Source organism: Panthera tigris, chromosome A3 (genome assembly GCF_018350195.1).
Source record: "Panthera tigris isolate Pti1 chromosome A3, P.tigris_Pti1_mat1.1, whole genome shotgun sequence".
NCBI lineage: Eukaryota > Metazoa > Chordata > Mammalia > Carnivora > Felidae > Panthera > Panthera tigris.
This window is the reverse complement of record NC_056662.1, coordinates 15,310,136-15,449,818: the sequence shown is the minus strand read 5'-3', so window position 1 is coordinate 15,449,818 and position 139,683 is coordinate 15,310,136. Positions and strand designations below refer to the sequence as shown.

General features: G+C 49.4%; 6 protein-coding genes and 1 long non-coding RNA gene across 20 annotated transcripts; 3 read left to right on the top strand and 4 right to left on the bottom strand.

The window, feature by feature from the left end:
- Positions 1–23,742: 23,742 nt before the first annotated feature.
- Positions 23,743–36,697, bottom strand: MATN4 (matrilin 4). 3 transcript variants are annotated; one of them, XM_042980310.1, is made up of 11 exons: positions 36,365–36,697; positions 33,924–34,040; positions 32,664–33,233; positions 31,846–31,968; positions 29,749–29,871; positions 29,536–29,658; positions 29,320–29,442; positions 27,442–27,855; positions 27,190–27,342; positions 23,961–24,068; positions 23,743–23,878 (listed from the first exon to the last, which is right to left on the bottom strand). In XM_042980310.1, exons 2-11 carry the CDS (start codon positions 34,003–34,005, stop codon positions 23,820–23,822), a joined length of 1,878 nt encoding a protein of 625 aa, XP_042836244.1. In that variant the 5' UTR covers positions 34,006–34,040; positions 36,365–36,697; the 3' UTR covers positions 23,743–23,819. The 3 variants fall into 3 exon arrangements, with proteins under 3 accessions (XP_042836244.1, XP_042836245.1, XP_042836246.1); XM_042980311.1 differs by lacking the exons at positions 23,743–23,878; positions 23,961–24,068 and adding an exon at positions 24,126–24,614; XM_042980312.1 differs by lacking the exons at positions 23,743–23,878; positions 23,961–24,068 and adding an exon at positions 24,126–24,256.
- RBPJL (recombination signal binding protein for immunoglobulin kappa J region like) lies at positions 35,076–45,433 on the top strand. Its single transcript, XM_042979665.1, has 13 exons — positions 35,076–35,097; positions 35,391–35,475; positions 36,205–36,441; positions 37,629–37,778; positions 39,449–39,519; positions 39,689–39,804; positions 40,074–40,248; positions 42,252–42,389; positions 42,789–42,898; positions 43,180–43,332; positions 44,232–44,387; positions 44,524–44,627; positions 44,717–45,433. Exons 1-13 carry the CDS (start codon positions 35,076–35,078, stop codon positions 44,988–44,990), a joined length of 1,791 nt encoding a protein of 596 aa, XP_042835599.1. The 3' UTR covers positions 44,991–45,433.
- A 7,862-nt stretch (positions 45,434–53,295) lies between these two features.
- On the bottom strand, positions 53,296–70,986 carry SDC4 (syndecan 4). The gene is made up of 5 exons (XM_042980309.1): positions 70,896–70,986; positions 59,271–59,409; positions 58,176–58,222; positions 57,146–57,344; positions 53,296–54,240 (listed from the first exon to the last, which is right to left on the bottom strand). The coding sequence occupies exons 1-5, from the start codon at positions 70,962–70,964 to the stop codon at positions 54,089–54,091; spliced, it is 606 nt and encodes a 201-aa protein (XP_042836243.1). The 5' UTR covers positions 70,965–70,986; the 3' UTR covers positions 53,296–54,088.
- Positions 70,987–84,320: 13,334 nt separating this feature from the next.
- Positions 84,321–121,735, top strand: SYS1 (SYS1 golgi trafficking protein). 12 transcript variants are annotated; one of them, XM_042980302.1, is made up of 6 exons: positions 84,321–84,570; positions 86,308–86,375; positions 111,867–111,943; positions 119,184–119,330; positions 119,526–119,663; positions 121,061–121,735. In XM_042980302.1, the coding sequence occupies exons 2-6, from the start codon at positions 86,344–86,346 to the stop codon at positions 121,264–121,266; spliced, it is 600 nt and encodes a 199-aa protein (XP_042836236.1). In that variant the 5' UTR covers positions 84,321–84,570; positions 86,308–86,343; the 3' UTR covers positions 121,267–121,735. The 12 variants fall into 12 exon arrangements, with proteins under 12 accessions (XP_042836236.1, XP_042836241.1, XP_042836234.1 ...); XM_042980300.1 differs by lacking the exon at positions 84,321–84,570 and adding an exon at positions 84,790–85,024; XM_042980301.1 differs by lacking the exons at positions 84,321–84,570; positions 121,061–121,735 and adding exons at positions 84,790–85,024; positions 114,509–114,699 and having other exon boundaries at positions 119,526–119,617.
- TP53TG5 (TP53 target 5) lies at positions 94,009–97,676 on the bottom strand. The gene is made up of 5 exons (XM_007077763.3): positions 97,473–97,676; positions 97,123–97,197; positions 96,833–96,963; positions 94,855–95,371; positions 94,009–94,115 (listed from the first exon to the last, which is right to left on the bottom strand). The coding sequence occupies exons 1-4, from the start codon at positions 97,518–97,520 to the stop codon at positions 94,876–94,878; spliced, it is 750 nt and encodes a 249-aa protein (XP_007077825.1). The 5' UTR covers positions 97,521–97,676; the 3' UTR covers positions 94,009–94,115; positions 94,855–94,875.
- LOC122237182 lies at positions 112,851–115,391 on the bottom strand. The gene is made up of 3 exons (XR_006215415.1): positions 115,241–115,391; positions 114,601–114,729; positions 112,851–113,122 (listed from the first exon to the last, which is right to left on the bottom strand). It is a non-coding gene; the product is annotated as an uncharacterized LOC122237182 (long non-coding RNA).
- A 5,872-nt stretch (positions 121,736–127,607) lies between the features above and the next one.
- Positions 127,608–136,812, top strand: PIGT (phosphatidylinositol glycan anchor biosynthesis class T). The gene is made up of 12 exons (XM_007077765.3): positions 127,608–127,834; positions 128,382–128,559; positions 130,364–130,491; positions 130,824–130,924; positions 131,088–131,174; positions 131,690–131,777; positions 131,889–131,986; positions 132,077–132,242; positions 133,153–133,353; positions 135,075–135,240; positions 135,348–135,431; positions 136,147–136,812. Exons 1-12 carry the CDS (start codon positions 127,648–127,650, stop codon positions 136,397–136,399), a joined length of 1,737 nt encoding a protein of 578 aa, XP_007077827.2. The 5' UTR covers positions 127,608–127,647; the 3' UTR covers positions 136,400–136,812.
- Positions 136,813–139,683: the final 2,871 nt, after the last annotated feature.

The following is a 139,683-nucleotide window of genomic DNA, read 5'->3' as shown; positions in this document are numbered from 1 at the left end:
CCCTCACGGTTCCTTGTGGCGCCTGAAATATCCTTGGCCCTGACCACCCTTTCCTCGAAGTCTGGGATGATGAACTCCTTCCCTGGAAAGGCACCACTGAAAACTCTCCAGGCTTCACCTCAGCTGGAGAGAACGAAGCCACAGGCTGGAAACCAGAAGCCCTAACACCCACCAAGCACTCCAGGAGCCAGCTCCCTGCCTGGGGTGGTGGACATCGTCCCTGCCACCTACCTTAGTCCCAGGGCCAGCTCTTCACAGGAAGAACAGGGTGGGCCTGGAAGCAGGGTGGGCCACAGTCAGCGCTAAAGCTTACCTGGCCAGCAGGCCGCCTGGGACACTGAGGGACTGGGTGGCTAGGTTGTTGGTTTGCTGACTGACCGACTGACTGATCGTGGAATGACAGACTGAAATTCACAAAGCCAGGAGAGAAAGAGGTCTGGCTGTGCAGTTCCTTCCCTACCCCCCAATCCGCCTTCCACGTGTTCTGAGATTCTGTGATCTCAGACTCTGACCTTCCTGGTCCCTCTTTGCCTAATCAGGATCTAATCACCTAAGCCCAGAATCACCTAATCCTGATATTTGTGGCCACAAATCTGATGTTGATATTCCTGTTTCTCCAGCGATTCTTGTCACTCCTGCAGTTGCGGGTGTGGCATTCGGGGAAGAGGGAGCCAGCTTCTGAGAAGGCAGATCAAAGATTCAGGGGGATTGTTGAGGCTTGAAACACCATTCTTGACCCTGAACATTAGGACATACTTCCCATAGCGAGAGGGAGATGGCGGCCTCAAAGCCAAAGGAAGGACCAGCAGCTGGGACGCTCGGGACTCTGCGGAAGCAGGAGTAAAGAGCAGCCGGTTACCTGGCTAAAGGAGAAATGGTACCCAAGGACAAGTACAGGGCCCCTAGTCAGGGGTTTCATCCCAGGGAAGGTCAAAGACCCCCGGAGCCAGAGAAACAGAAACCAGCAGAGTGACAGAGATGGGAGAAAGGCAGAGAACAGAGTTATGGTTTAAGAACAGAATGACAGAGACTGAGAGACAGCAGCAAGGACAACTAGTCAAACGAAGATCATGAAAGAAAGAGAAAACCAGTGACTGATCCAGACTGAGAAGGAGACAGATCTGGAACCAGGGACAGAGTGAAGAGAGAGAGAGAGAGAAACACGGATTTAAGGTCAGTTAGACATAGGCAGATAAGAAGAGCCACAGAATGGGAGAAGAAACATACTTCTGGATGCTCAGAAACCCCACCAACAGAAGCAGGTGGTCCACTGTGGCCACCTGTCCTCTAGCCAGAGCCTCTTCCATGACTTTTTAACCATTATTGGCAAATTCCACAGCCTCAGGTGCCAGGATTTCGAGGGCTGTTGGGTTTTTATAGTGGGGGCAGACACAATGGTTGTGATGGTCCTTTCCCAGCCTTGTGACTTATATGTTCCTTACTTCCCTTTCCAGAACTGGCTGGGCTTTTCTGAGCTGATGTTACGTAGTCAGGAAGCTCAGTCAGACCCCCACAGTTCTGGCTCAATGATAATGGCTTATCTGTCCCGAAGGCCTCAAAGAACAGGGTGGGGGTAAAATGGAAACCATTGCAGCAGGGGATCTCACTGGAACGAGCAGACTGCCAGCTTGCATGGCCAAGTTCTGAGCGAGGTAGAGGCCCATGTCAGAACCTGTTGCCAGCTACACTTGAGAGAAAAATCTAATTCACATAGGCATAGGAAAAAGCAGGATTTACTGGTTCAGGGAACTGAATAAACTAAGAACAGGTGTTCTTTTCAGGTGCAATTTGATCAGGGGCTCAGATTATAGTTCCCAGAAGATTCTCTCCACTCCACTGCCCTTCATAGTGAGGCTCTCTCCTGGAATTAGTCATATGGGGCTGTCACACCTCCTTGCATCTTCTCAAAGCCAGGTCCTGTAAGAAAGCCTAAACACTTCTGGGTAACCCAGCTGCTTAGAATTGACTAGAAGTAAACCTTTGAACCCATGATTGAGGCCAGAGACATGGATGTACTGATTGATTTAAGCCAAGGTCACTGTGCTTATCGTTGGGTGAAACTCCTAAATACAATGTGATTTTCCGAAAGTGGGAGGGGGAGTGATTCTCCAGGAGAATTTGGATATAGCTACCAGAAGGGTGACAGGATACCCAGTGGTAAAGGCAACAATGTCCTCTAAAGTCTACCTCTCATGGCTGCAGAAATCAACGTAGTCATAAATTCTCATTCAAACCCTTCCTCAACCACCAACACTTACATAAAGTGCACTCAATCTCTCTCCCAAGAAAGACAACAAGATGTCTTTTCTAGTACTACCTTCACGTCCAAAATCTGGATGACAGCAGTTCTCTTAGTGAAGTCCAGATAAGGCTCTCTGTAGACTTTACAGATTAAGTAAATATAATAAGCTAAAATAAGTTGAACCATTTTGAACGTGCCCAACATAAAATGGTAGGATGAGAAACCGAATAACTGTATTGAAAACTCCTATTTGCTAAAGAGAAACATGCGAAGCAACACGCAGGCAGTCACTGGTCCGTAGTTCATATTGTATATCCCGGAAGACAGGGATATGAGGGCTTCCAATCTGGAAGTGGAGTGACTTTCTTGTTCCTGCTGGTCCAGCTCTGCTCTCTGGGGAGCCTCTCTCTTGGCCAATGCCTTCCATGGCTATATCTCAGGGAAGCACTTCAGAGGATGCCCTTTGGGGGTGAGGGAAGTACACCTTTTTGGGAATTCACTTCATAGGGCACACTTCATAGGATATCCATTTTGGCATGAGCGATCATTGACCATTGCTGCTGACGCTTGGGTTTCTTACTTAGTTGACTGCTAATCCATTTGCTTCAAATAAGAGCGCATTAGTAGTCATAGTCAGAAATCTTATCAAGTCATGTTTGTCTTTTATTTGTTCTGCTCGGTCCTCAATGTGTACTCTTAACCTAAAGATGCGTGTCTTAATTTAATTCTGAGATTTTTTTCTTCTGTTTATCTATTTGAATGTTGCTTCTCTGACATTCTCTCCATTCTCTTTCTGGAACTTCCATTGGCTAATTATTAAACCTTCAAATTTTTAGTCTCCAGTCATTTTCTATTTCCAGAATTTCTATTTGGAAATATATATATGAGTTTATTTATATATAATTTGTGTATATATATGTACATATATATATACATATAAAAGTTTATATGTATGTGTGTATATGTGTGTGTGTATATATGTGTATATATACATCTCTATCTGGGAAATCTAAATGATGTGTATTTTTCTGCTACCCTTTTAGGAAATTAAGCAATACAAATTTTGAGCACTTATTAGGTATCTTCATGTCCTTAACATTCAGCATCATTTTTGATTTTTAAATGAAGTCAAAAGAGAACTAGTTTCAGGCAACAAGTACCTAATGATAACTGTCTTCTTTGGTGTTGTATTTCCTCCCATGAATGAGAATCAAACTATTGATCAGTGGTGCTTCCGTGTAAATTTAATTTTAGGATCCTCTCCAATTAGACAGCTAGCCCAGAGCCATTCCTTACAAAAAAAAAAAAAAAAGACATGAGTTACCTATTGGTAGAGGAAGGAAAGGAAGGAATTTAGCATCGTTTAGTAACTATGTGTCTCATAGTTTTCATATAGGAAATACAGATTGATATCTCTGTTGAAATGGTTTCTACCATTTTTTATAGGTCATTGGGGTAGCCATGGCTTTGGCTTCAATTCCTGGTTCTCACCATAACCATTCAGGAGAAGGTTAGAGGCACTCTAACTCTTCCTGCTGACCTGCCACCATTTCCCTCTCCCTGTACTCTGATAAATTCATGCACACACCTTGGGTTCATGAGGTTTGGAGTTTGGATCTGTCTAATATCTTCTTCTGAATAGTAGTTCTGTTGGTGCGCACAATCCTAAAAGAATCTGTCACTGAGCAGTTGGTAATGGCTCCTGAACTTTGAGAAGAACTCATAAGACAGCATTGTGCTTAATAAGTAATCAGTGGACACAGAAGACGGGACGGGACCAGATACCTATCATCCATAAGCTGCTTATAATTGGTTCTGACCCTAAAATCATGGACTGTTTGCACTGAAATGTACTTCAGAATAGATTTAGGCCAATCTATTTTACAGAGAAGAAAACAGAATCCGAAAGGGAGGTGATCCAACCATAATCACATATAAATTAGTTACCATATGTGATATATTGTTTCTCTGAATTTGGTCACTCCCAACTAATACCAGGAGTCTGCTCTATTTGGCCTTGTCCTTCCTGACCTGATCTGGATCCCAGATTCTTACTCCATCTTTTCCATCCAACCATTATGGTCTCCTCCTATATCCTGTATCCCGTAAGACTATTGAGCCTACCATGAACAAGGCACTATGCCAGGTCCTGGGGATACAAAAGTTAATAGGACACATAGATGCAGTACAATCTAGTGGATAAATGCATGAACATCAGAATTAACCCAATCTGGATTCAAATCTTGGCACTAACACCACACACACACACACACACACACACACACACACACACATTGGAGCTCACAGAAAGATATCAGGTCTTTCACCAACTGAGATTATTATAAATTGAAAGATCTTACTCAGTCCAGTTAACTGTCAAACTAATCTACTTCCAGATTCTAGAGCTTTTGTCATTGATCCACTGTGCAACCTTAGTCAGGACATGGTGGCTCTTGGAGCCTCAATTTCTCCACCTGTACATGAGAATATTGAACTAGAAGAAGACGAAGGTCTCAGCTGGAACTGATGTTGCCATTGCTCAAGACCCTCAACAGAGGCTGAGGAGGCCTCACCCCACTGCTGATGGCATCTCCTGTTCTCAAGGGCCTGCCTTGGCTCTGTCCACAGACTGGGCTCCTAAGGTTTAGGGTGGGAAAAGGGTACAGGAGAAGACTGTGGTTGCTCCCTCTTAAGGAAGGCTGTTGGGGGTGCCTGGGTGGCTCAGTCAGTTGAGCATCTGACTTTGGATCAGGTCATGATCTCACAGTCCATGAGTTCAAGCCCCGTGTCGGGCTCTGTGCTGACAGCTCAGAACTTGGAGCCTGCTTCAGATTCTGTGTCTCCCTCTCTCTCTGCCCCTCCCCTGCTCATGCTCTCTCTCTCTCTGTCTCAAAAATAAATAAAAACATTTGAAAAATTTTTAGAAAAGGGAGGCAGTTGTACCTCACGTCTGGTTCCTCTTCACCCTAAGACTCAAGCCCATGTTTCTGTCTGATGGACTTTTCCTCTTTCACTCACAGATACCATCTGCCCTGCCATCCATTGGTGTTGGGGGAGCAGGGGGTCTCTGACCCCTTTTCTGTGTTAGGTGCCCCTTTCTGTGCCTCATTTTCCCTATCTCTGCCTATTGATTTGTATGTCTCCACACTAGACTGTGATCTCCTGGAGGGAGAAAACTTGTGTCAGTTTTGCTTTTTATTAGTACTGATAGTCAGCAGGCCTCAATAAATGTAGATAGTAAATTCCATGAGTTCTATTAAATAAATTATGTCTATTTGGTTCTTTGCTGCATACCCATTGCTTTACCCAAAGCCTGACACATAAGAACAATTTGATGAATGAATGAATGAATGAATGAACCACTGGATAAATGAATGACTGAGTGAATGAACCCAGGAAGAGGCCACCAGCAACCATCTGTTCATTTCCAGTCCTCCATGGCTTTCCCGATCACGCTTCCTTGTCTTGAAGTTTTGCCATTTGTCCAGGTTGGATTCTTCTCTGAGATCCTGGGGAGTCTGAGAAAGGTAGTTCCCGTCAGAAAAGAAATCAGTACAAAAGAGGGCTAGAGACGCCAGGGGTGAGGAGAATGGGGGGGGGGTGCTGGGGGACAGGGGCAGCAAATATCTGAATCTGAAGCAGAAGCTGGGGAGCTTCCATGGCTGGAGCTTCTGAGACCTCGCCATGCTCGAAATCATTTGTGATCGTGTCTGATTTCAGACCAGGGGTTTCTCACACTTTTCCCCAAGACCTGGATATTTCCCAAAAGGAAGGTGTCTGTTTACTCTACGAACAGAAAAGAAGCTTTGTGACCTGTCCATAAAGAAGTGGTTTGGGGGCATGAGAAACCAGATTGAAAACGGATGTGGCCTCGGTGGTGGTGGCCCATGTATTTGCCTTGTAATTATCCATTAAATCGTCCTCTCATTTTATGTACTTTTCTGAATGTATTTTTATCCTACAATGTGAAATGTTGGTGAGAGGAACAAGCGTTGGAGACGAGGTGATGGTCAACTATGCTAGAGCAAAAATAGGCCATGAAACTCCACAGCAAAGAGGTACAGACCCGAGGCACTTAGGAAATAGCCCCCAAATGACCAACTTCTAACTCCTTCTGCTTGATTTCAGGGACTTTTGTTAAAAGAGCACACACTTTGAAGCTAGACCCACCTGCTTTCAAATCCTGACTCCCCCACTTAATAAATATGCTTTCTTAGATAATTATACCTCATAGTTACTGAGTACTTGTTACATGCCAGACACAGTAGTGAGTGCTTTGTCACTTTCAAACCTCATGAAAATGCTTTGAGAGGTGTTACAGTGATCTGATTTTACAAACAGCAAAAATAAGGCTCAGAGTTGGCCTCCCATATAATGTGATGGGAGGAGGGAACACTTTGGATGAAGTCGACAGAGAGCTGCCTACGAACTGATGCTATGTGTCCAAAGCTGGGGGTCAGTGAAGAGAAACCCTGGGAGGGTCACCTCTAGTTTGTGTAGTTGATGGGTCTCATGTGCAAACGACGAATGAGCTCCAGAAAGAAGCATCAGTTAGCATATTAGCACCGACTGTCCTTGGTGTTATCTTTTAAAAAGAATATTTCTTTTTGCTTTGATGGGATCAATTTTACTCCCCTCTTCCTTTATGGGTTATACTTTTTTTTTTAATGTTTATTTATTTTTGAGAGAGAGAGAGAGAGAGAGAGAGCGGGAGAGGAGCAGAGAGAGAGAGGGAGACACAGAATCTGAAGCAGGCTCCAGGCTCCGAGCTGTCAGCACAGAGCCGGACACGGGGCTTAAATGCACAACAAACTGTGAGATCATGACCTGAGCCGAAGTCGGACACTTAACCGACTGAGACACCCAGGCGCCCCTATGGGTTACACTTTTCATGGCAATATTAAGCAAACTACCCTCACCTGAGAACAATCTCCTATATTTTCTTCAAACATTTTTAAAAGATTCTTTCCCCACATTTCAGTCATTAATCCATCTGGAATTTATTTTTTTTTACAAAAGGTGCAAATTAGGGATCTTGTTTCAACTTTTTCCAATATGAAATGCCAATTGTTCCCCCATCTCATTGATCTCCTGTTCATTTATAAAACCACATCTATTTTGTAGCAAGGTTTCACTTACAGATGGATGTGTTTTTGATGACGTTAGGTGTTCTCAGCCTGTCCAGTCTCAAACCAGCATTCTTGGGTGCTCTTTTAATTACAACATATGGGGGTGCCTGGGTGGCTCAGTCGGTTAAGCATCCGACTTCAGCTCAGGTCATGATCTCGCGATCCGTGGGTTCGAGCCCCGCATCGGGCTCTGTGCTGACAGCTCAGAGCCTGGAGCCTGTTTCAGATTCTGTGTCTCCTTCTCTCTGTGACCCTGCCCCGTTCATGCTCTGTCTCTCTCTGTCTTAAAAATAAATAAACGTTAAAAAAAAAATTTAATTACCACATATGCTTTATATATCCTGGTCCTTTGCGGCACATTTTGTTTTACTTATTCAGAATTGTTTTGGGTCTTCTTGCGCTTCTACTCCACCATATACATTTTAGAGTCAGTTTTTCGAGGTCCTTAAGAAAATCTGTTGAGATTTTAATTACAGTGGTATCACAGCTATAAATTACTGGGGGCAGCCACAGTATTTACCACAGTGAGTCTTCCCAAATATAAAACCAATGAGCATCACTCTATCCAAGGCCTCTTCAAGTCGTGCAATAAAGTTTTATTATCTGAAAAACAACAGCAATAAAGTGTTATTATTTTCACATAAACTTTGCAAACTTTGCCTTGGTTTATTTTTAGGTAGTTACCCATTTTACGGTTATAGTGAATATAGGATCTTTCCCTCTTTTCACATCTTTACTAGTTTCTGATGTGTACGCATGCAATCAATTTTGTTGCATACTGACTTTTGCCATCGCAAACTCGATGTATTTTCTCATGAGTTTTAATAGCTTCTCATGAGTCTCTTGGCTTTCATCTGAAGATATACCATCTGTAAGCATTAACAACTCTCTCTCTTTCTTTCCAATCCGTATACCTCCCTATTAAAAGAAATTTTATTGAAGTATAGTTGACACACGATGTTACATTAGCTTCAGGTGTACAACAGAGTGATCCAACTTCTCTCTATGTTATGCTGGGCTTACATGTGTAACTATCATCTGTCCCCATACAACAACACTGCTACAGTACCTTTGACTGTATTCCCTATGCTGTGCCTTTTATCTCCGTGACTCATTCATTCCATAACTGGAAACCTGTACCTTCCAGTCTCTTTCACCCATCTTGCCCATCCCCCTACCATCCTCCCCTCTGGGAACCATATATATATATTTATATTTATATATGCCTCTTTATTTTTATGTCTTGTTTTATTGCATTGACCTAAGATCACTGATATGATTTGGAATGAGAGTGGTAATAGAGGGCATCTGGGCCTTATACTATCTTTAAGGATGCTGCTTCTTTAGTTTCACCATTGAATGTAATATTTGCTGTAAGTATTTGCTAAATACCCTCTACTAGGTTAAAAAGGTTCGTTTTTGTTCCTAGTATAGCGTGTATTCTTATCATGAGTGAACACTGAACAATATAGAATGATTTTTAGAAATCAATTTAAAAACTCCTTTGGCTTTTCTTCTTTAAACTTTTAATTTGCTTCATCACATTGATAGATTTTCTGTTCTTGAACTATCCTTGCATTCCTAAGACCTATGCTATTTATTTAGGGATTTTTTTTTTAGCACATTCAATATCCTAACACTTAATTATACTCATCACTTTGAAATAATTTCAAATGCATGGAAAAAACTGGAAGAATGGTACAAAGAACTATCATATTCCTTTCACTCAGATCCACTAAGTGTTAACATTTTGCCACATTTGTTTTATTGTTGTCTTTCTTTCATCTATGAGTGAGAATATAATGTTCTATACTGACCATTGAAAGTAAGTTGCTTACATGAGATTTAGTCATGAATACTTCAGGATGTATTCTCTGTGAATAAAGGCATTCTTTTACATAACCACAGTACAGTCATCAACTTCCGGAAATTCAACATCGACGATTTCCTGACATTTTAATTGGGATTTTCCCACCATATCTTCATAAGGAAAAAACAAAGTCCACAATTTTCTTCTCAAACTCTAATTATAATATCAAATACATGGTATCAAAAATAAAAGCCACAAAAGTTTCTATCTGTGTTTTCCTTGTTCTGGTCTCTGAAATAATTTGGGATTGAAAGTATCTCTTTTGTAGAAGTTGGGTAAAATATTAATCTATCACCCCTCATTTCCATATTTGAAGGGAGAAATTTAATCACCAAATTGAAATATCTCAACCTATTTCCTCTTACTAGGGGAGAAATTTAATTGCCACATAAAATTCTTTAATGAGCATATCTTTATTCAGCTTTTGAATTTCTTCCTGAACCCAGAAGGGACAAAGAGAGAAGAAAGGCTGGTCATACCTGGTCTCCACTAGAGCAGTTCAATTCAGACCCTTGTTACAATTCCTGAAAAATGAAATCAAGGAGGATCACAGCCATGTGTGGGCTAATTTCTGCATAAAGCCCAATAGAAAGTCCTAAACCCAACCCACAACAGCAATTAGCAACACTTTGAATCGGAGGTGGAGCGTGCATCCGTGTAGGAAAGAACCTGGAGCTCATCCTAAAGGAAAATAACCATGTACCACGATTGACCTACAGTCACCGCATTCTCACCTCACAAACTTAACATCCTTTATCCTCACCACCATAGAAGAAAGCAAGTATTATTGACCCTTTTACGCCCTTGGAAATGGAGGCTCGGAGAGGTGAAGTCACCAGCTCAGCATTTGGGTGCTAATAACGCACAACTATGATTCAAGCTATGATCTGTCTGGTTCAAAGCCCTTTGTTCTTTCCACTCCTCAGGCTGAGAGAGGAAGGCCACAAATCCCACTCTCTCTCTCCTCCCATCATCCCTTAAGCCCCAGGCCAGACTTCTGTCCCAGACAGAAACGGGACATGTAGAAAGCATGTACTGATTCACTGCGTGCATTATCCACTACGTGTCTGGCCCTGAGTTGAGAGCTGGGGGCACACCGATGAATGGAGCCCAAAGTTATTCTTAAAGCATGTGCTCACGCTAGGGACAAATCTTTCAGTTTTCCATCCAGGGAGAAGAAAGAGAATCTTTGGACCACAGGACCACACAGTCTTCATTCATTCACACATGCATTCATTCATTCAACAAATACATGTTAAAACCTACCATGTGCCATGTGCCAGGCATGTCCCTAGGCATGGGGAATTCAGAAATAATGAAAACTCTAACTCTGTCCTTTTGAACCTTATAGAAAATGAGGAGATTATGTTCTACTGAGAGCAGCTTATATTCTATGAGGGAGCTTCCATTCTCTCCTGTTGGTGGTGGGAATCAGGTCTTGGGGATGCAATCAGACCCAGGAACTGGGAACCTGCTGTGTTTTTTTCCCACCCTTAGGGTTCAGTGGGGTGGATGGAGGCTCCATACAGAATGAGCATTAACTTGGGTTGGAGAGAGGCAAGTTCCAACTCTGGCTTCTACTGACTCCTAAGAGGAGAATTGCTGGGTCTTATGGGAATTACATGTGGTAATTCTGTGTTGACCTATTTGAGGAAGGACTGAATTGTTTTTCCAGTGTTGGTACACCCATACAATGGAATATGATTAAGCCATAAAAAGGATTCAAATACTGATCCATGCTACCATGTGGATGAACCTTGAAAGCACCATGCTGAGGGAAAAGCCAGACACAAAAGATCACCTACTTTTATGAATCCATCGTATAAAGCTTCCAGAATAAGTAAGTATAGAGACGTAAAGAGACATATAGAGACATACAGAGACATAAAGCAGACTAGTGGTTCCCAAGGGCCTGGGGGAGAGCAGAATGGGAAGAAACTGCTTAATGGGGACAGGTTTCAAAAGAAACCTGGAGTGGTGGAAATGTCTTAGAGCTAAAGAGAGGTGATAGTTGCACAACATTGTGAAGCATAAATGTCATGGAATTATACACCTGAAGATGGTCGACAGGAAATTTGTGTTATATTAATTTTTCTTTCATTTTTAAAGGGTTTTTTTTTTTAATATCTTGCTGGACACTTTGAAGGTGAAGCATCTGTTTATATGAGCCTAGTACCAAACTCATTTTATGTATAAGCACAAAATATTTTGTCTACTTTTAAGAACCACTGATTTTTTTTCAGGAATGCAACTAGCATGTAAATGCAGGGAAGGTTATCCTTTAAAAATTTTTTTTAATTTATGTTTGAGAGAGAGAGAGAGAGCACAAGCCGGCAAGGGGGAGAGAGAGAGAGAGAGAGAGAGAGAGAGAGAGAGAGAGAGAATATCTCAAGCAGGCTCCACGCTGCTCATAAACTGTGAGCTCATGACCTGAGCTCAAATCAAGAGTCAGATGCTTAACTGACTGAGCCACCCAGATGCCCCAGGGAAGATTACCTTTTGTTCAGAACTTTATCAAGAGCTGTTGGCCATTTTACAACATGATATCCCCAAGAGAAACACTTCCATAATCTTTGAGTTGTAACTACAACTGTGTCTATCACATCCCCACAGTTCGAGAGCTCTTGGCAACTTGATCACATCTTCAAGTAGCCCTGGTGGAGCACTGAAACATTGGAACACATAACTTCGGCTCAGGTCATGGTCTCACAGTTCATGGGTTCGAGCCCTGCATCAGGCTCAGTGCAAAGCCTGCTTGGGATTCTCTCTCTCCTCTCTCTCTCTCTCTCTCTCCTTTTCTCTCTGCCCCTCCTCTGCTTGTGCTTTCTCTCTCTCTCTCTCTAATACATATATATATATATATACATATATATGTATATATATATACACATATGTATATATGTATGTATATGTATATGTATATAAACACATATCCTTTTACTATAAATTATACTTTCCTTTTACTTCATTTCTATCATTACAGTTAGTATGTGATAGTGACCTGTTTCTGATATAACAGGTGTAGATTAATAAAGGGGATGTAACAAAAGATTTGTTGTTAAAAGGGTTGGGGGGGATGAACATTGGGTCCATAGGGTTGAAAAACACTTATTTAGATCCCTCCAGAAGGACTCTATGAAATAAGTTTAGGCTTGACTCGAGGCAGCACCCCCACATTCATTCCCAACCCACCCAGGGACCCCAGCAAACCACTTCAGAGGTGGAGAGCCGAAGCTAAGGCAGAACCTGTGGATTGACTCACTCAACATCCACTTCGACCTCTTTCTTTCCGGTGTAACTCTCTATAGCACAGAGGCTGGAGAAAGTTAAAGCTACATTTCCTGACCTGTCAGAGCGAGGGTTCTGGCTGCGATTTGAGTTTCACCAATCAGATGCCCTCTCTAAAACGCTGACACAGAACTCAGTCTGCAAGGACGCAGAGTGCAGGGCACAGACCGCGGCAGAGGCAGCATGGTTCTCCAGTAGGTAGCTTCCTGAACTGTGCCAAAGCAGCATGACTCAGGGAAGGAAATTTTCCCAGAAACTCAGCTTACAGCCTCCTCCAGCCCCCCTGAGCAATTCGGTAGAATGCCAGTTTCTGACAATAAATCGCTCTCCGCTTAAACTTAGCCACAGTGGTTCCTGGTTTTGCAACCAACCCTTAACCAATATTGACAATAAGAGAGGTACAGGGCTTGCCTGAGGTCAATCAGCCAGTCGATGGCAGAGCTGAAGTTCCAATCCAAGACTCTGTAAGATGTGGCCCCCTGTTCCCCAGCCCCAAGCAGCCTTAAGTCCCAGAACCCTGATCAGAAGGGACTGGGGTAGAGACACTTCTAGGGCAGACCCTGTTGGTGAGGGAGGGATTCCTGCCCTAGGGGTTGAGGATGGCCACACATGACCCTCAACGCTGGACAGATGATATCAAGAGCAGTTTACTGTGACATACACTCACAGCTTGAGGGAAGACCCACATACCGCACAGTGGAACATGGAGGTAGCACTTGAAAACAGAGCGGACACTGGGTTCAATGGGTTGTGGGAAGATGGGTTTGTAGTATCAAGAAGGTAGGATGTCCTCTGGTTCCCATGGGAGGATATAATTGGCTGGTTTGAATAATTCCATCACTACAGGGAACTGAAACAGGCGACTTAGGGATAAGCAGGAACTGTGCCTGGTTCTTTGATAAGGGGGTTGTTTAGCTAGGAGACTTTATTAGTGGGTGCAGAGTGGGGGTGAGGGGAGGCTGAGATTAGGACATTCCAGAGCTCCCCCAGTCTTACCAGATGTCGAGGCAACACATAATATTGAGTCTTAATTTGACGTCTTACACCACAGCTTCTTGTGCAAAATTGTTGAGGTGATGGAAGAAAGTGTTGAAGATAGAAATGCCAGACAGGTGCTTCCCTAAGAGGTAAACACAGGCAGAGGATCCCTTAACCATGGCCCAGGGTGCCAAAGGCTGCAGTCATAAGAGGGTCGCATGAGACCACCCTCTTCTGGATCTTTTCAAAATGGGAGCACACACCTGTCCAGACACAACCTTGCAGCCCTGGCCTTTCATCTCATAGCTGTGAGGGGGTCCGAGTATCACATACTCCCCTCTGGGTATATCCAGCCTTCCTTCATCACAATAGGAAAGAACAAGGCCAAAGGTGATCCTCATCTCTGTGGGTCTTCCCCACCTCTCCTATAGGTACAATAGATCCTGAGGATTGCCTTCCAGAATAAGCAATGCCCTTGGCCATTGTTGGACTGTTCCCGATACAACCCATAACTTTCATCGGTTTCTGGCCCATTTGCTTCCAGTCAATGCTGTGGACTTGTAACCAAAGCCAAGTATCTTGTTGTCTACATGTTAATGTATTCACTCTGCTCTATACTTGATCTATGCTTTCAGTGTGAACACTCACAACCTCTTTCGATTCCGGAAAATGCTCTCCCATTGCTTCTTTGCATATTTCTTCTGACTTTGTTTCCTCTCATTCTAGAACTTGAGCTGTATGTATTTTTTTCTAATTTTTTCTTTCTTTTTCCATATCAATCAGTTCTTGATTCATATCCTCCTATTTTTATTTTACAATCTCTTGCTCTCTTTTTGCGAATGTTATTCCTTTTATCATCCTCCCAAGGGTCATAAAATTCTTATTTCAAAGTTATTTGGGGGGATAAGTCTGTTATTTGCATTTTGCCATTAGTGACCTCATCTACTAATTTTAAATTTGTTGGCTGTTTTTTCAAGAGAACCTTCATCAAAATGCCTTGTATAAATAAGTCGGAGACCCTGCAACACTCACAATAAAACTATCTTTATCTCTATTGGTTTAAAAAATATGGGGCGCCTGGGTGGCGCAGTCGGTTAAGCGTCCGACTTCAGCCAGGTCACGATCTCGCGGTCCGTGAGTTCGAGCCCCGCGTCAGGCTCTGGGCTGATGGCTCGGAGCCTGGAGCCTGTTTCGGATTCTGTGTCTCCCTCTCTCTCTGCCCCCCCCCCCCCGTTCATGCTCTGTCTCTCTCTGTCCCAAAAATAAATAAAAAACGTTGAAAAAAAATTAAAAAAAAAAAAATAAAAAAAATAAAAATAAATTAATAGAGGAGCGCCTGGGTGGCTCAGTTGGTTAAGCGTCTGACTCTTGATTTCAGCTCAGGTCATGATCTCACAGTGTGAGATCAAGCCATGTGTTGGGCTCCACACTGAGCATGGAACCTGCTCGGGATTCTCTCTCTCCTTCTCTCTTTGCCACTTCCCTGCTCTCTCTCTCCCTCTTTCAAAATAAATTAAACCTAAAAACAAACAAAAAAAAAGAATTTCTAATTACTTAAATTCAATTTAGTGATTAATTTTTAAAAATTAATAGAGTATAACAGTTAAGCAATCATACCAAGATCCTTGCCCAGTCCTCAGAAATATAAATTTTACATGTAGCAACAAATAGAACATCAAATGATTACAACCATGAGAAGTTTCTCTGGGCAAACACTGTGACAGCTGACTAATTTGTTTAATGTTGTAGAGCAGAGAGGGATGTGCCCATGGAACCTGCCTCAAGGGCAGTCGGGGAATGAAAACAGGTCTGGCCATGGCCAATCATTTGTGCAACGAGAGGTTAGGAAAGGAAACACAGCACCTCCTTTCTTAAAAATAAAGCTATAAGGGTGCCTGTGTGGCTCAATCGGTTAAGCGTCAGACTCTTGGTTTCAGCCCAGGTCATGATCTCACATTTCATTGGTTTGAGCCCCGAGCCAGTCTCTGCACAGGCAGCAAGGAGTCTGCTTGGGATTCTCTCCCTCCTTCTCTGCCCCTCCCCCACTTGCGCTGTCTCTGTCTTTCTCAAAATAAATAAATAAACTTAAAAAAAAAGTCATAAAGGGGCACCTGGGTGGCTCAGTCAATTGAGTGTCCGGCTCTTGATTTCAACTCAGATCATGATCCCAGGTCATGGGATCAAGCCCCGCACTGAGTGTGGAGCTTGCTTAAGATTCTCCCTCTCTCTCCCTCCTTGGCCCCTCCCCTATGTACATGCTCTCTCTCGCTCTCTCTCTAAAAATAAAATAAAATAAATAAAAAGAGGTTTGTAGGAGATACCAACTGAAGTGTGTGCATTTTTGATAAGTGTGCACTTCTGATGAATATACAGTTTGAAATACGATTTTTTATCCAATTTTATAAAAATGCAGAATTGTTTCACTTTTTTTTTAAGCTCTGTTGTTAGCACACAGAACACTTCATTGTTTTGGAGGAAGGGCATATGTCATGACTCGAATATCTCCAAAGCTAGATTGCGACAAGGGGAAAAACACCTTTCCCTTCCAGTTTTGAGAAACTTCCTCTTGCTTCCCAGGAGGAGGGATTCCTTGATGTTGACACACATTAGCCACCTTGGCACAGACGTCTTGTGGTGTGGAAAAACTAAAATTCATTTTTTATGTCCTCTTCTCCCTCCACCTTCAACTTAGACTTGACCCCCTTAAACCCAGAGACCTACTGGAGCCTGACTCCAAAACATGGTCCCCAGTACATCAGGTGATCTGGAGTTTACAGTGTCACCATGGAGATAGCATACCTCCAAAGAGCTCCTTTTCTAGCTTGTGGATCTTCAGATGGGTAATGCTGCCATTTTCATTTCATTTCTTGGAAGTCCGGGTCGGCTTGTGAAAAGTTGTTCCACAACATGCTAAATATGAACTGTCAACCTCACTCTATACTTTCCCTGTTCGGAGCATCCCATGAAGACTTCATAGGCTTTCTGATATTGGTGGTTCATTGAAGAAGGGAGTTTGGAAATTGTCGTACCCTGTTAACAATCATCTGCCCGTGTCCTGCCTGAAATACTATGATTTTCTATGAAAAATATCTTTTTTTTGTTTTTTTTTTAATTTTTTTTTATGTTTATTTATTTTTGAGACAGAGACAGAGCATGAACAGGGGAGGGTCAGAGAGAGAAGGAGGCACAGCATCTGAAACAGGCTCCAGGCTCCGAGCTGTCAGCACAGAGCCCGACGCGGGGCTCAAACTCACGGACTGTGAGATCATGACCTGAGCCAAAGTCGGCCGCTTAACCGACTGAGCCACCCAGGCGCCCCAAAAATATCTTTAATAAAGCTGCATACAGTTTGGTTTGGAAAAAATAAAAATAAAAATAAACTTAAAAAAAAAGACGGGCACCTGGGTGGCTCAGTTGGTTAAGCATCCAACTCTTGGTTTCGGCTCAGGTCATGATCTCGTGGTTTGTGGGGTTGAGTCCTGAGTCGGGTTCTGCACTGATAGCACAGAGCCTGCTTGGTATTCTCTCTCTCTCCCCCTCTCTCTGCCCCTCCACCACTTCATCCCCTCTCTCTCTCTCTCTCTCTCTCTCAAAAATAAATAAACTTAAAAAAAGAAAAGAAAAAAAGGCTTATAAAAATACATACTGAAATCACTTAGGTAGTGCTTCCTGGATGCTGAGCACTGATAAGTTTGCTAGAATTCACTTAGTGAACACTCACAACAATTCCATGAGGTTGGAACTATTATCAGCTCCATTTTATGAATGAGGAAACTAAGACGAGGGGTCCAACATACTCAGCAAATAAGAAACAAACTTAGGATTCCAAAGCAAGCAGACTGGCTTCAGAGCACTACCCTGGCTGCCTCTGTGGGCACAGGAAACATCTGGAAAGAATCCCAAGAAACCATTGTTCTGTGGTTACCTCTGGGGAATGGGATTTGGAGAGCCAGGCGATTTTTTTTTCCACTGGCTACTCTGCGCTATTCATGTTTTATTTTAATAATGAGCCTGAATTCCTCTTATAATCAAAAATTGTTTTTAATACAAAGAATTTATTTACCGGTTATTTGGGGTTTTTTAAGTTTATTTATTTATTATTGAGAGACAGAGTAGGAGGGGGGGGGGGAGAGAGAGGCATAGAGAGAATCCCAAGCAGGCTCTGCCTTGTCAGCACGGAGCCCGATGTGGGGTCTGAACTCAAGAACTGTGAGGTCATGACATGAGCTGAAACCGAAAGTCAGAGGCTCAATTGACTGAGCCACCCAGGTGCCCTGTTTTTTGTTTTTAATGTTTATTTGTTTTGAGAGAGAGAGAGAGAGAGACAGCATGAACTGGGAAAGGGCAGAGAGGGAGGGAGAGAGAGAGAATTCCGAGCAGGCTCCGAGATGTCAGCAAGGAGCCTGACACAGGGCTCGATCCCATGAACTGCAAGATCGTGACCTGAGCTAAAATCAAGAGTCAGATGCTTAACCGACTGGGCCACCCAGGCGCCCCATGCTGGTTTTGTGTTTGTTTTGCTTTTTTAATCTGTGTATGTGGGGCTGAAAACTGAGCCAGTCCTGTAGGAGGACTGGTGAGCACGGACACCTGCCCTCCTGGAGCTCTGTCAGGGCTGGGGGTGGGGGACACCGTGGGGCACCCGGTGGAGGAGCCATGAACGAGGCTGAGGAAGAGGAAGTGAAGGCCGTCCCTCTTCCACAGCTGCCGGCAAACTCGGGTGTGCATCACTGCCCCCCGGGGGGCTCGTGGAAACACAGAGTGCTGGGCCCACCCCCGGAGCTGGGAGGCAGATCTAGAGTGGGACCTGAGAATGTGCATTCCTGCAGCTTCCCAGGTGATGCTGAGCCTGGGACCACACTCAGAGCCGGGGGTCCATCCTTCTCTCACGGGCAGTGTTTTAAGTTTCTGAAGCGAGTGAACATCACCTGATCTCACGGCAGCCTCGCCCGCCCTGAGAGAGAAGGGGGCGGGCAAGGCAGGGGAGCAGAGGGGCCTGACAGGTGCAGACTGAGCGGGGCCTTCAGGAACGCATCCAGCGCCCTCCCCACAGCCTGCCCGGCTCAGCAGTCATCTCTCCCCCCACCTTCAACTCCCACCCTGCTGTCCCCCCAGAGTTCCAGTCCCCAGGCCTTCTGTTCCAAGGCTCTGGGGTCACCTGGCTGGTTGGGCCTGAAGCCCTGATTTGCACTCTCTCCCTGGAACGCTGCAAAGCTGGCCCCTTCTCCCCACTAGGACCTCAGCTGAAAGACCACCACCCCTTCCGAAGTCTTCACCTCTCTTCCCCCTGCCAGGTCCTCCTCAACCCCCATGCTCTCCAGTACAATAGCCAATAACCACAGGGGGCTGTTTAACTTTTACTTAATTCACAAATTCATGAAATAAGATGATATTTAAAAGTCAGTTCCTCAGGGGCACCTGGGTGGCTCAGTCGGTTGAGCGTCTGACTTGGGCTCAGGTCGTGATCTCATGGTTCATGAGTTCCAGACCCGCATCAGGCTCTGTGCTGACAGCTCACAGCCTGGAGCCTGCTTCTGATTCTGTGTCTCCCTCTCTCTGCTCCTCCCCCGCTCTCTCTCCCTCTAAAAAAGAAACATTAAAAAAAAGAGAGAGAGATTTGTAAAATTCAGTTCCTCGGCCGCATTAGCCACATTTCCAGGGCTCGGTAGCCGCATGTTGGCCGCTAATATTGGACAGTGAAGATACAGAACAGTCCCATCATCACAGAAATTCTTTTGGACGGCACTGTTCCTACCTTTATTTTAGCATCTTTCTAGTATTTTTCACTATTTGAATCTTTATTCACTTACTTGTTGTCTGCCTTTCCCTCCTACAACATAAGTTGCAGACAAAGGAATGTGACCCTCTTTTTTTTACCATTGCACCCCCAGTGCCTAGCATAATATCTAACATGTCTCTGAACTAGACATTCAAGAAATACTCTCTGGGAAGGCATGTTTTGAGCATCTGCCAAGATTAGGAATAGTCGCCCTCTATCAGGGGACAGAGGCCACCCTGAGATTTTCTCGTTCTTCTGGGACAAAATGGATCTGGCTGTCCTCGATGTGTTTTAGTGATGCCATCATTACTTTCCTCGCTGGTTCCCTCCACGAACCCTCACCCCCCAGCTTAGCTGCCAGGGAAAACTTCATCTGCCCTGTGTCCCCTGGCCGGGGAGGGGGAAGTCCCAGGGAAGCACCAGAAAGTATATTCACCTCAGGAAAAAGAATCACCTTCAACTTGGGAAAGGCAGAGCGGGGCGTGGGGGCAGGTGGAGGGTGGGGGGCTGCCCAGGGCAGGGCGAAGAGCGTAATGAACAGTTGCCTCACAGACCTGGGAGTTTTAAACGTGTTTGAGATGCCCCTGAACAAAGAGCCACCACCCTGCCCCCTCTTCCCTTCCACACTTTGGGTGTTGCTTTTGTCTGCCTCTTAAGTTTCCCAGTCAGAGTTTCTTGGAAAAAGTTCAAACTTGTCCCTGATAACTTGAAGGGTAGAAACGAGAAAGGGGCCCACTCTGGGATCAGGGACCCCTGGGTGCAAATCCTAGCGTTGAAGCTCTGTGACCTTGACAACTGGCCTCTTCGAACCTGTTTTCCCTCCTATAGGTTGAGGGGTTTAAACAAGAAGATGTAAGGCGTAGCATTGTCCCTGGCACACTGTAGGTGTTTTGTGATCGATAATTTTCTTCTCTCCCTTTTCTGACTATCTTGGGCCTAAAGATCCAGAAGATGAGATAACCCTCAGAGCAGCTTTGCCAACTGAAGACACGGAGAAGAGAGAGCTTGGAGACAGAATAGAAGGATGGAAATGCCAAAAATCATGGAGAAACAGAGAACGCAGAGAGGTGAAATTCAGAAAGGAGTCAGGGTGACTGGCTGAGATTACAGGCTCTTCCTGCCCTTGGCTTTCCCATCCCAGACCACGTCTAGTGCATGTTACCAAGGATAAGAAACAGCTCCTTGAGTCACATCTCAGTCAGCCACTGCAGAAGATACTGTCCTTTTTAAATGTTCAAATCTCCAGGGAACCAAGGGGGCTGAGGGCGCCAAGTTCCCTCCAGGAGACCAGGGCTCAAGCGTCCCCCAAAACATAATTGCCTGTGCCCAGTCTTACCAGATTCACAACTTCCCTGCTCGCCCAGACTCCAGAAAGACCAGGCTCTGCTCAGTCTCCGTGTGTTCTCTCGACCTAAGCTTGCCTGGCAGTGTTCCCCTCCCTCCACTGTTAACTTGGCTTCTTACTTTCTGTTCTTGGGTTAATGGATGTTTGTTTTGCTGAACTGATGAACCCTTTATAAGTCTTCTGTCCATTGAAGGAAAAGGAGGCCAACAAAGAAACAAGGGCAAGCTACCCACATGTGGGACATTTTTCTTATCCAAAAGGACAAAAGGACTAAGAGGAAAGGGAAATAAGAGAAGGAGCGAGTTGGAAGATGGACAAGGGAGCCAGCACTTGTCAACATGGACGCACAGCTGGTAAGTAGCAGGTCTGGTCTGCAAAGCCAGGGGTGTATGGCCAATACCTAAGGAATAGAAGCGGCTTCTAGGCTAGGGTGCCGGGTCTTCCAGAGTGGGGTAGGGGCATGATAGGAAAGGAGGATCTTATGGGGAAGGACAGGCCTGGCTCATCAGTCCAAATGCTGGGTGCCAAGTGCCTGTTAGGGCTCTGGAACCCAACTCCAAATCAGGGCTCCAGGCGCCATCCAGTGGCAGCTGGGGAGACTGCGGGAGGAAAGAGCTGGTGAGAAAAAAAGGCCAGAGCTGTCAGTACCTGCCATGCTGGGGAGGAGGGAAGGAGGAAGGCGCCCTTTGCCTTCAGAGCTCCCCCCATCAGTTGAGGACCCGGTCTTAATCAGATCCCCCCCCAGGCTGCTGCCTGATCCAACTGGGGTTCTCTCACTGTGGGATCCTGGGTGGGCAAATCTGTCCTCCAGGCCTGGCGGGCCGATGAGGTAGCATGCCAGGCACTGTGCTTGGCACTTGGGCTCATGTGTGGGTAAGAGCTCAATCATCCTGCTCCCCGATACTCCAGTCACTCCTGGCCACACACACTCACGCCACGCAGAAACTCCAGCCATGCTTTAAGTCTAGGCTCAAAGGTCTCCTCCTCTAGGATTTCTCCCTGCTTACCTGCCCCTTGCCCACCTACTCCTTTCTCACCTGAAGGTCCCTCTTCCTGCGGCGGTTATAGCCAGGTGCACCTCACCCCCTCAGCCCTGAGCTCCCCCACCTAAGAGGCGATAAAAACCTCAGGGGTTTTTCTCAATTACGTTTCTCCTTCTTCAAGCCTAGCAAGGTGTCAGGCACAGAAGTGCTTCGGAGCTCTGCTCTGAGGCCAATCTGTGGGGCTTCAGACCTGTGTGTAAGGCCCAATAATGGACCCCCAAAGATGTCCACATTCCAGTCTCTGGAACATGTGAATCTGTCACCTGATGTGGCAAGGGATTTTGCAGATGTGACGAAGTTTGAGCTGGAGATGGGGAGGCTGGTGTGGATTATCTGAGGCAGCCCAATATAATCCCAAGGGTCCTTGTAAAATGGAGACAGGAGGGTCAGAGTCAGAGAAGGAGATGTGACGCCAGAAGGAGCGGTGGAGGTGACACGAAGCCACAAGCCAAGGAAATCATGCAGCCTCTAGAAGCTGCATGAAAACAGAAGCCTTCAGAAGAAATGCAGCCCTGCCAGCCAATTTTAGACTTCTGGCCTCCCGAACCATAAGGTAATAAATTTGGGGGTGTCGGTGACTCAGTCAGTTAAACACCGGACTCTTGATTTTGGCTCAGGTCATGATCTCACAGTTTGTGGGATCCTAACAGCTTGGAGTCTGCTTGGGATTCTCTCCCTCTCTCTCTGCCCCTCTCCCACTCATGTGCATGCAAGTGCTCTCTCAAAATAAACTAAAAAATATATAAGGTAATAAATGTGTTGTGTAAAGCCACTGAATTTGGTAATTGTTACAGCAGCCACAGGAAACTAATACACCCTGATTCTACTTCTTACCAGTTTTGTGACTTTGGGAAACTTAACCTCTCTATGCCCCAGTTTCCTTATCTATAAAATGGGGATGATAAAGGCAATAATTCCTACCTCATAAGGTTGTTGTGAGGGTAAAATGAAAACACCTGCAAATCACTTAGAATAATGCCCAAGACTAAATACAATAGTATTAACATAAGATTAATAGCTACCATTAATTGAGGGCCTAACATGTACCAGGCACAATGTCAGATGCTTTAGAATAATTTCCTCCATTCTCACCCCCACCCTTGGGGGTAACAATTTCAGGACCCATTTTACAGGTAAGGAAACAAACCAAGAGTAATTGGCCACAAGCACCCAGGACTGAAGTATTTTAATCAGTTTCTCACATGCACTTGGGAAACGGCAGGCTTTGTGTTCTTTCCTGATTGAGGGTTGGCTTTTGTTTTTTTGTTTGTTTGTTTTTGTTTGTTTTATTTTTGGAAGTGGTGGGCAGAGGAAGCCCTGAACAGGCAGCTCTTGGCCAGGGGTCCTGGCTGACACCTCCTCTTCTCCCAAAGTAGTGCAGGAGGGAGAGAAAATCCAGGTGAAACTCACCTATACGCCCCCTCCCCGTCCATTTAGAGGGTTCAATGACTGCCTCTCGCTTCCTCGCCAACCCCCTGGCCCAATTGTAGCAGCTTTTCAGCCCGATCTGGGGGCACCATGAGATACGCAAGACCAGAGAGCGAAGCGCTGGACCCTCGGGGGCGGAGGGGGGGGGGGATGGAGGGGCGCAGTCTCGTTCAGACCCCGAGGGTTCGCGCCGAGCCCCCTCCCTTCCCGCAGCGCGCATAAGGAGCCGTCTGTTCGCGGCTGAATAAACAAGGAGGGGGAAGCAGCGCCCGGCCCCCTGCCCCCCAGGCCGACCCCCCGCACAAAGCGCCTTTCTCCGAGGAGACGCCGCCCGGGCGCCTCCGGAGCGCGCTCCGTCTGTCCTCCCCTCCCTCTGGCGGCAGAGCAAGACCCACAAACCGACCCCGTGGAAAAAAAAAAAAAATTTTTTTTTTTTTTTTTTTAAGAAAAAGAAAACAAAAGGAAACCCAACAAAGAACTGAGCACAGCACAAAGCGACGGCGTGCGGAGCTAGCTCGCGCCTCCGTCCGCCGCAGTCCGGCTTCTGGTCCAGGCGAGGCCAGCTCGAGCGCAGCGCTGGGAGCCCGCCAGCGCCCCCTCCCCGCCAGCCCAAGCCCCCGGGGCCCCGGTGCTGCCCGGCCCCGGCGCCCCGACGGCACACGGGGGACCCAGTCCGCAAGGCCGCGTCCCTGCCCGGCTCCGAGCCACCGGCGGCCCTCACTTCTGGCTGGCCAACTGGTTCTCCAGATCCTCCAGGCGCGCCGCCAGCTGGGCCAGTGAGCAGTTAAGGAAGCCGATGGGGGGTTCGGGGGTCCCATCCCCTCCCCTCCAGCCCGGGCTCTCGGCCCCAAAGGATATGGTTCTGCGTTAGCTTCTCGAGCGCCCCCAGCGTGCGACCCTGGAACTCCACGAGGCTTTCGCATTCGCACGGGCTCCGAAGCTCTGTACCCGCGCCGATGCCCTCCTCTGCCAGCCGGGCACAGAGAGTCAGGGGAATGAGAATCTGCAGGAAGACGAGCCGGCCCTGGCGGCTCCGCTCGCCTGTGGCTGAGTATGTGGGCTTTGGATTCAAACAGGCCTGGGATGAATACCAGCTAGGTAGCTGTGAGATACTGGAAAACTCACCCAACCTTTCTAAGCCTGAGTTTCCTTGTCTGTAAAAAACGGATACAAGGAGAAAATCTATTCATTGGGTGGTGCTGAGGATTCTACGGCGTGTGTGCGTGTGTGCGTGTGTGCGTGTGTGCGTACATCTTAGAACAGTGCTTTTCAAGCTTTAATGCTCATTGGAATCACCAGATCTTGTTAAAATACAGATTCTCATTTGGAATGGCAAAGGAGAGAGGAGACTCTACGCTTCTAAGACCGAGCGATGCCTATGCTGCTGGTGCACGGACCACACTTTGAGTAGCAAGAGTCCACACGGCAGCACTCTCCAAATGAAACTTCATGCAGCGATGGAAGTGTTCTGTTTGCACTCCGTCCAGTGCTGTAGCCACGAGCCACGTGCAGCTGTTTAACATTGGAAATGTGGCTAGTGTGATTGAAGAACTAAAAATTCTAACTTTTTAAAGTTATGTAAATTAAGTGGGCTCATGTGGCTAGTGACTATTTTATTAGAGAGGGAATATCTAGAACACTGCCCAGCTTAAGTATACACTTTATTTGTGTGTTTCAATGAGACTAGTAGTTCTTAAAGTGTGGTCCTTGGACCACCACCATCAGTTAGCACCGAGGAAGTTATTAGAAATGCAAATTATCAGGAGTCCCTGGGTGGCCAGTGTGCGTCCAACTCTTGATTTCGACTCAGGTCATGGTATCAGGGTTCATGCGTTCGAGCTCCGCTTCAGGCTCCATACTGAGGAGCTTGCTTGGGATTCTCTCTCTCCCTCTCTCTCTGCCCCTCTCCTGCTTGCTCTCTCTCTCTCTAAGTAAATAAATAAACGTTAAAAAAAAAAAAGAAATGCAAACTATCAGACTCCACCTCAGACCTACTAAATCAGAAACTCTGGGGTTCGAGCCCAACAATTTGTGTTCTAACAAACCCTCAAGGTGAATCTGTCACACATTGATGTTTAAAAACCACTGATCAAAAAATAAACAAACAAAACAAACAAACAAACAAAAACACTGATCCATGGGGCACCTGGGTGGCTCAGTCGGTTAAGCATCCGACTTCGGCTCAGGTCATGATCTCGCACTTCGTGAGTTCGAGCCCCGCGTCGGGCTCTGTGCTGACAGCTCAGAACCTGGAGCCTGCTTTGGATTCTGTCTCCCTCTCTTGTTGCCCCCCCCCCCCGTTTCTCTCTCTCTCTCTCTCTCTCAAAAATAAAATAAACATTAAAAAAAATTTTAAAACCCACTGATCCAAGTCTATCTCCATGCACATTTCAACATTTCTAAAATCAAAATACATGTCTTACGATTAAATTCGGCACCTGTTTTTTCTCAGAAGTATATAAAATGGGGAATCTTACAATGGATGGTCTTAGATTCACTGAAATTTTGTAAACATGTGCCCTTTTTAATATTACAGCACGGTGCCTGGCGCGTGGCCTTCACAAAAGAATTGCTTTTATGACTGAAGAGTGATTTCTTAGTCTTGTTGGACACTTAGTGAATTGCTGTATGTCATGTCATCAATGGGACTGACAACAGTCCTGCAAAGACTCCTAACTTCACAGCTGGGGAAACCAAGGGCCAGAGAGGGAGAAAGATCTGCTCAAAGTTGTACAGCCAATTGGTGAAGAGCTTCAACCACAGAGCCCAGATTTCTCTTAGAATTTTAGAGCTGGAGGGGCACCTGGGTGGCTCAGTCAGTTAAGCGGCTGACTTTGGCTCAGGTCATGATCTCGCAGTCCGTAGGTTTGAGCCCCGCATCGGGCTCTGTGCTCACAACTCAGAGCCTGGAGCCTGCTTCGGATTCTGTGTCTCCCTCTCTCTCTGCCCCTCCCCCACTCATGCTCGCTCGCTCTCTCTCTCTCTCTCTCAAAAATAAATAAACATTAAAAAAAAGAATTTTAGAGCTGGAAGCAAGCTTGGGCAGCCAGCACCTTCCCCTGTTACAGAAGAGAGAAGTTAAGGTAGGGGTGGAGGTTAAGTGACTTGCTCAAAGACACACTGCAGGGGACATACGAGTCAGGACAGGAGGGCCATGAAAGAGCATCTATTCCGGTGCCTCCACAATACCCTAGCTAATTATTAGATTAGCGTGGAGAGAGGGAGAGGGACAGGGAGAGAGGTAGGGGCGTGTGTGTATATACATACACACGCGTGTATACATATTCATGTATGTACATGTATGTATGCACACACCTATGTTTATGTACATATATTTTTAAACTCTTTCTCAAAACTGCAGACTCCGCAGGCCAGCCCAGCTCTACCGAACCTAGCTCTGGAGGGGCCCGGTAATGGGAAAGAAAAGCCACATCTCTGGGTTGGAATGCAAAGACTCCATGGTAAAAATTCCCCCCGAGAAGTTCCCTACACGACCTACAAAGTACAGGACACAAGGGTCAACGGCCCTCTTCTCCTCCACAGATAGACTGGGTCCCTTATTCCTCAACTGCACACCAGATGAAGTAGATGAACTGAATTGGGAGGCTATAGTGTCCAAAAAGCACACGTTTTTGTGTCCTTGGAACACTCTCGGTCCTGCCACTTTGCCAGATCTGTATAGTTGAATTCCAACAAGTTAAAGGGATTTATGACGTGACTCCGTGAACAAGGAGTCTGGCATGCCTTTGGGAAAGAAATTACTCTGAGCACCCGCTAATCTGAGGGGCAGGAGCCAGCCTAGTCTAGTGCTCTTTAACTTCCACGTCCTTCGGAATCACCCGAGGGTCTTGTTAAAGGACAAAATCGGATTCATTAGGCCTGGGCAGCTGTGGGCTGCTTGTTCTAACAAGCCACCAGGCGACAGCCCTGCCACTGGTCCGCGGACCACACTTTGAGTAACAAGGCTCTGTCTAGTGGGTCCGTCGCCGGGTTATAACTCTATCCAGGACGGCGTTGCATAGGAAGGGGCAAGATCCGAGGCGGGGCACTGGCTGGGGGGGACGGGTCCCGGGTCAGATGTGCTCACCAGGGCAGATGCTGCCTCTGAGGTTCTCCAGCAGGTGCGTCATGGAGCCGAAGTCGGGGGAGTAGGACACGTGCAGCTCGGCAGGCTCGGAGGCGATCTGGCGCAGCTCCTCCTCCACTGCCTTGCCCACGCCCACGGCGTACATGACGATGCCTGTAGGGCAGGAGGACGCAGCGGGTGCCCCAGGCCTCAGGAAGGACCCCTTCCGCGTCCCACCCAACCCCAGCCCAGTGCGTCCCGCGCCAAGCCCACCTTCCTCCTTGGCACGCGCCGCCCACACCGAGATGTCATCCTGGGAGCGGCCGTCTGTGAACACCAGGCCCACGCGAGGCACGTTGAGGGCGCGGGGCCGTGCGCCCTGCGCCTCGGAGAAGCTGTGCTCCACCATGTGGCGCAGCGCCAGCCCTGTCATGGTACCGCGCTCCATGTACTCCACGGCCAGGACCGCCTGCTTGACCTCGGCCGCGGTGCCGTAGCGGCCCAGCGGGAACTCGGTGCGCACGCGGCTGGAGAACTGCACCAGCCCCACGCGCGTGCCCTCGGGGGACACGTCCAGGAAGTCCACGATCTGGTTCACAAAGCGCTTCACCAGCTCGAAGTTCTGCGGGCGCACGCTCTTGGAGCCATCAACGAGCAGAACCAGGTCCACGTGGCCTTCCCGGCACCCTAGGTAGTGAGAAGAACTCGGATTGGGGGCCAGACCCTTGGCTGGTGGCAGCCTTCTACCCCCCTGCCCGCCCCCCCCCCCCCGGGTCATTCATTCGCAAACGGTTATTATATAACAGGTACCACGTGTGAAGTCCTTCCTGTGCCAGGCACTGTACTAGGTGATAATAGCAATAATAATAAAAGAATATAATTTTATAATAATAAATTTATCAATATATCAAAAGAATATATATTATTAATATATAAGCTGTAAAAATAACAAATAAGAACAAAAACGTTATTATTTGACAGCTTACCTTGTGCCAAGTCCTGGGCTAAGTGCTTTATGTATTTTTTCTCAATCCTTCCAATAATCTTGGGTTATTATCCCCATTGATATAGCCTGAGGTTCTGAAGGGTAGTGATTTGCTCCAGACTCCATAGCTGGTAGTGGCTGAGCCAGATTTGAAGCCAGGTCTGTCTGACCCCAACACCCCTGCTCCTAAATCACTCTACAGCGTTGCCCCCCCTGTTCTGAATCAGGGACTTTGCGAGGCCCTGAAGGGGGTTCGATAATAAAGGAACATAATCCTGATCCTAACGAAATCAGGATAGAACAGAGCCGGTCAGACATGCTATCTGCTGCAGCCGAGGGAAGAGGGGCAGATAGGGAGCCCCAGGTAGGAATAATTCATTCTTCCCAGCGTTGGTGAGGAAGGCTGCATGGAGGTGGTGACATCTGACTTGTTCTTCAGGGATGGGCAGGAGTTCTTCAAGGCGAGAAGGGACATGCTGGATGGTGGGAGCAGCACGTGCAGAGGCACGGAAGCTGGCAGCTCTCGACACCTTCCGGAATGGGCCGGCCAGCCTGGATGAAGTGTGCAGGCATGGTGGGAAACGCGCGTGGTGGGAAACCTTGTCTATGATGAGCTAAGCTGCTGGTTTCAAAATGTTGACCACACCCCACAGTAAAAAATAACAATAACAAATGACACACTTGGTATGCTTGCATGTAATTAAGTTTCGTGAAACCTCACTTACTCTTTCTATAGGCAGTAACTCTGTTTTCTCTTTTTAAAAAACAAAAAAAAAAAAACCAAAAAGGCTAGTCGTAATCCACTAATTTGATTTCACTACCCACTAATGTGGCTGTACCCACCATGCAAAAAACTCAGGGGTAAGGCATCTGAACCCAGGGATAGGCACTAGTAAGCCCAGAAGACTCTCGAAAAGGGAGAAATGTGATCTCGTGTGTACTTTTGATATGAACCTTGGCAGCAGGGTAGAGGAAGAGGGGGAAAGACATGGAGGCAGGACATGGCACGCCCTCTGCATGCCCCCACCCCACTGTCACGGACACACACACACACACACACACACTCACAGCACACCCTTGGGCCACAGTGAGGGCAGAGCCAAGCACGCTCGGAACGAGGGCAGTGGGGCGGAGGCCGACAGAACACCCTCCCGCCCGGCACTCACGGTTGCAGCTCTTGCCATCTGCCTGCAGTTGCTGGCCCTCAGGGCACAGGCAGCGGTAAGAGAGGCCCTCACTCACACACTGGAACTCACATCCATGGTCTACACCATTGCAAAGGTCCCGGGCTTAAAGGAGAGACAGATCAGGATGAGTCAGGGTGGACTCCACCAGCCAAGATTCCTTGCCCCTCGACACAAACACAAGAGAGCCCTCCTCACCCTGACAGCTCCTCCCGTCGGGCAGCAGGTCGTGGCCCTCTCTGCAGTGGCACCGGGGCCCACGAAAGGTGCTAACACACTCGTGCTGGCAGCTGTGGTTCCCAAAGCTGCAGTGGTCAATGGCTGGTGGGAGGGAAGAGAGAGCAAGGTGTCACCTCTGATCGGAGCCATCAGGGACCTCAGTCCAGGAGGCGGGTGGTGGGGCTCACTCACCCCTGCAGCTTCTCTGGTCCTGCTGGAGTACAAAGCCAGCTCGGCAGCGGCAGGAATAGGAGCCTGGGGAGCTGATGCAGTGGTGCTCACAGCCATGGGTCCCTTCAGCGCACAGGTCAATGGCTGAGGAAGAGGTGAGCTCAGCATCTGCCCTGGGCCTGCACTTCTCAGCCCTGACAGAACAATCATCTGAGAAGCTTTTTAAAAAAGACCTACGCCTGGGCCGCAACCCCCAAAGATCCTGACCTAATTAGCCCGGGGTGGTCCCCAGGCATCTGTGATTTCGATAAGCACAGGTCACCTTCCTAGTGGGCCAAGTGGCTCCCCAACTCAAGGCCCAGCTGCAGCCCAGCGTGCCCACTACTAAGCCAGGCATAAGAACAAGAATCCACAAGTGTAGAAGGGCCCCTGCTCTCAAGATGGTCACTGACTCACAGAGGAGGACCAGGTTCTGCCACTTTACCTATCTGAGCCTCCATTTCCCCATCCACAAAATGGGAATATAATGGAAGAATGCAACTGCTATTTCTAACTTCCTTCTAAAGAGGGTGAACTATTGCCTGCTGAGTATCTTGATGGTTTAGATGTACAAAGACAGCCAGAGCTGAGCTGGGAAGTAGGGACTGGAGAGGTGTAGACTGCCCTGTACAAAACAGTGAGAACTTGGGGTTCCTAGAAAGGAGATGGGAGTGAAGAACAAGAGAGATGATGTGAGCACGAGTACCTGTGTGGGCTGAAGTTGCCCATGAAAAATCACCTGTAATGGGGTGACAGAGGACTTTGGGGATCAATGGTGTCTAATATTCAATTATAATCAGCAGGTGTTTCTTTTGTGTGTGTATGTTTGACTTTACTTAAATGTGATGCACACTCAGGGCGCCTGAGTGGCTCAGTCGGTTAAGCGTCCGACTTCAGCTCAGGTCATGATCTCACAGTTCGTGAGTTCGAGCCCCACATCGGGCTCTGTGCTGACAGCTTAGAGACTGGAGCCTGCTTCGAATTCTGTGTCTCTGTCTCTCTCTGTTCCTCCCCCACTCATGCTCTGTCTCTCTCTCTCCTTCAAAAACAAAGAAAAACATTAAAAAAGAATTTTAAATGTGATGCACACTCTGTTCACCCCCATCTTTAGTAAAACAGATATACGCACCACTTACATATACACACACATGGCCTTGTGCACACAAGCGTGTAAACCAAGGAAGAGGCTGATTTACATACACGGAGGAACAGCATGTGCAGGTTGAGAAATTGGGCGAGGACCCATAAGTTGAATGAATTCAGCAGAAGCTCAGAGCAAGAGGTGACTGCAGAAGGTAAGCACTTGGGGAATCCCCAGAGGTCTTGGGGAAAGATTCAAATGGCTTCAAGCCAGCCTCTTCTAAGTTCTAGAAACAAGAAGACCCCAGCTGACATCTGCATTGTTGGAAACACATGACTTCTTTTCCCCAGTCATTATGAGGTTGGGAGATAACGTATGTGAACGTTGAAGTGCACCATCTAATACTAAATCGGCACTCGGTGAGTGGTAGCTGCCATCATGTTCAAAGGAGTGGACACACATACATGTGAAAAAGCAAACCCTAATTGTATAAGGAAGGCATAGTGTGGCATACCTTTTCAGAAGACAAAAATGAAGAACCAGGCCTTGGAGGATTTGCAGGTGCAGAGAGAAGCAGCAAGGGCAGCCCAGAAAGAGCTGAGATGCAGAAGCAGGAGTGCCCCCCACCATATATCGGGGGGCAGGGGTATGGAGACCCTAACTGAAGACCCCAAAAGTGAGTGTCTGCATAACAGAAACAGTAAGAAGATGTGCATGGGAGCATTCACAAACAAGTTTGGGAGGCGTATTGGAGCCAGGGAGGAGGCAAGCCTGAAATAAGGGAGAGAATGATGTAGAAAGCACACTTAACTGTGGGGTCAAGATTTCACCAAGGAATTGTGTGACCGCAGGCAATAGCTTCCCTTTTTTAGACCCGTAAAGGTGCTGAACCTTTACTTCCAAAGGCCTTTCCAGACTCACTGGTCTGATGCTGGGGCAATAGGGAGCCACAGAAGATTCAGGAGCAGTGAGACTGCAAAGGCAGGGGCAGCTCTCACCCAAACAGCTCTTGTTATCTGCAGCTAGCTGGTAGCCAGGGTTGCAGGCACAGTGGAACGTGCCCGGGGCGCTGACACATTGGTGCTGGCAGCCGTGTCCCCCCTCAACACACAGGTCCTTTCCTGAGGACACACAAGTATAGAATCAGCGAGGGACAGATGGGAAGAACCCTCCAACAAGAAAAAAACTGGGTGGGGTCAGAGGCAGTCACCAAGTTCAAGTACGGCTTTAGATGGGACCAGCCTCAGGTGAGAGGGAGGATCTAGATGGGAGGGCTTGGGGAAAGAAAGTGCCTGAGTAGCCACTATGAATAATCTCAGAACAGGAGGTCACCACCGGGCTACATGTGTCAATGGGATGGGGCAGGACTGCAGAGGGGTAAGGTAGAGGAGGTGGAGAGGTGTTAAATCAAGGTGGGTGGAATAATTCAAGGTGCAGAATAGATGGGCAGCATTGTGGGAGGAACTAAACAGAGAGGCGGAGCCATGCCCATGTGGGCGGGGCATGACAGTTTCCGGGTGGGCGATTGCTCTCAGCTGTGACAGGCGGTGCTTCTTGTGTCGAGAGGGGATTTTGGAGTTTGACCTCAGACCAGTGGTAAACCACAACAGCTCATCGGGTGAGCAGGCATGCTAAATGTTGCTCCTTGTGGGCTACGCCTAAGCAAAAGTGGGCAGACCTGGAATGTGAGAGCCTGCGGTAGCCCAGCGCCACTTAGCTATCTGGTGGGCGGGGCTGAAGCTAGAGTGGGCGGTGCCTCCCGGGACCAGCCGGTATTTACTCGATGAGAAATCATTCCAGAGCACCCCTAACTCACCACACAGCCGACCCTGGAACTGTAGGCCAAACTCCTGGATAAGATCGAAGGACTCAACGAGGAAGACGTGCTCGTCCAGCGGGGGAGACGCCATGGCGCGCAGGGAGCCCACGTCGGCGCGCTGCACCCCCACGGCGTAGATCTCGATGCCGCGGGCGCGCGCCTGAGCCGCCACCTCAGCCACGCGATCCTGGGGTCGCCCGTCGGTCACAATGACAGCGATGCGCGGCACGCGCGCCTCCGGCGGGCGCGCGCCCTCGGCCACGCTGAAAGCCACGTTCATGGCGTACTGGATCGCCAGCCCGGTCATGGTGCCCTGAGCTAGCGGCACCAGCGCGCGAATGGCGCGCTCCATATCCTCGCGGCGCGAGAAGGCGCCGAGCCGAAAGACGCTCTGCACTTGACTCGAGTACTGGATCACTCCGACGCGCGTAGCGTTGGGCCCCACGTCCAGGCCGCGGAGGAGGCCCACCAGGAACTGCCGCATGGTTTCGAACTCAAAGGGGCGCACGCTGCGCGAGCTGTCAATCACGAACACCAAATCCAGGGGCCCCGTTCGACACCTGGGACCTTCGAGGAGATCGAGAAGGACTTTCCTAGTTCTGCAAAACCTCATCTCGGAGGAGATCCCCAGGGAAACCCAAGGCGAAATGGTGCTTTTCCGGCGTAACAGCGCGTAGCGCAGAATTAACCTAGCAAATGCGAGCTAGATATCTCCACTCATCCAGCATTTGCTAAGGCCAGATTTCACCAATTCTCTATCCTACGGCTCTTAGAGCTATTCTGAGGAGGCATTCCCCATTCGGGAGTGGGCGAAGGGATGGCGCAAACTCAAACGACTACAGAGACCAGGCAGGCAACATGAATGAGTGAACTTGAGTTACGCTGACTGACACCCATATCCCTCCCCCGGCCAAATGTTGCCACGCGGACGCCATGTTAACAGATCCTTGGATTTTTCAAGGGAGGTCCCAAACCAGAATTGTTACGTGAAGTCTCCTGATTTTTCAGTTCACTTTTAAAAATTAAACGCCAAATGGGCACTTTTGCATGTTACCGCCAACTTTGTTACCTCTAAGCCACATCCTACAGATATGGAAACTGAGTCCCAGAGAGGCGAAGCTGTGAACTAGATAGAACCTAGCCCGTTATGATTTCAGAGCCTTTGTTTTTTCTCTCCCCAGCAGACCTAGCTGGCTGCAGACGGAGAACCAGCTTTTGTTCCCTTCCCTCTGCTGGTGAGGGCTGAGCCTTGCTCACCTGCGAACTGGAGCTGGCTTTCCCAGGAGGGCTGGAGAAGCAGCAGCAACATAGGCAGTGGCGAGCATAGAAGGCCCCTCATGGTGCTTGGGGGACAGAGAACGGAAGTGCCAGAGCCTGGAGGGTGCAAGGAAAATAGCAACACGGTAATATTTACAGAGCTCGTACTCTGGGTGATGGGCACTTGGAGCGGGGGGAAGGATCATGGATTTACTTTACTAATGTCTCTACCTTTGTGTATGTTTGAAAATTTTCATAATAAAAAAATTGCAGTACAGTGCTGGGAAACACAGGGAATCCTACTTTGCAGAATTGCAGAGTATTTAGATAAACAGAAAGCAGATTTAAAAACCTATCATTTAAAAATAAAATGCCCCTCGAAAAGAAAACATCCACAAAAATAAATGAAAAAGAAAAAGGCCTTTCTAAACGCCAAGCACAGTGTTAAATGTTCTTCATGCATTGGGACATTTAATCTCGGCAATTCTATGAGACTAAAACTGTTACTCTTCCCATCGTACGGATGAGGAAACCGTCTCAGAAAAGAGAAGCGCTGGTGCCCAAAGTCACTCGGCAAGAAAGTGGCTCGCCAGGATACAGTCCTACGCCTAAGTGGTTCCAAAGACCAGCGACGCGTTCCGCGGCCTCTCCTGCCGGGAGAACCTCTGCAAGAACAAAGCCGTCATTCCCCACCCTGGCCCCCTTCCTCCCCACACAAGGCGCTTCTGTGTGGCTGTCCTTCCAACACACACGTACGCACGCGCGCACACACCCAGACATGCAGGGCCCAGCCTCTGGCCCCTGGGGAGAGTCGCACCCTTTCACCCGGTGGGGGGTAGGGACCCGCAGCGCGACCGCCAAAACGCGCTACGCAGGCTTGGAGCCTCCACTTCCCGCCTGCTCTTAGGAGACACCGCCAGGGGGCGTCTTCCCGAATCTGGCTGCGTTGGTTAGGTGGCCGTGGGAAGACCACATCTGCCTAGCAGGTGCCCCTGCCCAGAGCAAACAGTGGCCGAGAGCCCCGAGGCCTTGGAGATAAGCCCGGGTCAGGATATATCCGACACCAGGGCCAAGAAGCAGGGGAGCGCAGGGTTCCTGGGACAGCGGCATTGGATGCACCCGGAAGGCGGTGAGTGAGGCCCCAGCGCGCCCATGGACCCCGTACCGGCAGCAGGTGAGCGCTCACTCTTCCACCGCCCTTGACGACGCCCCTTGATAATCCCGAAGGGTTCCCGTTGTACAGATGGGGAAATTGAGGCCCAGGAAGGCTGCCCGCTGAGCTGCAAAGGAACCTGGGACTCCTGGTTCCCGTTCTCCCTTCTGGGCTGCCTGGCTGCCTAGCAACCTGGCGCCGAGGAGTCACTAAACCTCTTTTCCTTCCATTCACTCCCCCTACTCTATACCCTGCCCCCGACGCCCCATGCTGAAGCTGCGTTAGTCATTTTTCTGTTGCTTGTTTCCTGGCAGAGGGGGCCAGCTGCCCCAACCCAACCGCAGCCCCTCTGGCCCCCTCCCCCAATTCCGTGAATGGGCCTATTCTGAGCAAGGTCGGGTGCGTGCAGCTCACTCCAGGCGGCCTTCCCGGCCCGGATCCTCTCTGCCTTCGCTTTCCAGGCCTGCTAGAAGAACAAAAATCCCTCTGGCAGGGCCCGTCGTGGGAGGTTGACTAAGCCAGATGTGCCAGTTGCTAAGCCAGATGTGCCAGTTGCCGCTGCAAACGGGAGGGTGCAGAATGCCTTCTCTAGCTTGGGCCATAGCCAGGGCCACCTCTGCGGAGCATGGGGGGAGGGACGGAAGAAACAAGGGGCCCTTGCCACCTCCCGTTCTTTCCCACCTGCAGAAGCCTCTGGGCCCCCTAAGATCCCCCTTATCCTGCTCTTGGCCTGAGCCAACATCCCCTGGCACCCCCTTCCCCCTGCCCAGTAATCCTAGAAAGTCAAAACATCCACTGCCTCGAAGTGCATCACCTTCCCAACCCTCTTATTCTACAGAGGGAGAAACTAGGTCCAGAGACTAGTGTCTTGCTCTAAGTCACACAGCAACGTGGTGACAGGTCTGATACTAGAACCCCGAGCTCCTCTGAGGGGTTAATCCTCCCGTTAAAAGATTCGGAAATGCCTTAGGGTGGGGAGACTGGGCTCAAAAGGAAGGAGAGGTCTGCAAATAACTCCTCAAGAATTGGCTGATGAATAAACACCTGGGGACATTCCTGGCGGTTCCTCGAGGGAGGAGATTAGGAGGCAAGCAACCCCCCCCCCCTTTGGTGGCCTTGTTGGTGGAGGCTCAACTTGGAAAGGACCCCACAGAAGTGGAGAAGGGCACTGCAGGTCAGATGGGGGCACCGTAAGCGGTGCGGCGGCGGGGTTAGACACGGTCGTCTGGCCTGGCTTGACGCCTGCTCCCCCGCAGACCCCTCCGCGCCCCCAGGCCCTTTGACTCACCTGAGCCCGCCGGACAGCTCGGAGGCGCGGCCGCGGAGCGGAGCCGACGGGCGGAGCCTCCCGGGCAGCTGGACCAGGTAACGGCGCAGGCAGCGCGCCCGAGGTGGGGACTGCCAGGCGGCTGGAGCGAGCGGCGGGGGCGGCCGCATTTAACCCGGGGCAGGCGGTGGGGAGGGGGAGCGCGGGCTGCGACCCCTCCCACCGGCCGGGAGCGATCCCCTTTCCTCGCAGGGCTGGGGCGGGGCCAGCGCGGCGCCCCTGCCCCTGCCGCCCCGGGAGCCGCCGGCGCGAGCTGCGGGGCCGGAATTCGGCTCCCGGCGGGAGGCTGGGCGGCCCCGCTCTCCGCCGCCGGAATGCGTCGGATGCCTCCGAGGCCCTTCCCCGAGGAGAGCCCCAAGGGGCGGAGCGGGCCCTGGCTCGGCCGGGCTCCTGCCCTCCGCTGCCCCCTCCAGGAGTGAGAGGCCCGGGACTCTGGTCCTGCGCGACGGGCAAAAGGGTTCAGAAGGGTAGCCGCAGGGCTCCCGACTCTCCCCCAGGCCCCACCTGGCGGCCCCTCAAATCTCTGCCATCTCGGACTCCTTCGCCCCGTCTCTGCAATTCCTTAAGTCTTGGGCCCACCCACCACCCTCCCTCGTCAAAACTCCGAGGCCGACAAGCCACCAGGCCCCTAGGCTCTGACTGGCCCACTCCCTTGATTCTGGAGGCCCTGAAATCAAGGGAAGGAAAGCTAGGACAGTAACAGGCCCCTTCGCTTGGGAGAAAGGGGGTGAGGAGGGTTGCTTTGACCCTGGAAGACCGCAAATGTTCCTTTAGGATCCCGGGGACACCGTTTTGGGTGTTTACAGGCTTCTGGGGGCAGGCAAGAGAGCGCTCTGGTCCAGGGGTCCAGCAAAGCTCTTCGCCCCGGCATCCAGATTTCGCCGGGGTGGGTCCCCTCAAAGTGTAAGGAAATCATGCACCCTCACATACTCTGTCTCCGTCCCAAGACCGGCACAAGTGTGGCCTTTGTGCCGCTGGGGCCTCTCCCCAGTGCTTCAGGCTGTGATGGGCATGGAGCCAGACCTGCAGAGTGGCGCCTGGGTGGTCCCGGTGGGCTCCCTTCAGGCCTCATTGAGTATGGGCAGCCTAAATATTTAACCCACAACTTAAACCCGGAATCCCCTCTCTTACCCAATGCTTTCCGTCCCTGACCCCCCATGCATTTCATTCAACCTCCTTGCTGGGCTCCAGGCCACCTCTCCCCTTAACGCTCATTCCTGCCCAGCTGCCAGCCTGCACCCACCCCCGGGTCACCCCCAGAGCATGTCGCGGTCCTGAGGGAAGGCGTGCGCCAGTGCCTACAGCAACAGTGGGAGCAGACGGTGTGGATCCTGCATGCCAAGGTGGCTCAAAAATCATATGGAAATGAGAAGCGGTAGGTGCCTCGCTGGCCCCTCGGAGGTCCCTGCAGCCACCTTCTGCTCTATGCTTGCCTTGTCTTTTATTTATTGTATTTTTTATTTTTGTTTTATTTAAGGCAATCTTTTTTTTTTTTTTAAGTTTATTTTGAGAGAGAGAGAGAGAGAGCACGCACAAGCAAGTGGGGACAGGGCAGACAGAGAGAGGGAGAAAGAATTTCAAGCAGGTTCTGTGCTGACAGCCAGGGGCCTCCATCTCAGGAACCGTGAGATCATGACCTGAGCTGAGATCAAGAGTTGGACACTTAACCAACTGAGCCACCCAAGGCGCCCCCAGTTCAGTGTCTTTTAAATTTTTTTTTATTTTTTAATGTTTATTTATGAGACAGAGAGACACAGAGCACTAGTGGGGGAGGGGCAAAGAGAGAGGGAGACACAGAATCTGAAACAGGCTCCAGGATCTGATCTGTCAGAACAAAACCCGATGCAGGGCTCGAACCCACGAACCATGATATCATGACTTGAGCCGAAGCCAGATGCCAAAGTCAGACGCTCAACTGACTGAGACACCCAGGCACCCCACCAGTTCAGTGTCTTTTAGAACCTGGGGAGGACACAGAGCTCGACTATTGGCCCATCAGGAGCCTTTTCCCTCTGCTCCACTGGCCTCCACTTTGGTGTATAACAGAACCTCCTTGTGAATCTACAGTATCCCCATTCACTCATCATCCACCCATTCATTCCTTCTTTCATTCAACAACTACTTACTGGGTGCTTATCAGGTGTCAGGCTCTCTGGACAGTGCCGGGCCCTGGACATACGACTCCAGAAGACAGATCCAGCCCCTGCTTTCATGGCATCTTCACTGTGGTGTGGAAAAGACAGACAACAAACTCCGCACAAATCAGTGAACAAGAAATTCCAGACTGTGATGACAGCTGTTAGAGCAGAATTATAGGACAGCAAACAGAGGTGGGGGCACTTTAGCTAGAAAGGTCAAGATGACGGACAGGCCTTTTAAGGAGGTGACATCTGAATTGAGATTTGAATGTTAAAAGGGAGCCAGACAGGAGAAAATCTGGGGGAAGCGTGTGCCAATTAGAAAGAAAAGAAAATGCAGACACCTTGAGGTTGTACAGACTTGGCCTTTTCTGGTACAAAAGAAGTCAGAAGGGCTAGAATTAGAAAAGGAGGGGGGACTTTGTAGGAAATAAAGTCGGAGAAGTAAGCAGGGACCACATCAACCGCTAGAGGGTTTTAGGAAGACAACATGATTGACCCCTGCTTTTAAAGAAACGAAAAGGCAGTGTGCCCACTTTGCTCTAAGCAGGTCGTAGAGGGGAGGCGTGGAGGCAGAGAGAGCAGGGGAGAAGGCTGATGCTGTGGTCCAGGCACAAGTGATGGGAGTTGGGACTGAGGTGGAGGTGATAGGAAACCCATGGATTCTGGATGTGTTTTGAATGCGGAGGGGACAGGACTTTCTAATGGGTTGAGTGAAAGGAGTGATAAAAGCAAGTTCAGATGTATTAACATCTGGGGTCCACGGTCACAGAGAAGCCTGGGGAGGGCACTGGGAAAGGAGGAGGAGCAAAAAAAGATTCTGCCCGATTTATGCTGCCTTTGAGACGTCTAGAGACAGCCGAGTGGAGAATGGATGTGCGAGTCCGGCGTTTCTATGTCTCCGCAGGTTCTTCTGCCCCCCGCCGTGTGTCTACCTCGCAGGTCCCGGCTGGAGGGTGAAGCCAGTGCAAGGCCAAGGTGAGGGTGGACTCCTGGGCTGCCGGGCGCCTCCCTGCGGGGGGACAGCACAGTGCGGCCTGGGAGCCTGGCGGGGTCGCATGCGCGGTCTCGCCGCGCCCTCTGGCGGCGAGAACTCCGCTTGCCTGGCACCCGAGTCCTTCCCGAGCCGCCTCGCGTCCCTTTCCAGCCCACCAGCCAGGGGAAACCGGACCCACGGTCTGCGGTTACATGGGACTGGATGGCGCGTCCGGCAGCGCCGCCGAGACGCAGAAGTTGAATTTCGAAGAGCAGCCAGACTCCAGGGTGAGAGGGCGAGGGACGGGCTCTGATTCCTGTTTCCATCCTTGCCCCTTCCTTGGCGAGGAGGGCTCATCTACCCCCTGCCCACAACCCCCCCGCCCCCCGCAGAAGCCAAAAGATAGGTGAAGAGGCGGGGGGACCGGGGTTCTGCCTCGAGGGTGAGCCTGAGAGCTGGGATCGTGCTGCTTCCTGTCACGTCCGATGGGGCAGACGTCAGAAAACTGGTGGCGGAGGGCTGGGATGAGACGGCCCGGTGCCCGCGCACCCCGTAGGAATTCGGTTGCGCCAAGACCCTGTACATCTCGGACGCAGACAAGAGGAAGCACTTCCGGCTGGTGCTGCGGCTGGTGCACCGGGGGGGCCGGGAGCTAGGCACCTTCCACAGCCGCCTCATCAAGGTCATCTCGAAGCCCTCGCAGAAGAAGCAGTCGCTGAAGAACACCGACCGTGAGCCGGGCGGGGCGCGAGGGCTGGGCGGGGCGGTCAGGTGCCACCGGGTCCAGAGCCGCCGAACTGGGGAGGGAGGAGACCTAGATTGGAAGGGTCGGGCCAGAGTGGGAGAGGTGGAGTCTGAGCCGAGAGAGGGGCGGGGTCTGGCTCAGGTCTGGGAATGAGGAACTAGAGCAGCAAGAGCAGAGGGAAGGGGACAGACGCCAGACCCTGGGGAAAGGGACCGGGGGTGGGGTGGGGGTGGGGAGTCCAGCGCAGACAAAAATGGCCAGCAGGTGCTGAACTAAAGACAAAAGTGACAACAAAAGGGCAGTCAAAAATATCTATTCAGTGCTTGATGTATGCCTGGCTCTGTGCTAGACGCTGGATCCCTGTAAAATAAAGACAAGTGCCTGTTCTGGAGGAACCCACAGCCTAGCACGGGAGATAGACACGCATCGCTCATCAGAGAGACAGTTTGACATAAGGACTGCCCTGGGTGCCAAGTGACAAATCCCAAGGGGCACGGGGCCTGAAGAACAGTGACAACACTGTTGTCGCTACCCACGAAGTGAGGTGGGGGAAGGCGTAGGAGAAGGTGGACTTCCCTTGCTAACATTAACAAGAATCGTCCTATTCGATGTTCACTGCATCCCTCTGAAGCAGGTACTATCATTGTTCGAGTGATAGGAGGGCATGACTGAAACGAGGTCTGGAACATTCATCCACTCATTTAATGAGATAGTTGGGCCTGTCACAATCCAGATGACTTGCCTAAGATTGCCCGGCTAGGAAGAGACCCAGCCAGGATTTGAACTTGAGTCAGTGTCACTCCAAAGCCCATACTTACTTTCTGTCTGTTAAAAGCCCTGTAGAACGTCTCAGACCCAGGCAGTGCTCTGTCTGGCCCTTGGTATCAGGTAAGTGGTATAGTGTGGTGGTTAGGAGTTCAGATTCTGGAGCTAGGTGGCCTAGGTTTGAATCCTGGCTGCTATTGGCTAGCTGTGCTATCTGGAGCAAGTTTCTCTCTCTCTCTCTCTCTCTTTCAATGTTTGTTTTGTTTTGTTTTGGTTTGAGAGGGAAAGAGCACAAGCAGGGGAGGGGAAGAGAGAGAGAGGAGGGCAGCCCTGATGCGGGGCTCAAACTCATGAGCCATGAGATCGTGACTTCAGCCGAAGTCAGATGCTCAACCAACTGAGCCACCCAGACACCCCAAGTTGCTCTCTTAAACAGAGATAGTATCTACCCCAGAACAGGGTTGGGAGAATCAAATGAGCTAATGCATATAGAGCATTTAAAACAGTATCTGACATACAACAAACATTAGCTTTCATTATTATCCAATGGATGGGAACTTAGGCTACGTATAAATTGAGCATTTACAATATGCCTAGCACTGGGAGGGGAGAGAAGATGACCTAGTGCTTTCTCCCCAAGTGGTCAAAGCTCCGTCAGAAAACAAAACCACGGTTCCGAGTGTGATAAGCTGGAAGAGATCGGTGTCAAACCCTAGAAATACCACACTGCTGTTTCACACCACATGGTATTTGCTTATGCAGCCCCCTGAGCAACTCCTACCTACTTCCTGCTCCCCAGCTGAGAGTGTAACCTCCTCCAGGAAGCCCTCTTTCACCCAGCCCTTACTACCTCATTTTGAAACTTTATATGTATGTCCCACCTCTCTGAGACTGTGAACTCCTCCAGAGTGAAACTGGGTCTAAGTCACCCTTTGGTGCCCAGTACCCAGCACAGTGCCTGCCCCAAAGGAGGCACTTAGTGAATAGTTGATAATACTGTTTATCGAACTGAAGGGCGTCCAGGCAGCAAAAAGGAACAGGCAAGGATACAAAAAAGCAGGACTCCAGCCGGTACTTGGTAAAGGGCCGTGAACTAGGAATGCCCAGTGTGTCTAGGCCAGTGAGCATACGAGGGGACTGACCCAGGGGACAGAGGACCAGAAACTGCCTGGAAGTACAAGGAACCAAGGCAGGCTTGGGCGCTGATTTCACCTCCCCTCACAGTGTGCATATCCTCGGGCTCAAAGGTCTCCCTCTTCAACCGCCTGCGCTCCCAGACGGTCTCCACGCGCTACCTGTCCGTGGAGGACGGCGCCTTCGTGGCCAGCGCGCGCCAGTGGGCTGCCTTCACGCTCCACCTGGGTAACCACACCAGCCGGCCCGGGGCTGGGAGCTTCACATGCATCAGCTTATTTCATCTTCAGTACAACTCCTCGAGAAAAGTAAACTTTGCCCAAGGAACTGAGGCTTGCCAAAAGTCCCAGTGAGTCTGTGACTAGTCCAAGCCATTCTGACTCTAATGTCCAGCCCTCTCCGTTCCTCTCAAACCCCACCCTGGGAGCAGACACTTTCAAGGATGGCCACAGATGACCCCTCCAGAATGAGAACCTTCAGCCTTAGCTGTCTCCCTGCATGCCGACCCTCCCCGCAGGATCCAAGTGTGATGTGGGGTGGGGCCAGAGGCAGGGAAGGCAGGGTTCAGGGGAGAAACTTGGGACCCCTGAAAACCTTCCTTCCTTCCCCTCCCTCTTTTCACGCCAGCTGATGAACACTGTTCCCAGGGGGACTTCCCGCCTCGAGAGGGCTACGTCCGCTATGGCTCCCTGGTGCAACTCGTCTGCACTGTCACGGGCATCACACTACCTCCAATGGTATGAGAAGGGAGGGCATACCTGGGGGGTCCCCCCAGGTCCATGCAGAAAGTCTGACCCACAAGGGCAGGGCTGGAAGGTGAAGGCCCAAGGCATAAAGACACCCATTCTCACTCTGGATACTCAGTGCTTTGTGGGGCTGGGTGGAGGTAAAGGGCGGGGGGTAGGGGGACCTGCCAGAGCCCATATGGCTACAGGATAGCAGAAAGCTAGCTGGGAGGGCAGCGTCTGTGCACCCAGGCACCTTGCCGCCATACTTCCTACCACCCCTTCTGTTGTAGATCATCCGCAAAGTGGCCAAACAGTACGCACTCCTCGACGTGGACGAGCCCATCTCCCAGCTGCACAAGTGTGCGTTCCAGTTCCCCGGTGAGCCTGCCGGAGAGGGTGGCACTTACTTATGCCTCGCCGCAGACAAGGTGGTGCAATTCCAGGTGAGAGGGAACGAGTAATGGCACCAAGCGTCCTAGAAGGTCAGAACATAGAGAACCGGAGAACATAAGATGGTCATCATCATAATGACTGCTGCTTACTGAGCGACACTGCCTCCCATGGAATGTTAGAATCATAGACTATCAGGACAGAATCCAAGGATGTAGAAAAAATAGTAACAATATTAATTGAGCAATACTCCTTCCCAAGGAATGTTAGAGTCATAGAATGTTGGGAGATAAGATTTTAGAATGAAAATAAAAATAAGTAATAGAATTGAGTATTATTGTGCAAAGAGCATTAGAATCATAGAATGTGCAGGGGCACCTGGGGGGGCTCAGTTGGCTGAGCATCAGACTCTTGATTTCGGCTTGGGTCAAGATCTCAAGGGCTCATGAGATCGAGCCCTGTGTCAGGCTCTGTGCTAACAGCGTGGAGCCTACTTGGGATTCTCTCTCCCCCTCTCTCACTCTGCGCCCCACCCCACCCCCAAATAAATAAACATTTTTAAAAAAAGAATCATAAAATGTTAAGCCACAGAACTGTAGAATGTGGAAAATTATTATTAAGCAGTACAACTCCCAAAAGAATATGATCATGGAATGTTGAGATAAAATCATAATATATAGAAAATAACATTATTATTGAGCTATATTGCCTCCCCAAGCATTTCAAACCTGTAGAATAGAATTGCACAATGTTAAAAAATAGAATTTCAGAATCCTAAGAAAATAGACCCTTGGAAACCAGCTAGTTCAGGGAACTTAAGGGCCTTGTCCAAGCTCACAGGGCAGGGAAAGCTCAGGGCCTAGGACTGGACCCCAGGATGCAGGAGCCCAGGCATTATGCTGACCCATGCCACCCATGCTGGTGGCCACCATCCCCTTGGGTCTCCTCCCAGGCCTCCCCCTGCCCCAAAGAGGCGAACAGGGCGCTGCTCAATGACAGCTCTTGTTGGACCATCATCGGTACCGAGTCGGTGGAGTTCTCCTTCAGCACCAGCCTGGCGTGGACCCGGGAACCCGTCACCCCAGTGCCCCTCATCAACACCCTGGAGGTGAATCCGGGCGCTGGCGGGTGCAGGGGGCGCGGGCGAGCGGGGATCTGGCTCAGGGTGTGGGGGGGTGGATGGGGTGCTGGCGAGGGAGAGCAGCAGGCTCTCGGCCACCGCCCCCGCTCCCTCCCGCCCCCAGCTGAGTGGTGGGGGAGACGTGGCCACGCTCGAGCTCCACGGCGAGAACTTCCACGCGGGGCTCAAGGTGTGGTTCGGGGACGTGGAGGCCGAAACCATGTACAGGTATAGGGGGAGCCTCCCTTGGGCCGCGGGTAACGGGACGGGTGCGTGCCGTCGGCGGCACTGCAGCCCTAACCTCGGTGCCACCCCAGGAGCCCGCGGTCCCTGGTGTGCGTGGTGCCCGACATCGCCGCCTTCGGCAGCGATTGGCGCTGGCTGCGCACACCCATCACAGTGCCCGTGAGCCTGGTGCGCGCCGACGGCCTCTTCTACCCCAGCGCCTTCTCCTTCACCTACACCCCAGAGTACAGCGCGCGGCCCGGCCCCCCGGGCGCCCCCGAGCCCGCCGCCGACGCCGACGCGCTGCTCGAGAGCATCCACCACGAGTTCACGCGCAGCAACTTCCACCTCTTCATCCAGACTTAGGTCCGCGCCCACGCCCGGCCGGCCGGGGCCTCCCTGGGGCCCGGGCCCCGCCCCCTGCCCCTTTGCTGGGAAGTCAAGGCCAGAGCCTGGGCGGCGGGAGGCCCTCGCTGAAGAAACTGCCACTCGTCCACCTGAGTGATGCTGTCCAGTCACCAGCGTGGCTCTCCCCGTGTTTGTCTGTCTCACTCTCTAAATCAAGCAGTCTCTCTCTCTCTCTCCCCCCCACAGTACCTTTGCACATCTCCCCATTTGTGTGTCCCCATGCCTCCAACTTTGTCTGTTTCTCCCTGTGTCTCAGTAGGATTTCACACACTCTTAAGAGCCAGGCCTGGGACATTTACCTTCTGTGCAGTTGTGTCTCCTCTTGAAGAGGACCCACACAGTTCCACACACCCAGGCCTGGAGCACCATGTCCTGCATGGACTGCTAGCTCTGACCCCGAATGCCAGCTTCCACCTAGATCCCCAGGTCGGGCCTAAAGTGCTGGCTCTCACCTGCAGCACCCGGCACCGCCCGGAGCACTGGGTTCCACTTGGAGCACCGGGTCACTCCTAGAGCACTGGGTCTCACCTGGAGCACTGGACTCACCTAGGACGCCAGATCCCACCCAGTGCAGGGGATCTTGCTGGAGCACCAGGTCCCATGTGAACACTGGGTTCCACTGGAAACACTGAGTCCCTCCTGGAGCATGAGAGGCCTGCCCTGGAGTACTGGGTTCTGCCCTGGAAGACAAGACCTGCCCCTCCTGGTGCTCCCAATGGCTGCGGCCAGGCGTAGGGCCCTTGCCTGTGCTTGCTTTGTGCCCGGGACAGTGGTCAGGTCTTGCCATCTTCTCTGTCCACCCAGGCACTTCTCTTGCAGGCCCAATAGATCCTGCAGGTCAGGGATTCCTCTGCCATCCCAAGGCAGAGTCTGATCTGAATGACCCACCTCCCCAAGGAGGGAGGCGCTCAGTGTAGTTCCCCCCACTCGCACACACAAGAAGGGACCATGAGTCCAATGGAGCAGAGAGCCTGCCATTTTGACCCTTTCTGGAGAAGGAATGAGGTTCAGAAGCAGCTAGCATTCTTGAACTCCTGTCCCTGTCCTGGGGCCCACCTGTTGGTTCTGGGGTTGAGTTCCCTACTAGCTATCCCCCCAGTCTAAGCAAAGATGCACCCCAGGCTCAGGGGCAAACGTAAGATACAAAACACAGGACAGTTCTAGGCTGAACTCCTGGGATCAGCTGGACAGTAACCCAGCTGAGAGAGGAGCTTCTCAGCATGGGAACCAGGAACCAAATGACAGTCTGCCCTGATCAACCTGCCCACCCCCTGTCAAGTCTGTGCTTTACAGGGAAGCAGAAGAACCCGGCAGGGTCCTGGCTCAGGCCGTTGGAGCCATGGATATAGATATATGTGGGTGCCAGCTACCTGGTCCAGTCCCTGTGGTGCCCCATGGGGACAACTGCTCTAAAATGTGGGTTCAAGGCTCTCACTCCTCTGGGCCCTTCCTGGAATTCTGAGAAGGGCTCATTCCCCAGGAAGTTTCTCTCCCAGAGGGAGGGGGGGTGGGAAGCCCGTGAGGAAGAAGCTGACATTTCCCAAGGGGAGGAAGTGACCTTTGCTCTTTAAACTTCCCCAAATTATAGTGAAGATCTGTCATCTGCCGTCAGCAGGCTGAAACTCACTATGGTCAGGAAAGAGAAGCTTGTGTAAGGGCCCTTCATGGCCCCTGAGAGTGAATCCTGGCTGAGGAATGCAGGGGACAAGTTGAATGGGAAATGTCCCCTACGTGAGTGCCTGCTTCAGAAGAGTTTGCTCTCACTGCCCCGTGATACTGTTGAAGCACGAAGCCACTTAGAATGAGTTTCACAGCAGGGTGTTGGGGCACAAGGGCCCATTCAGCCCTGTGCTCGAGGACTTCCTCTGCCACTTCACAAGGCGGGAGTCCTGGAAGCCAAGATCCTAGGTTGGCCTGAAAGCCCAGGCCCCTCCATGTAGCCCTGTCTTCTTTTGCACACCCCTCGGGGCACCATAGGACCCTCGGTCCCATGTATGCACCCACGTGGAAGTCTGTAACCTCAAAGCCTTGGCCTGTCTTCTAAGTTCCAGCTGTAGTACTGTGCTCAGAGGTCCTCTTAGCCCTGAACCTGAATCTGACATCCAGTCCCTTCCCACTCCACCCCCTTGCAGCAACCCACTGTGTCCTTTCCTCATGCCATCCAGCCACAGAGGCCTTCACCTTGCCTTCCGCACTAGAATAAACTTCCTTCTTTCCTCTCCCTCCACCTACTGCCCTGATCTCCAAATCCAGCTCAAATGTCACCTCTTTCAAGATTTCCCCAAGGCAGGACCAGCTACATACTTTAGGGGACCCAGTGCAAAACTAAAATGTATGGGAAAAAAAAGAAGAAAATGAAAATGTATGGCCCCCTTGTGCAAAAACTATTTAGAATTTCAAGACCGTGACAACAGAGCATAAAATCAAGAAAGGCCCTTCTAAGCCTTGAGTGCACAATTCACGTTCCCTGGACCCACCCCCGTATTCCCCTAGAACTTCCCTGGGACCATGTCACCACCCACCCTGGATGAAAGGGCTTTATGTATATGTCAATTGTCTAGACTGTGAGCTCATGGGGAAAGAGGCTCATGGGTGTGTGTCCTAGAGGGTGCATTACCAGACCTTGAACTTTGAGCGGGGCTCAATAAATACCAAATTGCCAAGCATTCATTGCCTTGGCAGTTTGTATATTTGCGAGTGTAAAGTGAGACCAGCAGGTGGCACTGTTTCCCTCCCAAGAATTAAGTTTTCGCGTATCCTTAGAGAACTGTGAGGGTATTAAAAGATAATCTTCACATTTTCACACTGTCAGGATGGGAACCCTAGGGTTGAGAATCATTGCTCTAAGCCCATATTCCCCACTCGTTTTACAGACGGGGAAACTCAGGCTCGGAGAGAAGGCCCATGAAGCTCCAAGAGCACGTTGATAGCAGAGCCTAATTTAAGTCCTATACTCCTAATGCTAAATCTGGGACTCTGAGGTTCTCACAGAGTGAGAATAAAGCCAAAATCTCTGTTCTAAAATCTCCTAGCTTACCAGCTCTCATGTTGCCTGAGTTTCCACCATGAACTATTAGTCTACATGCTTAAGCATTGACTTTTCGGTTTCTCGCTTTCATTTGTTTCTTTTAAGTGGGGCTTCCCCAAAGAGTCTCACATTAACCACAGTGTGGGTAAAATTCTCAGACACCTTCCTCCCTGGGTTAGGATGTAGACTGCTGAGTGCACAGACCCAGAAGACAGAGAGGGAGGGGGGAAGCAGCCTTATTTGATGGGAATAAAACCAATAAGATAATATCCACTAAGTTTTCCAAGAGTCATCCCTGACCATACTTACCAAAAAAAAAGGCCCTCCAGGCAGGCTTGGCTCTCTTCCTGACCCCAAGGGACAAAGGCAGGCGGGGCAGTATTGGCATAATAATGCTTTCAGTGGGCAAAGTGGTCAACACCTGCCATAGCTGGCTGATCGCCCCAGAGGCAGGCAGAGTTCTAGGGGAAGGCAGAGCCTTGTGGCCAAGGTCTTTATGGTTTCATTACATGGGCTCTAAATGGGTTCGATTATAGAGTGCTGAGGTAGAGCCCACTCTACCAAGCTCATTCCCAAGCCTTCATCTGGTTCAAAACATCCTCCTCCCCAACGCTGGCTGGTGCCTGGAAGAGTGCATCCCTGCCTCATCCAGGCTAGGGGTGTCCTAGGCTTGGCTGATTTTGTCCTGATTGTGTGTGTGTGTGTGTGTGTGCGCACACTTCTTCTTCCCACACTAATTACTCATATGTATTTTCAGAAGAATCACCTTAAGATCCAGGAATGCAGCTCAAACAGTGGCTTTCCAGACAACAACCCATCTTGGAAACAAAGTTGTGTGTTTAAGCCAGGCACGTTTGGCAAGTTCAAGTCACTTAACCTCTCTGTGCTTCAGTTCCTCCTTCTGTAAAAGGGGAAGTATTTGTTTCACGGGATGTCGTGAGGAATAAAATAACCAATATATGTAAAGCAACAGGGCCTGGCCCACTGTAACCACTTTCTGTGGGACGGTTGCTGTCATTGTCGTTACTCCAGAAATATTTTTACAGATGATCCAGACTCTGCACTCCCCTCCATTTGGCAAATGGAGAAATTGATTGTCCAGAGGGAGTAAGTGACCTGCCTGTATCGGTTGTCTATGTTGTGTAACAGACTACCACAAACACAGCAGTTAAAATAACACCCATTTATTGCCCTTACGGTTTCCATGGATCGGGAGCCCAAGCACAGCTTAGCTGGGTTTTCTGCTATGGGTCTCCCAAGGCCATAATCAAGGTGTGAGCCGGGGCTGACAGGGCGGTCTCTCTGAGGCAAAGGGTCCTACTCCAGGCTCACAGAGTTGTTGGCAAAATTCACATCCTTGTAGCTGTAGAACTCATGGAAGCTTGCTTCTTCAAGGCCAACAGGAGAGCATCTCTCTTACCAAGAAGGTTCCGGATCCTCTTATTATCGCTTTCAACTGATTAAGCTTGGCCCACCCAGGGTAATCTCCCCTTTTAATAACTAAAAAAATCAACTAATTTGGGACCTCAATTACATCTGCAAAACCCCTTTGTCTTTCCCGTCTGATGTAACCCAATCATAGGAGTGGCATCCATCATGGTTACAGATCCTGCCCACATTCAAGGGGAAGGAATATACTGGTGTATACAACAGGAGGTAAAAATCTTGGGGGCCATCTTAGAATTCTGACCATCCCATCCCCCAAAACTACATAGCAAATGATTTCCAAGGAGGAATCTATTTGGCCTGTAGGCCTCCCAATGCCCCATGAAGAATGGCCCCATATAGGGGTCAGTGCTTCTCTGGTTTCAGAAAAGATGGCAGGATCATGAGCAAAAAAGGCTCAATATTGTCTAAATCCACTTTGCATCCTGTGCCCAATTCTCAGAAATAATATTATACCAAGTCCCACTCAGAGTCCACTCTCTAGATAAATTAAGTCCTGTGCAGAGTTGACCAGAAACAAGGCTATAGTAACCAGCCTTTGAGATGGCTTCTGAGGAGTCTTGCCTCCTGAAGGTATTCCTGCCCTTCCCTTCTGCAGTCTCCTTTCGCGATGAATATGGCTGACCTGTGTGACCAATAGGATAGTGTGGAAGTAACAGCGAGTGACCAAAGGCTTGGCCATAAAAGGCATTGTAGCTTCCACCTGGCTCTCTAGGATCGCTTTCTGGGAAAAGCCAGCCGCTATGTAATGAGGACATTAGCCCTCTGAGGGTCCACATGCCAAGGAACTGAGGCCTCCTGTCAACAGCCAGCATCAACCTGCCAGACATATAAGTGAGCCATCCTGGAAGTGGACCCTCCAGCCCACTCAAGCTTCTCGATGCTCTGGCCCAGGTCAACATTTTGACTACAACTTCATGAGACAACTACCTAGCTCAGTTGCTCCCACCTTCCTGGCCTGCAGACACTACGTGAGACAGTGGTCAGAAGCCCTGAAATTTGGGGATAATTTTACACAATAGATAACCCAGGGGCCTTGTGGAGCTTCTGTCTCACCCAAAGATGGCGCTGATGAGAATGAAGTGCTTTTAGTGAGCACTTACAGTACTCTAGGCTCCGACCTACCTCCCTGTAGGCTGTTGGAGCACAAGGTAGCAGCTATTAAAAGCTGAAATCCCAAGTCGAAAGGTCATGACCCACAGTCTTCATCACCCAACACAGACCTAACAGAAATTTCTGCGACGATGGAAATGCTCTGTACCTGCACTGACTGAGAGAGTAGTCAGCAGCTGCATGTGGCTACTGACCGCTTGAGATGTGGCTAGCACAACTGAGAAACTGAAATTTCGTTTCTGAAAATGTGTTTAAATGGAAAGAGTCACCTGTGGCCGACAGCTACTATACTGGACGGCCCAGGTCTAACAGATGCAAGGAAGGACCTTCTGCAAGAATCAGGTTATAAAGAACAGGGAGCCCCACTCAAGCTTCACGGAGCTCAGGCAAACAAGGTGTGGCGGGGGCCCCCGGAGACCAGACTTGCTGCTTCGGGGGGTGTTTGTAGGTCCCGAGCAGCCTCTGGAGCCCAAATGCCTGGGTTCAAACCCCACCTCTACTGTTGGTAAGCTGTGTCACTTGGGACAAGTAGCCTCTTAGCTGTGGTGTCCCCATCCGTGTAACGGGGATACTAACAGACCCTACTCTGTGGAACTGTTGTGCCGATTAAGTGGGTTCAGGTATGAAGCAGAGACGGCATGGGTTCTGGCACATGCATGTGACACGAGGATTTGCTTCTACTAATTCCCCTGTATCCTTCCCCCAACCCCGGCCAAGCACTGGGTGATGTGATACCAAAGGAAGATGACCAAAGCCCAAGGCCGTGGAATTAAGGTTTAACCCTGCAGATGAGCTAAGGGCAGGTTCCCCCCTTGGCAAAAAGGCTCTTACCAGGATTGAGAGAGGCATCAATGGGGTTTGTCCAGACCCGACTACTGTAGTGCTTGTAGAAGCCACGCAGGTGACACGAGTGAAGCAGGTAAAGACTGTGGCAAAGCAGAAAACCCACATCCAGACAGGATCCTCCCTGTCAGCAACTTTCAATTGTTGCCATGCAGCCGGAGAGGAGCCAAATCTTGAGTTTTTCCCAAAAGAAGCAGGGAATCTGGATTTACATGGGGAACATCCTCACTTCTATGGTTAGCATCTAATCCAAGGATTTTTGTGGGTTTCTTTTAAAGTTTATTTATTTTGAGGGAGAGATTGAGTGAGCAGGGGAGGGGCAAAGAGAAAGGGAGAATCCCAAGCCCCAACACGAGGCTCAATCCCACGAACCAGGAGATCATGACTTGAGCCTAAACCAGGAGTCAGACGCTCAACTGACTGAGCCACCCAGGAGCCCCCACCACCCACCTTGTTTGTTTTTTAACCAGGTGCCATCTAAGCGCCACACCAAGTTAGGCACGACATGCCCCACAGGCTGCCAGGGGCACATTCTTTCTTTCCTCCTCTCCAGGCCCTTTCTTGGCTTCTTCTCTGCCTCCAGTGTCTGGCGCCCCAAAGGGCATTTGGTCAGGGCAATGATCTCAGGCTCCGCGAAGATCAAAGGATACAGAACCCAGAAAGAAGGACTTCTTACAAACTTTGAAATGACAGAGACAAGCAATCTAGAAAGTACCAGGTTTTATTATCTTCTTATCAAAAAGAAAAAAATCAGTAACAGACAACAGTGTGAGGTGGCTACAAGAAGAGGTGCTCACTCCCAACATAGCCAGAGGGAAAGGACATGGCAGGGGTGGGGGAGGGGAGCCCAGAGGACCCAGCCAGCTGGGGCCCCTGGCTTGAGGTGGTGAAGGCTGCGGGAGGCAAGGGCGACTCCGCCCTCCCCAGCCAGTGGGGTCAGGAGAAGACGCAGCCTGCACGGGCTAACTAACCCACCGGGCCTCCTCTTTGTGAAGGAAGGATCACAGATGAGCTCCAAAGCCAGGAGCCAGTCAGCCCTCCCCCATGCCCCCTTTGCCCAGGGAGACAAAGATCACCCCAGCAAGGCTGGGGCTGGGACTTGTTATACCAGTTCAGTTTTCTAGCACTGTGGTTCGACAGGTGGACACGGGCTCTACCTGCGTGCTCACCAGAGCAGCCACGAGCCACATGTGGCAAATGAGCACTTGAAATGTGGTTAGTGTAAATGAGGAATGAATTTTTTAACTTTATGTGATTTTAATTGATTTGAATAGCCACGCGTGGCTAGTGCTTACCATAATGGATAGGATGGCTCTCCAATGTTCTCTTAAATTTGGAGAAGACAAACAAAGGAACACCAGTTGGGCTCAAAGCAGAAGCTAGAAAGAAGGCAGAATTGTCTACCCTCAACTATTGCGGCCCAATCAGGAGAAGGCACCACGAACAGAGTGAGAGAAAGGCAAAAACCCACTCAGCCACACAAAACTCCACTCACTCAACCATCCAGCCAACGTCAAATGGGACATATCATGCTATTTCCTGAAAAAATATATTTATCTATTTTTCTAGAACCATGAATAATAATATATTACAAGAAAAGAGACACAAATATCCCACCATCCCCTACATTATATTTTGGGATCTGCTAGAAAACTATGTTTCGGCAGTAGCCACTTCTTAGAGGAAGCAGCTTCAGAAAGGGCCAAGGTCATGAGTGGGAGAGTGTTAAGTATAAAAAAAAAAAAATGGGGAGGATATTTAAAAGAGGAAAGAGAGAAAGAGGCCCTGTCTGAAGCTATAAATAGTAAAAAAAAAAACAAAAACAAAAAAAAAACAATTAATAAAAATCATATCTCCATCTCTTCTCTCATTTCCGAGAAACAAAAACAAAAAACCATTAAATACAAACTTAGCAGGTACTGTGGAAAGTGCAAGAGAGCGGAGAACATCTTGATATCGGCACACTCTTGCCCAGGCAGAGGCTCTGCACCAAGGAATGAACCATTAGAAAAAAATACCCCGCTAAGAGTAGATTTACAAACACTTTGCAAATCCATTTCAGTATGTAACTTTCAGCTCTTCTCCCCACCCCCTCCCCCTCATAAAAAAGGCTGATTTCCAAAAGTCACTTGAGAGAGCCGAGAATGGCCCAAGGTATACCACAGACTCCTGTAGTGTGGTCACAAGTGCCCTTTGACGGACACATCAAGGTGCAGGTGGTTCTATTTCCTTCTCCCAGCTCCTTTTCACAAGAGGGAAGGAGAAGGCCGCTGGGGGCCGAGCTCCAGCTTCAGAGGGGCTCTGGATGAGGCATGTTTAATATAGGCTCTAACCTGGGCCCACATTCTAAAGTGGAAAATTAAGAAATGATCCAAACCCAGACCTGCCTTCAGCAAGGCCAGGCGTAACCCCATTTTTCGGCCGGGACAGTCGAGGCCCAGAGAATCAAGAAGAGGCAGGCAGGAACAGAAGATGATGCCTCTTCTGACACTTAAAACATAATCACAGCTGGAGATGCTGACAGGTCAGTATTAGTTTGCCCTCCCCCTACCCTAATGTCCACCCTTCAAAATCCTTCTGCTTCCCTCCCTGCTGAGGTCCAAGCCAGTGTGCCCAGGAGGCTGCTTCAAGCATAGAACTCGTTGGTGGGGGCTTTTTTGTAGATAGGTTTCTTGCCCAGGTCGTAGGTGCCTTCGTCCTTCTTCTTCATGCGGTATACCAGCAGGAGGACCAGGAAAACAGCAAACAGGACGCCCACGCCGCCGCCCACGATCAAAGCTGCGGAGGAAGAGACGGGAGAGCTGTGGGTCAGGACCTCGGGCACATTGCCACTTCCCCCTAGTCGGCTCTCTTACAACTAGACATCTTCACCCCTGCTGTCACTTGTGCTAGGCGTGACCTCGTGAACAAGACAGGGGGTCATCGGAGGTCACTGAAGACCACAGCGCTGGAGTGGCAAAGCTACCCTTCCAACCCACGCCTGCTGGAGCCCACAGCACCTTCCAAACACCAGCCTGACACCCTAGCAACAGCTTAGCACTAACTGGGCCAGGAGCAAGCAAACCCGCAGGCCTGAAAACCAGCCTAGACAGTGCAGGCCTCAGAGCATCGCAGTCTAGCTGGCTCTGGGTACGCACACCTACACAGGCCTCCGCTTCCACAGACAGGTGTGCACATCCTCTATACACACCGGTGTGTCCTACCAGACACAGCTCTAACACGGTGACACGGCCAGGCTGCTACGTCACTGACAGTTACAGACAGTGGTTTACGTTCCCGTGTTTCCAGCTCGGTGGTTAAGGCCTAGGTCCCACTCCCGTTACTCAGCACTGGCTGTGTCATCAGGCAAGTGCCTTCATCTCACTCATCGCAAACTGGAAATTAAAGTACCTTTCTCACACATTTGTCCTAGGATTAAATAAATTAATCCACCCAAAGTGCTTAGAACAATGCACAGCGTATGCTCAGTCCTCATGGATTGTAAACCTTTGTGGCTTTATGATCCGTGCCCCTAGCACCCTGAATTGGGCCTGGCACAACAGTGAGTGCTTAATAAATGACACTCACAGTTCAGCTCAGAGAGGAGCACTGCCTACGGGCACCTGCTGGCATCAGGCCGGTGCGCGCTGCTAACCTCAGGTGGGCAGCTGTTCTGCATCATGCCAGGTCGCCTGAAGGGCTCATTCCTGTTTGTTGAGGGGGCAGGGATATCTCACAGAATCCTTGCTGCGGCAGACTGAGTCCCCTAATTCGGTCTTACTAGGGCTAAGAAGATTAATTTTCCATCCCTGCACACACTCTGAATCTATGCACAGAATGAGGGCAGAGTGGCACAGGGGAGTCCAGTAAGGTTCCTTCTTAGCTAAAACTCATGAAACAACGGCCACAAAGTGCCCCCAGGAAATACCAGAAAAAGCACAACGGAATAAGGTATCAACCCCATTCCTGTTTTTATCACCCTTCCCTCTGATGACCCCCAGCTCCTCTACTGGGACCTTGGTCTGTGCTGGAACCTTGACCCCACAGGGTCAGAAGGTTCAAGGGCAGTCTCAAAAGTGACTGCGGCCCTAGGTTTCAATACTAATGCCTAGTTTTGCGACTTTGGAAAGTGATTTGGCTTCTCTGAGCCTCGGTTTCCTTACTTATAAGAGTAAAGACAGCCATACCTGTCTGATAGGGTCGTGGAGATTCAGGGGGGCATACGCAGCAGGTAGCACCTGGCAAGCACTTGAGAAACTCCCAGGTGCCATTCAGATGCCAACTAACACAGCAACGGAACTTCTCACATGAAGATCTTATGCTTGGATAATTCTCAACCGCAAGATTTAAGAGACGACTTAGCTTTGGTTCTGTCTCTTGCTTATGTGACCCAAGCAAGTGGTCTGCTTTCTCTGGGCCTCAGTCTCCCCGAGTTATAAGACATGCTTGGCCTAGATCAGCGGTTTTTAAACTTTTCTTTAAAAGCAGCAGAACCCTTTGTTGGTGAAAGCAAAACCTTATGCTAATCCCACATATGCCAGCTAAAAGTGAAACTCTGTGGTTGAAAAAAGATGGGGGGAGGTTTTACCGAAGATTTTGAAGCTTAGAAGATCACAAGGTCTCTAAGGGCCCCTCTAGTTCTGATAGCACCACCACCCCCTCACATCACACAAAAAGTAGCGAAGGAAAAGCAGAAAGAATAAATACTCGGGTCCCAGGAGGTCAGGGTCAAGGCTGAGCTGGGCCCAAAGTCACCTAGGGTTACATTCCCAGCCAGCCTTATCTGCAAGATGTAGGCAAGACCCTTATCTGTCCTGGATGGAGGCAGGACACAGGGCTCCTCCCTGTACCTCAAGACTCCGCGAAGGTGTTGGCCCAACTGGCTGTGGCTGTCCGGAGACAGGAGTAACCCAGACTGGGCCCAGGGCAGCCACTCGACAGGCTGCTTCATGAAGACCTGCCCTTGGCCTATAACATTTGGCCAGAAAGAGAGTTCTCTCTGACAGCCCACCCCTGCCCGCAGCTTTGGAGACCCCCAAGCTGCCAGGGAAGGAGAGAGCCAGCAGGCACTGCCCCAGCCGAAGGCCCCACAGCCAGGCTTGAAAGAGCCACTCCTAAAGCCCCATGAAGACTCAGCGACAGATTACACCAACAAATCAGAAAAGCCCTTTACGGTTTGCCAAATTATTTCAGATTCTCATTGTCATGGAGTTATTACACCAACCCGAGGAGGTAGCACTGTACCCATTTACAGAGGAAGAAACGGAGGCTCACATCCTCAACTGAGGCTGGAAAGCTTCTCAGCCAAGATCACGAGGCTGTCAAGTGACAGAGCAGGAGGGAGGGAAACCACCCCAATCCAAAGGAGTCTCTGTGCTTTCGAGGGAAGTTAACCTTGAATAAACTCCCTAGATACCAATCCCAGGCTACGAAAATGCTTTGAAAACAAGACAGAAGGACTTACGGCCAGTGACTGACTCCTAGCTGTTCTTTAAAAGACTCTGATATGCAATTCTCCTCCCCCTCCACCGGGCTGCTCACCCAGTCAGAGCCACCCCTTACGACGGTGTAGTCCTTGAGGCTCCAGGGCACCCTGTGGCTAGAAGGAAGGGGTACCAAGAAGCCCAATGTGCCAGAGGCATCCCTGTCTGCAACACTGCCTCCCAGTCCTCTCCCCCTTCAAAGTATCTCGTGAGGACCTTACCCGCCAGAACCTCTGTCCTCTCAAAGATGTTGCCGCTCTGTGTGGCACTGGACATTGACACCTTGTTAGACACATCCCCGTCCCCTTCAAAGGGTGAGATCCTCTTGGGGATGACCTCATTCTCCTCCAGGTCCTTGGCTTCGGTGGGGACCCAGCTCCCAGGCCCTGCCCTCTCAGGGATATGGTTATCTAGAGGCACCTGGATGGGGCAGAAGGAGGACAGATGACGGCTCAGTGTGCTTTGGGGAGGGACCCAGGGCAGGGACAGGAACATTCAGCCAGGGAGGGAATCTGCTTCCGCCATCTTGCCGGATGAACCGTGTGGTCCTGGAGCTGAATTCAGCACCAATCTTCCAACAATTATGCCATCAAAGGCTTACCCTCAACCTTTCTAGTGGATCTGTCCCAAAAGAGGAATGAATGTGGCCGAGGGTACAGGAAAGCAGGTGTTACCACTCACTGCCGGTCAGTGGGGATTCTAGAATCACCACCCTGGAGGGCGGCTGGGCAAAACTGCAGAAAGTGCTTGCCCTTTAAGGTAGCAACTTTGCCTCTGGGACTCTATCCCAAGGAGCTAATCAGAGACTTGAGTGAAAGATGCTTGCTGTGGTGGTATGATTTTAGAGTATCAAAAAATCATAAATAACTTTTCCATCAATAAGGGGAAAATAATGAACGATGATTATGCAGCCTATAAAAATGAAAAAGAACACTTAATTATGTGAGGAAGCAAACTCGTGCCCACTTTAAGTGAAAAGTGCAGCACTCAAGACTATATATATTATTTGATATTAATGCTGGGAAATACCTAGAAATGCATAGAAAAGGTGCTGGAAACACATCTAAGTGTTGACAGTGATTATCCCTGCAGGAAGGATGGCCTACCCACAGTCGTGCCTGTCCCTAAGGAGCCAGGGCCACAAATACAAGCTTTCTTGCAGAGTGAGGTCAGACCCTCACTTATGGGCTCCTCTCAACAGGTGTCACAGTGGAGCAAATGAGGAGAGGCAAAAGCATGTTAACTACTCACCAAGGGTTGGATTACTTCCGGGAAGATCTGGGGGTCCTCTGAGTCATCTGTAAAGTCAGAAAAGCTGTGTGAATATTTGTCTTTAAAGTACCTCCCCCTTCTTCAGCCATGGCTGGTGGGAGTCCTACCTTACAAGCAGCCCTCAAATGCTTAGTATACAGTAAGTGACCATTCCCACCCCAGCTTCAGTCACCTCATCTGTAAAATGGGGCTCTCAAGACCTTACTCCCCGGTTCTTTCACAAGGATGCCAGGCAGGTGGCTGAGCAGATGCTCTGTCAGCTCCAAACCCTTGCTCTGGAATGTCTGGATCAGGGACCAAGAGCTGGTTAGAAAGGCAGAATTTCAGGGCTCATAGAATCAGAGTCTGCATTTGAACAGGAGCCCCAAGGGATTCCTTTGAGACGACTCTAGATTGTGACATTAAATGTTAGAAATCGCAACATTAAAGTATTCACTGAGTGCTTAGCATGTGCCAAGAGTCCCATCCCCAACTCACTGATTCACTATTTTACAGATTCGGAAACCAAGTCTCAGGTCACCGAGAGGCAGTTTGAACTCAAGACTATGGGACTCCAAAGCTCAAACTTCAAAGATCACACCATCCTGTACATAGGAGTCACTGAAGACCATGAACCGGCCTGGCCCCTGGTCCAGCCCCCAGAGGCCTGGGCCCCTTGACACACTCCCATCCCCCTCTGAAGCAGGGGCTTGTTCTCCACCCATACTTCTGCCCACACATGCTCCCAGGCTTTGGAGCTGGCCCTTCTCCTTTTCACAAGAAGAAAAAACTATCGGTTCTTTCCAGCCCCACCCCCACCAGGCCCCCAGCCACAGGCAGACAGGTCCAGGCTGGTGCTCAGAAAACCTACAGCTACAAATGAACTCAAAGCAACAAATAACCCGCCCAAGGAGGGTTGCCAAGGGGTGGAAAGGCTTGATAGTTACTTTTGTTTCCCCTTTGAGAGGGGAGGAGCTCTGCTGGAAAACCCCCATACAAATCCAAGTCTCAAGACATGCTCACCCCCCTATGGTCTGTGAGGCCACTTTCCCTCCAGCCCCATGACCTCAAGCCTGCCCACCACACCCTCCATACCCAGATCTCCAGAGCCAGACAGCTCAAAGTCATTGGGCTCCTGCCCGGGCCCCCCGACATCCTCATCATCTGGGAGGGCTCCAGAAAAGTATCGGCCTTCTAGGAGGTCTTGGGGGTCGATGACTTCGGTCTCTCGGATCTAGAGTGAAACAAGGAGTTACGTCAGCCACTTCTGAAGACACATCAGTAGCCCCCTGGCGCTTGACAACAGCCCCGAGCCCCAAAAGGCAATGAAGTGGGCATTCGGTAAGGTAACCTGGGGTGCTGGAAAGTAAGCAGGCCAGGACCTGGAGACCTGGGTCCTGCTCTCCTCCTGGCCCCCTAACTTGCTGTGTGACCTTAGGCAAATCTCTTTCTCATCCTGGGCTAATAAAAATAATAAAGTTGGTAATAATCAGAACGTTAAACATTACTAGGTACTATTTACTATAAGCAATTACTACGTGCCAGCCCCTGTTCTTATTAACTCCAAAGGCATGTCTTTAACCTCATTTTACAACCAAGGAAACTGGGCGTTTCCCTCTGACACAAGTAGCGGGTGGAAGAAGGAGGCTTCCGCATCAGGCTGCCTGACTGCAGGAGCCACACAGGCTGGAGGGTAGGACACTCTAGGGTTCTAGGGCGCAGACATAGTCACCACTGATTCGCCTGTGGCAGGGAGAGGGCTGCTGGCCCTGGTCTTTCCCAGTCCAGGACACCTTTCCCAGCTGAGTCAGACTGGGCTGGGACAGACAGGGCTGGCTCACCCACACCTCAGGGAGGCCTCAGTCCAGGTGCTGGACAGACCTAGTGACTCACAAATACACGAGCACACTCTCATATCCAGCTTTATAAGCATCTCCCACAGGATCTGTTCTGTACCAGCACAGAGTGGGGCACCATCCACTCCATCACCCACAAATGTCCTTGGCCCCTACCCGCGGGGACCCAGTCTAGGACATCACAGCAGAATCTTAAGCCTACTTCCACTGAGAAGTTTTCCAAAGGAAAGTATCAAGGTCCAGGGAGGCAAAGACTTTTCCAGGGTCCTACAAGTACGTCAGCTACTCTCTCTGTTCCCATCTCCTAGAGCTCACAAGGGTAGGAAGCCTTCTGAATTCTTACTGCCGTTCTCCTTAGCTCTGGGGCAAAGGCTTCCCACAGAACAGCAGTCCTGGGCAAAGTTTTTTTGTTTTTTGGTTTTTGTTTTTTTTGCTAATTAACTCAAATATTAAAGTCCCTACTTTTGCCAAAAGAGATAGGGTTTCATGAAGTTCCATACACACCCCTCCTCAGAACATTCTCTTCTTTCCCAGAGCCCCTGCCTGTAGGAGACTGGGGCTCTGCTCAGAACCACAGAAGCCAGGGAGGTCCTGTCCCTTCCATCTCACAGAATTGGACAGAATTCGAATGCTGAACAGGGCAGTGACTTGCCCAAGGTCACGTGGCTGAGTTAGCTGCACAGCTCAGAATGGAGAGAAGTCAGGTCAGGTCTCTCTTTGACTGCCCCAGGCTGTCCTTCACCTGAGGGAGACTGCCAGTGACTCAGGGGAGCCCGAGAAGGAATATCTGTTCCCAGGACAAGGTAACCATTGCAGGCGAGGCCCGGGCTCCTCCTGTACTTCCTCCGGGGGCTTCTGGGGAGAGGCGGGCAGAACCTGACTGTCATACCCTCTTCCACCCACCGCGAGGGCATGTGCTGGATTCCCGGAAAGGAGCAGGGTCAGACCAGGGGGAAGGCGGCGGGCACGCAGCCCTCTTCCACCGGATGGGAGAATCTTCGCTGAATACTTGGCACACACGGGGGTGGGGAGCCAGAAGGGGTTAAGCCCTGGTCGGGATGACTTCATGACTCGGGAATCAGAAGCTGCTGAGCTACTAGTGCTGGAACTCCAGCCCAGCCCCCGCACACAGCCCCACAGCCCCGTGCCTGTGGCTTTAGTTTGGCAGCTCCTCCGGGAGGGCTCCGAGGTGGTTACGAAACTGTCCCTAGGGCGAGGTCCCTGCCGCAAAGCAAATTCCCCCAGGCCCAGATTCTGAGAGCAGGACCTCCTAAGCACTTAGCCTAAAGTAGGTCCTCCTGACAGATTTTTGCCCAAGGTCACATTGGTAAAAAGTGGCCACAATGGACCAGAACCCAGGCATGGGTCACCTGAGCTTTTAACCACACACACAAGAACACCTGCATGAACATACGCATCCATAGAGTGCCTGACCACCTGAGCTAGGAGGGAGCCCTGCTGCGTGGAGGTCAAATCCAGCCCAGGAGAGAAAGAAGGTACTTCAGCCAGTGGTCAACCAAGCCTGGAGACCAGACTGGCTGTGGGAGTCTGAGCTCCAAGTCAAGTCAGGGGCTGGGGTCCCAGCACTGGGTGGCTTCAGGCAGAGACCTTCCCCACCGCTGGTCCCCAGGAGTCACAGAATGTTGTTTCTACATCTTGCCTTTCTTTGGGTGTGTGAAAGTGCTAAGGGGTGCTTCGAAACAACTCCTGGGATTAGCATGCTGCCTGGCTCAGAGTTACCACTTCAGTTTCACAGTAGCTAAAGGAAGGCTAAGAGAGGAGGCAGGCCCCGTCAGCACTGAAACCCAGATTCACTCCCAGTTCAGCCCTCACCCTTCCTTTTTATACCAGGTTCCTGGAGAGGATACACTTGTCTAAGGTTGCACCAGGGGCACAGGAGGCATCAGACCCTGTTGTCAGATACCTATTCCAGGGCTCAAGACTGCATTAGAGGAGCCAACGCTTCCTTCTCCAGCAAGTCACAAGTCACGAGGCCCGGGGGGCAGGGGCATGCTCAGGGAAGGACACAAGAAAACAAAACCTTCAACTCCAGAAGCATCTTCTCTGCCCCTGACTCCTGACAAGAGAGAAATTCCCCAGTGGGAACCCTTTAAGACGAGGCCAGCAAGAGAGGCCCAAGCTCCATGAGACTGTGGGCAAGCATCCCTTCATGTGCAGAGGGGCAGAGGGGAGGGAATGCCAACAGCCCTTCCCTTGCCTCACCCACTTTGCAGACAAGGCCCATTCAGTCAGGGTGGCTTTGAAGAAGCCACCAGGCCACCCAGTAGCCAAGCCCAGCCCTGACCAGAGAGGGACCCCACCCTGATCCCAGCCAAGCTTACCCCACCTGTTCTCCACTCACCCCATCCCTGCCGGGGGAATGTGTGTTCACGTGTGTGTGCACGCACAGGCACCCTCTCTGGGCCCTCAGGCCTCCCTTCTCCCAGAGCACAACAGAAATCACCAGCAGAATAAGGCAGTGGGCCTGGGTCTCACAGACCCTGTCTACCCCAGGGCTGGTGGACACCTGGGGTGAGTGCCTGGGGGCTGAGATGCTGGATGCCTCCCCAGATTATCCCCAGAAGAGGGGGCAGGTGCTGTTTTGTTCTAAAGGAACTAACACCTGCCAGTAGAAAGTATCTGAGGCCACTGAGCCCAATGGTCTCATTTTATAACCCAGCAAACAAATTAAAAGACAAGGGACTTTGCCAAGGTCACCCAAACTGTTGGCAGCAGGGCTGGACTTAGAAGCTAGGTCTTCTGGCTCCAGGCTGGAGTTGTCCTCCCTCCCTGCTTCAAGGGTTTGGGCTGCAAAAGTAAGGGTCTCAGCAAACCCACAGGCTGCAGCTGTTACTCCAGATGTATTCCGCATCCAGTCCTTATGCTATAAGCATGAAAAGAGGCTAGGAAAAGGTCGCCAACCCCACCCCAAAGTCCTACAGCTTCCGTCACCAGGGAAAAGCACAGGGGCTGGGGTGACTAGCTCAAGTATCCACGACGTGCCAGGCACCACGCGGTGCTCTTCTCTATGAACTCATTTTACTGGCACGAGTCTTGTAACATGTTTGCAGGAAATTGAGGTGCGGGGGAGTCATTTATCCGAAGTCACACAACTAGAAAGCAACAGAGCTGAGATTTGAACCTAGATCTTTCTCAAGACCACGCCTCAGCTACAACCAGACTTCTCACTGCCGCCCCCGAGTCACCTCTCCACCCAAACCCCACAGTGCCGGGCCAGGCTCCACCAAGGAGCAAACAAAGGTGAAAGTGATATTCAACAAAAGAACAAAAACTTGGCTGGGGCACCAGGGAGTTCAGGGTCAAGGCCTGGTTAACCAAGAGCTGGTGGGAGGAAAAGAGGGAGGAGAGCCCCCCACACCCACCTCCTGCCCCCAGGCTCCTCCCCAGCAGAGGCAGGGTCAGGGACACATTTGACCCTTCTTTCAGGAGGTGAGACCAGAAGGACAACTGGGCAAGCCAAATTCAACAGGGAGTGGCAAGGACACTGGACTCCAACTACTGAAGCCACCTGTTATCCGGACAGGATATCCCCAGAAGGGGCCGTTGGTTAGTCACTGCTTTCCCCCACCCTGCCTTTTTGAAGGGCCAGATATCCCCCAGGGTGAGCAAACCCAGAAGCCACAATCAGAGCTCTACACCTCGCCAGAAACAAAGGATCCCCACCAGAAGAGTGGTTACCCACAAGCAAAGCACAGTCTGGCCATGGCCACTTCCTAACTCCAGGAACCTTGGGGTATACTGAACCCTGAACCCTTAGTTTTCTCTTTTGGTAACCAGGGCTAGGAGCACCCTGCAGGACGATGACGATTAAGTGAAATGCATTAGTGTGTGCAAGGGACCCGGCATATGGCCCAGTACACAGCAGGTGCTCATTGAGTAGTAGCTATTATTAATCCCCATCTGCCTTCCTTCTGGCTAAAGGGATTAGTGGTCAAAGGGTCAGAGAGACCTGGAAAAAGCTATAGAAGCAGTTCCATTGCTAGAAAGGTGGTCAGTGGATGGCGGGGGGGGGGGGGGGGGTTTGCAAATCATGAAGGGACATAACCCTGTAATGAGTATTCATTTTGCTTCTGAGACCAGAGACTTTTCAACGACCAATCAGGTCCCTGGAGACTGCAAAGGACCCAGAGATGGGCAGAGACCTGCTCAAGGTCACACAACTTGGAGCACCTGTCGTAAGAAGATAGAGGCAGAGGAAACTGGGTTGTATTTTTCCAAAAGGAGTAAATGGCAGTGACCAGAGATGCCTGACATTCTACTTGGGGATCCCAGAGTATTTCCTGACCTGCCCTGAGGATGAAAAAAAATATCCAGAAGGCAATAAGAAACCACACACCAATCCACAGCCTGGCACTCTGGTAACTGAAGGGTTAAGCCAGGTCTAGGAGTAGGGGTGGGGCTAGGGTGGGGGTTCGAATGTCAGCTCTGCCCACTCCAAGGTCAGGTTACTCTGAACACAATCACACAGGAGACAAGCCAGGCCTGGCACAGCCAGCAGCCAACTTTTCACCAACCCCCCCAGGGCAGCCCATTCCACAGCGAGGGCTCCAGGATCCTGGGGTGCAGCTAGGAATGGGGGCAGAGGTGGGAGCTTCTGCAGCTCTGGACATCCCCCTGACGGCAGCTGATGCAGCACCCTTGCCACTAACTCCTTTGTGGATCTTGGGAGATTCCCTCCCTGGGCCTCAGTTTCCCCACCTGTAAAAGACGGTTCTGGAACAGACAAGCCTCCCTCTGTCTCGAGGCCCGGTAACCAAGCTGGGCACTGCTCCGATTACCGCTGGAGACAGGCGGGAGGGGGCTGGCTCCCTGAGGGCTGCAGAGACAGAGGTGCATTGAAGCTGGGGCTTGTAATCTAGGCAGCAGATCCGAAGTCCCTGCTGGATCTGCGGGCGGGGACATAAACAAGCCTCCCGTGTTCTCAGGAGCAGAGTCGATAGCCTCTAGTCTAGGCTGATTAGATCAGCACTAGGTGCTGGCTTCCTGCCCCTTCCCAGACTCCCTGCTGTGCACCCCCCCCCACCCCCCGCCCCCCACTCGGAGAAGCCACTGCTCCAGACCTAGTGGGTCTGTCCCACAGACGTTTCCCAGCCAGTCCCTACCCTGCCCCCCTACCCCAGGCAAGGAGTGTCCCCACTGCCTGTGACCGGCCATGGGTCATCCCTGCCCCCACGCCCTGAGGTTCCAGTGGTACAGCCAGTCCCACAGGCCTGGCTGCAACCGGCGGCTCCACCAAGTCACTGTTTCCACACATACCAGCCTCTCCCTGCCTCCCCTTTCCATTACCCCAGGTGTCACCTGACTACCAGCCTCCTCTACTGTGCCAGAGAAAACTGGGGCAGCAGAGTTCTGGGCCTGCAGGGTGGGGGAGGAGAGAGGCAGAATAAGGAGTGGGGGGTGCACTGAGCAGGAGGGACAGGCCAGAGGGTGGGGGTGGTGAGTAACCAGGGGCACAGAGGTGGTGAAAAGTAGCAGGGATAGACTGGGCAGGGGACTGCAGAAGGCCAAAGCTGGGAAGAAGTGTTCAAATCACAGAGTCATCTCCTGGGGACTCCTGGAGCTCTCCGGTAAGGATAAAAAGTTTTGAACCCCGAGAACTGTAACCATCAGTCTACATTTTTCAGTGTGCACGCAGATACCATCTCCCTGAAGCCAACGTCCAGCCAGGTTAAGAACCCTGGTCTAGCCGCTAGTGATAAACCCAAATCAAGCCAGCACTTTACAAGTTTGCCAAACACTTTACAAGTTGAGTGACACAGGTGTTTTGTAGAGGACACATCGGTGAAGTGACTTATTAACTAACTGCATGTCCCGGGGTGAGCAGCAGAGCTGGGATGGTGACTCAGGTTTTTGTGGCTGTGAAATGCACCCACTTCCAGTCACCCTGCCTCCAGCAGACAGGGCCAAAGGGCCTGGCCAGGTGCAGGAACACGCCTGAAGGTCACTAGTGAGTTAATAACAAACCAGCTCAAGAAGCCAGGTTTCTAGTCCTTCTGGAGTTAAATCAGGCCCCAACTGTTGACACGGACCTTCACCTCCCTCTCTAGGCACTGTGCACTGAAAGTGTATGAAAACTGGCTTTTCAGACACTGTACCTTCCTGCCCACTACCACACCCCCTCTCCTAGCCCAGAGCGCAGCTTGCAATTCACTCAGCCTCCGTAGGACTAGAAACTCTGCCCCTCCAGCTCAGGAAGGGTGACCCCCTTCTGGACAGTGTCTAGGTGGTCCCATACCCTTAGCAAACCCTGCCATCACCCAGCAGGCTGCAAACTGCTCAGCAAAGGGTTCCTACAAATCCTGGCGGGAGGGGTGGGGCCGCTGAGAACTGGTTCTTGTTTAAATATGAACCCATCTGATAATTAGCAAACAGCCCACTTCTAAAACAAACAAACAGGAGATTTGAACTCCATCAGCCCCACCCTCGACTCCTCCCTTACCACCCTGCAGCTGTTGGGGAGTGGGAGGGAAGAAAGTGTTCCAGGGGCCATGGGGGGGGGGCGGGGCGGGGAGTAGAATCCTCAAAGGCACAGGGCCACCTGGCATGGCTGACATGTCTGTCACACGGAATGCGGCCTCCCTACCAGGCACTCACTGCAGCCTTGTCCCCTCCTACCAGCCCCACCAAAACCCTGATCTTCTTACCCACCAGGAAGCAGAGGCTGGGGAGACTGGGTGACATGTCCAAAGCCATGTAGCTAGGAAGAGGTGGCCTTCACACGTCTGAAGTTAGGTCTGCCTAACCCCAAGCCACTGTTCCAGTGCCCTCCTGCCAGTTCCAGGAAGTAAGGGGAGAGGAGGACATCAGACAAGTCAGAGACTCCTGGGGTCCAACCCCATCTGGACTATATACCAGCTCTGCTCTAGGAGCTCAGAGCAGTGGCAGCTTCAGTTCTGCTTCAAGGGAAACAAACAACTGGCTGAATTCACACCCTGTCAAAGTCCACACGGACGGGGCACTGGGAAGGTCTGAGGCCCTAGTATTAACATTTCCTGGGCATCCCCTCAAAGGCCCTGGACATTGAGACGCTGACTATCTTTAATAGGCTCTCAGGGGACAAGGTAAAACTCTGGAACCCATTCCAACACCCTCATCAGAGCCATCCTACTAGCCAAGAGGCTGAAAGGAAATGGGTAACTCAGGCCAGCCACCGCTCTCCTCCAGTGACTCACAGGCCCAGTCCAGCCCCTTCCCCCAATTTTAAATGGTCATTTGGAAATCACACCCACCAGTCCAGGAGGCTGAGAACAACTAGCAGCCAATTCCTCCCAAGAAGGAACTGGGGCGGGGAGCCCAGCCTGGCTCTCCCAGCTCCTCATTCAGGGCGGCCCTGCACTCCAAGTCCTTGCAAAAGCCTTCTGTTTCCAGGAGCTGGGGATGGCAGGAGCTGAATGTCTCCACCCCCCAGCTCTTCTCCTCTTAGGTTCTTTACCAAGGGGGCCAAGAAAGCTCCCCTCCCCCCATCAGTGTGTTTTCAGGGCAGGGAGGACCCTTGGGAGGGTTTTGGTCCTACCTCCTTACTATAGAGTTGGGGACACTGAGACCCAGAGATAGGGCATACGTGCTTCCAATTCAGGCAGTAGAACCCAAGGTATCTTCCTTCAAAGCCAGCCGGAATTTCTCATCTGGAAAGTTCTCAGAGGACGCTCAAACCAGACACCTTGTATTATCAGAGACCTGGTTCTGACCTTGGCAAGCCACTACCTTCCTCTGAGCATCAGTTTCCTGTATAAATGGAGATAATAAAACCTACCTCACGGTTTCCCTGGAAGGCATTCACGTTAGTGATAAATTACCTCAAAGCACCCTTTCGAATGAAGTTACACACATGAATTTATTCATTCATGCAAATATTTCCTGCATACTAAGTAAGGGGTTAAGTATTTCGCTGAAGATGAATAGGGCAGAATTCCCCCCTGGGTGTGTGTGGGTGGAAGTGGTGTGTGTGGTAGGTTTGGGGGGATGGATATGAATAGAATACTTGAGCTGAAAAGGGCAATCAAGGTCATTTGTTCCAAACCCCATTTTACAGATGGGGGACATCAAGCTCACAGAACCCTCTAAACCATGGCCCAAAATAGGCTCTTTAGTAGCTCTCTAGGCTTTTAAGAATTCCACAGAGCTCTCACTGACCACTCAAGGGTCCTAGACCCTCTGGGCTTCTGCCCCACTCCTACCTCAGGGCAATCAAGGAGAGAATTTTCAAGGAGACCGAAAACATCTCTAAGCTAAAGTACATTTCCCCAGAACCCACTGGGCCTGGTGCCACATCAGAAGGCTGTGCCTCTGGGCAGCAACCCCTCTGGCGGGGTCCAGCTCCCCAAACAGGGCTGCCTTTAATTGGCTAGGGAAGGAGTGGCAGGAAGGCAGTTCAGGGGAATGCTCCCAGCTGGACAGGAAGAACTGGTTTGGGATGGCAAGTCCCACAGCCAGGGAAGAGGCTGTCTGCTCAGCCTGGGTTCCCTTCCCAAAACTTGTGGCACCAAGCCCTTAGGGTGGGGGTAGGGTATCACCCAAGGGGAGGGCAGGCCTTTGGCTTAAACCTAAACTTGGAGAGGGGCCTCAACAGCACTATTGGAGACGGACCTCAGTTCCCTCATCTGTAAAGTGGGCATAATATAACCCCGAGATGCTGGGTTTTTTTGTGAGGATAAAATGCCCCAGACCTAGCATGTGGAAAACTCAACAAATCATAACTGCAATTAGCAAATCCCTTCTCCCAGGGCCTGTTTTCTCCACCTGCAAAAAGAAAAAGGCGGGCCTCCGTTACATCTATCCAACTATGACTAGGTCTGATTTTTCCGGCCACAATCTTGGAAGGAAGGGGGTGGCGGAGGCAAAAGGGGAAGCCCTGTGACCCAATTAGAGGTGGAAGGTCCCTGACATTCACCAGGAAGGGGAGTGCTGAGGTCAGGATGAGAGCCAGATACCTCTCTCAGGAAGCAGCTGCTCAGGGCCTACTTCTCCCCCAGCTGATGGGTCACCCTCCCCCAAACCATATCCTTCTGACTGCCCCCAGGACACAGCTGTCTGCTCCTCACCCTGAAGCACCTGCAGACTCAGCAGCCTCTGAACCGAGACTGCCATGTGACTGCCCATGCAGTGACCTCACGACCTCCTGGGTCTTTCTTTTCTCCCCACACTGTCCAGGCCAACAGGACCCAACATGGCATTCCTCTGGAGGTCTCCCCAGTTGCTGGACTCAACACATCTTTCAGGGCCTAATTTAGAGCACGGTACCAGGGAGCAGCAGGTGTAGGTTGGAGTCTTGGCTCAGACACTAACCTTTTGGTCTGGCTGCCCTCAGTTTGGGGAAGTCATCACCTCACTCTGGTCTCCTGTTTCCTTCCACCTCAGAATTCGTTGAGGCCGGCCAGCCCCAAATCTCAACAGATTCAGGGCCGCCACTCAGAAAGCATCACACTGCAGCTTATCGTAAGAGCAGGAACTTGGACACCTGGCTGCCTAAATTTGAATGACTCAGCCCCTGATTAGCTGTGTGACCTTGGGTAAGTTAGCTAACCTCCTCAGCCTCAGGACCAATTTAAGAACAGTAAACAGCAGGGTTGTTGTCAGAATTAAGCAAGTTGATAGGACATTGGAACAGCCATTAGAAAGCTATTAGAACATCATAAGGCACACCATAAGCACTAAATGTTTGCTATCACCACTAAATGCCTGCAATCGTGCTGGTGGGTTATTATTAGGATCTCACGGATTCCCCAAAAGAAGCCTGCCAGGCAGAAAAGACTTCCCTTGCCCAAGCCCAGAGAAACAGGAGCCCCATTAAAAAATCTGTAATGATTAAACTCCACAGACTTGCTCCTTCTAAAAAGGGGGGTTTAATTAAGGGAATGAAGGGGGCAAAAAACGGGGTTCTTGGAGGACAGACAGACCCTCCAAGCAATTCCTGCTCCCCCAACTTCCCAGATGAGATTGCCATCCTCCTCCCCCACACTGGTGGCAGGGGATGAATGGAGGTTCTGGTGGCCCAGGACTTTGTAAACTAGGACAGGGACCAGAGCGCAGTGAGAAGGAGGGCTTCTCTGGGCTCACTGAGGCCCTCTGTCCCCCACCCCCCTTCACCCTACTCAAGGTGGGTACTCCAATTTCCCTTCTGCAGTTCAGCAGAAATAAACAGCATTCTCGAAGAAAGCAGAGGCTCAACTCTTGGTGAAGTGCTGACCCTTCCCGTCTGCCCTTGGAAGATCAGAGTCCCAACTTTGGAGTGGCCCTACAGAGGCACTGGCCATCTCCTGCCGGGCTCCCTCCTGCCGTTGTACAGATGGGGAAACTGAGACTCAGAAGGGGCAGGGATTTACCCAAAGTTACAAGCCCAGTGGCGGGGTTGGGGCCAGACCTGAGGTCAGGGTTCAGTCCTTCATTCCCCGGTGTGTGAAACAAGGTTCCGCACAACCCTCCTCCTTCCCCCTTCCGAGTACGCTGCCCCTCGTGCCCAGGCCCTATCAGATTCTAGAGCCGCCGCTCTAGGCGCTTACGGAGGGCGTGCAGGGGGATCCAGGGCCCCAAGATCACCAGGGGAGGGCGAGAGTGTGGGGGAGAGAAGAGGTGACACCGGCTTAGTCACGTCCGAGCCTGGAGCGCGCGGCGGGGCCGAGGCCAGGGGAGGCGGGAAGAGCAACAGGCTGGGGCGCACGTTCGCGCGCGGGAACCACCCCGGCCCGGAGCCTCCCTGTGACCCGGGAGCCAAGTTTTCCAGCAAAGTTTCCCCAGCCTCGGCGTCTGGTTGGGGGCGTTGCAGACCCCTGAGGCCCCCCCTAGCCCGGGCCCCCAGGAACAAAGGAGGCACCAGGCCGCCCTCCAGGGATCCCCAAGCACCTACCGACTCGGTGGCAGCGGCGGGGACGCCCACGAGGAGCAACAGCAGCGCGAGCAGGCGGGCGGAGGCCATGGCACGGCGGTCCGCAGAGGGCGCGCAGGCAAGTGGTCCGGCCGGGCGCGCGGCCCCTCTTATAGGCGGCGGCTGGCCCCGCCCCCGGCCCCGCCCCGCCGCCGCACCCCGCCCGGAATTCCCCTGCGAAAGCTGGGCCTCGGGGCACTGGGCCCGCCCACGCGGCTGGAAACCCCGAGGGACCGGCTCCCGATCTACCCCGAGTTCCTGTCTCCTTTATTTCTTTGCTTTCCCCCCAGACAGGCCCCCAGAGATCACTGTGTCTAACCCCATTTCATACTTGGGGGAAACTGAGACCTTCGATGGGAAGGACTTGCCCAGGGTCTTCAGTTTAGACCCGCGCTCCTCGAACCGGGTACACTTCCTTCCGAGGATAAGGAAGACATTCCAAATGGCACGTGGACTTGCGTAGCCTTAAGCGGTCAGCACAATTTTTCTGTAAAGAGCTAAATGTTTTAGTCTTTGCGGCCCATTCGGTCTCGTGTCATGCTCAAACTCTAACACAGTAGCTCAAAATCAGCTACAAATACTTGCAAGAAAGAGAGTGGCTGTGTTCTAATAAAACACTATTTATGGAACAGTGAAATTTGTATTTCATATAATTTTCACGTGTCACGAAATATCATTCTTGTTTTGATTTTTTTCCCCAACGATTCAAAAATGTAAAAACCATTCTTAGCAGCAAGCTGAACAAAAACAACCGATGGGCAAACTTTTTGGCTTGAGGATGGCTGACCTGTTTTAAAGGATTCGTTTTCCTGATTTTGAATTTCAAAAAAGTTTGATCTGAGAACTAGTCTGCAAGTCTGCCTCAGATCTACTTCCACCCTTTTTAAAAGAAAGTTGTGGGGGCGCCTGGGTGGCTCAGTCGGTTAAGCGTCCGACTTCGGCTCAGGTCACGATCTCGCCGTATGTGAGTTCAAGCCCCGCGTAGGGCTCTGTGCTGACTGCTCAGAGCCTGGAGCCTGTTTCAGATTCTGTGTCTCCCTCTCTCTCTGACCCTCCCCCGTTCATGCTCTGTCTCCCTCTGTCTCAAAAATAAATAAATGTTAAAAAAAAAAATTTAAAAGAAAGTTGTGGGGCGCCTGGGTGGCTAAATTAGTTAAATGCCCCACTCTTGGTCTCGGCTCAGATCATGCTTTCCCAGTTCATGAGTTCAGCCCCGTGTCAGGCTCTGCACTGACAGTGCAGAGCCAGCTTGGGATTTATTTTCTCTCTCTCTCCCCTTAAAATAAATAAACAAACTTAAAAAAAAAAATAATGAAAGTTGTAAAGTTATGTGTCTGCCTTACCCCGGTATCCTCCCAAGAAGGGAGGGTAGGGTTGGGTGTGCAAATCCTCTCAGGCCCCCAAGTACAGACCCCAAGTACAGATACTGCAGACACTGTTGGAATTATTAGGGGGAAGCATCCTATGATAATCAATCAAATTACCAAAGGTACCTAGATTTATCTCTTGCCCTGGTTGATTTCTCTATGTATCTTTCTAGGGCAGAAGCATGGCTTCATAACCAGGGTGTTTGGCTTCTGTTGGGATACTGTGAATTCATATACTTTGTGGAGTAGAGAGTTGGGAGTGATTTCTCCTCTTTCCTCCCTTAATTATTATCAAAGGATGAAAATCTCATGTAGGGCAGAGATCCTTGGCGGTCAAGCAAGCTTCAAATGCCAATCATATTTTTCCCCACGGATTTAAAGATAAGCAATTTTTTCCAGCTACTCTCATTACCCTTCCTTAGGATTGAGAAATAAACTGAGCAAATGAGTGAATTTTATGTCAGAATAAGAAATCCTTTTGCAAGTCAGATGGGTTTTGCAATCTTTGCTTTCCACACAATTGAAGGAGGGCCTAATCTAATTGTCAGTACATAGATCATTAAAAATAATTTTTGATGATAGATCACTATGCGATTTTGGTTATCTGTCAACACATCACTATAACAAAACTCCTTTCATTCCCAGCAACTTCTTACAGCCGGTAGTGTGCTGGTAAGTGTTCAACAATAAGTTGGGGAAAGCAGGAAGTGCTAATCTGTACCATTTGCCAATTTCTGTGGTATAAACACTACCACCATAGCGGATTTCAAGCTCCCAATGTGACGTCACTAAACATAGCGCTGGTTAGAGATGAGCAATACTTGTACCACACAGAGTGCAAAATAATAGGTGCAAATAATATCAAGGGCATAGATAACAATAAAAGGTAGTGAAATAATTAGGAAATGATGAGTTTTGAGTACATATTTCCTTTGTTTTTAATATAGTTTATATAATTGTGAGTTTATATAATTTAATTTGTAGTAATGGTCATGTTACCAAAGGTGCCTAGCTTTTGTGGATGCCTAAACCACCCACAAAATTCCTAAACATTGAACCAGTACAAACTAGCTTTGGCACACCACTGCTTAACAGCTATAAAAAAATTAAAGTAGGAATAAAATTATTGCTAAAACCTATCTCACTTTAGTACATGCAATATTCATCTAGGGACACGTGACTATTTGGTAAGGAAACGTTGCCCCTGTTTAATAATTATTTATCATAATTTGTAGAACTGGTTTCACAAGTGTGTACATATGTCAAATTGCACACTTTCTGTGTAATTTATTTTATTTCAGTTATATTTTAATCAAACGGTTAAAAATATTTTTAGGACTTTTTTCTTTTTTGGGTCGGGTATATATCTCCCTTTTTAAGTTGATTTAGTTTGAGAGAGAGAGAGAGACAGAGAGAGAGAAAGCAGGGGAGGGGCAGTGAGGGAGAGACAGAATCCCAGGCAGGCCCCGTGCAGAGCTTGATGCTGAGCTCAAACCCACAAACAAAGATTATGACCTGAGCTGAGATCAAGAGCCAGATGCTCAACCAACTGAGCCAGCCAGGTGCCCCATTTTTAGGACTTTAAAAAATTGTAATATATTTACATTGTTTTGATCAATTGAATTTTTTTTTAATTTTAAGTAGGCTCCACACCCACTGCAGAGCCCAAAGCAGGGCTTGAATTTGGGATCCTGAGATCAAGACTGAGCCATCCAGCATCCCAATCAAATGCATCCTTATGATAATTGTAATGATATAAATTTTTAATACCTAGTCTTATGGTCATAGGAGGTAAAATAATGATCCAGGGGCGCCTGGGTGGCTCAGTCGGTTAAGCGTCTGACTTCGGCTCAGGTCATGATCTCGCGGTCCGTGAGTTCAAGCCCCGCGTCGGGCTCTGGGCTGACAGCTCAGAGCCTGGAGCCTGTTTCAGATTCTGTGTCTCCCTCTCTCTCTGACCCTCCCCCGTTCATGCTCTGTCTCTCTCTGTCTCAAAAATAAATAAATGTTAAAAAAAAATTAAAAAAAAATAATCCAATTTACATATATATATTTTTAGGCAGGGAAATATGATAGAGCTATTAATAAGCTATTTAATCATTAAAAAAAAAAAAGAACATTATGGTGGGGCACCTGGCTGGCTCAGTCTATAGAGCATGTGATTCTTAATCTCAGGGTCATGAGTTCAAGCCCCATGTTGGGCAAGGAGCCTACTTTTAAAAAAAAAAATTGATGGCAAAATCTTTTTTAAGTTTATTTATTTTGAGAGAGAGAGAGAGAGCAAGGGAGGACAGAGAGAGAGAAGAGAGACAGAGAGAGAGAGAGACAGACAGAGACAGAGACGGAGGGAGAGAATCCCAAGCAGGCTCTACACATCAGCACAGAGCCTATCTTGGGGCTTGATCTCACAAATGGCGAGATCATGACCTGAACCAAAATCAAGAGTCCAATGCTTAACCTACTGAGCCACCCGGGTGCCCCGTACTGTAAAACTTTTATGTTCTGAAACATGGAATGGAAATGTGAGTTTGAATAGAAAAAAAGTGATGTAAAATTTCCATTAGAGAAGAGCCTATTCATGTTTGTTTGTTTGTTTGTTTGTTTATATCCAACATGGGGCTCAGACTCACAACTCCGAGATCAAGAATCACATGCTTTACCCACTAAGTCAGCCAGATGCCCCTGTTCATGTATTTTTTTAACAGATAATTATAGGTATCAAATTGCTAGGGTATTTCATTCAACTGGATACACTTAAAAGAATGACATAGACATTTATTTCTGAGTATATGAATTTACAATATGTCAAAAATTAGAACCTTTGCAACTCTTTAAACTTTGGATGAAAAATATTAGCTCTCAACTAAAAAACGTGCCAGGAAGTACATAGTTTTCAACAATCATTTGGAGAGCACGCTAACAAAAAAGATTGAGTAGTGTCAGTTTAGGCAACAGAAGCTCTTCTATAAAGCTATCCTAAAAAAAATAAATAAATAAAATAAATAAATAAAAAGCTATCCTGACCTTCTGAAATGAAGGAATTATTTCACTTCCTCCAAGTTCTAAAAATCTCTCTGAAGTCATGAAACACATTTGAATGTAGTTATTTGTAGATTTGTGGGGCTTTAACCTGTGCTTTGTGGATTGGGGACAAGGGGAGCATGGATGGTTACTACTGTCATAGGGTTTGTGTCTCTATGCAAATTTCCGGGGTAAGAAACTTCAGGTTCTCTCTTCCTGACCCACCAAGAGGTTAAAAACAATTTGAACAGATCCTGAGGCCCTTTAAAACATCTCAATGGATTCTTCTCTGGCTCCCACAAAACAAAATGTACTAGTCAAAGGTTTGGTGAATTTAACCGAAGTCCCCAATTCCCTACATGGGACTGAAGTAAAACAAAACAAAACAAAACAAAATGATAACCAAGTAAACACAATCCACAAGGGTTTTAGGGCTGGAAGTTCTTGATTAAAATCCTGTTTCCAACACTTGCCAGTTGGAGGAAAGTTTGAAAGTCATTTTGCTCTTCAGTGACATGGGGACCTGTGTCCCAAGACCAACCTCTTTGGGGCAGTTGGGAGGATGAAATGAGGTGAAGCACTGGGCACCAAGTCCCTGCCTGCCCTACATTATGCCACCTGCTTATTTTCTACCCCTGAGGTGGAAGGAGTCTGGGGGGGCATGGGCCATATACAGATCCTCCCACCAGCTTCCTTTCAAGCAGAGAGAAGGGATTCGGGAAGTCAACAGGGAGCAGGTGGCTCAAAAAGGAGCTGAGATCTGGCCTATAACTGGGGTGAAGCTGCCCCTCCCCCCTTTTTTAGGCCTCCTAGGCTGGACGTAACCCAGGCTAAGTGCATACCCGGAGCATCCAGAGGTGACCAGCCCAAGAAACTACAACTAATTCTGCCCTTAATGGCCCAGCTCAAATGCCTCCTCTCCTGGAAGGCTTCTCAAAACCTCCTCACCTTCTCCTTCTAGCTCCCCTCTCTCCTTCCTCTGAGACCCCTGTCACTCCATCTGTCTCTCTCCTTGGGCAAACATCCCTTTCCCTCTTATGTTGGAGATTAATGGGCACGGGCCGCAGGGTCAGAGAGATCTGGGCTATCATCCTGGCTGTGTGACGGAGACAAGACACTTAACTATTCTATGCCTCAGTTTCTCTTTAGTAACTTGGGAGCCACACGTGTTGAGAGGAGGGTGCTTAAGCACAACACCCAGTGCATAAATGATATCCATTTTTATGATCACAGACGTCTCCCTCTAAGAGTCCTGAGTTGGGGAGCTTTCTCTCCAAAAGCTCCTCACACAAAGTAAGTAACAGGTAATCATGTCACTATTTTCAGAACAGCTGAGAGAGTGGGCGTGGGGTGTCTCTCCCAGAATGGTGCCAACCCTCTTTGGTCTTCCTCACTCCATGCAAATCTTTTCTCCAGTTCCCGATAATGACAGCCTGGAGTTTCCAGAGGCCGTGGAATGTCCAGCCACTGCCTTGCATAACCGCAGAAACTGGGAACACTAGGTAAGGAGGGGCCCTCCCGGACCGTTCGCTCCAACAGCACCCCCATTGTAAGGCAAGCAAACCAAGGGCCACACAGTGAGTCAGCACCTACTGGAGGTATGGTGAAGAATTCTAAAAATAGTCCCACCCCCTCCAATCACTTTCTCCTTGCTTTGCTTTATTTTTTGTCGTAACACTTTCCCCACCTGACATTATGTATGTATCCTCTTACTTTTTTATCGTCTTTTTCCCCACCAGATGTAAGCTCCATGAGAGTAGGGACATTGTCGTGTTCATGGATGTATCCTTAGCATCTTGCCCAAGATCTTGGCACAAGTCAACGTTCAGTAAATGTTTGCTGTATAGATAAATGAATGAATGCCATTTGGATGTCTGTCCTTAGAGGCTTAGACACAGACATTCACTCATTTGCTCACCTATCCAGCAAACATTTGATGAACATCTTCTATGTGAGAGGCTTTTTGAAAACTCCCGGTGAATGAGACACTGCCCTTGCTCTTAAGCAGATCCCTGATTAGTGAACAGTAGCCACCAGTGGCTAAGGATCTATTATGTGCCAAGCTCTGGGCTGGCAACTTTACAGGCATCTTCTCTGTGCATGTGCAGCTCCCGCAATTGCAAAGTCTCATCCCAGACTCCTTAAGGGAAAAGGGCTTGACCCTTATTAGAAGGATATAAGAAGGGCTTGATCCTTATTAGAAGGATATAGGAAGGCTAAATACAGAAAGGAAGACATCAAAAACTGAGGTGACTCCAGGGCCTGGTCAGCTTATCTCCAGCTCTTGAAGCCTGTGTGGTCTTTATTTGAGGGTGTCTCTTCTTCCTGGATGGGTGCCTCTCTCTCTCTCTGACTGACTTATTCTCTTTCTGGTTTGAATCTGGGAGACAGTCAGTCTGATTGGCTTAGCCAATGGCCTTCATTGTCTCCCAGAGTGAAAGTTTTTAGGTCAGACCTGCTTCTTAGATTACTAGCTGGCCTCAAGGATGAACATAACCTACCTTATAAGAGCAGAGAGTATCTTTAGTTACAAGGAAGTGTTGAACATCACCCTCACCTTGACCATGTAAAGTTAGTAGTGTTACTTCTATTTTACAGATGAGAAAACAGCCTCAGAGAGAAATGGTAACAAAACTGTAACAACGCTGCCTCAGCTGACCTTCAAACCCAGGACTGAGAAATGCATGTTGTTGCTGTTTGCAGCACTGAGATCGGTGGGGGTGGGGGGTGGGGGGGTGTAGTTGTTATGCAGCAACAGCTGACTAATACAGGCTTTAAATCAGATTTCTCTGATCCAGTCTCACTACGTTGTCTGAGTTTATACCTCTGATTCCTGTTTTCCTCATAAAAACATTTTGAAGTGTCCTGTCCCCAAAGGAGCAGAGAGGAAGATGCTGGAAAAGAGATTAAGAGATTTGTCCCTGAGAACCTCCTGCATACAAGCTTGTGCTTCCCATTCAGTCCCCCTACTCTGACAGCTAGAGAAAAGCACAGATAATACCAATCCCAACCATTCACAGAGTGCTAGGCGGTTCTTCTGAAATTTTATCTAAGTCATTGCATTTATATACTCCAAATCACCCCAGAGGGTAGCTAGGGCTGGTGTTATTACAACCAGTTTACAGTTGAGGAAATAAAGCTCAGCGAGGTGAAGTGAGTTGTCCAGGTTACAAAGCATCTATACCCAGATCCCTTGGTTTCCAGCCCTGGGCTCCTTCCATACACCCTATTTCCTCTGTGTCCTTGACAGAGACCATCATCTGAGCCCTTACCTGTGGGAGGGATAGCACCATGGGATTCACATGCCTCAGCCCTGGGATTGGAGTGCAGCATACAGAGTGGGATGCTTTGAACCACCGCCCCCCCCCCCCCCCCCCCGCTTTACCAACATTCAGCTGAGTTCTCCTGTTCCTCCCAACTTTCCCTGTCCCTTTGAGGCCCTGTCGCCCAGCTTCCACCCACCATCTGGTCAAGGTGAAGATAGTGTAACTATTTTCTAGATGCCACAGAAATCAGAATCTGCTCTTTGCAAACAGCAAAAGCAAACGTCACGGGCAATTTGACTTATGACATGGGCAGTTCACCCCCATCATCGGTCTGTTTCCTCCCCAATAAAGGAGAATCCTCATGTGATGACAGGGCTGTTACAAACACTGTCTCCTTTGCCGGCACATCCTTGCCCTGGGTAACTCTACTCATCTTTCGAGTCTATACTTTCACACCACTTCCTCCGAGAGACCTTCCCCTGAGGCCAAACTCTTTCTGCCCAACTTCTTTTACATTGCTTCCTTCACCGCATTCACCACAACTTCTATTTCTACGATTCTTTTCTTTCCTTTTTTCTTTCCTTTTCTCTTTTCTTTTCTCTTTTCTTTTCTTCTGGCTTTGTTGTGTATCTCCCCTGCTCCATCAGAAGCTCCCCAAGGGGAGGGACTATGTCTGTTTCTTATACCAGAGGCCAGCCCAGTGCCCACAATGTAGTGAGCACTCAGTAAATATTTGTTGGATGAGTGAATGAATGAATCTGCTTTCCTCTTCCCATCCCTCCTACCTTCCCCCACCTGCCAACTCCCCACAGCTCCCAGGGGTGTTGTAAGGTGATAATGAATTGTAAGCCGGAAGTTCTCAGACGAGAGTGGATGGCCATGGCCTCCACTGCTCCCTGTTCTTGCCACACTGGCCTTGCTATTCGGAGAATATGCCAATCTCATTGCTGCCTCAGGGCTTTGTATTTGAGTTCCATCTCTCTGGAATGTTCTTTCCAGATATCCAGTTGGCTCCATCCTTCACTTCCATCACACCTCTGCTTCAATGCCACCTCTTTGGGGAGGTCTTTGCTGACTGCCATTTCTGAAGTAATCCCTCTCACCCTCCCTCCTCCATTGTTCTCTCCCTCCTTACCCCCATTTTCCTTCATAGCACTTCTCACTATTTAATGTTGAGTTTTAGATTGTTGGTTTGTACTTGTTTATTGTCTGTGTCTTCCATGAGACTATAAAGTCTATGAGGTCAGAGTTTTTCTCTTCATTTACTTTATTCAGTTCCTGCTGACCACATAGTAAGTGGTCAGTGAATATTTATCAAATGACTGATTGAATGCATGAATGATGAAAAGGAAGGTGAAGAAAACAGCTTTTCTTCTTAAAATAAAACCCTGAATTCTTCAAGTCAGAGCAAGGAATAATTTCTAGGGAGGGGCAGAGAGTATCATACATGGTGGGGGTCAGAAACCTTGGGGAGTGCAGCCACTGTTTCAGAAAATCTCACTTCTCTTCTTCTTCCCAGGGTACCTTAGACCTGGCAACCAACCCCTGGAAATGAGTTCTTTGTGCAAGAGAAACAATGCCCTCGGAGGCCCAGCCACCTGCCGGAATCCCTGGCAGCATCCATCCTCCGTAGAGGATTTGCAGAAAAGCACTGACCAGTGGGCTTCTTCCTCTGAGCTTCAGTTTCTTCATCTGTAAAATGGGGAAAATGCATATACCTACCTCCCTAGGGCTGTTGGGACGATAGGAAGATCATGTAGGTGAAAACCCTGTGTAAACAGTAATGTCCAAGTGCATGTTCTACTATGCATTGGGAAGAGGTAGCATGTAGAGTCAGGTTGGCCTGGGGCGGAGTTCCAGCTTTACTACTCACTGGCAGTGTGGCCTTGAGTAAATGGTGTCCTTCCTCTGAGCCTCTGGTTCCTCATCTGTTAACTGGGACTATTAATTGTAGCTACAATTTATAAGTTTGTTTTAGAAGTTACATAAAAATCAAATGAGATCGTGTAAGTGTCTGGCACATAGTAGGTAACTCAGCAAATGTTCCACAGAGACACACACGGCCCTGAAGACACTCTGGGTAACAAAAGGTTCTTAGTCGGGAGGAGAAAACAGACAATGATGAGTTCTTTCTCTCCAGTTTCTCTCCTGAGAGGGGAAATCACTGGCCAGAGTCCATGCGGAGGACAGGCAGCCAAATGCAACCTCCCACATGGAATTTCCGAAAAGTGTGAGCGCAGAGTTGCATAACCTGTCCCCGAGCCACGTGTCTCTCCTAAAGTGTTTTCATCAAGCATTCCCCAGAAAGGGATCACGTGAGCTGGCAGCCTAGGGAAGGGTGAAAGGAAAAAAGGGAGCGAGTTGGAGAACCTTGCAGGTGGGTGGGATTAGGAAAAGAAGGTACTGCATTTACTGAGCTCCCACTATGTGCCCGGCACCGGGCTCACTGTATCTGACATCTACTTAGATCTTTGCCATAAATCTGAGAGACCAGGTGTTACCACTCCTGCATTCCAAGGGAAGAAATAATAACAATAATTAATATTGCTGACGTTTACATAACGCTGACTGCAATATCCGGTAGTGGGGTGAGCACATATTTGACCCTCAGGACAGCCCATGACACGGGTACTATTCTCATCGCCATTTTTATAGAGAAGGAAACTAACTGAGACTCAGAGAAATGAAGTCCTTTTCCCAAGGTCATCCAGCAAGATAGTAGTAGAGCCAGGATTTAACTACAAGCAGGGCTCAAAGTCCACAGACCTGTATGAGGACATTTCCCAAGGGATTTATGGGGATAGATCAGGAAAGTGATCCCAATAAGAGTCGACCTTGCAAACCCACAGTGGGAGTTCAGCGGGAAGTGACGTAAGTGACCAAGTAACCAGAGGCACTCCTTTTCTTTCAACCCAGAGGACAGTTTGTCCCAGCTTGTGGCTGTTTGTCATTCAGTCTCTGACCTAAAGTTTAAAATTTCATTCATAAGTTTGGAACCACAAAGCGTGGGAAAGGCCCTTGGAGATCAGCTATTCTAGTCCAAACCCTTCAGATTACAGATGGAAAAAAACCTTGAGGCCTAAAGAGAGTCACGGACACGGCAAAGTCACAGAGCAATTTTCTGTTAGAAGGAGGATTTGGTTTGAGGTCAATTACAGATCATTTTGTTCTGTAATTACCAAATGTTGGCTATCTCTGAATCACTTGGGGAGCTCTTTAAATATCCAGATTTCTGTATTCTGCTTCTAGAGATTCAGATTTTGGCTTCCAACAAGGCCTGGAAATCTGACAATATAGTATGTTCCTCAGGTGATTCAGATGGCACAAGGCCATGGACTGCATTTGGAAGTTGGAGTCCAATGCTCCTCTTCCATTTTGTAGTTTGGGATACTAAGACCCAGCATGGGACTCACCCAAGGTCACATGGCAGGTCATTGGGGCCCTAGTTCAGGCTTTGTGGTCTGAATTCAAAGTTCATCCTTCTTCTCCAGGCTTCCTGTGGTCAGATTCTCAAAATGGGCCAAGGAGGTTGGCCAAGGGAGTCACTGTGGTTTTCCCCAGCTCTTGGTTTCCTTGTTGTATCCAAATTAAGACACGGGATGGTGCCCCATTTCCCAAGTTTTGAAAGGTGGGAGATCAAGAGCTGAAATCCCACAGGTGAAAAGGAAAGTGCAATAGGCTGTCCCGCAGGCCCACAGGGGTTTCCCAGAGGCAAGCTCCGGGCTCCAGGAATGACGTCAGACTCCAGCTATTCAGCGCCCTAACACCTCAGGCTACCTGCATTTTCCATTTCAGGAGAGTAGGGAGGGAGGGCCTTCTCTCCGTGGGAGGTGGGAGGAGCCGGGCGGAGAGGGCCCAGCTATGACGTGAGGGGGCCTGACTCAGGAGAAGCCAAACATTCTGGCGCTTGGAAGGAAAACCAAGCTGCCTGCGGGAACAAAGTAAAACTTCTTAAGTCGTTTTCCTGACCTCCTCACTCCACCACGTATTTCACTCTTATCTTTTTCTTCGGAAATCGTTATCTGGGTTTTGGAGTGAGGTGTCTTGGGTTTGAATCTCGGCTCAGTTTATGAGCTCTCTTACCTACGTAGAGGCACGCCCCCTCTCTGAGCCTCCATTTCCTCACTTTTATTTTATTTTATTTTTTTTAACGTTTTATTTATTTTTGAGACAGAGAGAGACAGAGCATGAACGGGGGAGGGTCAGAGAGAGGGAGACACAGAATCTGAAACAGGCTCCAGGCTCTGAGCTGTCAGCACAGAGCCCGACGCGGGGCTCGAACTCACGGACCGCGAGATCATGACCTGAGCCGAAGTCGGCCGCTTAACGGACTGAGCCACCCAGGCGCCCCTATTTCCTCACTTTTAAAAAGAGGGATAATATCAACTGTCTCAGATTGTGAGGATGAAATAAGATCACGATCATGTAGGTACTTGATAAACAGAAGATGTTTTCTCGGGAACACTAGATCACACGAGTAATCGGTGGACCGGAGGGATTTGAATATACATTTGTTGATCTGAATTGAGGCACCTAAAAGAATGGTTGAGCTGGAAAGCACCTCAGAAGTCTTTGGGCCTTAATGACTTCCAAACTGGAGTCCAAGGGAACTGTTTACAGTATTTCTAAATGATAAGGGAAATCACATACTTACTCTTGATAAGGTCTCACCTTTCTTTACTTTTGTCTGGAATTGTATCAACTCAAGGTGATAATATGATTATCACATGCTGTTCAGAAGTTCTGATTGGCAGTTACATCAGTCTTCTAGAAGTTTTTTTAATGGGAAACTAATTAGTGGAGGGTAGATTGAATGTTGGCAAACGTTAATCTTGTCTGACTCCTCATTTCGTAATCAGGAAAGCTGGGGTTTAAAGAAGGAAGTAGCTTGCTAGTCACACAGCTAATAGAGCTGGCTCTAAAACCCAGATTCTTTTCCTGGAACCGGTTACTTCCTTTCTTTCCATTCTGGAGAAGGGGGATCTAGACTCAATGAGGTTAAGGGGTTTTGATCTGCTGGGGCAGGAAGAACGTGATTCATCAATTTGCTGTTATTCTTCCTCTGTTTTGACTCATTCAGCAAATATTTACCGACCGTCTACACTATGTGGACTCAGAAAAGGCAGAAAGAAAGCAGTCACGGAGGCAAGGCAGGGTCAGAATCTGCTCCTAGGTTATGATTTCAGAATCTGTCCTGTCTTCTAGTTTAAGTTTATATGTACATATAAATACAAACTGATACCCACATTATAAAACATTCACTACTTTGCCTTTCTAATAATTAGGTTGTGTCAGAGGGCAGGGACTTTCCCATTCGTACGTGTCCAAACCTTGCTGTTACCCAGTAGCACGAAATCAATGCTGCGATGTTGGCACGTGACTTCTAATCCTGACTGCCACTAACTCTGTCTTCTAACTCTTTGAGGCGGTACCTTGCTTTCCTTTTCTGAGCCTTACTCATCTGTCAAACGGGAACCGTGGCAAAATCATGTGTGGAAAAGCTGGCAGGTTCATTTAAAGTTATCCCAGACTTTAACTAGGAGAGGGAAGGTAGAGTCAGCACTTACCTACTTGTTAATTCCTAAACATCTTTCCCTTGCTCTTGCCCATCCCGCTCCCTATTCTGGTTGCGCCTCTTCTCTTCAAGACTCCCCTGTAGAGGGCACGCAAGCTCTACGGCTTAACGTGCCCCACTTCCGTTCGCCTTCATTCTTCATCTTGCGCATGTGCATACTTCGCTTCCCCGCGGCCCGTACCCAGTTTAGGTGGCTCGGCCGAAGATTGTGTCCATTACGCCTGCGCAACCTCAGCCCCGCCCCTCCACCGCCTTCCCCGGAAACGCTTCTTTCCTACGCGGTCGCGGCTCCGCCGCTGTAGCTGGATCTTTGCCTCTCTAGGCAGGTAGGGCTTCTTCTCCATGGTCCTGTCTGTCAGCGCTGTTTAGGGGGTCAGTCGGTGAGGCTGGGCCGTCTTCGGACACTTCGACCCTCGAGTCCGTCACCGGTAAGTGGACCCCGAAGAAGCCTGAGGACGGGCGGGGCCCGAGCAGCCGGAATGGGCAGGATTTCCCCTTACTCTGGGAATGGGTCTGTCCGCCCCGCCCTCACCCCCGCTCCCGGAATGGGTTCGCCCCCTCCGTCCTAGTCCATCCTCCCGGGCGGGGCGGCGTTGCCATGGTGACGGCTCCCAGGCTGAGGCCCGGCGTGTGTCCTCGCAGGTGCCAGGGCGGCCCGGGGCCCATGGCGCGGCGGCGCTGACCCAGGCCCCGGGTGGCGGCCGGGCCCCGCGGGCCGGCATGGCGGGCCAGTTCCGCAGCTACGTGTGGGACCCGTTGCTGATCCTGTCGCAGATCGTCCTCATGCAGACAGTCTATTACGGCTCGCTGGGCCTGTGGCTGGCGCTGGTGGACGGGCTGGTGCGCAGCAGTCCCTCGCTGGACCAGATGTTCGACGCCGAGGTAGGGTCTCGGGGCCAGCGCGGGCGGAGTCTCGGCCTCGTCGGGTGTACTTTGTGGTCCGACACTACTGGGCTCCAGACCTGGCTGGACCACCATCTTACTTTGTGGTCCCGGGGAAGGGATCTCATCTTTCTGAGCCTCAGGTGCCCTATCCATAAAATTTAGTGACTGTTAACAGAAGCAGATTATTCAAAGGAAAGGGCCTGGATGTCAAGGAGCAGCTTTGCCTTCCAGGCAACCTGATGCATCTCCTCTCTGACACTCTGAGAAAGTGACTTCACTTCCCTGGGCCCCAAATTCTCAGGTGCCAAACGGAAGAGGGGGGTGGGTAAAAGAACATTCACGGAGGTATAATGGAAACTGCTTAGACTTTGGAATCAGGCCTCCGTTGAAATTCCGCTTACTAGCTGTGTGATGTAGGCCAAGTGTTGTCCCCTCTGAACCTCAGTTTTCCTGTCTGCAAAATCATGAGACCAGTAGTGGAGAGGTTTTGGACTGCAACGCAGAGAGCCTGTACTTTGGATTCAGAGAGGTTTAGCGTCCAATCTAGGTCCAGATACACTAGCTGTGGGACTCTGGGCAAGTTGCTTCCCCTTTCTGAGCCGGTTTTCTCTTCTGGAAACTGGGCTGAATAATTCTCAGCAAAATGTTATGAAGCCCAGAGTCCCCAGAGGTGCCTAGGAAGATGAAAGTGCTTTGTAGTCAAGGAGGGCTGTGAGATCTTCGCATCTGAGAGGCAGCTGTGGTGTACGGTAATGAGCACAGCTCTCAGAGCCAGGAGGTCCGGAATGGAATCTTTGCTCCTGCTGCTGCTTCTCTATGTAGCCCTCGGCAAGGTAACAGGAGATTTCTCACCAACTCACCTCTGTCATTGTGGTGCTAAAGCAGCCAGCGTCAGTACTAAGCAAATAGGTGCGGTAGCATTTCCCTGGGACCTTATTTACAAAACTAGGTGTCTGGCTGGTGGGGCCGCAGTTTACTGAACCCTGTAATTGACCTTACTCTTGCAGTTTACTGACTGTATCACTTTGGGCAAGTTACTTCTCTGAACTTTTGCTTCTCCTTTGTAAGTCTCTTCCCGGCTGCTGTTTGGGGTCCAGTGAGATACTCTAGTGGAGGTCTGTGAAAGCACCTTGTCGGAAATAAGCTGACACACAGATGCAGGGACCTATTTTCTTTTGTGTTCTGGGAAGAATGATTGTTCCTTGGGAGGTCCTGGAGCCTGGAGCTCTGCCAAGCCAAGTCACTTTTCCAGCATATTTCCATTTGTGATTCCCCCTCAGATCCTGGGCTTTTCCACCCCTCCAGGCCGGCTCTCCATGATGTCCTTCATCCTCAACGCCCTCACCTGGTGAGTATCACCAGTTTTGCTCTCCAGCTTTTGGGGGTCCTAGCACTGGAACTAACTTCCTCAATTTGGACATGAGACAGGCTGGCACTTATTCCTGGGGCATGGTGGACTAAAGTGGGTGGCAAAGGCCGGTTCTGGGACTGACTCCATTATAGGGCTCCTTCCATTGCTGTTTGACTTAGCTGGAAAGCTCTTACATCACTCTGCATGCCGCCTGGGGGTTAGCTTCCATCTCAGACCACTTCCCTGTTGTGGCACGAGGTGAGGAAGGGGTGGGACTGGGGGTCAGGAGAAGTCGGTTCTGTTCTTGGTCTGTGTGCCATTGGCCAAGTTACTTCCCTTCTCTCGGCTTCGGGCACCTCGTTGGTACACTGAGGGGTTTGGCTGGGTAACATTTAAGTCACCCGTGACCATTGCCTGCCCTTTGAGAGGCAGTTTAGCATAATGGTTAAGATCTCAGGCTGTAGAGGCAGACTTACTTGGCTTTGAATCTCAGCTTCCCACTAGTCTCGTGACTTTGGACAGGTTGATCTATCTAAGCCCCAGTCTCCTCCTTGGTAAAATGAGGCGAATAATATTACCCATTTCATAGTTTTAAGGGTGAAACGAATTCATTCGTGGGAAATACTTAAAACAGTACCTTGCACATTACTATTCTTAACCTCACACTGGAGACTGAAAAACGGGTGGGCTGACTATGACCTGAATTTGGCTCCTAGATTATGCTCTGTTTTACCATCCCCCAAGTGGCATTTAAAACATTTTTCCACTGAGTTGAAAGTCAGGATATTTTATGTTAAAAAAATAAATCCAGATTTCTGGCTTCTCTTGGAAAATGGGAAGATTGACTGATCCCAGGCCAACCTTCCAGCATGAGGATTTGCCCAGCTGCAGGTCGCTGTGGTCCCCACTTTGGATGGTCCACGTGTGCCTCAGGGTGCTGCAGTCCCCACCAGTCCCTAGGATTCCCCTGGGTGACAGTCGCCATTTCTCATCAAGCTTGTACTTTGGTTTTTCTTCTGCCCAGCCCGATCCTCCCCCCGCATTACCTGCCAGCTCTCTCTAGGCATCTAATAGTGGAACCCCCGCTTCACCCTTCTCTTGCTTGCTTCCCACCACTATGCTGTTCTCCTAATTGTCCCTACTCCCCAAATGATCTAAGGCCAGGACAACCCAGTGACAACTCACTGCTGTCCTCTCCCCACAGTGCTCTGGGCTTGCTGTACTTCATCCGGCGAGGGAAGCAGTGTCTGGATTTCACTGTCACTGTCCATTTCTTTCACCTCCTGGGCTGCTGGTTCTACAGCTCCCGTTTCCCCTCGGCGCTGACCTGGTGGCTGGTCCAAGCCGTGTGCATTGCGCTCATGGCTGTCATCGGGGAGTACCTGTGCATGCGGACGGAGCTCAAGGAGATCCCCCTCAACTCAGCCCCTAAATCCAATGTCTAGAATTGGGTCCTTTGGACACCCTGCTGGGCACTTGGCGCCCTTCCCTCCCGCCCTGCCCCCCAGCACCTTGGGCTGTTCAGACTCTCCAGACGAGGTCCAGCCCAGGTGTGAGAGGAACCCTGGAAATGTGAAGTCTTGTTGGTGGAGAGATAGTGAGGCCCTGTCAAGAAGGCAGGTAGCAGTCAGAACCACAGCCGCAAGAATGGCCTCTGCCTGCTGAAGCGTTGCTATCTGGGAGGTCAGCAAGGGGACCTCTTTCAGGGTAATAACAGAATTGGAACCATGTCATTCTTGAGCCACTATACCTGTCACCAGCCTGTTATTTTAAAAAAGAACCAAATCAAGGATATCTGATTGGAGCAAACCACTCTTCTAGTCATCTGTCTTACCTCCCCCGAGACAGCTGTTACCTTTGCCATGTTGCTGAACCGCAGCTATTCTGTTTGGAGAAACACTTGGTTTCTGGATCCATAGCCACAGAGAGGCAGAGGTGCAGAGGATTAGGCTGCCGTCACGGAGCGGACGGCAGACGGAGGCATCAAGCACAAGGAAGACGCACAACCCGTGTCCTGCTGCACGTATGTGTGCACACGCCCATGAATCCATGACTAACTTTCTTCCAGTTCTCTCTACTGCCAGCTTTCAACAGAGCAGGCCATAGGACCCGGAGAAGAAGTCCCAGCATTGCTCCTGGTCCACCCCTCACGATAGAGTCACTGCCTCTTCTCTAGGAATGACTAGGCACCCCAGCTCCCACCGGGCCTCACTTCTGGCAATAGTTCCTTTTCCCTGCCTTACTGGGAATTCTACAGTGGGAAGGGTATGATGGGTGCCGAGAGACAGGAGGCCCAGCCTTCCAACTTGAGCTGTGCTGGGAGTGCTGAGGGAGATAGAAATTTGCTGCTAAGATTTTTCTTTGGGGTGGCCTGTCCTCTGTTAGGGGCTTGCAGCTGTCCCTCCTATGTACATAAATACAGTATTTTCCACGGTTCTGCCTGTGCTTACTTTGTAGTGCCGCAGTTGGGCCGGCGAGAGACCCACACGGTCAGACGGGGAGCTGTAAAGAATGACTAGGTCACTTTCTCTCCGAGGCCCCAGATTATTTCATTTGGTTAAAATACTAGGTGTGGGGAACTCCTGTGTCCTACCCCCTTCATCTGCAGCCTCCTGTGTTATGTCTTGGGTGAAGTGCCATGACTCAGTGTCCTTTCTCTCTTGCCATTGATTTCTGAATGTGTCCAGTGGAACACACTTGGTCTAGACCCACTTCTGTATTGAAACCATCAGTATTCCTCTTTGGGTCGCCCAGAGCCTGCCCAAGAGAGCAGTCAGCTTGCAGCTTACAGTGTTAGGTCTTCACAAATGGGTTTTGCTCTCTGCCCAGGAAGCCTTTCTAGCCTCCTGGCCCCCAGCCCTGCAGAAAAGGGAGGTGAGGCTGACAGGATGAAGGTTTAAGACTGAACGTGCCTGAGTGGAGACGGGAAAGTGCGAGGGTGAGGCACCTCAGTCACTTGGTGCTCTGGCCAGGCTGGAAGGAAGCAGCTGGTTAATGGGACTCGGATCCTGGCTACAGGGTCCCGGAGGTAGGACCCGCTGAGAAGACTCCCCTCGGGTGGATGGATTTCCCCCAGACACCGCAAACCATAAAGGCATGTGGCTAATGTTATTTCGGGTAGGGCACCAGAGCACATGTCATATGGCTGCTGTCTCCCCTGGTCAGCTGTGGGCTGGTTGCCCCAACTGTGTTGGCTCACCTCTCTGGGAGTTTCCTTCAGAGAACTGTGCCTGTTCTTCTGCATATCTTCTGTACTGATGAATCTTTGCCCCTTGAGTGGTAATTTGATTTTGCCAAAGTTGGCCAAACTTTGCCCGGAGTCAGGGGAGCCGATTTCTTTTCTCCAACAATACAGTGACTGAGCTGAATGACAGTTGGGGGTGAAAAATCTGTGACCTTAATGAAATTGTTACTATTTCTAAAGTGACCATAAAAGCAGTGTCTAGAGGCAAGTTCCTGAGACACCTGGGCAGTGGCAGGAACACGTTTGTCATGTTAGTAATAAGTAGCTGTGCAGGTCGCTGTCCATTGGTCGCAGGTCCAATGAGCGAGGCACCATTGTTTCCCCAAGTAGCTGTGCTTAATAGATGTCTGGCAGTGGGCTAAGTACTTTACATGTTGCTCACTTAATCTTCACGGCAACACTTGGAAATAGGAAGGAACCATCCATATCTTACAGATGAGGAAACTGAGGCATTTGCCCAAGGTTATGTGTTAGGAGCTGGCAGACCCAGGATTTGGGCTCTGGTTCTGACAATAAACTCGTTCTGAAGACATTAATAGTCAAAGGACATGCAAGTCTGTCACTTCATAATCATACCTCTGCATCCTACTGTATTGTTTTAAATACAAAGGATACGTAGTGCTTTGTAAACATTGCGAGCTTTCTAAGAAAAACTGGTAGACGATATATGAAACATGGCCACATTTCCAAATGAACAGGTAACTGCAGGAAGTTTTTATTTCCAGAGGCTAAGGGAGAGTTACCACCACCCAGCCACGGAGATGGCATTATCTCTTGACTTTCTAGGGGTCTAAAGTCTGAACCTCTCTTCATCCCACCCCCCTTCCCCGCCACTTCCCAACTTCCCTTTGGAGAAGAGAAGAGATGAGTACATAGGTGGTGCTCAAAGTCATTTATGACCCAGAAGGAAGATGGGAAAGGAGAAAGGGATGTCTAACTCAGAGGGTGCCCCTAACCCCTAGTTCTAGGCAGCTCTTTCCAGATCAGAGCTAAATGGGGGTCAGGATGGCAGCCAGCAAGTGGGGGGTGATGGGGTGGGAAGCTCCAGGTCCCCATGAATCCTATGGGGGCACAGCTCCTGTGGACGCAGAGTTTCTTCGACTGCTCAGTGACTCCCAGATCAGAGTAACTTCCTCTGGCAGTCCCCAGGGGCAGTCTGTGCACAGACATGGATCTCCTCCCTGTATCTGTAGCCCAAGGAGCACAGAGCCTTCGGGGCAAGGGAAGTGGGGGTGGATTCAGAGCACAAAAGAGGCCCTCTGTGGAGAGGGAATCAAAGCCTTGCTTGAAGGTTTCTGTAGGAAAGTAGCAAGTGGTGGTGAAAACAGTCTTGAGCCAGGAGTGGGTCCAGATTGCTGAGAGTTTGGATCCCTGTCCTGCCACTCCCAGGGCAAGGCAGAATTGTAGGGGCCAAGGCTAGATGACGAGGGAGCCGCACTGGAGTGTGGGGTGAAGTCTTGGGTAGCATTACTAGCCGTGAGGCCTTGGAAAAGCTGTTTAACTCCCACCCACCACCCACCCCCACCCCAGCGTAGTTTTCCTTGTTTCTAAAATGAGGATAAGATACACCTCTCTGTGTTGTGAGGATTCAATGAGATATGTGCAAAGCATTTAACCGGTGGCCGGCATCCAGAAATCTAAGCAGTTACTGGGCCACTGCCCCATCCCTCCTCCTTTTATGGAGGAGACACCTTTCTTCCAAGCCTCAGTGTTTTCAGCTGTTAGATGGGGAGGTAGGCTTGCCCGTGATCAGGGTATACCTATCGAGTACTGCACTCCTATGTGCCATGCACTGCAGAGTGACTTATTCTCACTTAATCCAATGAGCGAGGCACCATTATTTCCCCATTTTGCAGACAAACTGAGGATTAGGAGTAAACAACTTTCCCTAGCATCACACAGCTGGTGAGAAGCTAGGTCTGTCTGCCTCAACAGCCTCATCCTCTGCACATTCCAATCATGTTTAGTGGCAGGTGGTTCAGAGTAGGAGAGGGACAGTCTCTGGAATCCAGGTGGCATTATATCAAAATGCCGTAAACGTGAACCTAAGATTGGCTTTTTAACAAGCAGCTAATTCCCTTAAAGGTGAGCAGTTAGGTAAGTGCTCGAGTGGGAAGCAAGGGGCTTTATTATGGCACAGGTCCAGGAAGAAGGCAGGAAAAAAAGGACATTCGTTCAACACCCTACAAACTGGCTTTACCTGCATCAAGCCTGATTTGCACAGAGCCCTCTGGAATGGATATTAGTATCAATCCCTATTTAAAAAAATTTTCTTATTATGTTTCTTTATTTTTGAGAGGCAGAGAGACAGAGCATGAGCAGGGGAGGGGCAGAGAGAGAGAGAGGGAGACACAGAATCCGAAGCAGGCTCCAGGCTCTGAGCTGTCAGCACAGAGCCCCATGCGGGGCTGGAACCCATGAACCGTGAGATCATGACCTGAGCCAAAGTCGGACGCTCAACTGACTGAGCCACCCAGGCGCCCCATATCCGTCCCTATTTTATAAAAAGATGAAATAGGCTCAGAGAGGTCATGTGACTTCTTAAAAGTCACTCTGAATCCAACACTTTAAAGTTAATTTTTCCCACAGTTAACTGGTAGGGAGCCGTTTCTGGAGTGGTTTGTGATCTCTGAGATCTGTTGCAGCCTCCTGCCCCCAAAAAGCAGGATCTAACTGAGCCCAGAAGAGAAGCCTCAGATTGGAGTGGTCAAGCACAGGGAAGGTGGTAAGGGGACAACCCAGCTGTGGGATTGTGGGAGGCACGTTGCCTGAGGCCCAAGTGCCTGCATCCTTGCCTCCCTGCCACCCCCCCTCCCACCCCCCCACCCCCAGTGCCTAGAGGTGCCCTGGACATGACAGATCCCAGCCTCAGGACACAGACACAGTCCATCAGCTGACGCTGACCCTGGACCCAACTCTGACTGCCTATGCGGCAAGGCGGTAGCTGCCAGTCTTGCTCAGGCTCACACCTTACCCACTTGGGGTCCCCTGGGCGGGCCCCCATGAGGACGAGAGCAGGGGGTCCCCAACACGGTGTGTTTTGGTTGGGAGCGCGCTGCCCTGATTGCTTGCTGACAGCGTGCGCGGACAGATGGGACAAACCCTCAGGCGAACGTTGATGAAATGGAAGGGGCTTGGGGGGGGGGGGAAGATCGAGTAGGGGTGATTTTTGAAGACTGATGGGATTGAGGATGTCCAGCAAAAAACCGAAATGGCGACGACGCGGGAAGTGGGCCGGCGTGCAAGCCGGGCGGAGAGACAGCTTGGAGTGGAGGCTGCGGGGTGGAGGCGGCACGGGGAGTGGCGCTGTAGAGGTAGGGGAGGAGGGAGTGGGGGTCGTGGCGCCCAGGCGCCGGCTCGCGGAGAGCCGAGCGGGGCGGCACCGAGCAGCCCCACACCCGCAGGCTCAGGCCGGCCGTGGCCGCGCCGCCCAGGGCTACGGGGTCGTTCTGTGCCGTTGCAGGCCCGCTAGGCCCGCTGGACGCAGTCACGGAGTGGAGCGCTGGGGCCTAGGAGGGTGCAGGCGTGTCCCGGGGAGGCCCTCCTACCCTTCCTCCGCATCTAGGCCTCTCCACCACTGACTGGGTCCCTCCCGGGAGGGCTCTGCGCCCCTCGATCGCTGCGCTGCTTTCTTGAGGACGCCACACCGCGCAGCCCGCCTCTAGAGGAAGATCCCCAGAAACCCCGGCTCCCTGGTTTTTCCTCTCCCCAACTGCGTGTTCAGGGCTATAGCTCCTGCAGACAGGGGGCGACCGGGCTTGGGATTGGAGGGTGGGCGTGCCGTGTCACCTGGGAGCTGTAGGGAAGTACTGACTCGGGGCCTGACTGGGTGCTTTCCTTGACCCAGGCTGGGCACATTTTGAGGCTCAGCTGCTGCCGGTTTGTTGACAGCCGATGCTGCAATAACCGGGCCGCAATGCGCGTGAATACGGGCTGGATGCTCCCTTGTGCCTTTTCCTTTCTTCGGAAGGTGGAATGGGGAGCAGCCAGCACTTCTAGATTAGAGTTCTGGCCCCGCCACCCCCTAGTCGTGTGAGCCTGGCCAAATCACCTTCTGTTTCGGCGTCACGGTCTCCTCATCTCCTTGGCTTGCAGGGCCATTGTGAGGTACCGGTCACCCAGAAAGCACCCGACAGATGTTCCCTTTTTGTGACTTCATAGAATGCATCCTTCGAGAGGCCAGCTCGCAGAGGTGGGGAGGGGTGTAGCTCGCTGGCTTCTGGGTGCCACGTTCTAGACTGACCATAGGGACCTGGGAATGGAGTGGAAGAAACATAAAATCTTGATGCACACTTTTTCCTCCCCACCTCCGCCGAGGGCCTCTTTCCACCATCCTTTCCAGCCCCAAACAGGAAGTACTGGCGGTAATATTCTTCAGTCCCTATGGGAGATTTTATTTGTACACTCGTGAATTTTCCCGCCCATCCCTCCCGCTCAGATGATTGCGCCGTCTCCGTTGTCACACCTCTGGCTCCCGTCCAAGGTCACACCACCTGTGAGCAGAGACCTTGGTGTTAGGAGCCAAGACGGCCGCTAGGGGGAGCTGTCGCCCCGGGAGCGGGCTCAGGGACCAGGGCGCCCTAAGTCCAGCAGGTTGGGGATGGGGGTTTTGTGAAGGGGAAGCCTCCCTTTCAGCTGGATCCCCAAGCCCATCACCCCTTCCTCTCTTGGGACCTCAATTGGTGAAGTATTTTTTCTTTTTCTTTTCTGTTCTTTTTCTTTCTTTCTTTCTTTCTTTCTTTCTTTTGCTAAGGAACTTTTTGTTCAGAGTCAATCTTATTTGAGGCATGAATAAATGCAACAAATGTGGGTGATGGTTTGGTCTAAGGGGAAAGGATACAGCAGAGATCTACTTGACTGCCCCCCTTCCCTCCCCCCCCCCCCCCCCCCCCCCCCGCTTCATTTGGAAATCCCTGAAGTCCCTTACTCAGACTCCTGACTGAGATTCTGAGCCATAGCAGTTGTGGATCCTCCTGAGGCCTCCAGGCAGTGAGATGACCCACCTTAGAACCCACCTTCCAGTGCCCCTCCCCAGAACCCCTGCTTGGATCTTGAGAGGCCCCAGCCTAGTCATCTCCCTGCCGTGTGGCCTTGGTCAGTGGCTTCCCCCCAACTCTCTGGGCATGCAGGAGGAGCCCCCCCAGCACTGCTAGCCACAGTCCCCAAGAGTCTGGATCATGAGCCCCTGACTCCGGGACCCATCTCCAGGCCTCCCTTGGGCCCAGGTCTCACCCCGGCCTGGCAGTGGTGTCGTCACACTCTGTACGGATGGCACATGGGCAGCTCGAGTGATGCAGAGCAGAAGCGCGTGCAGCAGCGCTTGACCCAGCGCAGAGTGGACGATCTGCACATCACCCGAGGCCCGGGGAGGTGGATTCGGGTGGGCAACCCCTCAAACCAGATCCACTGGTCAGCTGCCTCCAGCTGCTGCTTGTCCCCCATGGGAGTTTTGTGCTGGTAGGTCTTCAGGAAGATGATGCGGGGTTCTCCTTTAGGTGATTGCCTTCCCTGGGCTCCAGGGAAAGCGGTCAGGCCATGATCCTTCGATGTCCTTGGGAGCTCAGGCTCCATCTGCTCTTTGCCCTGGAGCACTGCTGCAGGTGACTCCTGTGCCTTGTTCCTCTCCCCCAACCCCTGCTTGAGCTCCCCTGTGGACTGTAATTTCTTGGATTCCAGTGTCTTCTCAGGGCACTCAGCCTCTTGGAGCTCTTCATTATCTTGTTCCACTCTATCGCAGACATTACTGCTCCTGGCAGGGGGAGGGAAGACAGTCAGCAGAGCAGGACTAAGGCCCTGACCCTCCAGCCCTGAGAGAGTTGCTATGCGGCCAGCTCAGGGGGGAAAGCTAGAGAGGACCAGAAGAGAAGCTTCACCACCAGGGGTTGTGCCTGGAGGCACGGGATGGGATAAGGATGGGCGAAGGGCCAGGAGAGGTTGCTAGGACCCCTAGGACTGTATGTTGTCTGCATGGACTGCTGGCCAGGATTCTTCCTTTCTGGATTCCAGGTGAAGGGGTGAACTAGTCCAGTGTTTTCAAATTGTGTTCCAAGAAACCTTAAGGTTCTGGGGAGGTATCTCAAATGCCCTCTCCGCTCTGGGAGGGGCAGGGTGAGGGCAGGATACCTTTCCACCCAACAACACAGCTGGGGCTTGAGGACAGATACTTGAAGAGAGGTTGTGCTGCTTTGAACAGGTTGGGAAACTGTGGGATGAGATAGGCCTGACCTTACCAGCTCAGTGTTTCCTGATTTCCGGCATCTAGGAGGCCAGCTCAGAGTGAGGAGCCCAGAGAGGGGGTGTTAACCAGAGGTATTCAGTGCTGGCAGGAGACCTTCCCCAAGGGTGTCTGTTCTCTGTAGAGAACCATTGGGTTCTCTGCACAGTGGTGGCACTGTCCTAGCTCAGTGTGTGAATCAGTGAGGACTCAGCCTCAAGATAATGACAGTACTGTTAAAAGCCACCATTGTGACTTGAATGCCTGCTACACGCCAGGCCCAGGACTCTCTCACACCAGTTCCCCAAAGTAGGGGGCAGCGAAGTGGCCGAGTGGCTTTGCGAGCAAAGGTTTTCAAGGCCGACAAACTGGCGTTCAAATTCGCTTCTGCCTCTTACCATCTGTGCGTTTGGGGAAAGAAATTCAACCTCTAAGAGCCTTAGTTTTCTCATCTGTAAAACTGGGATAATTCTATCTACCTAATTGTGAAGAATTATGTAACTGGGAAATGCTTGTGAAGTGCTTAGCATATACCTGGCACTTAGCAGGTGCCTAATATCAACTTTCTTAATATTCTGGTGTGATTTATGAGGAAGCCAAGCCTTAGTAAGGTGACTGGTCTGCAGGTGAATCTCTGCATTGTGTGGACTTGAGGGTGAGGAGGATGAGCGGCCCCTCTTGCTCGGGCGGTGCCCTGGCTGGTGGCTAGTCCCATAATTGGATGATTGTGACCATGATTAGGACCACAGCTCTGATATCACACAGGAATGGCTTCAGATCCTAGCTCTGCCACTTACCAGCTCAGGTAGCTGGGACAAGTCGCTTTATCTCTTGAGCCTCAGCTCCCCATCAGTAAAATGGGGCTAATAAATACCTTTCTCACAGAGCCTTTGTAAAAATTAGGTTTTCTTAATTTCTTAGCATATATAGATTGTGCCTATGCCTAGTAAAGATAGCTGTAGGGTCTGTGGTGGGGGCATGGTGGGCCAAGCTCACCTGGTGGAGATCCCAAGGATCTTCGGAACTCTGAGCAACGAATTCCAACACCTTTTGGCCAAGTTATGCAGTTCTTGGATCCGGGGGTTTGAGCTCTTGAGCAGCTTCAAGAGCGACAAGTTTTTTAATACCTGCCGGGGTCAAGAAACAAGGAAAAGAAAAGCTTCAGCTTTCTGTAGTCTCCCACAACCCACCTAGACTTTGGCTCAACTCAGGTCAGGGCTGGGCCTGGTGACTTCTGGGTCACTAGAAGCCTGGCAACCAGGAGGGACCAAAATGGGACATCTCACCATCTTAAGTCGGTTCCGCCTAATTGCTTTGCTGACAGGTTGCGGTATCTTGTCCCGTGGTTCTTCATCTTGTAGCTGAGAGAGAGAGACACAGAGAGACGGAGAGACACACAGAGAGCGCTAATATAGGAGGAATCCCCCTGAACACCTCCATTATGCTGTTCCATTTGGCTGAGCATGGTTTGACCAAACTTAGACTGGGATTTTTGGCTTGGTTTGGGGCAGAAATGGGGAGACCATTCTAACTCTCCTGATCTCTCTTCACCCTTCACCTCTCCCTTTCCCCCAGGCTGGATGGCCCCTGCTCTGGGTGTGGCTGGACCCCCTCCACGTCCATTCCCAAGTCCAACCTTGGAAACCATTCTATTCTTGGGCCTCTTCCTTGCTGATGGACTCATAGTGGGGCCGTGAGGCCTCAAAGACAGGTATCTGGGGCAAGACTGGTATCAGGCACCACCTGCACCCTGCCCCTCTCAGTTCGGCCAGCACTCAGGCTGGCTGTCAGGAGGGCTGTGCTGGAGCTTCCAGGGAGGGGGGCTGTGACATCACTGAAATTTGTGACAGCAGCAGGGCTGGGTCTCCAAGGAGTACGTGTGTGGCAGGGGTGGAGGGTGAGGAGGAAACTCCCATTTGTGGAAAACCCTAGTAGGTGCCAGGTAGAGGCATTCTCTTACCTCCCTGTGAGGTAAGAGAATTGTCTCCTCTTTTTAAATAAAGAAGCCAGGGTTCAAAGGGGTTAAATAATTTACTCAAGGCCACACATGTGGATAATGGTGGAGCTGGAAATTTAAGGTCTGACAGTCAATGCATGAAACCAGGGGTTCCCAACTATGCTCATCTGTTCTCTCCCGTCCTATGTTGACTGTGCACGTGCTACATGTCAGGTGTTGTTCTAAGCACTGGGATAAAAGAACATTCTTCCTCTCAAGGAGTTTACATTCTGCTGGAGGGGAAACAAAACAGTACGCGTGCTTGTAAAGCAAAATGTGTTTACCTATGTGTGTGTATTATAAATTTTACTGAAACAAATATAAAATAATAAAATTCTACAATACTCTTTATTGTAAATTCCAAAGAGCCAGTTTATTCTTAACAGTATGCTTTTCCTGGGTCTTGCCTAACTCCTATCCATAGCCAATCTATGGTTGTTATGGATGAACAAATGTAGCTCCAACATAAATGTTGACATTTTCAGGAGGAAGAAAGTAAAAAAGTGAGAGAATAAAATGTTGGAATTTCACTTATTCACCAATGACATATCGACTTATTTGCTGTATTGGATCAGTTTTCAAATACCGGCAGTGTGTTTTCTCAATTTTTTTTTGGTGTGTGTGCTGTTTACAATGTACTAGCTAGAGACAGGACATATATGTTTACATTTAATTGCATTATTAACATCTCCTCCGTTAGATGTTAAGGCTAGACCATGGGTGGGCAAGTTTCTTCTGTAAAGGGCAAGATAGTAAACAGGTCAAGCTTTGCAGGCCATATAATTGTACCTGCTCAGCTCTGCTATTGTAGGGTGAAAGCAGCCACAGATAGTATGCAAATGAGTAGGCATGGCTGTGTTGCAATAAAACTTTATTTACAAAAGTAGTTGGGCTGGATTTGGGCCATGATCAACCCCTGGTGCAGACAATCGACAAAATAATAAACCCGATTTATAACGTACCTATGTTTGGGTGTGAATACTCCTACCAGGGCTGAATTCAAGCTACCAATGAGACGTCACTGAATAGAGAATTGAATGGAAATGCATAGTAGCATATGATTATATATTTCCACAACAGTGAAGACTCTCAAGAACATAGATAATAAATAGCAAAAGGTAGCAAACAATTACGAAGTGATGAGTTTGAGCATTCTTTGCCTTTGTTTTTAATATCATTAATTTAATTAAGTTTGTGTAATTTGATTTTTAATGATGGCTAGGCGTAACAACCAGCCAGCAGAGCTTGTAAGAGTGTAATAGGCTTTTGCAAGCTCTTATGAGTCAGTTCCAGCACACCACTGTCCTGTCAGAGGGAAATAAGTGTGGGAAGAAAAGTAAACAGGGCAGAGGGCAGTGGGAGAGCAAAGGCAGAATGTTTGCCATATTAAAATGGATGGAACGGGAAGCATTCACCAACCAGATGAGATGTGAGCAAGGGCCCGAAGGAGGTGAGAGAAGGGGAGACTAGTGGCGGCAGGAGATGAGGACAGGGAGGGGCTGTGGTGAAGAGCAGGGAGAGATGAGGGCTGCTCTGAAGGATCTGCCTAGCTGGCCACATCAGGAATTGGAAGAGCCTGTGGAACACAGCTTCCCCGGGCACCACCCCATTCAGCCGGCCGGTCTGATACCCAGCCGAGTGTGAGAACCACTCTCCAATACACCGCCTCTAGGGCGGAGACACGTGCGTAGAGGGTGCTTAGCCCTGCCTTTTAGGGGTGATGGACCAAGCCTAGGCTGCAGAACAACTTCGTGCATGTCAACGTCCTTTATTATTAGGGTGAAGGGGGGAGGTTAACATGCTGTGACCCAGGCCAGAAACCTGGAGGTGGCTTGAGAGGGAAGCTGTGAAGGACACTCGCTCTCCCCTCTCCCTTCTGTCCACCCCACTACTCCTGGCTCCTCTGCCTGCTCAGGCTCGAGTTTGGCGGGTTTTTTTTTTTCACTCAGAACAATGCCCTCAACATCCACTCAGTTATTGCATGTATCAATAGTTTGGGTTTTTTGTTGTTGAGTTTTATTCCAGAGTATAGAATGCACCACAGTTTATTTAACCATTCCCTTACTGAAGAACATTCGAGTTGTTTCTAATTTCGAGCTATTACAAGTAAAGCTGCTGTGAACATTCATGTATGGGTTTTTGCACGGACATAGTTTTCATTTCTCCATAAGGAGTGCGATTGCTAGTGTCTGTTTAGTTTTCTAAGAAGACACAAACTATTTTCCAGAGTGACTATATTATTTTACATTCTCACCAGCAATGTATGAATGATCGGTTTTTTCTGCATCCTGATCTGCTTTTGGTATGGTTCCCATTTTTTATTTTTATTTATTAAAACTTTTTAAAGTTTATTTATGTATTTTGAGAGAAGACAGAGGGCACAAGCAGGGGAGGGCAGAGAGAAGGAGAGACAGAATCCCAGGCAGGCTGCACGCCATGAGCACAGAGCCCAATGTGGGGCTGGAACGCACAAACTGTGAGATCACGACCTGAGCCGAGATCAAGAGTTGGATGTTTAACTGACTGTGCCACCCAGGCGCCCCACTATGGTCACTATTTTTTAAAATGATTCTCGTAAGTGTGTAGTGATACCTCATCATGGTTTTAACTTGCATTTCCCTGATGGTTATTGATGCTAAACATATTTTATTGTGTTATTTGCCATTTCTATATTCTCTTTGATAAAACATCTGGTTTTTGTCCATTTTCTAATTGGATTGTTTGTCTACTGCTGAGTTTTTAAAAATTAATTAATTAATTAATTAATTAATTATTACTTAAATCCAAGTTAGTTAACATACAGTGTAATAATGATTTCAGGAATTTAGTGATTCATCACTTACATATAACACCCGGGCTCATCCCAGCAAGCGCCCTCCTTTAATGCCCATTGCTCGTTTAGCCTATCCCCCCACCCAACACCCCACCAGCAACTCTGAGTCTGTTCTGTATACTTTAGAATCTCTTTTCCTTTGTCTCCCTTTCTGTTTTTATCTTATTTTTCCTTCCCTTCCCCTATGTTCATCTGTTTTGTTTCTTAAATTCCACATATGAGTGAAATCACATGATATTTGTCTTTCTCTGACCAACTTATTTCACTTAGCCTAATACACTCGTTCCATCCATGTTGTTGCAAATGGCAAGATTTCATTTTTTTTTGATCGCTGAGTAAGATTTATAATGTAATATAGTAATATTCTATAATGTATATTGATACATCTTCTTTATCCATTCATCAGTTGATGGACATTTGGGCTCTTTTCATACCTTGGCTATTGTTGATAGTGCGGCTATAAATATTAGGGTGCATGTGCTTCAAATCAGCATTTTTGTATCCTTTGGATAAATACCTAGTAGTGCAATTGCTGGGTCGTAGGGTAGTTCTATTTTTAATTTTTTGAGGAACCTCCATACTGTTTTCCAGAGTGGCTGCACCAGTTTGCATTCCCACCAGCAGTACAAAAGGGTTCCTGTTTCTCTGCATCCTCATCAACATCTGTTGTTGCCTGAGTTGTTAATTTTAGCCATTCTGACAGGTGTGAGGTGGTGTCTCATTGTCGTTTTGATTTTTATTTCCCTGATGATGCGTGATGGGGAGCATATTTTCATGTGTTTGTTAGCCTTTTGGATGTCTTCTTTGGAAAAGTGTCTATTCATGTCTTTTGCCCATTTGGATTATTTGTTTTTTGGGTGTTGAGTTTGATAAGTTCCTTACAGATTTTAGATGCTAACCCTTTATCTGATATGTCACTTGCAAGTATCATTTGCCATTACATTGGTTGCCTTTTAGTTTTGCTGACAGTTGCCTTCACTTTGCAGAAGGCTTTTATCTTGATGAGGTCCGAATAGTTCATTTTTGCTTTTGTTTCCATTGCCTCTGGAGATGTGTCAAGTAGGAAGTTACTGAGGTGGAGGTCAAAGAGGTTGTTGCCTGTTTTCTCCTTTAGGATTTTGATGGTTTCCTGTCTTATGTTTAGGGCTTTCATCCATTTTGAGTTTATTTTGTGTATGGTATAAGAAAGTGGTCTAGGGGCACCAGGGTGGCTCAGTTGGTTGAGCATTCAACTCTTGATTTCAACTCAGGACATTATCTCATGGTTCCTGGGATCGAGCCCCATGTTGGGCTCTGCGCTGACAGCACGGAGCCTGCTTGGGATTCTCTCTCTCTCTCTCTCTCTCTCTGCTCCTCCCCTGCTTGTGTTCTCTCTCAAAATAAATAAATAAAATTAAAAAACAAAAGAAAGAAAGAAAGAAAGAAAGAAAGAAAGAAAGAAAGAAAGAAGTCTAGATTCATTCTTCTGCAATGTCACTGTCCAGTTTTCCCAACACCATCTGCTGAACAGACTGTCTTTTTTCCATTGGATATTCTTTCCTGCTTTGTTGAAGATTAGTTGGCCATATGTTTGTGGGTCCATTTCTGGGTTCTCTATTCTGTTCCATTGATCTATGTGTCTGTTTTTGTGCCAGTACCATACTGTCTTGAGGATTACAGCTTTGTAATACAGCTTGAAGTCTGGAATTGTGATGCCTTCAGCTTTGGTTTTCTCTTTCAATGTTACTTTGGCTATTTGGGATCCTTCTGGTTCCATCCAAATTTTAGAATTGTTTGCTCTAACTCTGTGAAGAATGTTGGTGTTACTGTTGAGTTTTGAGAGTTGTTTATATATTCTAGAGTCAAGTCCTTTGTAACATGTATGATTTGAAAATATTTTCTCCCATCTGTAATACCTTAATTTCCTTTTCTTGTCTTATTTTGCTAGCTAGAACTTCCAGCACCACATTGCGTAAAGGTAATGAGAGCAGTTATCCTTGCCTTATTCTTGATCTTATCTTTCACCAGTAAATATGATGTTAGCTGTAGGTTTTCTGTAGATGCTCTATATCAAGTTCAAAGTTACCCTCTATTCCTAGTTTGTTGAGAGTTTTTATAATAATGGCATTGGCTTTTGTCTAATGATTTTTCTGCATGAGTCAATATGGTCGTGTGATTTTTTTCTTCTTTGGTTCATTACTATGGTAGATTATATTAATTGATATTTGAATATTGAAGTAGGCCTGCATGCCTGAATAAACCCCACTGGGTTTTGGTGTTTAACACTTTTTATGTAATTTTGGGTTGAATGTTTGGTAATATTTTGTTGAAGATTTCTGTGTCTATTTTTGTGAGGACTATGGGTCTTTTATATGTTACATGTATTACTCTTGAACTGGCACAGTAGTATTTGAGAGGGGACTTAAAATAGTTGTAAATATATATTTCAGACTCTAGGGAAATGACTAAAATTTTTTTAAAAAGAAGTCTAATTGGTAGGCTAAGAAAGGAGAGAAAATAGGATCATGTAAAATGCTCAAAGCGAAAGAAGGCAGAAAAAGAGGGAAAGAAAGAAAAGAAAGAACAAGTACAACAAATAGAAAATAGTTATAAGCATAGTAGATATTATGCCAATTATATCAATGATGACTTTAAATGTGAATGGCCTAAATATATTCTAATTAAGAGACTAGAACTGTCAGAGTAGACAAAAAACAAAATAAAACAAACAAACAAAAAAAACCCAAACCAAGACCTAATTATATGTTGTCTAAGAGAACCCCACTTTATTTTTTATTAAAAATTTTTTTAATGTTTATTCATTTTTGAGAGAGAACACAAGCAGGGAGGGGCAGAGAAAGAGAGATACAGAGAATCCGAAGCAGGCTCAGTGCTATCAGCGCAAAGCCCAACGTGGGGCTCATACCTGTGAACTGTGAGATCATGACCTAAGCCAAAGTCAGACGCTCAACCAGCTGAGCCACCCAGGTGCCTTAAGAACCCCACTTTAAATATAAAGCCAAAGATAGTTTAACAATAAAGGGATAGAGAAAGACATACCATGTTCACACAGTCAAAGGAAAGCTTGAATAGCTATATTAATTTCAGATAAAGCAGACTTCAGAACAAGAAACATTATCAGGGATAAAGAAGATTGTTAAATAATAATAAAGGAGTCCATTATCCAAGAAGACATAATAAGCTTTAATATATATGCCCCTAACAATAGAGTGTCAAAACATGTGAGGCAAAAACCAGTAGAACTCCAAGGAGAAATAAACAAATACACTGTTATAGTTGGAGACTTCAACACCTCTCTTTCAGTAATTATAAGTCAAACAGGCAGAAAAATCAGTAAGGATATAGTTGAACATCACCAGCAATCAGCTTGATCTAATTGGCATTTATGGAATACTTCATCCAACAAATAGCAGAATACGCATTCTTCTCAAGCTTATATGGAACATTCATGATAGACCACATTCCAGGCTATAAAACACACCTGAACAGATTTTTAAAAGAATAGAAATCATACAAAGTATGTTCTCAAAACACAATGGAATTAAATTAGAGGCCAATAACAGATAGTTGGGAAAGTCCTGGATATTATTAAACAATCTGCTACTGAATAACATGGATCAAAGAAGAAATCTCAAGAGAAATTTTAAAATATTTTGAACTACACGCAAGTGAAAATACAAGTTATCAAAAGTGTAGGGTGCAGTGAAGACTGTGGTTAGGAGGAAGTTTATAGCACTAGTGCATATACTGGAAAAGAGGAAAGATCAGAAATCAATCTAAGCTTTCATCTTATAAAATGAGAGAAAGAAGGGCAATTTAAGCCTAAAGCAAGCAAAAGAAAATAATAAAAATTAGAGCAGAAATCAATGAAATTGAAAACAGGAAAACAGTAGAGAAAATCAATGAACCCCACAAATTGTTCTTTGAAAAGGTAAAAATAAACAGATCTCTAGCCAACCTAACCAACAACAAAAAGAAAGAAGATACAAATTACCAATATCAGAAATTTAAGAGGGACCACCACTATTGATCCTAGGGACATCAAGAGGATAATAAAGGAATATCATGAACAACTCCATGCCCTCAAATTTGATAACTTAGATGAAATATGTCTATTGTGTTGTGTTTTGGTACTGTCTTTGTCTGGGTCTGGTAATACCAAGTTCCTAAAATATGTTGAGAAGTGTTCCTTCCTATTCCATTTTCTGAAAGAGATTGTATAGAATTGGTATTAATTCTTATACATAATTCTCCTAATAAACATTGGGTGGATCTCTCCAGTGAAACCATCTGGGCCTAGATATTTCTTTCTTTTTTTTTTTTTAAGAGGTGTGTGTGTGTGTGTGTGTTGCATTGACTACATTCTTTTTTTTTTTTTTAATTTTTTAATGTTTATTTATTTATTTTTGAGAGAGAGAGAGAGACAGAGCACGAGCAGGGGAGGAGCAGAGAGAGAGGGAGAAACAGAATCTGAAACAGCCTCCAAGCTGTCAGCACAGAGCCCGACGCGGGGCTTGAACTCAAACCCGTGAGATCATGACCTGAGCTGAAGCCGGACGCTCAACCAACTGAGCCACCCAGGTGCCCCAGATTCAATTTCTTTTATAGTTATAGAGCTGTTTTTATGATCTATTTCATGTTGGGTGAGTTTTGGCAGTTTGTACTTTTTGAGGATTTAGTCCTTTTTATCTAAATTGCCAAAATGATGTGTGTAGAATTGTTCTTAGTAGTCCCTTATTATCTCTTTAATGTCTGGGAGTCTGCAGGGATATCCTCCGTTGCACTCATGAAATTGATAGTTTAGGTCTTCTGTTTCTTTTTTTCCTTCGTCAATCTTGTTAGAGGTTTGTCAACTTTACAGATCTTTCCAAAGAAGCAGCTCTTTGTTTCCTTGGTTTTCTGCATTGTTTTTCTATTTTCAGTTCTTTGGGGTTTATTTTGCTCTTCTGATTCTAGTTTGAGGCAGGAGCTTAGATTGTTGGTTGGAGGCCTTTCTTCCTTTGAAAGTAAACATTTAGTGCCGTAAATTTTCCTTTCAGCATCCAGTTAGCTGTGCCCCACAAATTTTGATACTTTGTACTTTCATTCAGCAAAATTTTTAAAAATTTCGTTGAGATTTTCACTTTGACCCATAGATTATTTAGAAGTATGTTGTTTACTTTTCATGTGTTTGGAGATTTTTCCTGTCACCTTTCTGTTGCTAACTTGGACCTATTTGATTCCACTGTGGTCAAGGGAATACTCACTGTATAATTTTAAATCCCTTTCAATCTTTTAAATCTCTTGAGGTTGTGTGTGGTTTGGTGTTTTGATTTTTTACTTAGGGTATTGTCTATTGGGGCGGATATTCCATGGGCACTTGAAAAGAATGTGTATCTTGCTGTTGTTGGATGGAGTAGTCTCTAAATGTCAGTTAGATCCTTTTGGCTGATGGTTTTGTTAAGTTCTTACAGATCCTGTTGTTTTTCTGCCTAGTATTTCTATCAGTTGTTCAGAGATGTGTGGAAGTCTCCAACTCTGATAGTGTATTTGCCTGTTTCTCCTTTGGGTTTTATCAGTTTAGTGCCTATATGTTTAGGATTACTTTGTCTTCCTCCTGGTTTGACCCTGCTATCATTATGTAATGTAGCTTCTTTTCCGGGGGATTTTCTTTTATCTGCTATTACCTAATATTAAGATGGCAGGCTCTGCTGTCTTTTGATTAATGTTTGTATGGCATATTTCTTTTACATCCTTTTACTTTCAACCTACCTATGTCATTATATTTGAAGTGAATTTCTTGCTGATGGCTTATAGCTGGGTCACATTTCTGTATTCTGTTTTTCAGATCTCTCACTTTTAAATGACTTATTTAGGCCATTTCCAGTTGATGTAATTATTTATGTCTTAGTGTTTCCATTTGCCATTTTATTTTCTGTTGGTTCCCTCTATTTTTCATTCCTCCGTTCTGTTTTTCCACCCTTCTTGTGTTACTTGAACATCTTTTAGGATTCCATTTTGTATTTATCTATGGCGTTTTCAAGTGTATCTCTTTGTGCAGAGTTTTTAGTGACTGCTCTGGGGTTTCATCATACATTCATAATTTATCCCAGTCTACATGAGTCACAGTATCGACATTTTGCCACTTCCAAGTGAGGTACAGAAGCCTTCTGTTTAGATCTTTACTTTCCCTTTTATAATGTCTTACATATTTCCTCTACATACACTGAGAACCACATCAGACAATGTTATATGTTATAATTTATACTTTGGCCATTGAGTATAATTTAGAAAACACCAGTGGGGAAGGATAGTCTATTACATTTACCTGTATTTCCATTCTTTTCATTTATCTTTCTTCATTCTTGATGTTTTAAGTTTCCTTCTTTTACCATTTCCTTTATGTTTGAAGAACTTCCTTCAGCCATTTTTTTAAAGTAACCTCTACACCCAGCGTGGGGCTCGAACTCACAACCCCAAGATCCAGTCACACACTCTACCAACTGTGTCGGCCATTCTTTTAGGGTAGGTCTTCAGACAACAGATACTCTTAGTGTGTCTTTTATTTGAGAATGTCTTAATTTCATCTTCAGTCCTAAATGGTCTTCTTTCTGGGTATAGCATGTCAGAGATAAACAAATTAGCTAAAGTAGAAAGGACAGATTTTGATCATGAATATACTCTTGTAATAGGGAAAAGAATCCAGTGTGAACTGAATTCAGCTTTGATTTGTATAGACAACTTGGCATCTTGAATTCAGGAATAGGGAATGGGGGTAAGTGGGGGCTCTGTAGAGCCAAGGAAGTGAAAATTTACAAAAAGCATAAAGGGGGTATTGGTCCATGTGAGACCTATCTAGGTTTGCTAACTGACACTATTGAAGTTAGGCTCCTACACTTCCACGAAAGATGCATATCTTGCTGTTGGGAGACAGGGCCCTATATTGGGAGGGGGGGCGTTGGCTAGAGCAAACAGTAAATTCATTTGGCAGCCTTGAGTTTTCTCAGGTAGGCACTTTAAGGGGTCTGGGGTCATCCTAGGGATTCAGCCTTGAGTTGTTAGAAACTATGTTAGTGTTTGTTCAAGTCTGTATAGACCAAGTTTAAGGCCATGTTGAAAAGAGGGCTCAGAGGAGCCCAGCTAGAGTTTGGTCAAGGAGAGAATCTTTGTCAGGCACTCTGGACTGACCGTATCTTCCTTCGCTCCTTGAATGCTGTCCCACTTCTTTCTGGCAGCTCAAATCTGCTGCAACTGAACTGTTGTTCCCCCACAGGAAAGGTGTCATTTCTCTCTGACTGCCTTCACGATTCTTTCTTTGACTTGAGTTTTCAGAATTTTGATTATGTTGTGTGTAATCATAGATTTATTTGGGCTTATGCCGGAGATTCAGTCGGCTTCTTGAGTCTGTAGGTTCAGGTCTTTGTCGAACTTGGGAAACTTTCAGCCATTCTTTTCTGGAATGTTTTTTCAGCTTCACTTCCTTTTCCTCTCCACCTGGGACTCCCATAACACAAATGTTAAATCTTTTGTTACTGTCTCACAGGTTTCTGAAGCTCTGTTCTTGCTCTTTATCCTTTTTAAATATAATTTTCTCTTTCAGATTGGATCATTTCTACTGTTCTATCTTCAAATGCACCTGTCCTTTCAAACATTATCTCCACCCTTCTATTGAGCCTACCCAGTGAGGTGGTTTTATTTTACATTTTGGTTTCTGTATTAGTTTCCCAGGCCTGCCTGCTGTAACAAATGACCACAAACTTGATAGCTTAAAACAACAAGTTTATTTTCACACAGTACTGGAGGCCGAGTCCAAAACCCAAGGTGGTGGTTCCTTCTGGAGGCTCCAAGGGAGAACCTGTCCCATGCCTCTCTCCTGGCTCCTGGTGATCACCAGGCATCCTGGGTGCTCCTTGGCTTATCGACCCATCATCCCAGTATTTGCGTCCATCTTCACATGGTGGTCTCCCCTGGGTCTCTTTCTGTGTTTTCACATTGTCTTATAATGGACGCCAGTTATTGGATTTAGTGCCCACACTACTCCAGTTTGACCTCATTTTAACTAATTATTTCTGCAGAGACTCTATTTCCAAATAAGGTCACATTCTGTAATATTGGGTATTTTGGAGAACACGATTCAACCCAGCACAGTAATTTTTTTCTTCAGTTCTAACATTTCTGTTTTCTTTGTGTCTTCTATTTCTTTTTCTGAGATTTTTAAAAATAATTTTTAAAAACTTTTCACTTATTTATTTTGAGAGAGAGAGAAAGAGAGAGAGAGGAAGAGGAGAGAGAGAAAATTCCAAGCAGGCTCTGCACTGTCAGCACAGAGCCTGTCTTAGGGCCCGAACTCACAAACTGAGATCATGACCTGAGCCAAAACCAAGAGCTGGAAGTTTAACCAACTGAGCCACTCAGATGCCCCTCCCTGATGTTTGTTTTCATTTATTTGAAGAATGTTTGTAATTGCTTGTTGAAGCTTTTTAAAAAATATTTGTTTTTGAGAGAGAGAGAGCACAGTGAGTGAAGGGCAGAGAGGGGGACAGAGAATCTAAAGCGGGCTTTGTGCTGACAAGCAGAAAACCCAAGGCAGAGCTTGAACTCACAAACTGCGAGATCATGACCTGAGCCAAAGTTGGACGCTTAACCGATTGAGCCACCCAAGTGCCCCAACTTGTTGAAGCATTTTTATAGTGACTGTCTTAAAATCATAGATAAATCCAGCAACACTGATCTGTTGGTATCTGTTGGTTGTCTTTTCTTATCCAAATTGAGATTTTCCCAGTTCTATGTATGATGAATTATTTACAGTTATAACCTGGACATTTTGGAAAGTATGTTATGAGACTCTGGATTTCATTTAAACCTTCTGTTTTAGTAGGCCTCGGATGACCTGGTCCAGTGATACCAACTCTGTACCACCAGATGAGTGTGAAAACCCGTACTACCCACATGACCCCCCTGACACCACCCAGTAGGGGAAGGGTAGGGTAGGGTTGCCTCATTACTGCTGGGCAGAGGTAGACATCTAGATTCCATACTGGGCCTCCTTTACAGTGGGGGAAGGGAGTGGGGCCTCATCATTGCTGGATGGGGATGGTAGTGTAGCTCCCCCCATGGCCTCCTCTGACACCATGGAAATGGGAAAGGGTACTTGGAGAGAGGTACTTGTTACTGTTGGGCAATGATGAAGCCTCCCCCCACCAACACCACTTGGAGGTGAAGTGGGGGAGGTGCCCTGTAACCTCTGTTACAAGACAAACATTGAAGTCTAGGCTGTCCCCCTCTGTCTGCAGGTGGAGGCTAGGAGTGGCTTTTCCTCTAGTATTTTGCTGGAGTGGGCCATTTAATGTCAGAAGATTTCTGTCTTGCTAGGGTGCCCCTTTCTCAGTCCTTTGACAAGAGAAAACAGGCTTTTCATGGAGGCGACTTTAATCTGTGCCTTGTTGGCATTTCCAGGTTGCAGGCTTCTCCAGACCCTAGCAAAAAGAAAGCCTACTGGGGGGCAGGGGGGGAGGAGTCCTGGTTGATCTGCCTTCTTATGTTTGTTTGAGATAAAATGTCCAGCATTTTAACCTGTACTTGTGGGAAGGAAAGAGAGGGATGCATCTACTCCATTTTATTCAGAGCCCAAAGTCCTCTTTTTATTTTATGCCCTCTTCATTCTTATAAATCCAAACTGGAGATGTTTCTGGATTTTTTATCCCTCTAAGAACTTGTAGGTCACTCTGAATCTTATCCGGGTCCACTTGGCTAGACAAAAGCCATGCCCACAATTTCTTTGAGATAAGCCCTTCTCTGCATTAGGCTTCTGCTGAAATGGCTAAGGGACAACACCCTTCAGCTTTCTAGAATCTCTATTGTTTGATTTAGAGGATCTGTAAAGCACACCTATAATCTTAGAGGTCTTTTATCTGACTGAATAGTACTCTGAGGCGTTGCCTTTCGTCTTCCTGAGATGTGAACTCAAGATCTTAACAGTCAAAACCTCAGTTTCATTTTTGGACCATGGTGGGGTTTTTTGTTCGTTTGTTTTTGTTTTTGTTTTTTAAGGTTTTCAATGCCCTGGATTATTTGAGCTTTGCGAGGAAAGCACTTCTTACTGTGACTATCATTTGCCGTTTGGAGAGGCTGCGAATTTCCTACCATGAAGTTCTGGCTCTTTTATATTTACCACTGCTTCCCTTTGGCTCAGGGTTTCTCAGCCTCAGCACTACTGATATTCTGGGCAGAATGAATCTTTGTGCGGGGGGAGGTAGGGAGAGGGGTCTGTCTTGCAATTAGACGCTATTTACCAGCATCCCTGGCCTCTACTAACTGGATGCCAAGAGCAACCTCTCTAGTTTCGAGGACCAAAAATGTCTCCAGACATTGCTAAATGCCCCGCGGGAGGCCACCTCGCTGTCACTCGGGAGCTGCTGCCTTAGTTCCGCCCTCTCTGCTGGCATTTTACTGTCAGCAGCGAGAAGAGACCAGGTGGCGCCTTTGACGCCTTCCTGGGAAATGTCCTCAGCTAGACCACCCAGCTCATCAGGGGTACTTTCTGCTGCCCACTGTACTGCAGGCGACGGGGCTGCTAACCTCTGTGCTAGGACATAACCGGCTTCCTCTCCCCCAGTTCCCCAGTTCCCCAGTTCCCAATAGCATTTACCCACTTTGCTGTCGGCCCTGCCTTTTTCTCAAAGGCCCGAGGCTTCTATTAACAGCGTTTCCAAGGCGCTTTCCCTACAGTCTCATCAATTTGTGGTGAGTGCTAACGCCACTGCCACATTTCGGAGCTGACACAGCAGCACTCTCCCGCAGTACCAAAGTCTAGGCCCTGTCTCCTGCTGCATGGCAAACTAGTCTTGAGTGTAGCAGTTTAATACAAGAGGGATTTATTATGTCAGGGGTTTGGGGCATCAGGAATCCAGGAGTGCTCTAGCTGAGGTGGTGATGTCTCAGCATCTCTCGAGGTGGCCGTCAAGCCCCCGGCCAGGACCGCAGTCCACTCTCTCGAGGCTCCACCGGGCCCGGCGGTTCCGTTTCCCTGCGCCCGCATGCGGTTGCCGGCCGGTCTCTGTTCTTCCTGGCCGTCGGCTGGAATCTTCAGTGCCATGCCACGTAGGCCTGTCTGCATGGCTGTTGATGACACAGTAGGGTGCTTCCTCCAGAGCGAGCGAGCCAAGCAACAGAGGACACACACCCGAGACGGGAGCTGTGGTCTTTTGTTTTTTCAATCCTAGTTTTGGACGGGATCCACCACCGTTTGTGACTGTATGGAGAGTCGCCTCGATACAGTGTAGCAGAGGACTACACAAAGGTAAGAATAAAGGAAAGGCAGGGAGCACCGGGGGGCCTTTGGTGGCAGGCAGCTGCGTTTCAGTTTTCATTCAATTCAAGATATTCTTCTCATTTCCTTTTGGAGTTCACCTTTGACTCTCGGTTTTTTTTGAAGTGTCCTGTTTTATTCCCAAGGATTGGGGGTGTCTCCCAGATGCCTTTATTGGTTACATTTTAATTCTTGTATAGTCATAAAACATTTTGTCTGATTTAGATTCTTTTAAATTTGTTGAGGTTCGTTTGGTGGCCCAGGCTATGAGGCAGCTTGGTGAATGCTTTATGTGCAGTTGCAAGAATCCTTATCCTGCTGTTGTCGGGTTAAAGTGTTAGCCACGTGGCAGTCGGAACAAGTCAGTTGATAGCGTTCAGGTTTTCTACCTCCTTCCTTTTTTCTCCTACTTGTTTTATTGATTACTGAGAGAGCAGTATTGAATTCTCGAACTGAAATATAGATTTTTCTCTTTCTATTTTAGGTCTATTGGTTTTTACTTCATCTGTTTTTGAAACTCTGTTATTAGATGTATTCGCATTATAATAGTGAAGTCTTTTTGGTGAATTGAACTTTTTATTGTTATTACTATCCCTCTTCCATCACTGCTAATAGTCTTTTTGAAGGTTTATATTTGTCTGCTATGAATACTGCCACTCCAGTTTGATTTGATTACTGTTTGTGTGGTACATCTCATTCCATCCATTTACTTTTTTTTTTTTTAATTTTTAATTAATTAATTTATTTATTTTTGAGAGAGAGGGATAGAGTGTGAGTGGGAGGGGCAGAAAGAGAGGGAGACACAGAATCCGAAGCAGGCTTCGGGCTCTGAGCTGTCAGCACAGAGCCCAATGTGGGGCCCAAACTCATGAACCACGAGATCATGATCTGAGCCAAAGTCGGGTGCTTAACCGAGTGAGCCATCCAGGTGTCCTTCCATCCATTTACTTTTAACGTACATGTTTCTTTATAGTTAAATTCGGTTTCTATAGACAGCACATTATTGCCTTTTGCTTTATTTCCAAATGTACTAGTCTGTCCTTTAATTGGTTCTTTCATTGGCAATTGGATTAAAATCTTACATATTTGTTTTATATTTCCATCCATTTTTTTCTCATTTTTTTTTCCTTACTTTGGATTAATTACATTTCTTCAGGGAAAAACATCAACCTATTGGGTACCAAAAATAGACAATAAGACTTATTCCATTTGATTGAAACATTACTCATAGTACACCAAACAACATGAACAGGAGCATAGCTGTCTGTCTGTGGTTCACTTGGCCCCAGGTCCAATAACTGATATGGTGGTCCCAGATGCATAGCACACACATAGTGGCTTTACCCTGTGGCTGGGGAACCAGGCCCAGAACTTCTATAGCAAGCAGTAAGCAAACCTGCCTTGGTCTGAGAAAGACATGATCTGGTCTCTCAAGCTCTATTAACAATTATCAATCCTAAGCAAGGGTGCAGAAGAGAAGTCAAATCCTTGCAATCTTGACATAGTCAACAAGACACGTTGAACACCAAAAGGGCCAGGGAGAATGCCTCCCAATATTTTAAAAAATTTTTTTAAAATATTTTATTTATTTTTGAGAGAGAGAGAGAGAGAGAGAGAGAGAGCAGGGGAGGAGCACAGAGAGAGGGAGACACAGAATGCAAAGCAGACTCCAGGTTCTGAGCTGTCAGCACAGAGCTCGATGTGGGCCCGAACTCAAGAAACACGAGATCATGACCTGAGCCAAAGTTGGACGCTTAACCGAGTGAGCCACCCAGATACCCTGGCTCCCAATATTTTTATTATTTCACTTTATCTTCATAATGGCTTGTTATTTATACCTCTTAAAAAATTTTTTTAGTGGTTCCCCTTGCATATATGGTGTATGTCTTCAATTAACCAAAGGCAATCTTCAAATAATGTCATACCACTTATACAGCAGAGGGTCCTTAAATAGTATACTTCCAATTACTCATCCCATCATTTTAACTATTGTTATTGTCATAATTTAACTTTTATATGTGCTATATACCCACAACGTACTGCTGCTGTTTTAAAAATTGAAGTGTTGTGACATATAGGGACACCTGTGTAGCTCAGTCGGTTGAGTGTCAGACTCTTGATTTCGGCTCAGGTCATGATCCCAGGGTTGTGGGATCGAGCCCCACAGTCAGCATGGAGCCTGCTTAAGATTTCCTCTCTCTTTCTCTCTCCCTTTCTCTCTCTCTCTCTCCCTGCCCCTCTCCCCCACTTGTGCTCTCTCTCTCTCTAAAATACATTTTTTTAAATGTAGTGACATAATTTTATATTAATTTCAGGTGTATAACATAGTCATTCAGCAATTATATACATTACAAAATGCTCACCACAGTAAGTGTACTTATCACGTCTCACCGCATAGTTATTGGCTATATTCCCTACTCCAGACTTTACATCCCCATGACTTCGAAAGCAAAAGAGAAGTGTATTGCCACTCTTTTGCTTTAGTCAATTGTCTTTTAAGGTGATTAAACACAGAAAAATGTCTCTTACATTTACCTTCATTCTGTCCATTTCCAGAGATCTTTACTTGTTTATGTAGATCTTTCTGGAGGCAGAAAGAATATGATACCGGCGAGCAACCTGCATCTAGGAAGGAAATGAACTCTTACCTGTCTGAATGGAGTCCCCGTCTTCCTCCTGCTTCACAAGCGTGCCAGCGCCTGTGCCCCATTTCTTCTCGGAGGCTCCCGTCCTTCTTTGGAATTCAGGTTAATTGGTTGCTCTGCAAACTCAGCTCTCTGATGGGTTTGACAAAAGCTGTAATTTTATAGACTACCTAACAATTTTTAAAAATTGTGATTAGTGTGGTCATGTTGCTGTCCCCAGCTCTCTACATCCTGCGTGGAGCCTGAAGTCTTGGCCATCTACTTTCCCACGGCTCCTTTTACCCCCTTTGGCCATCTGCTCCTGGGTCCGCTGCCTGGCTCCTTCTCTGGGCTGGCACCCTTCCGGCTTAGCCCCCTGAATTCTCTCTAGCTTGGACGCTTTCCCCTCTCTACCCCTTTATGAGGCAACTATCTGGCAAAGAGAAGAGACAGAGGTTCCAGATCTGTCACCATCTTGGGGACAGCTCAAAACAATTCATGGAGTCCTGTTCCCAGGAATAAGCCTGGAAAGGGGGGAAGCGGCTTTGGGAGTTGAGCTCTCACCCACCACACTCCAAGTTGGCCTCATTCCTCTGTGCTAGGAAATGGGACCGAGTGTCTACTCCACCCATGAATGAGGAATAAGAATCAAATTGACTGAGACCTTTCTTGGAAGATGAAAACTGCAACAGGACTGAAGGGGAACAGGCTGGGGCAAGCGGTTGTAAGCATAGTCTCTGGAGCAGCCTATCTGGATTCCAAATCCACGATTTATTTGCTGTATGGCCTTGGACAAGTTCCTTGACCTCTCTGTACCTCAGTTTTCATCTGGAAAATGGAAATAATAATAATAGTACTTACCTCACAAGATTGTTAAGAGGATTAAAAGAGTTAATAAATATAGGCAAAACACTTAGAACAGCAACAGATATATAAGTTCTGAAGAAGTGTTAACTATTAGGGTGTACTTCCTATAATTACAGAAATTCGTGGAAGAAAGCAGTTTCCTCCCTTTCTCAGAACCCATTACCATCAAAACACCTAATGTTTATTAAGCATCTCCAAAGTGCCCACGTCCGGTACTAAGCATTTTATACGAATTACCTCATAGGTAGTAGGGATTAATTATTCCTACCTAATAAGCAAGGAAATCAAAGAACAGAGAAATTAAGTGTTTATACAACCAGCTAGATGGAGAGCTAGGTTTGCAACCCAGGAGGGTCTGACGACCACGCCTGTGTCCTTAACCACGTGCCTCCCATAAACTAGTTTCCTTGCTTGTAAAATAGTGGGAAAGCCGCCGGCTGTGTTTCTCCCAGGGTTTTGGGATCCCACTAACAAGAGAAGCAACAGCGCTCAGGTACTTGTACAGAGCGCTGGTCCCCGACCGGGAAACCCGAATGTATCACGACTCCATCCCTCTCTTTGCACATGCCCCTCCCCACCCTACCCCCGCCCCTCTTCTCTGCTTGTTGAACTCCTTTCTTCAAGATTCGGCTCAGATATCAGCACCTAGATTTTATTCTAACAATGGAGGGATTTAAGCAGGGGGCGGCACACCAGAGTTGGCGGTTTGAAATGATGGCTGACGGCTGGGGCGGGGGGCGGGGATGGAGTGTAGCCGGGCCGAGCGAGTACAGGGTACCCAGATAGAAGGCTACTGGAAGAGCCAAGGGAGAGATGGTGGTGGAAATGGAGAGGGTTGGTGGATTGGAAAGTTATTCAGGAAGGAGAATCGACAGGAAATGGAGGTGTATTTAGCGCAGGACAGAGAGGTGCCAAGGATGACTCCTAGTTCCTGGCTTGCTCGCGGATGTTTGTTGAGTGAATGAACGAATGACCCCACGGCAGAAGCATCCCCGACAGACACCCCCGACCCGGTCCCGTCCCGTCCCGTCCCCGAGGCTTCTGGAGCTGCGAGCACGAGCACAAGGGGATGGGGGGAGGGAGGGAGGAGGAAGAGAATGGGCAAGAGTCTCAGTCCAGGAGTTAAGCAGATTGGACACTTCTGGCGCTGGTCTGAGCAGGAGGCGCGGCGAGGGGGGCAAGCCCTTCTCCTCTCCTCCCTCAGTTTGCGCGTCGCCCCTCCACCCCCGCCAGCCCGGATGCACAGCGCCCCTGTTCGCGCCCTGGAGGGCTTGGCTTCTCGCCGGCGTCTCGGGGCGCGGCGCTGCGGCCCACCCCTGCAGCCCTGACCCGCCCCGTCCCGGCGCCCACCCCGCCCAGTGCGCTGGAAGGCTGGGCGGCGGCTCGGTCCGGTCCCGGATCCAGAACCGGGGGCTGCCGGGTGAGTCCCAGGTTCAGGAGGCCCTCCGCCGCGGCGCACCTGCCCTGAGTCGCGGCACCGGGTCAGTGCCCTCCCGGCTCCGCCGGGCCCCTTTCCCCGCGTGCGCCTTCTCGCCCGGGGTGCGGGTGCGTTCCGGCGGGGCTGCCCACGAGTCGCCAGCAGCAAGTGCGCGTGGGCCGAGAACCCGCGCGTGTCCCCGCGGCGGGGCTGCGCCGCCGGGGCGCGGCGCAGCAAGTGGAACGGAGCGTGCGGAGCCCAGCGCCCGGGCGGCGGGTTGCGGGCGGGCTGCGGGCGGAGTGCAGACGAGCGTGGCCGGCCGCGGGGCAAGGATGCGCGCGGGGAACTTTTCGCCCGGCCTGGAAGTGCGAGCGGCCGCGCCCGAGGGGGCTCCCCGCGGCGGCCGGGAGGGAGGCGAGCGCGGGTGCCCGTCGCCACCCCTCCCCCACTTCCGCCGCCCGCCGCTTCCTCGTTCCCGGCTCCCAGGGCCCGGCCGTCCCGCGGGAGCCCCGGCAGCGCAGCCCCACCCCGGCCGGCGCGTCTCGCTCCCACGCCCCCGCAGCCGTCTCGCCGGAGCCCAGCCACCGAGGCAGCGGGGGCGCGGGGCGCTGCAGGTAGGGGCTCTGCGGCAGGGGCGCAGGGGCGACGGGCTGGCCGGGGGCCGGGGGCCGGCGGCACGAACTGGACGCCCCGGGGCCCTCGGCCTCCTCTCCACCCCCACCCCTCACCGCCCGCCCACCGGCGGGCGCGCCCCGGCCCTTTTTAGGGAATTCTCTAGCTCCTGCGGACTCAAGGGCGGGTGGAGCGGAGACCCGGAGGGCGCTCTGCCTTGCACGGGCACCCCGGGCTCCCCAGACCTGGACTCCCTTCTCCCAGCACCTTTCGTCTCGTAAACAACTCCTTTTCTCTCCCTGGCCCCAGCTCCGATGCCCCCTGGGGGCAGCTCCTTGGGTCTCGGGAGAAGGATGGGGCTGGGGGAGGGGGAAGGGGGAGCTCCCGCGCCCCCAGCCCGTGGGCGCCCCCACCCTCGTTCTCTCCTTCCCTTGCCCCCCCCCCCCCCCCCTCCACCCGGCCGCTGGAGCAGACGACGGCCCCAGGGGCCCCGGGTATTTTTAGCGCTGTGACCTGGGCGGCAGCTCGGAAAGCTTTTCCTAGGAATCGGCGTCAGCGCCTCCCTCCCCCCGCTGCCAGCCGGCGGCCACCCGGTCCCGCACACTGCCTTTGGCCCTGGCTGGCCCGCTTGGGTTTGGGCCCCTCGCGGCCCGCAGCAGCGCCTGTGGAGCTGGCCGGGGTCTCGGACACTGATTCCAGATGAGTCGAGGAGGCAGGCTGCAGAGGATGATGAGCTGGTCCTCAAGCTCTTGCCTCCGGTGATGGGCTCAGAGGGACGAGCAAATGGGAGTGAACGTGTACAGCCTGGGCTGGCCCAGAGTTCTGGTATTCTGGAAAGCTCTCAGCTTTGGGGGTCCGGGGGCCCTGAATTGGACCCAGGCCCCGCCCTTCCAATTGCTACTCTGACTAGTAGGGATGTAAGACTGAGATGTCAGAGGAGAGGCGCCCAAATAACGAGCTGGGGAATGCGGAGAAGAGATGGGCGGCCTCTGGATAGTGTAGTATGCGGGCTTTACATTTTACGGGGCACCTGCACCCTCAGCCTCTCCCATTTGAGGCATGTAGGACTATTAGGCCATTTTCAGATGGGGAGACCGAGGCTGGAAAGATGATTTCCTTAGGGACAGAGCCAAGTCTGGAAGTCAGATCTGTGACTTCAGAGCAGGGTTTGGAGGGGATGGTGGTGATGGGGAGTATGGTGGGGAGGAGGTGCTTTAGCCTTTGTCTGGGTTTTGAAGGCAGGGCATGAACCAGAGTTGCAGCATTAGAGGAAGATGACCTTCCACCCTGAGATCCCCAGCCCACCCCCTTCCCTGGCCTTCTGAGGGGAGGCCGGGTCCATTAAAAGTGCCTCCCCCATTTGGGCTGGACCAGTCCTCTCACAAGGGCATGATACTGAGTCTTGGCCATCGGCCCCATTCCCTGAATACAGAGGAGCTTCTCTTGCCGTGCCTGGAACCGGCATCCCCTTTGTGGAGCCAGGGTCAGCGCTGCCACTTTAGGAGACTTGTGGTAATGGACTTTGTGGTAACGGACTTTGTTTCGAGGAAGGGAAAGAGGTAGCCAAGACCAGAGGTGTCCAGGCTGCACCTGGAGGCCCCATGGCTGGGATGCCAGCTGCAGCGGAGCTCCCCATGCTCCCCAGGCCCAGCCTCCCCCCCCACCCCTTCCCTCTCAACTTCATAGCTGTACTTGCTTTTCCACCTTCCAGGAGCTGACATGGACCCAAATCCCCGGGCAGCCCTGGAGCGCCAGCAGCTCCGCCTTCGGGAGCGGCAGAAATTCTTTGAGGACATTTTACAGCCAGAGACAGAGTTTGTCTTCCCCCTGTCCCACCTGCATCTCGAGTCGCAGAGACGTAAGCTCTGAGTCCTGGGGAGAGGGACTGGGGTGGGGTAGGGGAGGCACGTCTTGTACGTCCTGAAGTACGGGAGCCTCATCCCCCCATTTTGTTGGCCCTCGAAACTTCTGTCTCTAGACCTGACACATATCTCTGACCATCCTAAGGGCTCTGGCCCGCATCCTCCTGACCTGCCCCCTTCTTGATCTGCAGCCCCCATAGGTAGTATCTCATCCATGGAAGTGAATGTGGATGCCCTGGAGCAGGTAGAACTTATTGACCTTGGGGACCAAGATGGAGCAGATGTGTTCTTGCCTTGCGAAGACCCTCCACCAACCCCCCAGACATCTGGTATGCCCCTTGGCTTTGGGGACTTGGGCACCAGTTAGCCAGAAACAGGCGTCAGGCTCTGAAATGAGGCTGCAAGCGGGACCGGGGAAATATACACGTAGGGCCTGGAAGTGGGTGTTTCTACCAGTAAAACAGCTGTCTGTTCTGATTTTAGGGACGTTGACTCTGAGGGGAACTGGGTGACAGATCCTCAATCTAAAATTCTGAGGCGGGGACGCCTGGGTGGCTCAGTCAGTTAGGCATCTGACTCTCGATTTTGGCTCAGGTCATGATCTCATAGTTTGTGGGATCAAGCGCTCCATTGGGCCCCTCACTGTCCGCGAGGAGCCTGCTTGGGATTCTCTCTCCTCTCTGCCCCTTCCCCAGCTCTCGCATACATGCTCTTGCACACTCTCTCTCTCCCTCTCAAAATAAATAAAGATTTAAATGTGTTGGGTGCCGCACACTATCTAAAAATAAATAAATAAATCTAAAAAATAAATAAAACTTCTGGGAATGCCCCAACCCCCCCTTAATCTTTGTTAATTTTACATTTGTGAAATTAATGTAGTTAGTTCATGTAATTAAAATAATGTAAAATATAATTTTTATATTACACAACTTAAGCTGTTTTAGCCATCTTCATATGAACATTTACTGAGCACTTTTTTTTTTTTTTTTTTTTTTTTTTAGTTGCTAATACTGTGCCAAATTAGCTCAATTCTTATAATATCCTATTAGGGCAGGTGGTAGTATCCTAATTTTATAAAGGAAGAAATTAGAAGTTGTCACACAGCCAGAAAGTGGAAAAGCTGAGCTCAAACCATGGCTTTCTCATTCCAAAGCCCGTATGTTTAGCTTATAAGATAGATACTCTCTTTTTTTAGAGTAGGCTCCATGCCTAATGCAGGGCCCAACGCGGGGCTTGAACTCATGACTCTGAGATCGAAACCTGAGCTGAGATCAAGATTCAGACACTTAATAGATGAAACCACACAGGCTTCTTCTTTTCTCTAAAACTGCTGCTGTTTACTGATGGCCTGCTACGTGCCAGGCATTTTATAATCATTCTTCGATTTCAGCCTCAAAACCCTTCTGGAATATAGGTGCATATCCCATTTTTACAGAGAAGATTCAGAGTCCTTGAGGGGGAAAATGACTTGCCCAAAGCTACCCAATATCAAGTAGGTGGCGTAGGTGGAGTTTGCACGCTTGAGTCCATGGAGCAGACTGCAGGGCCCATACATGCCGTAGTGAAATGAAGGCACCTGAGAGGACACCTGGCTGTCTGCCGGACTGGCTCAGTTGACTGGTGAGGCCTCTGCGCCTCTCTGGGCTTCAGCCCCTGCTGGCCAGAGCTTCTCTCAGAGCCCCCCGAAGCCCTGTTTGTGGCGCTGACAACTCTTCTTTTTGGGCAGGGATGGACGACCGTCCAGAGGAGCTGGGCCTGCCAACGGCCACGCCAGACAGGACCGCGTCCCGCACCTCCTCCTCGTCTTCTGACGACTCCACCAACCTGCACAGCCCAAATCCCAGTGACGGCGGAGCGGACACGCCCTTGGCACAGTCTGATGAGGAAGAGGATGGGGCCGATGGGGGGGCAGAGCCTGGAGCTTGCAGCTAGCAGTGGGCGTCCATGTATAGACTGAGCGGGCTGGCTCTTCCACACAGGAGACGAGAGGCCCAGCCAGAGCCCTGCGGAGAAGACCAGACTCTTTACTTGCAGCAGGCACTGGGGGGAGGCAAGGATGGTGGGATGGTGAGCCTCTCTGGGAATCAACCCTCCTGCTTTACTGCTAACCTTTCCTGCTGCGACCCCCCCCTCCCCCCCCCTCCCAGTTTTTGGCTTTGCTCCTGAGGCAGGGCTTGCAGGCGCGGAGATGGAAGATGAGGTAGGACAAGATGCCGCTGCTTTTCCTAGCGCCCCTGCCTCCCCCAGACTATCCTGCAGTCTTCTGATAGAGTCTCCTACACCAGTGTCTCTAAGTGGACGTGAACTCCTAGCACTCCCCGTGCGGTGGTACCCCTGCTCCCCCACCCCCTGTTTGGGAACAGGGCACGGAATAAGTAATAAACAGATAATAATATACCAACCACCCCCCTTCATTTATCACACTGCAGAGATATCAAACCCGCTGTATTTTTTCAGTTCTCTAGCCAACACCATGTCCCCATCTCTCATGTACTCTATATCTTCAGGAAGTATTTCTTGAATACCTATGCCAGACATTTGGAATGCAGTTTTGAACAAGACAGGCTGTATCCCTGCCTGCATGGAGTTTACTGTCTCTGGAGGAGAAAATCAGGTAAATACCACAATTCACAGTGTAATAAGCAGCGTGATGAGCGAGCGACTCTGGTGTCAGAAAATAGCTTGTATGGTCATTGAAGAGCTGAGTTTTAAGCTGAGATCCAGAGGCTGAGTGGGAGTTTGCCAAATGGGGGCTGTAATCCAGGCAGAAAGAGCAGCTTGAGAAGACTTTAAATGGGGAGAAACAGCTCCGAGGAACTGAAACATTCAGCTTGGCCGAACTGTGGAATTTGAGGATGAGAGGAAGGGAGAGGTAAGACTGACAAAGGTTAGTCATGAAATACTTTGAAGCCTGTATCAAGTTTCAGTGCGGCTGCTAGTAAAAGATCAGAGACTTAAGTTACAGTTTTCTTTCCTTATAGAAAAGAAGCCCAAAGCACAGGGCTGTATGACTGCTCCAGAGTTCTTGGGCATCTGAGTCCGTTTTGGCTCTTTTTCTCAGCCGTCCCAGCCACACGGCTGGGATTCTCATTGATAGCTTATGTCTGATGGCTGCTGCGGTGCCAGCCATCACGTCCCTGAAGCTGGCAGAAAGACGGAGAGAAAACCGGGGATGGGCACAGCACAGCCTGCAGTCTGTTTCCACTTCAGGAAGCATTCTTGGGAGTTCTGTCCAGCGATGTCCACTTTCAGCTCACCGACCAGAGCTTGCTAACGTGAGAAATGTTTCACTTACAGATATTTTATAGACATAGGGACACAACATTATCTACAAGAAAGAAAATTCTGGTGTTTGGAAAGACAGTAACCTTTTCGAGTCACTGAGTTACCAATGCATCTGATTTCTGTACTACCTTTCAAACCTCTCAGAAGCACCAGGGCTACTGGAGAGGGCAGGATAATCCTTTAGTAGGGGCACACTACTCTCTTGTTAAAATCAGGGGTATGTTACTAAGGAACAAGAAGACAGTCTTTGGAATGGTAACTGGCAGTTTACATGTTAGAGGTCACGTTAACGAATTTGAACTTTATGGGGAGTAATGAAGAATTACAGGTGGTTGAACTTGCTTGTTAAAAAGGTAATTCTGGCCGCAGTGGAAAGAACATACCGGAGGAGGAGAGAGGCTCACGACAGACATCTAACAGAATACTCCATGCAGGAGATAATGGTAATAATGATCAGCTTGACTGGGTTGAGGCAGGGTATAAACAAATAAATGACATTCATTCAGTAAATATTTATTAAATGTCAATGTTTAACATGTATAAGACACTGAGGGTCTTATAGACTTGGGAATGTAGAGTGGCAAGAATAAAAAAAAGGGGGGCCACAGTGCTGCTTTTATGGGGGTCTAGTCTAGTGGGGGCCCAAATGTAAAATTGTAATTATGACCAGTGCTAGGAAGGACTTAATAGCCTACTGGGAGCACTCACGGAACATCTCCCTTGAGGAAGTGGCATCTGAGCTGAGCCGAGCCCTCAAGGGTAAGAAGGAGTCACCTAGGGGGAGCAAGGTGGTGGGGGCGGGGGGAGAGGCTCCTTGTGGAATGCTGACTGGAGGAGTGGATGCCTGGGAATCAGGAGGTGATGGCAGCCAGCTACGTCTCAGGCAGTGGACGAGGGTGGAGGTGGAAGGAATGAAGAGATGTTTGGGAGACAAGTTTCCAAAAGATCTGACAGGTAGGTGAGAGAGGAAGGGGTTAAGGGTGCCACCATTGTTTCTCCCTCATGCAACAGGACCATGTGGTGTGTTATTTCCCCAGATGGGGAGTGTCAGAACCAGGCTTGGGAAGAAGGTCATAAATTTGTTTTTGGACGTGTTGAGTTTGAGGTGCTCTTGAGACGTACAAGAGGGCATATTGGGTAGGCACTCGGACCCGAGTGTGGGGTTTGGAGAGGATTAGGCTGGGAAAATAAATAGACGGAGCTACCAGGTGTAGGTGCTACGTGAGTGTGTCCAGGGAGGGATGGGGAGTGGAAGAAGAAAGGAGAGTTCTAGGACCCAGCCATAAGGGGCATCAAGGCATTTCTCACATCCAAATAAATAAATAAATAAATAATAAATAAATAAATAAATAAAGCATTCCACCCCACTTCATACATCAAACACCACCCATGGGATCAGTGACCTTCAGCCTAAATCCCAAAGCTCCTGGTGCCACCCAGGCTGAGTGAGTGACAGGCCTGCAGTCTTCCAGTCATCCCAGCCTGCTTCCACCCCTGCAGGAGGCCATTGTAAGTGACAGCTCTTGAGTGCTTTTCCTAGCACTGGTGAGAAACTTGTGGGAGTTTTGTGCTCCTTTTGTCTAAAAGCCTCTGTGTCCAAGTTGAGATCATCCACTAAACTGGGCCGGGACTGAGTCTCATGTTAAATTTTGCAGTTGTTCTGGGTTGTTTAGGACTTTACTGCACACAAAAGACATGGTCTCTGCCTTTGCCCTCTCCCTTCCCTTGGAGTAGCAAAGTTCAGCCGCCCGACTGTGGCTGAGCCTTCTCCTGGGCTGCAGCCTGTGAGCTCCGTGGCTCTGCTATGCAGGGCTTCTCAGCTCCCAAGGGCACCCTACTCCCCTTCGAGGTGAATAATGGGAAGTTAGACTTGCTTGGTTGCTGTCAATAGGTCAACAAATCTCTTAGTACTCCAGGCACAGGGTGTTTAGATCTGTGGGGTTTAGGGCAGGGAGTTTGCCTGGGGAGAGGGACTCCAGCCTTCTGGAGAGATAGAATTGTTTGTGAGCCTTTGGGGAGCCTTCAATTCAGCTGCTATGAGCCCCAGCCCTGCCTGGAAAAGTCTAGGGTCAGCTGAGACCCCAGGACTACTTCCTCCTTGGACAATGATCTCTTCTTCTGCCAAACCACAGGGTCTTGGCCAGCCTTCAGAGCCAGCATCTCCAGCTGACTGTTTTTCGAGGCCACACAGTGCCCCTGGAGAGGAAAAGGGGATTCGGAGCCAACTCCTAGGCAAGTGGCCCAGCTTTCAGTCTCCAAGCCACAGTGTGGCTTCTTCTGTCTATTGCCTAGACTGGTCACAGACTCTGGGGAGGAGGGGAAGAAGACAAGCTCATCCCGTAGAATCCTATGCTGTGGAGGAAATAGGAGGGGCCACAGCTTTGGGGAAGATTCCCTGGAAGGTGTGTACTGTGGCAGTCCTTAGGAATGCACAGAACTTGACACTGAACAGCATGGCAGTGTGGGGACAATATGGGACTGTGCTGTGATTTTTGTTTGTTCAGACATTACTGAGCACCTACTATGTGCTAGCCTCCTTGCTTAGGAAACAAATACTAAGGTGACCAAGAGCTCTTCCAGGAGCCAACACAGCCACACACAATGGAAATATGACACAGGCTGTAGCAGAAGTGCACAGGGGACTATAGCACACCAGAGAGGGAGAAGGTAAGTCTCCTTGAGGTGGCTGGGTGTTTATGATGGGGACAGGCAATTCAAATGGAGACAAAGTACAGAAATATAATCGTAACGATGGCAGCTCTTTCTTTCTTTCTTTCTTTCTTTCTCCCTCCCTCTTTCTTTTCTTTCTTTCTTTCTTTCTTTCTTTCTTTCTTTCTTTCTTTCTTTCTTTCTCTTTCTTTCTTCCTCTTCCTTCCTTCCTTCCTTCCTTCCTTTCTTCCTTCTTGAGGTTGATGGTATGGACTCTAGTCCTGGCTTCATGACTCAATGTGATGTTAGGCAATTATCTTAGTTTCTGTACTCCAGTTTTCTCTTCTGTAAAATGGAGATCATAGACCCTATATCAAAGATTGAGTAAATGATAGTAAATATTAAGCACTTACTACATTCTAGACCCTACATATACATAATTTCTAATTCTTACAACAACCCCGAGAGTAGGTTTATCTATTTTTCAGAGGAAGAAAAGTGACACGGGTTGCTTATGCTCATATGGGTTAAAAGCTGCTGTGGGGATTTGAACCCTTCTCAGTCTGACATCTAAACTCAGGGCCTTTCTTCCATTCCATGTCTAGTGGGAGAAGAACACTATATATATAAGTAGAATGAGGGCATAATGACACTTTTTGACACTTCCTCTCTGGTTGGTTGGGGCATATCTTGGTAGACCTGTCCAACACCAAATTTGGCTCTTTGTAGTAGTATGGTTGTGAGTTTCCCCAAGAGACTGTGGGCAAAATCTTTTGTGACTATGTTTCTCATAGGGCAGCTGGAAAAACCAAAGCAGGAATTTTAATGTTGGAACTTTACAACTCAATAATAAAAAGGCAAATAAACCAATAGAAAAAGGGGGAGGGGTGGGCAAAAATATTTTAACAGACTTTTCACAAAAGAAAACAGATGTATGGCCAACAAGCATATGAAAAGATGTTCAACATCATTATACACCAGGGAAACGCAAAATAAAACCACAATAAGATATATGTATACCATATAGCTAAAGCTAAAAAATCCAAAAAATTAAAAACAAACGTTGAGCAGGATGTGGAGTATCCAGAACTCTCACATATTGTTGGTGCAAGTATAAAATGATACATTTTGGGAAAAGCTCTGAAATTTTCTTAAACAGTTAAACATTTACCTATTCTTTGACCACTCCTAAGTATTTACCCAAAGGAAATAAACATATGTCTACAGAGTAACTTATACAGCAACCTAGTTCATAATAACTAAAGTCTTGAAAGAGCTCAGGTGTTCATCATCAGGATAAACTAAGGTGTATTCATACAATTTAATACTACATAGCAATAAAAAGAAAAGCTGCTGATACATGCAAGAACATGGATGGTTCTCAGAAGCATTCTTCCTGTGAAAGAAGTCTTACACAAGAAAGTATACGCACTATATGATGGTTTCACTTATATGAGCCAGTAGAACAGATTAAGCTATATTGTGGAGAAAAATCAAAACATTGGTTGCCTCTGGAAGGAAGGAGGACGCAGAGATTGACTGGCAAGCGGACTAACCAACTCTCTAGGGTTTTAGGAATGTTCTAGATCTTGATGGGTGTATGCTCTTGTCAGACTCAGTGAATGTGCACTTGGATTGTGTATTTCATTGTATGTAAATTTTACACCAAAAGAAAAATATCAACAAATATTAACCTTTATTTAATGACATGCATGCTGAAATATTTAGGGGGGAGAAGTGTACTTATGTCTGCAATTTACCTTGAAATGTATCAAAACATAAGAATTGAGGGATTTACAGACCAATATGTGATAAAGCAAGTATAGTAAAATGTCAATGGTGGAGTCTAGGTGATGGGGAAATACACGTTCATTAACAGGAGTTCATTCTTTGAATTATGCTGTATGTTTGACATTTTTCATAATAAAGGGGACAGTTATTCGGGGGTTTTACAGGAAAAGCTCTGCATCAGGTTTAGGACTGAGCAAATGGAGACACCAGAAGCACGAGACCTGTCACGTGACCTAGCAAAAGTAACCTTTTCAGCCTGTTTCCTCAACTATCATCACATAGGCACAGCGGCAGTGGCGACACTCGGTACTATTAAGCAAATTCTAATGGGTAGGAATACCGCAAAGTAGGGAGTCATCCATTCAGCCCCCCATCCCACCCCCGTCAGGCCAAACGTCCACCGCCCTTCGTGCCCTACGGAGCGCCCTTAGACGAACCAGCCACGAAGGACCTAGCTAGCCCGTCTCTCTGGTAATCTCACCCCGGTTTCCGGGACGGCACCGGAAGTCCTTTCTCAGACGCTCTTCCTATTGGAGGCCGGTCTTTCGTGGGGGCGGGCACCGCTTGGAGGCGGAAGCAGCCGCAGGCATGGCGGCGGCCTTGCCGCTCGTCCTGCTCGTGCTGCTGCTCCTGGGTCCGGTGGGCAGGGGCCATGCAGAACCCCCACGCGACAGCCTGCGGGAGGAGCTCGTTATCACCCCGCTGCCTTCTGGGGACGTAGCCGCCACGTTCCAGTTCCGCACGCGCTGGGATTCGGAGCTGCAGCGGGAAGAAGGTGAGAGGGTGAGACTGGAAAGGTGTCTGTGGCACTTGCTGGGACGGTGGGTAGAGACGAGCTTTGGGAGGCGGGGCTTGGTTCCCGGTAATGGTTTCTGGGCCCTGGACTCGGGCCCCGACAAACTAGCTATTTGGGAAAAGATGGGAGAGTTATTGAAGAACCCCGTTATACCGGTGGTGAAACTGAGGCCCGGAGAGGGGCAGTGACTCCTCCTGACTCCTAGTCCAGGTGCTCTTTCCGCAGGCCCAGGCTGCCACTCTATAACCCTTTAGTTAGAACCCTGCGTCGACAAAACTGACGATGATGCTATTGGCGGTTACTGTTTATCCTGGGTGCTAGGCGCAGTGCTAAGTTCTGTGAGCGATTGTGAGATGTTGGAGATGTAGAGAGGTAAGGGCACTTGGTCAAGATCACATCACTAGTAAATGACAGTTTGGTATGGCATTCGGATGTCTCTGGCCCCAGCGCCTGGGTTCTGTTGCTTCTTTGGGGTGGCTGAGAACCTGTCCTCCGGGATCATCACTCACTTGCTCCCCCTTTCCAGTATCTCATTATAGGCTATTTCCCAAGGCCCTGGGGCAGTTGATCTCCAAATATTCTCTACGAGAGCTGCACTTGTCATTCACGCAAGGCTTTTGGAGGACTCGATACTGGGGGCCACCTTTCCTGCAGGCCCCATCAGGTGCAGAGCTCTGGGTCTGGTTCCAAGACACCGTCACTGAGTGAGTGCCCACCTTGAGGACTGTTGCAGGCCATAGAGGGGACGTAGCAGCCACGGGTGTTGTCATCCTGCCACTGCTCTTGGGGGGCAGCAGTTCCAGTGGACAGCAATTCTGTGGGGGGGTGAAACTGGCATCAGAAGTAAGAAATGATATTACCGCTAAGTGGCATTCTTTACTTTGGTGGTTTTTTTACTTCCCTTAATACTTCCACAAGGTAGCACATGCATGTATCTGCAGAGGCAGGTAACAAAGAATTGAAGCTTACTTAGATGTAAGGCAGTAGAAGACTGTGGCAAACTGGATAACCTTTTAAAAGACATTCACTACCCTCATCATCATCACACCAGGAGGGCCAAACAAAACATCTGTGGGCTAGAATTGGCCTACGAGACCCCAGATCTCCATGTTAGAGGAATAGCTTCTGTTTGGGAGAGGGACAGGTTTAGGTACTGCTGTTGTACCACAATTTCCTCTTAATTCCACTGTGAGAAATCAGTAGCACAGGTATGATTTAAAAAGGGGGGAATAATGGAGAGGGGTCGGGACTGTGGCTAGAGAGCTTGAGAGGACAGCTGCCACTCAGCCTCAGTAGATCGTTGCCACGTGGGAACATTGTTGCCTACTGTTGTCAGATACTCTCATTTGCCAGAGATGCCAGAAATCTGGATTTTAGTGTGCAAATTGGCAAATGTAAATATCGGTAATTTCAAAATTTAAGAAATGCTGTGTGGGCCAATATTGTGCACACCAAGTGAAACCGGGTTATGGCTTGGGTAGAGCTTTCAGGCTTCCAAGTTTGCAGTCTTTATTTGAGGCTTAAGGATTGGGGCGATTGGAAAACTCTGAGCAGAGGATTATTGAAAAACCCCAGGACAACACTGAGGTGGTATCAGCTAAGGAGCAAGCAGTGATTTCCAGATCTGCCAACCCTTTCTCTCTTGCCTGAACTCTGGCTCCTTTGCCTTCTTGCCATCTGCTTTGCCGTCACTGTCTCCCCTCAGCTCATAATTGCCTGTAATGTGGAGCTGATGTTGAGAATTTTGGTTTTATGCTTTCTGTTATGAATATAGAGACCAAGTCTGTTGTGATATTTCTCTTTCTGATTTAATTTGATGTTTTTGTAGGGTCCTAGAATGGTTGTTTCCCCTTGTTCAGTGAGCCTTTACAGATGTAGGGCTTCCCACTCTGAGGGTGGAACCAGGACTTACTTTCATGCCCAGGGCATTCACAGGGAAATATGTAGTTTTGCCCAGCTGGGCACACCTCAGGTGGTTCATTGGGATGATCTCAGCCTCTGAAGATGTGGGGCACTTTACATGGTATTGTGGAACATACGTAGGTGACCCAGACTTGCTCCTTGTCCCCTGGTTGCTCATAGCCTAGTTGAGGAGAAAAGATGCTTAAAACAAGATGCTGCCACCACCTAGCCATGTCCCAGGAGGGACCTTGTGAGAGGCCCATATGGTCAGAACGATCACAACACAGGAGGAGGCTGTGGTTGAGGAGGGCAGGAGAGCCTTCCTGGAGGAGGGGGCTTCCTTGAAGGTGGGCAGAGAGGGGTGAGTAGGGCATTCCCAGGCAGGAGGAGGAATCACCTGAACAGAGACCTGTGGGGATGCAGGGATGTCCAGAGTGAGGAAGAAGAGGTGGGTAGGGCGAGACCCAGGAGGTGGCTGAGCAGGGCACCTGGGCCCTGGCAGCTCCGGGAGCTAGTCAGTCTAATGATTTGGCAGTCAAGTGCAGGCTTGGACGGAGGGAGCAGAGGCAGCCCCGTGACAGTGAGTGGGTTTGTGTCTCCATCCAGCGTGGATAAATCTTGGAAGGAGCTCAGTAACGTGCTCTCGGGTATCTTCTGCGCCTCTCTGAACTTCATTGACTCCACCAACACGGTCACTCCCACTGCCTCCTTCAAACCCCTGGGACTGGCCAATGGTGAGATAGCCCCGTGGCCCTTTGCTTCTTGCTGGTACCTCTTGCCTGAACCTCTGCCTCCTTTCTCCTCAGCTTCCTCCTTCCTCAGCTGGGCTGGGTCATAAATCCCCTGGGTGTGCAGGCCCGGGAGGAAGGCTTCCCGAGACCGTGCTGTCTCTGCCTTGCCTTCTTCTCCCGAGGAGAGGAGGGATCCCATCCCCAGCAGAGACTGTTAGGGCGGTGGTGCTGGAGAATTGCATGGCGAGCAGGAGGGGGGTCGCCCCAACTTTGGAGTATGGGTCCTGAAGAGTTGGGCCCCAAAGCCCACCCCAGACAGCTTGAGTCTCCCTCAGGCACTGATCACAATTTCCTGCGCTACGCTGTGCTACCGCGAGAGGTTGTCTGCACTGAGAACCTCACCCCATGGAAGAAGCTCTTGCCCTGCAGCTCCAAGGTGAGGCCGGAGCTCCCTGAATGTGCGTGGGAGCCCTGGAGAGCGGTCAGGGCTGGCGCGCGTGCCCCTTCTCTGCCTGCCCCCCCCTCCCCCAGGCGGCGTTCGGAGCAGGTGTCTCACCATGCAGGGCACTGACCTGTCCCTTCTTCCTGCTTCCCTCCAGGCAGGCCTGTCTGTGCTGCTCAAGGCTGACCGCTTGTTCCACACTAGCTACCACTCCCAGGCAGTGCATATCCGTCCTGTTTGCAGGGTAAGTCATGGGGAATGGGAGTGGGGGTGCCATCCAGGGCCCCTGAGGGAACGTGCAGGTAAAGCACGTAGCCTAGTGTCTGTCGCGGGCTGAGCCAGTAGTAAGTGCTAGCCGTGATGCTGATTATATGGGGCATTTGGCCACACACCAAGGAAACTGAGCGGTTGCCTGGCAGGTGGTTAAGAACAATAGCTGTGTGTGCAGCTGCCAGCCCAGTCACTCTGGGCATGACCTTGGACAGATCATTTCATTTCCCTGAGCCTGGTTTCCTCCTCTGTCCAATGAGAACAATAGTAGGATCAGTTCCTACGGGTGTTGGTGATGGTTCATTCGACTGGTGCATAACGCTGCTGGCACAGGGTCAAGTGCTCAGTAGTGAACAGTAGGAAACCAATGGGTGGGAAGATACATACTAGACAAGGAATTGAGTCCGGGTGGGAGTCCCCGAGGCTGTGTGTGTGGTAGGGGGCGGGGAGTGATGCGTCCTCACGGCCACTGTCTGGCCCTTGTGGTAGAATGCACGCTGTACCAGCGTCTCCTGGGAGCTGAGGCAGACCCTTTCTGTTGTGTTTGATGCCTTCGTCACAGGACAGGGGAAGAAAGGTAGGCTGCCCTGGCAACTCATTATCGCCCCCCACCATCACTGGTCCCGCCCTGTCTGTGCAAACAAGGCCTGTCCCCAGCCCCCGCTGAACCCTGCCCTCTGCCCCTCAGATTGGTCCCTCTTTCGGATGTTCTCCCGAACCCTGACGGAGCCCTGCCCCCTGGCTTCAGAGAGCCGAGTCTATGTGGACATCACCGGCTATAACCAGGTACCGATGTCTCCAGTCACAACCGTCCCCCTTCACCCAAGGCCGGCCTGCGCCTCTGCTCTCTTCTCAGCCCTGCCCTTGTGCCCCCAGGACAATGAGACGTTGGAGGTGACCCCTCCCCCAACCACCACCTACCAGGACGTCATCCTCGGTGCCCGGAAGACCTACGCCATCTACGACTTGCTGGACACGGCCGTGATCAACAACTCTCGTAACCTCAACCTCCAGCTCAAGTGGAAGAGCCCCCCAGAGAGCGGTGGGTGCGGACGGGCCGCTGGGCACAGTGGGCTGCAGAGGTTTCATCTCTGGGGGAGACTCCTAGTCCTTCCTTTCACCATGGATATGAATGAAGCTTGTATTTAGACCCAGGTCCCAAGTCACTGTTTTTGTTTTTTGTTTTATTTTTTTTTTAATGTTTATTTATTTTTGAGAGACAGAGAGAGGGACAGAGAGAGAGAGACAAAGTGCAAGTGGGGTAGGGGCAGAGGGAGAGAGAGACACAGAATCTGAAGTAAGCTCCAGGCTCTGAGCTGTCAGCACAGAGCCTGATGTGGGGCTCTAACTCAAAAACTGCGAGATCATGACTTGAGCCAAAGTCGGACACTTAACCGACTGAGCCACCTAGATCCCTTGAGTCGCTGTTCTGATCTAACTCCATCTTCTAAGCTCTGTGACCTTGGGCAGGTTCCTAACCTTACTGTCTCATCTGGAAAATGGGGTCATAATTACCCAGCAGAGTAGATGATGTAATTAATGTAAAACACAGAGTTCGTTCATTCAATCAGCAAATATTTTTTGAAGACCTAAGATACCCTGCATTTGAGAAACATTATGTCTGTTGATTGAGGCAGACCTGAGACAATTAATTAGTTGTGATTGCATTCAGTGTTACCAAGGAAAAGTGCGGACTGTCACAAGGGCAACTGGTTTGGGTTGGAGGGGGCACGGAGCTCGGCACATACAAGTGCTTAGGAAGTTATAGTAATTCTGTCATGCTGTGGGCCAGGGAAGACGCGGATAATTCCAGAATGCAAGTTTCCCAGTTCTGATGGAAAAGCTCTTCCCCACTGCCTCCTGGCTCGGAGAGTCTGAACGAGGCCAGGGGAGTGAGCGTGAGGAGTGACCCTTGCCTTTAGGGGCTCTTAACCATGGACTTCTCTGTGCAGAGGCCCCTCCGGTGCCCTTCCTGCATGCCCAGCGGTACGTGAGCGGCTACGGGCTGCAGAACGGGAAGCTGAACACGCTGCTGTACAACACGCACCCACACCGGGCCTTCCCCGTGCTGCTTCTGGACACCGTGCCCTGGCACCTGCGGCTGTATGTGCACACCCTCACCATCACTTCCAAGGGCAAGGACAACAAACCGAGTGAGAGCCGAGTCCCGGGCCGGGCCCCCCTCCCCAGCTTGCTGTCCCCCCAGGTCCCCCAAACCCTCATGTCTCCAGGTCATTCCTCAAGTGTCTTGGAGACACTGCACCGACACAAAGTCCGGAAGGGTTTGAAACGTGGACAGGGTAGCCTCACGGTGCCAGATGCGGAAGTAATTTCTACAAGACAAATAATTTTAACACGTGGTACTACTGATTCTTAATAGGGCTTTACGAAGGCAGTGGTTTCCTCATCGTTTTCACTTACTTGCTCCTCCTTCCTTGGTGCCCTGGTCACGTCCTTTTGTGCTGATTCATGGGCTTGCAGTAGAGAACAGGTTAGCAGCAGGAGAAACAGTGTAGAAACAAAAAACGATAAAGCTGGTGTAGACGGTTTTTGTCTCCTTGGGAGGGGTAAAGAGCTGTAGTTTCAAAAATGTATTTGTATTTTCTGTGTTGAAGAGGAGTCAGTATTTACTGCCTGCTTTCCGCTAGGTGGCAGGCATAGCACTGGGCCGCTTGTCGTTTGGAGTGGAGGGAGACCTAACAGAGGACTTCTCAGGCAGAGGTCCTGGCACATCCCGAACACCCAGACTTAACGTGTCTCAACACTTGCTGTTGCCTCATTTTTCAACCTGGGGTTGTTGTACTTCTCTTTCGCACCACTGTTTGTATCACCTTCAGAATCTCTCCTTCGGACATCCCACCCCTGTATTTTGTGGACTTTTCTGTTTTGTTTTTTAACCTTTCGCTCTGGAAAGTGTCAAACGCACAGCGTATGACGCTCCCCTGTGCCTGTCACAAGCGCCAGCGGCCTCCAGATCCCCTCGCTTGTGATCTCTGCCCTTATTCCGTTTCTCGATCTTGTTACGTTTCTGCTGGAGTATCTTAAAACGGATCCTAGACACCATAGCCACCATGCTTCAGTCTATGTCTCTAACAGGTAAAGGGCTTCTAAAAGAATACCACCCATTCTTGGCACTCTCGTTTCCCCCAGTGGTCTTAAAAATAACACTGTATAATTGTTTTTTTGGGTGAGAATCGAAACAGCATCCTCACATTGCATTTGCTTGATAAGCTCTCAAGTTTCTCTCTCTCTCTTTAATTCATAGGCTTTATTTTCTTAGAGCAATTTTAGGTTGAGAGAAAAACTGAGCAGAAAGCACAGAGTTCCCATGTACTCCGTCTCCTCCCACCCTCAGTTTCCCCATTATTAACATCTTGCATTGGGGTGTTTGCTCCTAAGTCTCTCTTAATCTATAACAGTTCCCACTTTTTTCCCCCCAAGTCTGTTTTTCGGAGAAACTCGGTCATTTGTTACATGGAATGTTCTACATTCTGAATCTGTCCTTGTGCCTGTGTTTAACATGTTCCTCCCTCCCTTACGTTTCTTGGTTGCTGGTGGTTAGATATAGAAACTTGATTAGATTCGGGTTGCACATTTTGGTCAGGAAACTTCCGGTTCTGTGAACTTCCTGTTGCATCACATCAGGGATCTGAAGCCTGGCGCCCCGGTTTTAGCGATGGGAGGATTAACTAGATTGAACGTGTCTCGGGACAGCTGCCCTGGGAACATCTTTCCCCTTTTCTAGGACCCTGCTTCCCTCCCTGAGCCTGCCTGGCTTCTGCGATCCAGAGCCTAAGACCTTGATAGGTAGGGGCGAGGGTGCAGGTAGTCTGACCCCAGGAGAGAGGTGTGGGTGACCCTTGCCTGTCCCCAGGTTACGTCCACTACCAGCCCGCGCAGGACCGGCTGCAGCCGCACCTCCTGGAGATGCTGATTCAGCTGCCGGCCAACTCGGCCACCAAGGTGTCCATTCAGTTTGAGCGGGCGCTGCTCAAGTGGACCGAGTATACCCCGGACCCCAACCACGGCTTCTACGTCAGGTGGGCTCCCCTCACGTACTGCCCCGTAGCCTCCTGACCCCCCGCTGTGCTGCTTTGCCCCTGGTGGGGGAGACCCACCCACGGAAGGCCTGTCTGCCTCTCCACAGCCCGTCTGTCATCAGTGCCCTCGTGCCCAGCACGGTGGCAGCCAAGCCCGTGGACTGGGAAGAGAGCCCCCTGTTCAAGTCCCTGTAAGTATGACCTCAGCCGCCTGCTTCAGGGCGGGCATCCACACGGACGATCAGGTTTCTGCTGGCCAAAGCAATGTGCAGAGTTAACTCAATCCCAATAAAAATCCTAGTGGTCTATAATATTTGTTCTGACTGTGAAATGATTCTGAACTGCTTCCAGAAGAATAAAGAGACGAGGAGAGCTGTAGTTCTAGCCTGCACTTACTCATTGATTCTCTTAATGAATATTTCATTGAGTGCTTATCAAATGCCAGGTGCTTCAGAGAGCCCCGGGCATACGGCAGGACACAACACAGCCTTGCCCCTGCCCTGCTCATGTCAAGAGGCTGGAGGGGAGATTCTGGTCTAGAGTGATGGGGTCACAGGTGGTGCTGGGGAGTACGCCAGTGGGTTATCCAGGAGGACTTCTCTGAGGAGACAGCCTCGAGGCTGAGACCGGAGGCTAAGGAAGAGGCAGCCCAGAGAAGGCCGGGCCCCTTTCCTCACGTCAGCACAAGGCAGCTCTCCTTTGAACAGGTTTCTGTGCTGTCTTACGTGTTTCTGTGTTGATCCGAGATGTCTTCTGTCAAAAGGTTTTGAGGCTAACTAAGAAAGCTTTGCAAACCCTCACCGCTGCGCTTGGACCCACTGCAGCCAAGAGTGGGGACAGGGTGGGGCAGGGTGGGGCGGGTTGGAGCAGCCTCGTCCTGCCTCACCTTTCCTTCCTGACCCCCAGGTACCCGGTCTCCGATAGCTCTAGCTACTTTGTGCGCCTCTACACGGAGCCGCTGCTGGTGAACCTGCCCACGCCGGACTTCAGCATGCCCTACAACGTCATCTGCCTCACGTGCACGGTGGTGGCCGTGTGCTATGGCTCCTTCTACAATCTCCTCACCCGAACCTTCCACATCGAGGAGCCCAGCACGGGCGGCCTGGCCAAGCGGCTGGCTAACCTTATCCGGCGTGCCCGTGGCGTGCCGCCGCTCTGAGGTTTGCCCTCTTCACGGCGGGGCTGCTGTGAGCCTCTGGGGAGGGGCGGTGGTGACTCCCAGGGCTCTTTCTGCCACGTGTTCTCTACAGAGTTGGCTTTCGAACCAAACCGCCCCTGGACGAGGCCGAGCCCTGGAGTGTGTTGTCTGGTTCAGTAGCCACAAGCCAGATGTGGCATTGGAATTTAATTTAAATTAAAAATTCATTTTCTCTGCTGTACTGGCCACGTTTCAAGTGCTCAGTAACCAGAAGTGGTTAGTGGCTACTGTACTGGAGAGTGCGGACAAACATTTCCATCATTGCAGAAGGTTCTAGGACAGTACCGACCTAGATAACGGGGCACGTTGAAGAACTTGTATCACTGTGTGGTAGCTGGAATTGGCTAGTTGTGGAATAAAAAGTGACTTTCTTAGTTCTTGGCCTCCTGTTCTTGAGGCCCGGGAAGAGGGGTCTAGGGCCTTTTGCTGGGCGCCTGCCTAAGACTTCTACACTTTCTCCCAAACCCTAACAAACAAAGTTCCTTCACCTGCTGAAAATTCCTTCTTCTCTGGCTTCCCTGGTGCCCTCATTGGTGATTCCCAGAACTCCCTGGGTTTGGCCAGGAGTGTTTATATAAGCATATCCATGACCATGAACGTGAATCATCCTCCACCTTCCAGGGGCCCCGAGAACCAGTCCCCGATCACCAGGGGTAGGGCTGGAGAGGCAGAAGAGCTCTGTGTGTTGGTTTTCTAACCATGTTGTACATTAGAATCACTTGAGATGCTTGTGAAAATAATGCAGCTTCCTGGGGTCCAGACCCTGTGAATTCAGTTGGCCTGAGTGTAGCCCACCCCGCCTTTGCATTTCTGTCAGACTCTTCACGGGCACATGTTGTGGGTGGTCCTTAGACCTCCCACAGGCTTTGGAGCCAGGCCCATCGGATGGAGGCCTGCCCCTGCCCACCTCCCCTTCTGGTTCTACAGCCCTGGGTTCCTGTAGCAGATCCTTAGGCAGACTCCCCGCCAACCCCCCCCCCCCCCCCGGCCCAGTCTTCTGTCTCTGCCTCTGGCACATTTGGCATTAGTTGTATCCGTATTTGCAGACTGCCTGTCCCTTCCCCAGCTCTCAATCATAGCGTTAGAATGCCCTGTTCCTCCAACCACACACTCTCCTCTACTGCCTGGTTCACGCTTACAAAACCAGAGAGATGTTGCTTCCTCCAGGAAGTCTTCCCTGATACACCAGACTGCTGTAGGTGCCCCTTCCCTCCGCTCCCAGAGCTCCCTGGACTTACTTTCACAGGTTCCTTATCATCCCGGCTATTCTTTTTCTTAAACGTCCATTAAACTCCTAAGGTCCCTGGGGCACAGGGGCTGTCTTCTGTCTGGACCTGATCCAGCTCGGGACATGAAAGTGCTCCATCAGCGTATGTATGAATGGGTATAGGCTGTCCTGGCCTGAGATCTGGGGTTCAAGGGTAGGGAGGGGAAGGGCGAGGGGCACCTAGAAACCCCACAAGTATGAGTGCTGGGTCTTTAGCACAATAGTACTGGTGATGTCTGTACCGCCAACATAGATGGGGCTGTTTAGGTTGCCTCTGAGGGTTTTCCAAGAGCCCCCAGAATGTACGAGTGATGTGTGTGCAGGTGTGTGTGTGTGTGTGTAGGAAGAAGGTGATGAGCTAACTGAGACCATGGGCAAAACCACCTTGGTTTTGGTCACTTGAGTTTTTCTTCCAAGCAGTAAATAAGCAGGGCGTAAATGGGATGAGAGTGCGGTGGGAGGGTGGCCGAAGCGGGCTGCAAGCCAAGTCAGCAGGGGGTCATGGCCGGGCTGTCTTTACACCCCCAGCTGGGTCAGCACTCAGAACAACCTCCGCTACCATGTCCCACGTGATCCGTGCACTGACCACACCATGCTCCTCCCTGAACTCCAGACCCATTTACCCAACCGCCTCCCTGCCGTCTGCGCTTGGACGTCTAAGGGCATCTCGGATTTAATATCAAACCAAGCTTCCGATCCTCTCCCCTTCTACCCTCAACAGGCGCATCCATGGTCAGCTCATCTCTGTTAACAGCACCCCTCATCTTCCTGGTTGCCCAGGCCAAAAACCTTGGAGCCGTCCTTGATTCTGCCCTCATGAGCCGTGTGTGCCCGTAAACAACCTCCTCTACCTTCAAAGTGAATCCGGGAGCCGACTCCCTTTTCACACCCCCAGCGCGGCGCTGTGGTGAGGGCTAACCTATGGTGAGGGCTAACCGGCAGTGCCTGTTTAAAGCGCTGCCCAGCAACTAGCTCCCCGCTTTGCTGTTGTGGTTTCCCTCTGGCTCTCACCGCCATCAGCATGCAACGTGTCTTACTTATCTTGTTTATTAATAATTAAGCTCCATAAGGACAAGGATTTTTGTCTTGTAGCTGCAGTGTCCAGAACAGAGCCTGGCATGCGGTTTGCATTCCAATGATTGCCGAACGAATGAGTGAATGAAAGGATGAATCTCAGGCGGTAATTTTGCTGCGAAGCAAGCCGGGTCACCCAAACATCTGGGTTCTGCACCTTGAAATTCTTGCTGTGCCAGCACCTGAGCTGAAATCAAGAGTCAGACCCTTCACCAACTGAGCCACCCAGGAGCCCCGGTTCTCAGTTCTTACTGTCCCATGTCATGAGTTGATCTGAGCAACTGATTAAATTCTTTAGTTGTGTGTATGCCGATTTATATTTTTTTACTTTAAAATCGTTTTTAATAGTCGTATTTTTAAAAATGTATAAGCTTCAGAGCAAAGACACTATTTCATATACCAGTGAAAGTCTATCCTCGATTAATCTTCTAGAGCTCAATCTCTCAGGTAGTTAAGAACGTGAAAGAGAATGAGGAAATACAGGGGAAAACATGTCCTTTCTCTCAAATATGTATTATTTATATGTATTTGGGAATATTTGTATATTATTTATATGTATTTGGGAAGGGCACACCAAGGACATGAATGAAACCACCAAGGACAAGTGTCTAGTCTGGGAATCCCAGGTCCTGGATTCTAGTATTGCTGTTTGGTCCCAGGCAGCCTTATCTCAAGGAAGGGGGGGCAGCAGGACAGGGTATGGGGGAGGCAGCAGCGATGGTCAGGGCAGAGGCCACCCGGCATTCCAAAAATTATGGAGCAACAGAATATTATTTAATGTTAAAAAGAAAGAAATCCTGACAGAGGCCGCAGCAGGGATGAACCTTGACAATATGATGCTAACACTATAAGCCAGTCACAAAAGGACAAATGCTGTAGGATGTCTCTCGCAGGAGGAGGGGTC

Coding starts and splice junctions, on each gene's coding strand:
- RBPJL (XM_042979665.1), top strand. CDS start 35,076: ATGGACCCCGTACCGGCAGCAG. Junction 36,442..37,628: donor CTCCCGGGCAGCTGGACCAG/GTAACGGCGCAG, acceptor ATTCCTGCCCAG/CTGCCAGCCTGCACCCACCC. Junction 37,779..39,448: donor TCATATGGAAATGAGAAGCG/GTAGGTGCCTCG, acceptor ATGTCTCCGCAG/GTTCTTCTGCCCCCCGCCGT.
- SYS1 (XM_042980300.1), top strand. CDS start 84,863: ATGGCGGGCCAGTTCCGCAGCTACGTGTGGGACCCGTTGCTGATCCTG. Junction 85,025..86,307: donor ACCAGATGTTCGACGCCGAG/GTAGGGTCTCGG, acceptor ATTCCCCCTCAG/ATCCTGGGCTTTTCCACCCC. Junction 111,944..119,183: donor TAGCAGAGGACTACACAAAG/GTAAGAATAAAG, acceptor TCCACCTTCCAG/GAGCTGACATGGACCCAAAT.
- SDC4 (XM_042980309.1), bottom strand. CDS start 70,964: ATGGCCTCCGCCCGCCTGCTCGCGCTGCTGTTGCTCCTCGTGGGCGTC. Junction 58,223..59,270: donor GTCTGGCTCTGGAGATCTGG/GTATGGAGGGTG, acceptor CTGACTTTACAG/ATGACTCAGAGGACCCCCAG. Junction 54,241..57,145: donor GAGGACAGAGGTTCTGGCGG/GTAAGGTCCTCA, acceptor CTTCCTCCGCAG/CTTTGATCGTGGGCGGCGGC.
- TP53TG5 (XM_007077763.3), bottom strand. CDS start 97,520: ATGAGTCCATCAGCAAGGAAGAGGCCCAAGAATAGAATGGTTTCCAAG. Junction 97,198..97,472: donor AGAATAGAATGGTTTCCAAG/GTTGGACTTGGG, acceptor TCTCTCTCTCAG/CTACAAGATGAAGAACCACG. Junction 95,372..96,832: donor ATCCTTGGGATCTCCACCAG/GTGAGCTTGGCC, acceptor TCCCCCTGCCAG/GAGCAGTAATGTCTGCGATA.
- PIGT (XM_007077765.3), top strand. CDS start 127,648: ATGGCGGCGGCCTTGCCGCTCGTCCTGCTCGTGCTGCTGCTCCTGGGT. Junction 130,492..130,823: donor ACCCCTGGGACTGGCCAATG/GTGAGATAGCCC, acceptor AGTCTCCCTCAG/GCACTGATCACAATTTCCTG. Junction 131,987..132,076: donor ACATCACCGGCTATAACCAG/GTACCGATGTCT, acceptor TTGTGCCCCCAG/GACAATGAGACGTTGGAGGT.
- MATN4 (XM_042980310.1), bottom strand. CDS start 34,005: ATGAGGGGCCTTCTATGCTCGCCACTGCCTATGTTGCTGCTGCTTCTC. Junction 29,872..31,845: donor AGATAACAAGAGCTGTTTGG/GTGAGAGCTGCC, acceptor CCTCTTCCTCAG/CCATTGACCTGTGCGCTGAA. Junction 29,443..29,535: donor CGACGGGAGGAGCTGTCAGG/GTGAGGAGGGCT, acceptor CTCTCCTTTAAG/CCCGGGACCTTTGCAATGGT.